Source organism: Neopelma chrysocephalum, unplaced genomic scaffold (genome assembly GCF_003984885.1).
Source record: "Neopelma chrysocephalum unplaced genomic scaffold, ASM398488v2 Primary Assembly neopelma1_64, whole genome shotgun sequence".
Lineage (NCBI taxonomy): Eukaryota > Metazoa > Chordata > Aves > Passeriformes > Pipridae > Neopelma > Neopelma chrysocephalum.
Window position 1 is genome coordinate 6,572,663 of NW_020897721.1, and position 142,447 is coordinate 6,715,109.

Here is a 142,447-nt window from a genome sequence, read left to right on the forward strand (position 1 = left end):
TTGAATAAGTGGACAGGAAGCTGAAGCGATTCACTGCCAAACTCATACCGAAGTGACCCACGTTTCTCATATTCTTTTGGTGGGACCTCTGTCCTCTGCTTCTGCACATCAGTCAGAGTAAGTTTCTGCCTGGAATGGAGAACCCCAGCAAGAAAACATCACAAGATGCAGGGTACAAACTAAAAAAAACCTCAGTAATTCTGCCTTCCTGCGTTACAGTGCAGCTACAACTGTCTCAGAAGGGTTTTGTTATCGAGGGGAAAAGATATTTACAAACAGATGCATTTGGACTTGATGCTCAGAATAGTTCTCTGAGAAGGTGTGTGCTTGCACAGCAGGGCTCAGATCAGAGCCAACCTTTGCCTGCCATTGGGAATAACCTGGCTTGAGAATTTAAGGAAGAAGAAGGAGGTGAGAAGCTGCAGCCTGATGATCACAAGAACTGTGTGTTGTGTTGTGTCTTGAGGAGTAAATTAAGGATTATAGGAAAACACAGATGGGAAACTTGTTCATTAGTTGTCATTTAATTTAAACCTTTTAAGAAGTTCATAAAAGCTGTTACATGCCTGTGTCTCCTGGAAGCTTCGAAAGGAATTGAAATTTTTTTTACTCGCCCTCCCCATTTTGTCTGGTAAACTGAATATCCTGGGAACTGCAAAAAAAGGTTCTCATGAAGTCTGAAATTGGATTTACAAAACAAAAAGGGCCAGATAAATTCAGGATTAGTCTTTGGAACAGTACTGAATCTTTTGGAAACTTTTCAAGAAGCAACCAACCTTCATCCTTTGTTATTAAGAATAATTCCAATGAGAGACTGTCTTTGTAAACATTTGCTATCTTTGCTACATTTTCAGCTAGACGTGAGCTATCCTACCAATTATGCTTAAAATGGGCCATTTAGGACACCATAATAAAGTTAGGCATTTGTAGTGAACAATTGAAAACATTTCAAAAGCAGCATTCCTGTGCTGCTCAGTACCTCAAAATCTCCGTAGAAAATTGGTGTGTTTATTTTGAAATCTCTATGATCTTCTGCAGCATTTCTATTCACTGCTTCCATATGGATTGCAGAGAACTGCTGCAGAAATAGTGTGTAACTGCTTTGCAGACAAGCTACTGGAATGTGAATAGAAACCACTACAGAATCAGGAGAGATTTGTTCTCTCTTGAAATTTTATACAATATTATTGAAAGGGGTCTTTGGGTCAGAAATCAGAAAAATCAGGTACACTTGGACAGATTTAATTCTCCCTTCCAGATCATGATGAATCTATTATACCTTCATCTTCCTTGTTTTGGGAAGAGATATATCTGCCCAGAATAGATGGGAAAATGTTATACTCTGAAGAGAAGAGCAAATGAATACTAAAATAGGATTAAAAAGGTGAAACAACAGTAAAACCTCTCTTGGCTTTGAGAGGTGCTCCAAGAATCTTATGCTGAACAGGTCAGAAAACTCAGCTCTGAGTGTTTTAAGTCCTTGATAGATTTTTTCTTTTTTTTTTTTTAAACAGGGAATATATTTTAGAAAACTTCTGAAGACTTGAGTGAGAAATCCACATCTTCCCAGCTATCTTATATTTGTCCCCTTCTGCTGGGCAATGCTAAAAATCCAGAGAAAATGGGAAAGGTAGAGGCACTACCCTTCTGAGGGCTGGGGAAGAACATCTTCTTTGCAGAAGACAATCTCTGCAGAATGAGAGTGTAAAGCACCATAAATCCATTGTCTCCAGACTGATGCTGACTCACAACAATCTACAATTTGATAAAAGCACTGCAGTTGTGTCTACCTACCCCTTGATTGCATAGGGATAGTAAAGCCACTTTCACCTTTACTGTTCTGGTTTTGTTTTTGGTTTTTTTTTGATTAGCCAAATTGAGCATGTTCATTACATAAATGAAGTTAACTGGTGAATTATTGACATGAATTTTCTGATGCTGCAGTTTTAGTATATTTTACCAATAGATTCTTGCAGAAGCTAAGGCAGGAATGCAAGATTACAGCAGCTGAGGAGTGGGATTGAGGTATAATTTCTGCACAGCTACTTTTATGCAAAAAGCCTTTCCCTTCAGTAAGGCACTCCTGTATACAGAGTCCATAATTAACTAGGTAACTAATAAGTTTTTCAATAGATGATTTTGATAGATGAAATCACTTTCAAACACTGAGAGTTTGTGTGCTAGAGCTAATGGTGAGCAGGGGTGTAATTTCTTACACAGTCACGTTTTTGTTTTGCCCCAATCTTGTTAAAAGAAATATGCAAAACTTGTTGTGGAAAAGCAAATGCATTTTACATGCCTTGTGCCCAATTGTTCTGCAATAAAACCCAATTTCCTATTTAGAAACAGTTTTGATGGGAGATTTGCAAGCAGCCCAGTGTATTTAGGAATCCAAAGTCCTATCTAGGTTTCTTGTGAACTAGTCTCTAAGGGTCTCTTACTGCATTATTATTTTCCAGGGAACTCTCTTTCTGTGAGTAACTGTCTTTCAAAGTATTTTACTTCAAATATATTAGTTCACAATTTTTCAGATGGAATTACATTTGTTTTGGCTTTTATGACATAAATCAAATATCCCCGAGAAATAAAATAGTCGAACCCTGCCAAGTTTAGCTAACAAAATTTGGATAGTGATGTGCATGCTTCAGATTTACAACTAACAGTGAAGGTTGTTTTTATGAACTGTTTGGGATTTTATGTAATTAAATACTGGCAAACAATAGGCTGTGGAAGCAAAGGATTTATTTCACTTATGGAATTTGACCGGATTACGGAGTCGCTGAGTTAGTTGCTGAATTAAAGGCATATGTACAGTACCTTGCTTGTACTATAGCATTTCCTCCTGTTATCTCGTTGAAGGGTGCAAACTGGTGGATTTCCTCCACATCAGCTTGTGTAATTACAGCTTCACTGCGTGTATATTTAATTTTGTAATTGTAAGTAGCAGTCGCCCGGGAATTCTTGTTTCTCTTTAAAATACGAAAAAAAAAGCAAAGGAACAAAGAAAATAAAAAGTCATTGAACTTCTGCATTCTGTGGCTAGGAGCTATTACATCACCCACTTCAACCCACTCGTTTTCCAGGGCTGTTTTGTTCATTGGCCACGAGAGCAGTTGATGTGAATTCTGTGCACTCACTTCCACGGGAGAGGTCAGACACACTGCCTGGCTCCATTACTTTTACTGCTAAGAAGTGTTAGCTGTTTTTTCCTTTTTCCCAAATAGAGGTAATTGGTCATTCCCTCGAGAAGGAGACACATTTTTCTGAGGAGAGCAGCTGCATAAACCACACAATTTCTTATTTCAAAGAGAGGATTGCAATAAAATGCAGCAGCACCTGTCTTGAACAGCAGAAAGTGGACATGGTGGCTGTTTTTTTACTCACCAGAGTAGGTGAATTAACTCATGCTGATAATTAATGGTTTCCAAGCCAGCTAGTTTGAGCTGGTTGAAGTGTGCCTGCGTGACAGCCTGCAGCACAGACCTCTGCTTCTCTGTGGGCTGATTTTCAGACAGAAAGAAAATACTGACAACTGGATACAGCAGACCCGACTCTTCCCTCGTTTTGAGTGTTTCAAAGCAGCAGATACCAAATGGTGCTCAGCATAAGAATATGAAACACATACACATAACACCTCTCTAATTTACCTTCTGGCAGGCCTGGCATGGCTGAGTGTTTGCTGAACCTGTGACAATCTGAACTTTCTCCTCACAGCTGTTCAGGTCCTTGGATTTGGTCACGTAGAGTAGGTTTGCCCTCTTGTTTTCCTGAATTGCATACGTTGTGTTGCAAATACCTCCAATCCCAGCCTGGCAAAAATGAGAAGAGCATCAGAGAAGTTTCACTTTTATGCAAAGCTCCAACTCACCACACGGAATTTCCTGTTTAATTCTGTGTTTTCAAAATTACCAATGGAAATGAACTCTTCTTTTTTTCATTATACTCTCCAGAAGCAAAATTGGGGTGATGATTACTTTCATCTCTTTTTTTTACATGTACAGGTTTCCAGTGAGCCAAATCAGGGTTGCACTGAGAGAACTAAAATTCCCCAAGTTTCACTTGGAGCCTCAGGAAAAGGGAGCAGCAATTTTCAGTTAGAGCTGTTGATTATGAAATAAGATTTGAGGAATATTAACAAAAAATGTCAAAATAATTTGATCAGTCAGAATGACATTTCAACAGCAAAGTCTTTCAAGGTTGGAGATGACATTCTGCCCTTAAAACTTGCTTTTATAGACAGCTTATAAATGCCTATGGAACGAGCCTTGCAATATCAGATGATCTGTCACAACATGAACAGCAATAATTAAAAAGAATTTCAGGATAACAGAGTTTTGATTGTGCCTTTTCTTGAGTTTGCAGTTTTAGCTGAGCTCTTCAATAATATTTTGAGCATATACATTTATAAGAGCTCTTAAATCTCCTCAGTCAGTGAGATTTTTGGAGAGGAAAAATATTTGATTGCATTTTAGGAGGAAGAGTTATTTTCATGATTTTGTTTTCCCCTGTTATTTATAGCATAGCCAGTGCAGAGAGCAGCTCTGGGCTATGTCAGAACAGCAAAATAGTCATGTGGTGGTTGGGAGGCAAGACATGCCCACTTCATCTTTAGCTTAACAGAATTCCTGATGACGCTGTGGCTTTGGAAAGGGCTAGAAATAAGAATTTGCCTTTCTGAAAGGCTTGTGCCCTGCAAATACAGGTGTGGGGCTGCTCTGCAGGCTGCAGGGTAAGGTAGAGACATCCAGGCTTTAAATGGGAATGTCCTGCTCGGAGAGTTCAGTGGGAGGAATTAGACCCCTGTCCATCTGGACTCTCTGGCTGTGTGCAGCTCATGGCCAGCTCAGATCCCCTCACCCTGCACCCCCAGGATGGGATGGAGACTTTCCCAGGTTAGTCCTTTAAACCTCTCTGCAGCTCAGATTTTGGAACTAACAACTCTTATCTTCCTTTACAGGGTGACTCGAGATTGTCAAGCAAAGGATGCCAAAGCTCATTAATCATTTGCTCTCTGAGAAAAGCGAAGGAAACTTGGAAATAATTCTAGGAGGTGAAGTCACATCTATTGCCTAGCAGAGAGAATTGGACACGTTGCTAACTGAATTAGAAAGAATTAAGATGTGAAACTAGATTTGAGGAAAATGGTGATGCAGAATATGCAACTCCACCACACGGATTTTTATGTAAAACAAATGGTGTGAAACTATTAAATCAGGTAGTTCCTTTCCCAGAAACAACTCTACTTACATAAAAATAAATTTTAAGAAAATTAAAGTTACTCTGGTCTACATTTTCAATAAAAATAACACGAAAGTATAATAATTTCAAGGTTTTTGCTGATCTCTGAATCGAATGCATTCTAATCAATGTAAATATGGTTTCACAAAAACTAAACACATTGCAATTTCTGTGGTGAACAGCAATATCAGATGATTTACCTGGACTAATATATTAAAACCTGAAAAACAGTGGAAATTCCAACAGAGCATCAGCTGCAACTGTCAAAGCTATTACAGTAATGTCATGACATATATACTGTTTTCCTCTTAAAAGAGGAGCTAGAAGAGATTAAAGTATATAAGATTGGTGAAAAAAGTCAAATTACTGTTATTTTCGCTTTACTATTAAGCTGTATGTTTAAGCTTGTTTTAATACAGCATTCACATTTTATGTAGGCTTCAGCTTTCACAGGAGTTTACTTTCTCTAAATAATAACCCAGATTTTCTAAGGATTTAACACTGCAAGTGCATTTTCTGAAATACTTTCATCAAGCAGGTTAAAAATCTGCTCTTCTGTTGTCCCGTTTAAATATATCTCCATCAAAAGCTGTCCCATAAGAGCAACTTAATCATGATTTCCCAAGCTTTGGTGTTTCTTATTAGTGAGGTTCACGCCAAGGATGAATTCAGAAAATAAAGTGGAAGGCTCTGAAGAGAAGGGTTATTAATTTACAAAGACACCACAACGACCAAACCAGACATCTCACCTCCTGTAAGCTGTAGGAATGCTGCATCTTCTTTATGCTCAGCTCCAGCACGTTCATAACCCCTCTGTAGATGTTCAGACCATCGTCCGAGATGGAATCGGGAGCCAGGACGTTCCCAACGTGGCCACTGCTGTACTCAAACTGGACGGGGTTGCTGAGCTGCCCAGTCAGAACCTGGGTCAGTTTGAGCGACCTGGAGAATGAGCTCGTGGGCCAGACCCCATTGTACTCTCCTGCTTCGATGGAGTGAATCTGGAACAAAGGGGGAATGGAATTACTCTTTAAGATTTTTTTTTTCCAGTCAACCCTTTTCTCAATACATGTAAGCATCTAGAGCTTTACTCACATTGAAAATACACTTTTAAGTGATGCAAAGCCTCTTCAAAGGGAAACCTTAGGAGCTGTAATTTAGCATAACTAGTTGATATATACATATTTCCATACACAAAAGAGAGCAATGCAAACGACTGTGATACTTCTGCAGCCACTGCACTCTGTTCTGTTACACAGACAATCCATATTGCCAAAGTTTGGCTTGTATGAAGAAATGAGCCAGAGAAGAGCCACATGAAGCAGGTTGCTACCCAAAAGCAGTATGGAAGGTCTGCAGGAAATTGCAGGAGGAAGTTAATGTTGCATAAAGCATCATTAACTCCTGTTGTGAACTCTGTCATTTCCCTTGCTGGGGTCACAGAGCGCAGGCAGCAGCCTGAAACTAATAACAGCATGGCTGCTGGGCCAGCCAGATAGTCAGAATTAGTCTGAGCAGTGGACAGCAGATTACAGAAATTGTCATTCCCTACATGTTTTGCTGTAGAACCGAAGGCTCAGGCACTGGCTCCAACCGCGCTCTGCACATCATGCTCCAGCCTCAACCTGGGGCACATCCAAGCAAGTAGAAAGTTGTGCTAAACTATGCTTAACTGGAATAATTCCCACCCCATGGGAACATGCATGTTTAGCTTAGTTTCTCAGAGGACCCTTCCCTTCTATATATTTTGACAATTTGAAGAGACTTTTCTCTGACACCTCAGGCGGGCGATGTGATGCAAGGCTGGGATTAATTTCTCAAAAAAGCCCCACAAAACTAAATCCTCACACAGCAAACCGCTGGAGACTGCGCTTTCATATTTATTTTTGTTATTGTTGGTGGAGATCACTGCCAAGCCCAGTAACTGAAGCTTACAGGGGAGGCTGTTACGGAGCAAATCCCTCGTGCTGCCTCTCGGACATGCTCCTGGCATTCTGCGTACGGGCAGGTTTGGGATTGCTCTGCAGGGTCAGGGTGAGGTAGTTTTCCCCCAGCCCTCAGGGCCCAGTCAGGACTTAGGCTGTCTGCTCAGGTTTGAACACAGCTGGCAATTCTTACTCGCAGGTTTGTGATGAAAAAAATTGTCAGCTGGAAACTGCCCAGGGAACGCGGCTTTTTGTTTGGGCTGAATGTGAACTAGGAGGCTGCAGATGAAAGTTTAATTCCCTGAACCATCCCTCCAAACTGTCTAATTTAAATATAACAGCAGCAAAATAAACTTTTCCCATAGCAGAAGGGAATAAATGCACCATTACCTTTAGCTTAAAACTTGCCCCCAAAATATATTTTTGTTTTTCTTTTTCTTGACTGAAATTATTTCTGTATTTATTTCTGACACAAATACACCAGGGCCAGTGAAATTGTGCTGGGAGGCTTTCGGGAACAGGAGTCAATTTTTGGTTAGGAGTCACCCTGGCACACCAAGAGCTTTTTCAGCAGGAAGGAGGGAGGATGTGGGGTGAGGACATGACTGCTTCTGCCTCCTTTCTGCCAGAGAAGTCTTCTACACACCACTGCACATGTGTGGCTCTTATCTCCTTGTTTGTTTGTTTTTTCAAAAAAAAAATCCATTTCCCATTTAGATCTATTGTAATCTGGATTTATAAAAGTACCTAACAACAGAAGGGTAATTCAAGCTGGAAGGCTACAGCATTTACAAACGTTTATCAGACAGTCACCGGTCTTTTTTAACCTGAAGTTTTCAATTTGCCAAATTAAATCTCTTAAAAAGATGATTTTTCTTCCCCATGTGCAGAAGACTAAGTGGAGTTGGTGTAAAGAAGTTGAGGTGTGCATTTCTAGACACTCATTATAAGCATGTATAGGCTTCTGTTAAAGGCAAAAGTGTTTGTCACATCATCAAAACTCTTGGTAATTACTCAGCATGCAGTAAAAATATACAGTTGAGGATGACAAAGAATGTCACTTGGGACCCTTCAGTAAAAGAAGCTACCAGATGACATCAATTATGCTAAATATTGAATCACATCCAACTACTGTCACAAGTTTTATAGCCTTTTGTCTGCTGGTTACGAAATCAGCTGATTTAATAATCCTAGGCTGGTACAGTTTGGAACAATTGGATTGATACGGTAATAAATTATTGCGCATTTCAAATTACATTCCATTGTCTCCCTGACCACAAAGTAGAAGAAATCCTTCAAGCCCAAGGTTGGCTTGAGCTGAGAATTACCTGGCAAAGTGCAAATAGAATTTAGGGCATAAAAAAATAACAGTATCAGTTACATTCTCCCTGAGTAAGCACAACACACGAGGAAACTTAATTACTTCCCAAAAGTTTAAAAAGAGAGGTCAAGTATGACGAGAATTTTACCTTTCAAATTGAACACATTTTCTTACCCTAATAAGACAAAGTTTTGGCCCAATACCACTAATTTCCACTTTACTTTTTATTCTGATTCCAGCTCTTGCAAGTCCTTTCTCTGGAAGTCCACTGAGAAGTGTGCTTTCATAATCAAATGTATAAACCTTGTTTTCGCTGAAATCGGGTTCTGTAAAGAAATGGTTCCCATGAAATATTATAGAGACTGTACAGAACATATTAAAGCACCTCTATTAGAATGTATGGAACAACAAAAAAAAACCGATGAATTTGTTCATTTTTGCAGTGCACCTGAACAAAATTAGCTGTTGTAAAACTATATTAAACATTGATATACTTTTCAGATTCCATTTTTAATTTCACTCATTATAATTATATTAGCTGATAGGAAAATTACTTACGGTAATTAAGATGCTGGCTCCCTGAAAGAGAAGAAAAAAAAGAGTAATGAAGTGACAAAGGAAAAGAAAACCTACCACAAAATGTTAATGTATTTTAGTATAAAGGGCTATATCTCATCTTGTACATATAGCATAACCCTTTCTAATTAACTTCAGTTTCAGAACCATCCAAAAGACTTTTTTTTTCCCTAAACAACAAAAAAAGTCATAAAATCTTTTTTTCTATAACAAAGTTTTTGTTTGCCAGTGAACTGTATTTAGATTCTGAAACCTTTTCCTTAATATATTATATTTAAATTCATCCAAGTAAATAATTAGTTACTTACCCACTAGGGTTAAAACCAGGGCTAAGATCAAGCCCCTCATGATGGGGACAAAGTAAAGGTGAATGTGATGGGTTTCTCTTTTATAAAGGCATGTGATATCACATGTTTCTTTTGGCATGTTAGTTTGACAAATAAGTGGATTTTAGAATGCATATTGATCAATCAAAAAATAAACATTTCTGAGGTCATGAATGCTGACAACTTCAAATCACCTCTTGATTTCAACTACCTTACTTTCTATGTGAAAAAGAGATTAAATTTTCAATGTATCTTGCTTGCTGTTTTTCCCCATTTCTCTACATTGTAGTTAGACAGTAAAATAATAAATTTTAAGTTAAGCAAACACAGTTCCTCCATCACAACTGAAATAATTTAGCTTTTCTCCAGCCGTGTCTTCAATCTCCCGATAATTTACTCTTGATAAGGGTCACAGCTTTGGAGACACATCTTGCTCTGCCACATTGAAACTCTACTTTTAGAGGAGACTTTGTGGTTGGTTGCACAAATTTAGGCTTGAGACACCTTACAGCTCATGGGCATGGAATGAGAAATTGTCTTTCCATGGTATTTGCCATGTCTGTCTTTGCAAGCACATCTTGTTACCCAGGTAAGACAAATCTTGTCATTATGACCACCACACCAGCTTCTGGCTAATAGTGAAAGTTTATACTACGAAAGCAGGAGGGAAATTAATTTTTTTTTTATAAGAAGAACCTGATAAAAAGTGTGTTACATTTCCAGATGGACCCCAGGGAGTTGGGAGCATCAGGTGCTTCTCAGTGGGTTGTCATGAGGCTTTTGCTGCCACTCTTGGGAGGATATTTCCAGAATTTCCCACTTGTAACAATAACATTTAGATCAATCCTTAGCAAAACTACGTCAGTAGGGAGTTTAGTTTGCTCCCTAACTTCAGTTATACATATTTTTTTGCAAGTGTTTAACATTTACTTTGAATTTAAGCTCGTCTTTTGGTCAAATGGTAAATTAAATATCACATAAAAAACCCACCTGGGCACAAGGGTTACTTGGGAGGGCAGGAAGGAGAGCTCAGGAATGTATACCTGGTATTTCCTTGAGGCTGTGAAAGGTAAAACACACTTGCACACAGGCAGGCAGCCAGAGTTTACCCTCCAGGAGGAGAACAAGGCTTTCTCTGCTGCTACTATTCATCAGGGAGGAGAAAGGTGAAACCTGAGAGTGGGTCCTGAGGTCTTCAGCACCAGACCTGAAGATATATTTGCTGCAGGCCCCATCCAACAGTCCCTTTACATGATTACTTCATTTTCTTGGAGCGATGCCACCTGAGTGAGGAATAATGAAGTTCATTATTGTGGTGCCAGGGCACCTGAGCTGGAGCCAGGGATGCAGCTGCATGGTCCCTCTGCTCCACCAGGACTCAAGTGAGGGTTGCCTCCTTTGGGCTCCTTCACTGCTGAAACCTTGAGGATTTTAATATCTCAGCTTGCCTTCAAAAAGGGAAGGATACAGAACTGGATGGCTGGTCAGACCTTCCCTGAAATGAAATCTGTCTAGTAAAATATTGAAATATACCATAGACATATGAACCCTTACAAGGGATTACTAATTGCATTGTTGGTTCAGATGGTGAAAAATTAGGTGCACATGGATTTTCCTCAATGTTTTCTTCCAGGGTGCTAAGTTCTGTGAGGTGTGACAAGACACAGCATGTTTGTGAGCCTTGTGAAATTCAGCTGCACACCTTGGCAGGTGTGTGCTGTCAAATGGAGTTAGAAATTCCTTAAAAACAGTCACATTTTTTTTGCAGCCAGAATGGAATTAAATGCATGGAAGCAATGTAATACTGTAAGTGGTGACATGCAAAACTCTCCTGCTTTGGTCACTGCTCATCAACGCCACGGCTTGACCTCTGCAATAATATTGTGCTATCATGCTCAACAAGCTCGATTCCACAGGACAGAATGTATAAGAAAAAAATTACGGTATATATAGAACAATATATGGGAGAATATTTATTTATGCATTGTTATTAACAGCATATTGAAATATCACGTGAGGAACACACACGCATTAAAACGGAGCTATAGCATTTTTCAAGTTTAACAAAAGGTTTCATAATTAAGGTGTAATATGAATAGATTTGTTCTAAATGGGTAGTGAAAATACTGCATTTCTTTTTCTAACGAAGCACACTGAGTCTAAGCTCACAGTCAGCATGTAGATACCTGACTGCTAAAATAACAGCTATAATAATTAAGATGGTGCAGGCTGCAATGTTCTCTTAATTTACAGCATGTTCTCTCTCTTTTTAATAGATCCTCTCTGCCCAGGTTTGTTTTCTTGGGGGAGAAGAGCAAGTGATCTCAGAATTTTTGTACCTATTATCACTCTAAAGGAACAATCTAATAGATGCAGTAAGTGGAGAGGAGACACAACCAGAGTTTGAGGGTCACAGCACTGGGCTCTAATCCTTTCTTCAAAGTAGACACCTCGTTCCAGCTAGTTCTGAGGGAATAAAGAGGAGATCTATCACTTTAAGGAAATGAATAAAAGGAAGAAAGGTGAGAGCCGTACTTTTTAAAGCCAATACAATTTTTCTTAAACATTCAACAGGTCATGTTATTGAGCAAGAAAATACATGAAAAATAAATAAAACACAGTTAAACACAAAAAAACTTCCAAGTGCCTAATTTGGTTGCAGAGGAAGGAAATTTCGTGTGGGCATAGGCTTTATACACAACCTGTATCTTTCCCTTTATTTCTTCTTTTAGCCATAAACAGTGAAGAAAAGGAATTGTTGAAAAGCAATGGGAAATATCTTGGGAATTTTTTTCTTTTAAAGGAAGAGAATATACAGTGTTGAGTGTTACAGAGAATGTGATGGCTCTATAAGGAGTGCAGTAAGATGAGGTAGAGTGCTTTGAATTTACAGGGCACTTGCACCATAAATGAAACATGAACACAGCCTAATTAACCTGATTAGAGCTATTGCTTCTACACTGCAATTGTCTTTACATAACACATTCTGCTTGAGTAACAGAGTCTTATTATCTGCTGTTGTACTGCCAGAGATAGCTCTGCACTCTCCTTGTTCTGTATTCACACTGCTGAATTATGGTGCAGTGGTGCCATTTCCATCCTGCTAATATATGGCCTAAAGACAAAGCAGGGATTAGCAGAACAGCTCCCAAGCAACCACAGCAGGTTAAAATAGATATAATCAGTTGGCTAAGCAAAGTGATTTTTAGCCTTCAGCTTTCCTCATTTCTAAAGATTTCTGAAAGAAAATTTCACACCTATTTCATATTTAACGTTCACGCTTTGATTTTTTTTCCTCTCAAAACATTCAGCATTTGTTAGTGTAGCATAACCCTCTGAGATAATGTTTGATATTCTCTCCAGAGACATTGTCTAATGAATAAGAATGTGTTCTAGGTTGGGCTAAATTGCCATATGCTGATTCTAGGACATTCACAAAGGGATTTTGTTACATCAGATTGCTTTAAAAGGTGCTTTTTGGTTTTTTTTGACTTCCATTCCCTTTACTAGAAAGAAACCAACAGGCCCCAATTCCCAGTTTGATGCTGGCACACCACCAGTGGAGTGATAACTGTGGGAATTGGATACAAGCTTTGAAAGCATGCATATACCAAAAGCTAGGCAGTACACAAATGGCATTTCTACCTCTTTTATTTTTCAAAGATGCTGTTAGTCTAGATTTATAGAATACTTGTAGAGTTTTATTTTGATAGATATCCTTTTTGCTAACACATGCTGTTAAAACAGAGCCCCATCTTTGTGCTTTTCCTGGGCTAGCCAGTGGGACTGTTCCTGATGCCTGGTGTGGATTTGCCTGTCACTTCCAGACAAAAGAATGAAGTTAAGAAGAGGAGCATGGAACCTAACTTTGACATCCTCAACCTGAAAACAGATTGTTTTGTTACAGCTGAGCTTTGCTAAGGAGCTCAAAGGGTTTTATTTTTATTCAGATGTGGCAAAGACATTCTGAATCCTGCCATCATTGGCTCATCAGCCAGCACACTGATTAATTGGCTTCAGGATTTCCCCTCCCCTCTCAGTATATACTGTTTCCCAAGTCGTTCAGTGGGGTTAAATGTTAGACAACTTGCCACCTGAGGTTTGAGTCACGTCATATCTGAGGACTGCTGTTTGCTATGTAATTCCATTGCACTGGAAGATAACTTCTCCAAGTTTATCTTAACCCTGACTTCGACTCCATGGTCACAGAGTGATTAGCTGCTGTGGCATTGGTGCTGATCAGGCAGCCCTGAAATTTAGCAGTGTCATGACTCCAGCTCAGTCACTTTGGGGATGAAACATGTACAGGACATGGAGAGCTCTGTGCAGTGCACCAACAGGCTGTAGGTCTTGTTTTAGAGGCTGAGGCACTGCTTGGAATTGTGTGTTTGGCTAGGATTGTCATGGCTGGGAACTTACCTGGGAGGGGAAAATCCTCCTGTAATGTCTGTGGTGATGAAAATTTGGGCACTGCTGCAGGGAGGTGAGGAGGTCCCAGAGCATCCCATGTGCCTCAGAAGGGATGGCAGGAAGTGAGCAGACCTGGCTTAGCAGACTCAGCATCACAACCCTTTTTCAGGAGGCACTGTGAACACATAAAACAGTCAGAAACTTCAGAAAATGACCCATGATCCCCTGTCATCCTTTATGGATGGATACCTTTCTATCCTTGGAGGAACAGTACCCGAGTCATTGGTGGAAGAATTTTAGAAAGAAGAAAATTCTCAAGTCTTTTCTCTTTACATCAGCCCAAGTGTACTAGGGCTGCAAAACTTCAGACTCTCCTAAGAAGGGAATTGGACTTATTGTGGTTTTTTTGTTTTTCAAAGTGTGGGGTTGCACAGATGTATAATGAATTCTCAAAACTGCTACTTATGTTGTGGTCCCACCCCAAATGTGCAAAGTTCTTTAAGAATGAAGGGGAAAGGACTGAGTTTTTTTTTTCTTAGAAGCCAATATTCTCAGGTATAATGATGATTATTTTTTGGTTTCATGGACCTTCATCTTAGTAACTTATTCCTTCATATCACAGTACCACTGCAAGAACAGGATGGATCTGGATCATCCCACCCTGGTGTCAGAGTATCAGGTTTATGGTATCAGGAGGAAGCTCAGTATGAACTCACTCTCAGTACAGGATATATGAGGTGTGTGATACCTTAGTTTCACAGCACTGGGTCACTGTGACATCAGGTCATGGGTCAGATAAGATAAGCAGTGTATTATTCCTAAGGAAGGAGCAGATAATACCCTGCCAGTTCAAACAACAGGCATTGACTTTACCCTCACAAAAAAAGAAAAAGAAAGCAAAATCACCTACCATCATTTAATGAATGACTATGACTTCCAAAGTATAAAAGGCCTAACCATACAAAAATAAAGCACACTTCTGTTTTTAATCTAGTGTGAAAGTCAGTTCAGTAATTAATTGGGCACCCTGTTTCATTACTTTTAAAAACATTTGCTACATGATTATTCCCACTACAACATGTATTAATCATAGTATTTTCTGTACAAGGCAGTTACAGTTTAAAATATTAAATAGAGCACTGATGTTTATATCTGCTTATCAAGTACTGCAGCACCAGGATTTGACATTGCCCAGAAACTTCAGAGGGCAAACTAACCCTTGAACATACCTTTGGCTAAGACTATAAAGATTTAATTTTATCCCCCTAGTGTGAAGAATGAAGGCTGAACAAATCTGCATATCCAGGAGAAGTGGCATCTAGATGCAGATCCAGGCCTGCAATTTTCAGCTGATTAATATCTTACAGTCTCATACAACTACATTTTCTCCCATCTTGCAGAAAACCTCTTCACCATTTGACTGGGAACCATTCTAACACTTATGATAAAGACTGTCTTTTCCTGCAAGAAGAATTTAACATGGCCAGAACACTACAAATGCTGTTCTCTGGTGTGGTATGTGCAGCCTCAACGTGTAACTGTTCAAATTCTATTTTCAAGGCTTTTTAGTATGAAAATAGGCAAAAGTTAAAGGCAGGCCCTTGCTCTCTACTCTCCCTACCCTCCACTGAAGTTAATATCTGTTCATGGAGTTTAACTGGAGCTCTATCTATTGTCTGCTGACACTAATTTGCTCTTTGAGATTTCGGTATAACTTCACTGCAAACACTCAAGGTATAAAATAGTTCTTAATATGAATAGGGCTTAAAAATCTGGTCCAACATAGATACTGCTCAGAACATTAAAAAATGTTCTATAAGACTATATTTCAGAAATCATTGAGTTTTGTAGCTTAATTATTTTTTAATAATAATATCTACATTCATTTGCTTCTGTTAATCTCTGCAGTCTACAACTTCCTTGTGAGGGGAAGAAGAGGGGCAGACACTGATCTTTTCTCTGTGGAGACCAGGGACAGGACCCCAGGGAATGGCCTGAAGTTGTGTCAGGGGAGGTTTAGGTTGGATATTAGAAAAAGGTTCTTGCCCCAGAGGGTGGTTGGGCACTGACCAGGCTCCCCAGGGCAGTGGGCACAGCCCCAAGGCTGCCAGAGCTCCAGGAGGGTTTGGATGATCCTCTGGGGCACGGGGGGTGACTCTTGGGGTACAGGGTTGAGGGTTGGACTGGATGACCCTTGCGGGTCCCTTCCAACTCAGCATATTCTATGATTCTGTGTAAACATTAGGAAGATTGTTATTTTCTTGGTTTTTGAAAGCAAACGACTGGGAAAGTGAATTCTGAATTTAATTTTCAAGGAACGCTTTTGCTGATCAACAAACAGTGTTGACATAGTTATCCATTTTTTAGTTCTTCAGAGAAGGCAATGGAATGAAGCCAGAGAGATTCCATCAACATTTTCTGCAGTCTTGTCTTGTTGGCTTTCCTTTCCCCTCTGACAATTTAGTTGTAATTAATTCACTGGCTGAATTTCTTCTGGAATAATCTCCTCTAGCTCAGTCAAATTACATGGAATTGGGTCAGTTTTCTCCAGCTGTGTATTTGGCATTTTACACTTTTTAACATAGGAAGATGTTGCTTGATGCTAACTTCTTCTTTTCCTAGAGACTTTCTAACAACAAATTGAGTTCCTTTGAACTGATTCTTAGTGCATAAACCCTCTCTGAGGACTTATACTGCAAAACTCAAAGAACCATAAGTTCTACTACACGATCCAGGCATTCCTATTCATCTTCCCAGAATTTCTGGAGACTGTGACACTTAAAATGAAGACTGGCAGTAAAAATAAATCGAAATTTGTCTTCCCCTTGATTTAAAGATTGATTTAAGGCCTTTCCTACAGCAAATAAATCTATTTGGATCCATACATGTGTGAGTTTTCTGAAGTGAATGTCAACAGAAGTCTGCACTTGTGCACTTCTAAATATATGCAGCATATATCACTATAAGGTGAAATAAATATGTGCATTTAAACACATATATTTATTTTACCTCCTAACTAGTTATACAAACAGTCTATACCACTTGTGTTCTCGGTCCAGCCACCACAGGCCTCTACTCTTCAGTGCAGGTGCTGGTGGCTGCCACCTCACCCAGAGTCACAGCCTGTTAACACAGTCAAGACCCTTCACAGGGGATTTTTGTGTTTATAAAGCTCAAATATCTTTCTCAGGGTAACTATTGTTTATAAACACTAAAGATTTTTTGAAATCTGCCCATGTTAAGGCTCTCCAGGCAGCTCCTGGGCTTTCTGTAGCAGCAGTGTGCTCGAGCAGATGATGGCAGTGCCACTGTTGAACTTGGAGTCAAGAGATGCTATCATTTTAGGGAGAAGTGTTGATGCTAAATAATTCAGTGTTTTTCTGCAAGGTAGCAGCCCTATAACCTTTCAGTTCTCCTCACCAACCAATCTACAAAGAAATGTTGCTAGGAGAAACCATGGAGGAGTGTGGGAATGGCTCGTCTTCCAGGCATAAAAGTAACTGCTGGTATCAACAAAGGAAAATTAAAATAAGAGACATACAGCTGTAAAAGGCAATATATGCTCTACATGAAAGCACATCAACGGCTCCATCTGTAAATTTTCACTCACTCAACACGTTGGGACATGTACAGAAAAAGATAAAAGGGAGTGACAACAGTGCAAGTAACAAGACTTAGGCAACATCTGACAAGGTGGTAACAAATGCTCTGCTGTAGTGAAGCATGGAAAAGAAACCAATCTCACAGTACAGCTTGAAAAGCCAGGCCAGTCACCTGGGAAACAAGAAAAAAGGCGAATCAAGAAAATAGGCTATCAGCCTAAGCCTCTAAAACTACCACAGACTTGTAAGTTAGTGGTTAATGGGCTCTAAAATGATAGAATTGTCTACACCACATGTGGGACAACAGGGGTGTGAGCCAACCCTAGCACTGAAGAAGATCACTAGAGTAGGAGGTTCAAAGTATATTGAAATGAAGACCTTTATAGGCATTTCTAGAGTCATTTCTCTGACTCCAACGAGCAGTTCAGCAATGGGTTTGAAACAGTCTGTCTTTCCACCCTGAAGTTAGGGCAAACAAGAGTTTATTGCCATTTAATGGGCATATTTCCTCTTTCTTGCAAGAACAGTCAGACCTGTGGACAGGCCTTCACGATGGACCTGGGCTGAGCCCACAAACCTCCAGCTGTGAGAAATAAGGTGCCAAGGATCACAACCAAAGGCAGAGTGAGGCAGTGTCCTTCTTCAGAAACAGTGGGAAGAATAATCCCTGAAGCAGGCTTGAACTGCCTGCCATGGAAGGCGGCGCGAGGGGTGAGGAGAAGACTTTTGACAACTGTATAAAAGTGCAGGTTGGGAGAAGCAGCCAGGATTTTCCAGAGGTTGTTCCCCAACCCTGTGAGATAAGGGGAATGTACCTTGCTAAAAAGCACGAGGCACACAAGACGCTGCCAACAGCTTCAGATTGATCGGGAGAGCGGGAAGAGCCGATGGACTTCCCAGGGAAGGAGCTCTTCGATTTCTCGTCAGAGCACTTTGCCCTCACTGTCACTCATTTTGCTCTGGAGCCTCATAAGATCTTTAACCCAAAACAGGTGGTTTTGTCCCACTAATGACACTTAATTGGAAACCTTTTGTTTTTACAGAGAGACTCTTAGTTCTCCTCAATAGGCGGATCGAAATAACATGAGGGAAAAAGGGATTTAAGCTGAAAGACACGGGTGACATTTTGTCCATGTTATTACCTTAGCATTAAGTAGTTTATTTTCGTCTCTCTGTCTTGGGGAAACATGATTTGCCCTTTTAAATAAAAAAAGATAGAGAAATTGTAAACGGTTTAAATAAATACACAGTAAAAATTACTCTGGAAACAAATGAGAATGATTTGAAGCTACACAATAAAAAAATAGAGATATAGAAAAAATTCTACGTCTTCATTTTGAAGTCCATTTAGAAGGCTGGGAAAAGGTGTCTACTTCAGTCTTTTATCTGAAGCCAGGAGCAAATGTACAATGCTGAAAAGAAAGGAACCAAAAAACCCCTTTATTTTTCTCTTTGATCCCTTCACGGATCCTTCAGGACAATATAAGAGAGCTTCAGATATTTTCTTCCTCTTAGTCTTGCACTTCTGGAAGATCTCTGAATTTCACATATTTTGTTTTTCCTGGTTGGCTTTTCTTTCTTATCTAGAAAATTTATTCTAACATCTCTCACCATTTTTATCTCGTCTCTTGTTTTGTGGCATTATAGACACAGTGACTGTCTCAAACTCAAAGTCAAAAGAGAGCAACAACATCCCTCAGATGGCTTTTTGATCTCTTAAACAGCCCAAAATGCAGTTCTCTAAACCTCTCTCACTAATTTACATTGTTTCATGGGGCCTTCAAGGAAGACTGAGTAAAACTGGAGAGAGATGAGTATTCCTGTCAGCTTTCTAGAATGGAAGGGGAGCTCCATTTAAACCACCCTTAGGTGCTGCTGCCTCCTCCTGTGATGCTCTGACTATGACACAGCTGGTCACTGACCTTGCTGCTTCCCTTCCCTCCTTTGGGAACCCACACAAGATGTGGGAGGCACTGACTTCCCAGACCGCTCACAAAACTGCTCTTGTGTTCCCCACAGGCATTGCTGATAAACAAATAAGCAAAAAACCCTAACCAACGAACCCCCCTCAAAACCAAACCCCAAAAACCCAGCCGAAGAACCTCCAAAAAGACCCCAAAAAGCAGAGCTACCTTTCTTGTGTGGGTGCTGTGTTGATTAGCACAGATGTTAATGGCTGCCACAGGGATGCTAAAAGGCAAAAAACCCCCCAACTTCACCTCAGCATTACAGCACAAGGCATAAAGGGAAAGGGAGAAACAACAAATATATAAGAAGACAGTCCAAGGACCTGATTCACTTGCAGCAACTGAGTTTGCTGGCAGCAATTCCCGTGCTGGGGTGGGACAGCAAATCCTACAAATACATGGTACTGCTTGCTTGTAAAGTACAAGAGACAACAACACTTAAGGTGTATCTGCTTGAAGGAGGTTAACAGGGATGCCACCTCTCTTCACAGTTCTGTTTCTGACTCTATTTCACCAGGTAAGAACTGTCCAGCAACAATTTATCACAACCTCATTAGCAATCTCTGACAACTGCTTTTTCTCCAGCTTTACTTTCCCTCAGTTCTCACAACCAAGAAAGAGGCAGTTCACGGTTTTCTCTTCCCTGATTTTCTTCTGTTTGTTGGTGTTTTTTTTTTTTATGAAAGCCCTCAGTATGTAATGAAGGATTGCTGCCAGGAGCACACTGCAAAGTGTCTGTGTGACGATTATGTGAGAGGTTCACACAGTCTTTCACGTTCCACAGTATAGAAGGGAGCCTTTGGGGCACCTCAAAAAAGTTTTAAAACACTTGATTTCATTCAGGGGAGAATCAAAGAGTTTCACTAGAAGAAATTGTCTTTGCACACATAAAAAAAATTGAAGGTTTCTAAAGGGATCTTTTAGTTAGATGACAGAAAACCTGCATTTTGAAATACCGCAGGGGTTCTTTTAATAAGTCACTGAAAAGTTCCATTTGACAAGTCAAACCTTGAATTTTTTTTCATACTTATTATAGCCAAGGAGGTGCTAACCTAATACAATGGGCAAAGGAGTGTCATCACAATACAATAGACCAGACAGAGTTAGTACAATGCTGGGCAATAAGGGATCTCACTATAATGAGTGAGAGGAGCAGTGTCTGCAGCATAAGAAGCATGCTTCAGAAAAGAGAAAAAGAAACGTGTTTGGTTTGTTACTGGTCATTTCATAGCTGCAATTGTAACCCAGTGCAATGACCTCCAGATGCTTAAGAGTCTTCTTTAAAAAGCAGGATGATGGTTTCAAAGATTCACAGGCCAAAAGAAATCATTATGGTACCTAAACTGGAGGCCTCAATTACACAGGCTATAGATTTTTGCACAATTTTGCCTCTGTCTAACCTGATAATTCAGAGTTACATCAATGGGGTAAGGCTGAGGCTCTATATTGCTCACATATACATAAGCTCTATATTGCTCACATTGATGCTCTGTGAGAGCTACAGAAGTATTTAGAGGATGAGATGAGTTTTCTCTTGACTTCCATTCAATTATATTTGATAAAAATTTCCATAAAGTAAGTCTGAAATCCCTGCTTTTTTGGATGTATGTTTCCATAATATTTATTATATTATTGGCCCTCAAGCTACTTTATTCCATTTATACTTATGCTCAAATGTCAGAGCTCACTTGTTCCACCTCAGGATAATCCTATAGAAAGTATGAAGGGTGTTTAGCTAGGAGGACATTCCCACCCACCACATTATTCTAAAGCACAACATGGGCAGAGGATGCTCACAGGAAATCCATACAATATGCTCTATGTAAATCTCCCCAGGTTTTCAGCAAACTACACTCTGCAAATTTATGTGACCTACTTTTGCAGATTGCTCAATACATAATAGTACCCTTGCTGTCAGTCAAATGGCAACTGCAAATATAATATATGCCCTTGATGTGGGAAAAAGAGAACGATGGATAACTTGAATAAAACCTGGGCAAGGTGTAGAAGAGAATGGCACAGGTATGAGTTCAAATTTACAGCCCTGGCTATAGGAATGCTTGGCTGGGGAAAAAGTGCTGCTCATTCACTTCAGAGCAGAATGAAATATGTGGGGTAGAATGGTGACATTAAGCATAATTGTAGCATACAGAGATGCAATTTGGATCACTTAGATATACATATGACAGGCATCTGAAAGTCCAAGTAGCACCTTTCCTGATTACCCAGGAGCTCCAGTAAAAAGCTTCATACAAAACAGGGACATGCTTGAAAATACCTGTCAGCAATCATAATGTACAATACACCAACTTTTCTGATGTAGATTTGAAGAGGAGGCAAGCAAAGTATGTTGGAGTTACTTGGTGCAGTACAGTTTAAGGAGGAGTGCACTTCTGGACCTGATTTTTTAGACATTTTTAATGGCTCAGTACTGATGAAAAATGGCTTTCTTATTTAGCACAGAAAAGCTGTAGTGGTATATAAATTTTAATTCAAACATGACAAAACACTGCAAAGTTACAAAATGAATGAATACACTAGAATGAAACCAGCTTGGCTTCAGCAAGGCCCAATTTACAGCTACTGAGAAAAAGAAACTGTGAAATATTTCTGAGTTCCGAGTGCTAAATGACCTGCAGGAGTCCTAAAACTTAGTTTTGTGGTTGAGGCAGTGGGTTAAGCCTGAGAAGAACTGGTTTCAATTTATGGATCCGTGCTGGTCTTGGAGCAAATCACACTTAATACAAATTGTGGATAGTATGTCATGCCTGTTGGACTATAAATGTTTCAAGGCAGGGAAAACCTCTCACTAGGTGAAGCCTCAGCATCTGCCTCAAAGAAATATCTGTCTTGACTGAAAGGCTGAGGTATTTCTGTATTAGAAATACTGATCAATAACAAAAACAAATATTGCTGTCTTTTCCCAGCCTCCCCTGGTTGCTGGAGCTTATCTCAGAGGTGAGATTGGGCACACAGATTTTCTCCTGCACTTAGCTTTGTTGTGATGCTGGAGGCAGACAGCTCCTGATTGCTGATCAAGATCAAGAAGGCTGGCAAAGAAGAAAATGAACCAGAGATGTGAGGGAAAACAGAAAGAAGGAGGAGCTGATGGAAGAAAATGAGCTGGGGAAGATATTCTGGTCTGCAGATGGTGAAGGGCTTATCCCAAGCAATTTCCACTTCACCATCTAGAAGAGAAAGTTCTCAGGGAATTAGAAAATGTTGTTTTCACCTCAAAAATAACCCAAATATAGGGCTAATGATTAAGGGGAAAAAACCTGATTATGAAGTCATGTATCCAGAGTTCAGAAAGCAGGTAGAAAGCATAAGAAACAGCAAGGATGAGAGCTCTAAGTCTCTTTTTTCTAGCCAGCACTCAATGCAAAAATTAACCCTTGCTCTGAATTCCCTTCACCTTGTTCCTGTGTTTGATGCTTCATGCAGTCCTCACCATCCTTCTCACATCCTTTCCTTTCAAAAATCCCTGCTCCTGCAATATTGCTGTGCCTCGCTTCTGGGCCACAACCTGGCACATGGGATGAGGGCTGATGCTTTCAGTGGACATATATGCTTTTTGTTCTGAAGAGAGATGGCCTAGGTTAGAAAATGAACTGCCCCCTCTCTGTCAGTGTTACACTCTCACTTCTCTGAGGGACATTTGGGGTATAATGTGGTGGGAAGATGTGTTACAGATGGATAAAACCTGGTGAGAAGTTGGCTTTATCTGCCTCAAATTAGACATGGAGACAGAAAGGACAGCAGTTTCTGGACGTTAGGAGTAAGGTTTACTTGGCAGGGGTTTTGAAACTCGGTCACATATTTTTGGTTTAACAGCTTGCAAGATAGTGTACTGTAAGATTGAGTGAGTGTTTATGATCCGTGTTGGAAAAGGACTACGGGATGAAAGTTGCTGCTGAATGGTTTCAACTCATGCCTGAAAGGCTGGCAAGGATGAAGGAGGCACTATTTAGTTTGGCCCTTAACCCTGGAGAACTGGACACTGACCACCCCACATCTGCTGCGTGGGGTGGAAGAGAAGTTGCTGCCATTTCACAGCAGGAATTCAACACACAGTAATTATTTCACTCTCATGTTTTTGGAGGAGGACAGCAACTTCCTTTGGTTTATACAGGCACATGCATTTATTGTGAAGGGAACGGAGCTTCCCATTAAGTGCCTCTCAACTCAAATAGCTCTGATTGTTCCCTCTTAAAGATGTGAGGTGTGCTTTCTTTTGTGAAAGCTGTAGGAAAAGACCCATACTACCAAAGACAACTTTTCTTTAAAGGTTTGCAAAATGTTCTTATTTAAAAACAGTTATCTTTATGTAATAGCTGGATCTTTTCATAAGCTAATAGTTGTAAAGCACTGTCTACTTTGCTTAATGATACTACTTTCCCAATATAAAACAGGGCTAATGGGTGTCAAATGTGAAAGTAATATTCCTGCAATTTATCACTTAAGCCTTCTTTCACTCTTTTGGGGTGAATTGTTGTATTTTTAAAGGGAAGTTGATTGCCCTGAGTGAATTCTTTTATTCTTCCACATTAACAATTCATGAATGAAGCCAATAGCTGCAACACAATCTTGGGTTGCTTGTCCCACCAATAACCTCAGCTGTATCCTGGAGGGTAAACTCACACTGCATCAATCAACTGTCTCGGTGATCTGTAGCACAACCATGTGAACTGTGGCTTACACTGTGTTCTTGTTTGCTCCCTTGACTTCTGGCAGTGGGGAACTCCACAAAAACGAATTAACTGTTGCTAAGTTTTCTGGTGTGCTGTACTTTACATGATCGGAAAGTTACATTATTAGAAAGAATAGAGACACTTACTCTGAGGTTCAGAACCAAATGCCAAAGGTCAAATGATCCTTGTGCACCTTTCTTCTCTGCTCTGCTCCTCTCTCAGTCGTTGTCAAGCATTGGGCCAGTCCAGTTAAAGAGATTCTGGGAGATGAAAGAGATCTCAGTTAGGGGACATTTTGGACTGCTTATTCTTTAAAAATAACCCAACCCAGCGCTATAAAACTGAACTGGGAAAGGCAAAGAGGCCAGCACTTTAAGGGTACACTAAGATTGCACCTGCAAATGAGTTCATTCACTTCTTTCCATGAGCAAACCCGGCGCTTCCATTCCCAGATGAGGAATAAACACACAACATTGAGCAGGCAGACATCCAAATGCCCAAAAGAGCACTTTGTATAGCAAAAAAAATTTTAGTACTGCTGGTTTACACCCCCCTGAAACAAAAAACAATGAACAGCTACTCAGTGTTTTCAGGAAAACAATAAATGAAGATGCAAATAAGTAGATCCCCCTTTGCCATTGAAACTGTATTTAAGAGAAGCTGCTGTGGCTTCAGTTCTTTTGACCTCAATGGCACAGAGGAGATACAATCTGCAAACAAATAATCTTTTGTAAGATAACAAGGAGAATATCTGAAAATACAAATCTGAGATGACTTCTTACAAATGATCTTAGAAGAAGAGGAACAGGTACCAGAAAAGAAAAAAATAAAAAAAAAAGAGGTAGTGAAAGGAATGACAGACGTGCAGGTTGTATGAATAAAATGCTAAGAAAAGTCCTGTGGAAATAATTGATTTTTCTAATTCACCACTGACATTTCTTAGAAGTTCCTGAGGAATTTCATGTCCGCCAGAACCTAATTCTGTTTTCCTGGAATTATCCACAATTGAAACAAATATTAAACAAATAAAAGTGTTTAATTTTATCTGAATTATTTTTTTAACTTTGATTTGAGGTATTTCCTCAAAGCAAAGACATCAAAAATTAAAATAAGATGTACTTGAAAATAAAAGGATTGACTAATAGGGACTTAAGTATCACAACTAAAATTGAAGAAAGAGGAGAACAAGTAATGCTGGCACCTTTCACAAAACGGAGCAGGAACAAGGTCTGGGATGTGGAAAATCCAGGCTTAGATTTCACCTCTCCCAGAGCTGCAGTGCAGCCATTAATTTATTTTTCCTTTTCTATCTTCACGTAATTTATTCAGACAAAAATTCAATAAGGGTTTATTCACATGTTCATTTTTCAACATGTTACAATGTCTGCAGACCCCAGCTGAGATCAGGGTCCCATGTACACCAGAGAGCATCAGTGAGGTGACCTCACTGCACACTATGGAGAGAGGAGATCTGCATCCTGTGGCCATACACAGAAAGACCAAAGGTTTCTTGTTTGTCCAAAGCAATCCTTGGAAAGTGGGGTCAGAAATCCCAAGCTTTGGTTCAGTGGCTTTTCTAAAAAACACTCCATAAGAAACACCACAAAGACTCCCTGTGATGTCCCTCCTCCCCTCTGCTCCTGCAGCTGGTGGTGCTGAGACCCCGGGAAGGCTCTGACCAGATAACCTTGATTGACAAAACATTTTACACGGACAAGGGCAAGGTAAACTTCCCTGGACTAGTCTGCAGTGTCATAAATGTTTGCAGAATTGACTGTTCCCTCCAGAGGCAGCCCCATGGCTCGCTGTCCTTGCTGCATACAAATGAAGTCACTGCTCAGCACAGCCCAGTGCCTGTGCTGGGGGGTGACCTCCTGCCTGGTGACATCCATCAGTGAAAGGCTCTGTGTCTGAAAATCATCTGGGACGTGAATTTTTACTCTGATTTCACTAAACCCCAATCGATAAGGGCACGTAGCTTTAGTGTTCTCATATACCTGCTCCCTGAATAAAGCAAATGAAATATTTGTGCAGACTTTTAGGGTTTTTTTTTAAAGGCCTGACCAGGGATTGGAACGTTACAGGAGCTCTAAGGAGTGGGGCTGCTGACAAGCATCATTGCCTGCACAAAGTCCTCCTGCAAAGTCCTCCCTTCTGGGCAGAGGAAAAGGAAAATCAACTGAAATATGAATAAGCACTCAGAAAAAAATCTTGAAAGATTAATTTGGCATAAGTCAGTATTGCACTCTCTGATGCTGGACCCTAATGAGTGTGTAATTCTGATTTAAATAAAGAAACATTATAGACAGCTGTTCAAATAAAAGCATATATCCCAGCTATATCTATATTTGCATAGGAATTTGTGAAAAAAATTCTCTGGGCACGATAATTGTAAGGATTTTATGGGGGAATTTTGGTTTTCCCTTTAAAAAGCAAAACCATAAACCAGTCTGATTATGTTTTAATTACAGAAAGATTAGGCACCAAGTGGAAACAATGGTTCACTTTGTAATCTAATAAGAAAACTGGGGCAAATCAAAGGAAAGTGCAAGTAGCAGTTTCAAAACAAAAGGAGATTCCCCTGTATTGAATGTGTCATTAAGCACAATGTGCCCTGGCTACTGAAAAATTTCTGTGACTAATTGGAAAACTACTGAAAAAAATTACCACTGAGGCTGATACAGAGCTGTCCCACTTGGACCTAAAAAAGACCAAGTGCCCCTGGTGGCAACACTCAGAAAATACAATAAATGCTTATTATTTTCTGAAGTTCACTCTTAGGTATTGTCTTTCAGTTACAGACAGGATGTGTGGCTTTGTAAGAACAGCAGTGCCAACGTGAGACAGGGGGGTTATTATTCCTAAATGTTACATTATTGTTCTTAAAACATTCTTCTGCCAAGAAACAACGCAGCAAGGTAAAAACAATGGTAGTATACCCAGGAGAAAAAACAATGGCTTTAGAAAAAAACAACTCTGGGAAATGGAGAGGAGGCTTTGCAAAAGAGCTCTTGTTTTGCTTTGCAAGGGATTACTTGGGACTGAAGACACAAAACATCCAAGAGCAGAGACAAGAGCATTTAAATGAGCTATTCAGATGTTTGGTGAATAGATACATGTCTTATGCCAGGGAGAAATGATAGCAACTTTCCTTGCTCCGAGTTTTTGATTCTATTAAGGGTGTGGGTAAAAAATAAACATATCTGCTCATATTTATTATTGTTCTACTGAGAGAAAGACATTTGACTAAGACAGTCAGACTTTCCAGCTGCAGAAGTCACATGCCAGTCTTTGGTGTTCAATAAGTTTGTTAACCTGTCTCAAGCATTAAAATTGGTTGGTTCCCTGTCTAAACAACCTTCATCTTCTCTCCAGGTCTCTTACCTTTTGCTCCTGCTTTACTCCCTAACTCCTTTTCCAGCTGTCCACAATTATAAAAGTAAATGATTTCAATATGATGCAAAAGAGTAAACAAACCCTTACCCTGCAATTGTTCTAGGCACTGTGAAAGAACAAATAATCATTTTGACAGGTAGACAGGAGACAGGTCAAAGTGATCTGCTGAAAATCTGCCTTCAAGGAAGGTCGGCAACGCAAAGCTTCTTTCTCTTTTCTTTTCTTCTACCTTTGCTTTCTTTCCTTCCCCCTCCCCCTCCTAAATTTCAGGGTGACCCCACAGCATTCATAGATATTGAGCTAAAAGAGTCAGTAACTTTGTTCACAGCAAACCATTTCTAAGGTTGATACTGCAGAAATATGTGATTTATTCTATATTTTTTTTAATCAGTAGTATGAGATCCCCTTGATTTTGCATAATGATATAAACAGCCATTGCCATTTTATTAAAATATTACAATAAATTATGCTCTGAACAGTAACTACTTAGAGATATGACAGTTAGAAACTTTATTCCAAGAGGAAAGGTCTGGACACTGGAATGAGAGTAGTTCAGTTCACCAACTTTTGCTTTCTACTTCTCACTATTGCAAGGAGAGATCCCACCCATTTAAAACAAGGTACACGTTTAAAATTATAATTCAGAGCCCTAAAATATTGAGCTTAAAAAACCATGCAAGTACTGTAAAGCACTTATAGAGAAATCTAAATATATTACATATATATCTATCTCTATACAAATAATATATTTTAAAATTATTTTTAAGTACCTGCTGTCTCTTTTTCTGGAAATTCATTAACGTTCTCAAGCTTTGGCCCTCCCCCATGATATCAAAATTAGCCTTTTCCCCCCCTCTAACGGCAGCTGGTACCAACCATCACTTTCCAGCTCCTGCCCTCTTTTAGCTGGTGTGTGGACAGTCGGGACAAAGGGCACTTGGGACACCTGTCCTGGCACTCACGGCCTCGTGTGATTCCCGGGGGATTGCAGAGGGAGCTGGGGCAGGGAGAAGGCAGGTCCTGGGAGCAGGGGAGTGGCTGGAAGTCCTGGTGCCCCTCTGAGGAGGGGGAGATGGAGATGTCAGGGTGCACTGATGGCCCAGTGCTGGTCACGGGCTTGGGCTGTGTCTGTGTGTGCAGGGAGATGGATTCCAGGAGGCACCACCAACCCACATTACAGACCTTTGTATTCTGGTAGCTCTCAACTACACATTTGCTTGTGTTATTACTTCTCACCCTGGCAGGCTTAAACTACCAAGGGTAATTCTGGGACAATCTACAATTACAATTTCTTTATGTTGTGGAGACATGACCTTTGACTACTTGATTGCAACTGGCTCTGGATCAGGGCCTGTAGCCAAAGCTTTGTCGCTGGCATAACACGTAACACTCTCTGCAGAGCCTCCAAGTATAAGCCATCACTTCTCTGATCTAAAATACACATAAGTGCAATGAGCTGTGAGATCCTCCAGTGTTTCACAGCATATAGAAGAGATTTATTATCAAAGATTTTCTGTTTGCAGATAGAGAATTATACAGAAGGGCAAATTTTTAGCTTCCATGAAGTGGTGAAGTGTAGTGTGGAGGAAGGGGTGAACTCTGGTGCGTGTGCCTGCACATGGGGACACACCTTTTCCATGTGTCCCCTGGGAGTTCTATGAGGATAGGTCTTTGAAGGAGCTGGAAAAACCTGACACAGTGGCTGTGGGTTTACAGTATAGTTTTGGTTAAAACATAACTGCTAAAAGAGGTGATATGGGCATTTTTGCTAGAAAAATTTGGGTCATGCCTTTTACATACAGAGTGAGGGCAAATTCTTATTAGTAATCCATACACACAACAGGATTGCAGTTCTGAGTTCATGGAAGAATTGTGGCCAAGAGTAGTTCAGCAATCAGAGTGCTTCAAGGGGTATGTCAGCATCTCAGCTCCAGGCACAGCATAGGGCTGTGTGGATCACTGAGACTCTGCCCTGAGCTCTTCTGTGCTGTGCAAGCCAGGGCCCAGCCTGCTGCAGCTCCAACAGCACAGTGGGCCTGGGAGAGCAGCACTGCAGCCACCAGCACACTGAATAACATCGAAGCTATCAGCATCAAAAAACAACCCCAAAAAACTCTCCCAAAAGCAACTGCCTTGTCAACCTGTGCACAATCCAGTTTATCTGTCACACGTTCTTTGTGAAAACATCAACCTATTAAACTCAACAGAGTCAACTTCACACTTACTAAAAAGGGAACAGAACACAATGAATATATTTTGGTCAGGCACGGTACAATATTTTTCCCCCACTACAGTTATGCTACAAATGCACTTTGTGTGAGTAGATCTCGTTAGACAAGCAGGCGTCTGCAAAACATTACAAATGCAGCAGAGTATAATGAGTACACTTCCAGAGAGGATATTCTAGTACCCTCCAGGCCTTGATTGGGCAGCTTGTTTAAACATCAGGTTAAATCCTTTTTAAGTGGAGTGCCTTATAGAAGTTTTGCAGCAGTGCACTTAATGACTGCAAAAAAACCTGTCAGGAAAGAGGGCGAAGTCAGTTCTCATTTTCTTCCCCTTTTTCAGCTAACCACTCTAACAAACCTAATTCCCTATTTTTTTTTTTTTCAGGCACAGGAATTCCATGTGGACTTAAGAGGCAAATACCTGTTTCCTTCTCCCTCTCCCACAACAAGCATCCTCGCGATGCTACCCCACCTCCACCGCCTTGGGCGGCACAGGACCCAAATCTTATACCCCCTCCGCCTCGGGATGGGTTTTGCTCCAGGCTGCTCAGTGCCCAGAGGGTTCCAGCTGCGCCCAGCGGTTTCCAGCTGCGGCATTCCCGGCAGGTGGCACTCGGGCTCCGCGCCTCGGGGCCTCTGCGATCGCGGGACGGGGCAGAGAGGCTGAAATCCTGGGCTTAAATCGTCCTCGGCAGCATCAGCATCTCTGCCCCGAGCGCTCCGCGGGGTGAGGTCCCAGCCCCAGGGCCGGCAGCATCCTTCCTGCAGCGAGGGGAGGCTCGTGGCTCAGCACACATCGCTGCAAACCCTCGTGGAAGCAGAATTTAAAGCACAGTTTATTATCCTCAGGGGGAAATCTCTGCATCGAGAGAGAATATATATATATATATATATACATAAAAATATATAAATATACATATATATGAATATATATAAAAATATAGAAACATATATTCATATATAAATATATATGAATATATTTTATATATAAATATATAAAATATATAAAATATATATTAATATGTATATATATAAAAATATATATAAATATAAATGTATATATATGCATACTGTAACTCCTACTAGTGCTAATGGGAGTTATGTGTGTAAATCCCCAAATTCCAGCATACAAAGATGAGAGTGTCCCCGTAAAAGTCTGAATTATGCATTTGAATTAAACTCGACTGCTGGGAAACTCATAATGCTGCAGCACTTGTTATAGATTTATACTTACTAGGACTAAGTTTCACCTGAAACAACAGAGCCTGAAGTGTTATTTGTTCCAGCACATTATTTTGTTAGATGTGATAATCAGTTCACAGCAGGGCTGTGAGAGGCTACTCAGCTTGTTGACGATTCTGGGTTCCATCCAGCTTCAAGCAGCTACTGAAACATCTCCAAAGGCCACAGAGGGGACTCCAAAACCCAGCTCTGCAGTAAGATGTGGCCAGGACACGTCTGACTGTCCCAGTCAACCCTTTCCCAGGGGCAGAGTTGCCTGTTCTGCCAAGTGCTCTCCCAGCCCAAAGCAAAGAATACAGGTGAGACTCAGCAGAGGTGCTGATGTTTCCAGCTCTGTGTATTTTACCAGGTGGATGAGATTTTTTTCTTATGAGCTAAATGCCTAAAAACAAGTCTGAGATGGAGAAGGAGCTGCCAATCAGTTCTCCTTGACTTACTGGGCTACTCTGTAGTTTATTTCAGGAATTATGTGACCTAAGTGTATAACTTCCATTAGCATCACCTTTGAATGAGGAAGATGTCTTTCACAGGAGCTTTTGTCCCACACTTATCATCTCAACCTCAGATCAGATTTAATCCCAGGATATCTCTTCTCTCAAGGCTGCACATTTTCCCTCGTGTCTGGAAGGAAGGAACCCCTGTCCTGACCCTCAAGTGCCAGCAGCTGGATTTGGTGAGCAGCCACAGTGCTGCAGGAGAGATGCCATGGGGCTGGAGGGGTTCCTAATGGGGAAACACATCCAAAGAAGCCACATCTACGGCTTCAACCTGCCCTAGGTTACCTTCATCACCTTATTATATGGCCCAGCATGCATTCCTGGCAGGGAGGGGTCCCCTTTCCAGCTTACATGCCCGAGGGATGCAATGCTGCTGGGTGCCGGAAGGAGCTTCAGGGCCACTGTGTACAGGGACTGCCACAACCATGGTTGGAAACAACTGCTAAACAGCCCCTTGCCCCCTCCAGTTCTGTCATATTTTCTCCTCTTCCTGTCTCTTTTTTTATCAGTGCTCAGGCTCTTCATTCCTCTGAGCTACCCCACGGGAGAACAGCCTTGTGTGCCCTTTAATCCTGCACAGTCCCAAGGTCAGGCTGAAGCAAACCAGCACATAATGCCACCCTAGATTTAAATACCAATCACAGAGACCAGGAGTTGCATTATTCTGAATAAACCCTTAATCTATGGAGTTATTTGGAACAGCGCAGTTAATTATTTTTAAACTCCACTCTCCTACCTTAAGTCTGGGTGTGACTCCAACAAATTCAGTTTCAAATCCCGTAATGGAATAGAAGTATTGCCTGTCCTCATTAAAAACACCACAAAAGCCACAGCAGCAGCTCTGTGTTCCTTTGGATGATTTGTTTTACTGATAGATCAAACGACCTGTTGACAATGGTTGAGTGCATCCAACAGCCTCTTCTAATAAGATAAAGAAGTTGTACATCTTATTGATTACAAGGCAAATTGTGTTTTTGTCCCTTTAAATTTTTTATTGGCTAAAAAAAAAAAATGGAGGACTTAGGCCTTTGAAATTCCAGCTTGCCATGACATTACGATGAATTATAACCCTAACCTATTCGTGCTTCCTCAAAGGCCTGACCCATTTGACTGCCTCACAAGCATGTTGTAAAATGCCCTGCACTTACATACATATTTTCAGGAGCTTTTTATTCAAGGACTGTAGCAGACTGAGGAAAGAGGCTGAATGGACAAGGGATCTTGAGATCCTGGAATTTTAAGGCTCTTGCAATATCTTTTCTCAAGCTGCGAGCTCAAGGCAGACATTTTTGGATAAGGTTCTTAGTTTTTCATTACACAGGAGGAGAAATTTTTAATCCTTCCTGGCTCTGAAGATCTGTATTCCTGAACATCTTGGGGATGGATCTCACATTGGTGAAATAAATCTAATGCTTTCTAGATTAATATTTAGGGTCAGATCTTACAGAAGCTCAAGGCAAATCAAGGAGGTTTTTAAAGGCCAACCACCAAAATCAGGACCCCCAAATCTGCTCTCAGCATCTTTCTTGCAAATCCAGATGTCTCCCTGCTTGAACCCAAGCTGTGCAGGCATCTCCAGCTCTGCCTGTGCCTTTGCACATGGGGATCTGTGGTGAGGCAGTGCCTGAGGAGCTCTCAAGTCCTTTGCCTGGCACTGTTTGAAGGGGGAGGCCAGTGAACACCTACGAAAGAGAAAGGGAGAGAGAAGAATTTCTTGTCCCTTCCCTGACACATCTTTGTGGGTAAGAAAGCTGGAGCACCTGACTGTGTCAGTAAAGCTGAGCAGTTGAGACAGCAGCAAGAAGGAGCCCTCACTTCTGGTCTCTGGTCTCAGGGCTATTTTTGTCCTGTCGCTCTTCCTGCTCTTTTCCTGCTCACCCGTAGCCATGACAAATGGGGGTGGGGGGAAGTTTTGGAGGGAGCTGCCAGAGCACAGGCTTCCACCTACTGCCCCAGTGCATTTCCAAAGGGAGAGACATTTGGGCCCCTCTTGGCCCCAGGACTTTTTGCTTCAGCAGCTGAGATTTGTCAGGAAAACACACCCCAACTGTGCTGAGTACCAGCTCATGGGCTGGTGTCTGGCAATCACTCCCAGCAAGAAAGAAGTGTGGCTTTGCACCCTTACAGCAGCTGGAGCACGTCCAGCTCCCTGGACCCACTGCTCCTGGCTACAAGGCACTTCAGAATAAGTGGATCAGTGTCACCATTGCTGTTGGCTAAAAATTAGAAGTGTAAAAACCAACCCTTGCTCTGTTATGAAGCAACTGGATGTAGGTTACATCTCCCAGAAATGCTGGATCCAGCACACATGACCTTCCTGGCATTCACATCTGCATGGAGAGGTCAGAGTATCCCTGTGCTCCTCCTTTTCCTATCTAGGTCGTGTAAATGAGAAAATACAAAATATCAGATACCACACCACCCTGAAAGCATCATTCTGGAGAGAGCATTTTATCCATGTCACCCTTTGCACATTCTCATCCTCAATCTCTTTGAGTAAGGAGGAAAAACACACACACAGAGAGTCCACAGCAGGTGACATGGGAAGCCCTGTGTTGGAAACTCAGTTTCCAGTTGCTTTAGGGTGGGCAATTCATGAGCTGCTGCCCAGAAAGGGATGAGGCACCACAACCCAAGGCTGTTTGCCCAGGACAACTGTGGGATTTCAATCTCTGATGAGCATCTGTCCTCACGTGAGGACCAGCCCCCAGGTCTGTGTATCTGCTCTGTCAGTGTGGAAACTGGACCTGAAACCCAGCTCTGCAAAGTGGCAATATTTCCACGAATGGTGACCAGTTGATTACACCCACAGCTTGGCACTTCTATACCTTATTTTATTTTAAAGTCAGTGTCTGAAGCAGTTCAGTAACTCCACCCTAGATTTCAGTGGGAGTGTTTGAGCTTAGGAGACTGGTTTGAAAATTTTGACCCAAGTGCATGGGTTATTCCCAGGTAACATCCACTGAGTCACAAAGAGGATCAGTTAAAAGCAGCTTGCAGTGCAACAGCTCATGCTGTCTTTGTCCTACAGGGATTGAAAGTCCTTTGGTTTCCTGTTTGTTGCTCGGGTGCTTTCTCCAGTGCTCAAGTCAGTCAAAGGAAGAAAAAAAATTAACAGAGCTTCATAGAAATATTGCATTCTTTCCTAGAGTGGAGGCAAAACAAACAGAAGTTTAAAGTAAACAATCTCTACCAGCGGATCTTTTCCCCTTTTATTGCATGAATTACAATGCCCTTCAGCCAGCAGAAGGCAGAGAAAGTTCTGCCAGGAAAAAGAGTTATTTGAAAAAGTTTACTTTAAACTTTTGTTTGCTTTGCTGCGTGCACACACACACACACACACACACAGAAAAAGAAAAATAAAAAAAGAATAGAGATCCTTTCTTCTTCCACTTCAGTGCTAGGTAGAGAAAAAATGGATTTCTCTTTATCGACTGGTATGTGGTTGGCAGAAGTAAAGGCAAGTTTCCTCATGATCATGCCTCTGCTCAACCATGATCTGGAAGAACATTGTGAGAGGTAAAGCAGGACTGTCCTGTTCACCAAGGACATGCAGAGCAGTGTAAAAGAACAAATACAAGTGCCTCTGATCATTCCACTGAGATAAACAAGCATAAAGCTACTAGAGTTAAATAGCATAATTTTATTCTAATATAACTCTTCAATGAAACTTTTCCTTCTAAATCTCTGTCCCTTTTGTAATCATGACAAAAATTACACAGTCTCTTTTCATTCTCACACTTGTAAATCTGGACTAACTGGAAAAGAGCTAAAAAAGCTTTTTGTTGGCTAGGACAAAATTCTGACTAAAAAGCAATATGTTCTCAAAACAAAACCCATCACCTTTTGTGAAAAATGTTCCCATTTCTGACTGGTTCTAATGTTTCCATTTGAAACAGGCTCCTTGATCAGAAGTTAATAAAAGTGTGTTGTGAAATATGCAGAGCATTTTATAAAATCTATAAGAAAAATAGGGTGGTTTCCTGAAGACTTGATAATAGACAGAATAAGAGAAAGAGACAAAGGAAGATAAAAAGAGATTTGTAGCAATGTATAAGCAGGGGGGATAAAGCTGAATAGCAGCTGGATTAGTGCAGCATGAGTTTGTTTTTAAAGTACATCCCTTTTCTGCACTTCCACCCTCTCCTGTTTGCCCCACAACCCTGACCTTGCTCCTCCCCGTTTCAAAAGAGCCGTCCCCTCTTATTTCCCTCCTGACCTGCATTCCTCACTGCTGGCTGGAACGTGGTGATAAAGGCACCAGCAACCCCGGCTTGCCCAAGATCAGAAGATAGGGAGGGTGATGTTAGCAAATTAACTGATTGGTATAAAACAAAAGGGGGGAAAAAAAGTTGTCAGGAAGCCGAGAACTTTTGAACCCGTTTAAACAAATAAGTGGCAGAGGAGCAGCCTTGTCTGCGACAGGAACAGCGCCTGCAAGAGCCGAGCCAGAGCTTGGAAGCTACAATCAGATGCAGCCTCTGAGAACAGCCCCTGGTAGGGGAACAGAGCTGTTTAAGAAAGAGGAGTTCCTGCCTTGCAAAAGGCAGGACACGATGGGATGTTCTCTGCTGCTGTTTCTGGCTCTCACAGACATGATCTCCACACCCTCCAGCCTGCAACACCTGTAGGGAGACACTGAAGTCTCTCTGTGCACTCCCTTTGTGGTTGTGTCCAAGGGCCCTGTGCTGGTAAAGAAAGGATGCTGTACTGCAAATAGTTGCAGTAAGGCTTTGAGACACACACAGGCTCATTTATTTAGTACCACTAACTGGCTTTCCTGCTTCTCCACCAGCACTAAGAGGGTTAATGCCTTCCTCCTGGGCTGGCCTCCAGAGATGCTGCCCTCTGTGGCTCCAGATGGCTTTCAGAAATCTCCGAAGTTTTGCTGCCCTCATCGGTGACACATGTGGGAGTCACAGTTTGAAATTTGGGGTCCCTAAAGTAAAGCATGAAGAAGTCCCAGGAATGCCCAGAAGCATTCCTGACTGTGCCAGTGGTACAGATCACAGGAAACATGCTCTCACACGGTGCTGAACATGAGGCTTTATTACCAACCACATCACTTTCCTTCTCCCCCACCACTTTATCTCAGAATTCCAGTGCAGCCTTCCCCAGAGCAGCAGCCCATCAGCCCCTCAGCCTGCACCTTGCTGCAGTGGGGACACTGCTCACAGGCCTGGCAGCACCGTGTCCTGAGCTGCATCCCACAAGGCACCACCATCCCGAGGGCACAGCCTGCCTCAGCCAGAGCCACGGGCTAATTCTGCCCTGGAATCACCCCTGCCATTCCAGCACATTTATTTCAGCTGACACCTAAAGTAACCTGAACCAGAACACACCTCAATCACTGCTTTTGTCATGGCAGTTGGACACGATTTTTCATCACCTCTGTGCTTGAGAGCTACCTCCAGAGCATGCCTTTGTTCCCAATTCTGTTCCTCTTTTCCTGATGTGGAAAGGGGAGATCTGTGAGGTGGCTGCAGTCCTGGAGAGGACATTTGCTTTGTTAAGCAGACTGGAACACTCACAAGCAGAACCTGACAGGCAAAGCCTCTGAGGTCAACTGGCACTGACACTACACAGGGCTTGGAGAACAGGTTATTGCTTCATTGTCATTACATACAGCCCTTGACCAGCAGCTCTAGTGCACAGAACTGTCATTTGTACCATCCTCCATTAGTATTGCTTCAATTTTGATCTGGGGAGGAGGCCTAAAGTAGCCATGAAACATGGAATCATTTCTGAATGGGCTTGAAGTAGATGGCACATAGTAGGGAGAATCTAACTTTTTGCTCATTCAAATAGTTAAACACTGACCCCTTGAAAGGATGGCTTACTTTAAAACATGGGTTTATGTAACTGTTGTACACTTCCTATGACCACAGAGCACATTTCTGCTCATCCTTCTCTGCACAGACACACAACAGGAACAGAGAAAATATCTCAGAAATGGATGCAGGCTGAGGTTGTCAGATCCAGAAGGATGCTGTTCATTCATAGCTCACAGCCCATGTATTCCATGCACAAAATGTCTTTCTGAAGAAAACAATAATTTTAAAGGAGAAAAACCAACCAAACAAGGACAAAACCTGACTAAACAAGACCATTCAAGCCATGCAAGGGTATAAGCAGATCTCACAGGCTCACGTGGTTTCATGAAAGCTGTGCCCAACCACAGAGTCTTTCCCTTTTTCTCTCCTTTTCCTCCTATTCCTGCAAGATTATACTGATTCACTAATCTGTTACACTTTTAGTCTAGAAATGTTGCATACAAATCATTCATTAAAAAGATGACATATAGGACATAAATGGGAGTTGCTTTAAGATTCAGTTGATTTTTTTTTCAGTTTTATTTACCTGCAGGGGAGACATCCTTGCAAATTTACCATTTGATGCTTCTCTCATTTTCCCAGTAATCCATAATCTATTTGTGTTTCCTCCAGACCCTGACCCCCATTTAAGTGCTACCTCCTCCTCTTCCCCAGCACTCTTCCCCTTTTCTTTTGACAAATTCAGTTATTCAGGTAGGGAAACGTGTGGTTCTCTACACAACATCGCTCAACTATCTTTTTTGCCCCAGAATTTATTTTTTTATCTGTTTTCCCCCTCTTTGAAAACTTTACATATTAGCATTAGGACACATTCATACCTTTGTTTGGTTACCCACCAAGCATCCCTGTTTTTACCTTTGTATCCTTGCTGCAGCACTGATGTCCCTCACTCCAAATCCAAATGTTGCATTCCAGTCTTCTCAGCTGTGCTGGGAGTTGAATGAGGACCAGAAGGCAACTGCAGACAGGCTGTGGATGCACCACAGAGGGAGGGTCTTTGGGTATTTATGTCCTCATCAGCACCTGCCAGAGGAGGGTGGACACATGTTCCTGCCCCATCCATTTCCAGAGGGAGTGCAGGCACCACTGCTTCTGAGAACAAGGAGTCAACCCCCAAAGTCTTTAGGAGTTGTGTCATAGGCACCAAAACAGAGCTGAGCATCAGAGGGAAGATTAACCTTCACTAGGACATGCACTGTAATTTCAGTGAGGATGTATTTGGCTTTTATCTGCTTCAGTGAGACCCACCTGCCAAGGAGGGGTACAAGCTGCCTCTCCCTTAGCTGGCATCTGCACTACATGGGTTACAGCTGCTCCTAATTTCATTTAGGGCCTAACCCCTTGACAACAGAGGACATGACTTGTGCTCAGGATTTGGATGAGTCCTATCTGGTATTTGCAATTGGTATTTCTGCAGCAGGAGCACATTTTCAGTTTGAGAAGTGTGACCTGATCTTTCCTCTCTAACATAAATGAGCTGCTGCCCACACGGTTAAGGTGGGCATTTGTAAGTGGGGTGGAAACCCCCATGTGTTAAGTGACAGAGACAAAATCAGCAATGGCTGAGGAGTGGCAAGAAAAGCAATTTGAAGTTCACTTTAAAAAGAAGAAAAGGCTGATAAACACGACTGAATGAAAAACAGCTGAACGAATTCCACCATTGATAATGAGCAGGAAGCCCAGTGCTTGGGATCATGAGTTTATGCAAATCTGTTATTACTGCAAATTGGCATCCTAAGACCCTGATCATACAACACTTGCACATATGCTTAACTTTATGCACATGAGCAGCCTCATTAATGCCAGAGACTTAGTCGTGCATAAAACTGACCAAATACATGAGTGTTTGTAAGACTGGGATTTAAACACAAGGGAGAGAAAACAAATTTACTGTATCATCAACAATTATTTCTGAAACCCATCAGAAGCCAAGGTGGTGCCAGAAGTCTGCATAGTGCAGAAACATTCAAAGAGAGAGAGGAGTAGGACTTTGAAAATTGCTGCCTTTAACTCAATCTATTAGACCAAATAATGATAGGCCAGGAAAACATCCCTGCTCAGATTCAAATATAACTGATTTTACAAAATAAACTGCATTGTCTCTTAAAAACATAGTTTAAAAACTCAGTTATTGTAAAGAAGAGCTGTTTATAATCAACTTGGATTTGACTAAATTATTCAGCAGTGTCTCACAAAAGTCTTACAAAATTAATCTAAATGGTGTTAGGTTTATGTGGATTCAGAGCTGACTGCAGCATTTATGTAAATAGTTACAATAAATACAAAAGCTTACATTGGAGGGAGGTGCCTATTGTACTGCAGTGAAGACTGATGGTCAGTCTTGGAGTTAATTTTAATTAGAATATTTGGCAATGCTTCAGAAAACAGAAGAGCTCCCTTATGTTGTGAAATTTGATGAAAAGATGCTTTTTCCTTGGGAATCTAACGGAGGAAACACAATAAAATTTGAGTACTTACCAGCAAGACAAGAAAAAACAAGGAGCTGTAAAACAAAATCTGTAGGAGGAAAGCTTCTGCCAAATTTAAAGGGATAGTTCTGGAAAAGGAATTCTGGGAAAAGTGCAACCCTGCACTGGGGAGATGTAAAACAAGGCCTCTACAAAATGTAATTGTTATCATAAACAGAATCAGTCAACATTCATGTTTATGTTTCGTGATAATTTCTGTGTGCTTTTTAAGCAGTTTTTTGGTTACACTTTGAAAAAAAGAAGTACATTCTCAACGCTCAGTTTTACTGCTACTTTTTGGCGTGCAGGGATTTTTTTTCCCATACTTTCTGTCCTTCTCACCCGGCAGGATCGCTGCTGTCAGTTTAGCTGTGCAGCAGCAAAGCTGATGTAATTATTGTGCTCTGTGTTAGTCACACCTTGCAGCTCGTTTTGAAGCGGCAGCTCCAGGGCCCCCCGGGTTCCGTGGGTGGCCACGGACCCGACTCCTGGCAAAGGCTGGATGTGCCAAGGGCTCTTGGTTCTGATGCCTGCTCAGCTGGTGCTAAGAAAAAAATCTAGGAGCCGTTAGTTGGGGTGAGATAAGGAAAGGATTTAATGGTGCCAAGGCAAGAGATGTTACATGACGCGCCCCGGGCTGTGCCCGAGATGTTACATTTATAACAATATCTGGCCAATCCCAAGTGTGTCCACCTCTGACTTTTGCTCTGGTCCACCCCCTGGCCCGCCTCCTGGAATTGGGTCTGGGGTGCTAATTGGGACCCCCTCTTCATCATCCTTCATCATCTTCGGGGTACAGAGAGCAGAGTCACCCAGTTCCTTGACTCTGTCCTGCGGTTTAGGCCAAGATACAAGCGTTCCCCAAACAAGGCAGGCTTGCCTTGACTAAGAGACTAAACATCTTCTACTGGGTATAGGAATAGGGTTGATATGGGGAGTATGGAATGGGGTGAGAGGATTAAGGAATGTATAAACTAAGGGGTACTAGGGGAGGAGGGAGAAAGAGTTGTTTCTAAAATCTACTTCTACTACCTATAAGGTAGTAGAAGGTAGAAAAATAAGGTAGAAAAGGTAGAAAAATATAAGGTAGAAAAATATATATAAGGTAGAAAAATAAGAAAACCATTGGGGTTTAAGGCATCAGTTCTCCACGAGGTTTGTTCAGAGGGTTGTCATGGAGATTGAGAGTCTGAGAGCTGGGTGTGTGTGTGGACAGGCTGCCCACAGCCAGGGCCGTGAGGGCTGGGCTGGCAGGGAGCCAGGCAGCTCGTGAAAATGCTTCAGCACGTCTGCGCTGGGTGTTGGGGTTGGGTTTAAATGGAGCACAGGGGCTTTGGTGATCAGCTGTTTGCCAGTCTGCATCCATCTTAAAGGCTTGATTTTATATAAAAATAGCACAGGGGTGGGGTGTGACTTTGGTGAGGGAGCATCTTCCTTCTGTAATCTCACAGCGCTGAATGTATGAGAACAAAGCAAAGAGTAACACAAGTTGGACCAGGCTCTTGTCCAGGAGCCCTCCTGCCACCACCTCTTATCCCAAAGGAAAGAAGGTTTAAACTTTCTTCATGGGTTAAGTTTTGACTTTTTAATCTCATCTATATGGATTTCAAAGAAGAAGGTAGGACTGAGACTGGATGTGGCATCAGTGCCATGGGCTGGGAACCACGGCAGGGTTGGATCAAGGGTTGGACTTGATGATCTCGGAGGACTTTTCTAACCCAGTTGATTCTCTGATTCTCTGATTCTCTGATTCTGTGATTAACTGGCACATGTCAAGAGCGTGATTATGAACTGGGCTTTAAGGAACTGTCATGATAAAGACACAAAAAATGGTATTATTGGTGAGAAAAGCAATGCTGGAGGTGTAGCAGCTGGAGGAATCAGAGCTGAAAATATTTTTTTCCTTCTGCTTAATGTCAGCATGTGCAACATTGCTTTATGTGCTCAATAAGATGCACAAGTCTGCTAATTCCTGGCTCCAGAGTACCACCATGTTCTGAGTTGAAGGTCTGTGACACCTGGAGAGTGAAGGAGAGCCTGAAATAAATTTGCACAGTATTTATCTTGTTTTAAATGCCTACCTGCTTCATTCCAACAGGTAAAAAGCACAGAAAATTTGTTTATCAGCACAGCTCTAGCAGCTTAAACCTCCCAAAGGATGTGATGATAATAATATTGCGCTTTCTTCCAAACACTGTTTTAATTCTTTGAGGGAATATTTATTTCAGAATAAACCAGTCCTTACCTTATTTGTTATATACTGAAGCACATCTTGACACGCAACACTGAACACAAATTTCTGTTTGACTGGTTTCATGGAAACAATTCTTCATCAAGCATTTACTTTCAGAGTGAAACCTTAACATTTTCCTTTTTATCTGTCTGGTCAATCACTGATTTTTTTTTTTTTTTTAAATTTTTCCTTTGGCCCTACTGGACGTGTCACATGCCTCTTAATATAATTACCTGCATGCAATCTTAAAATATGTTGAACCAAATTTTTATTTTTCAAACCAGTCAACTAGTCATTAGTTGATCTGACAAATAGATTAGATGAATTTGCTTCTTTAAAAACAGTTTGTTCAGCTGATTCTTAGCGCTTGGGTGCAAGTTTGTGAAACAAAAATCACAACTCATGCCTGATTATTATTTTTCTGATTTGATATTTCACACCATAGGCTCATAGAACAATTCAGGCTGGAAGGGATCTCAGGGGGTCACCTCACCCACCTTCCTGCTCAAAGCAGGGTCAGGTGTGAGATCAGGTTGCTGAGGGCTTTGTCCAGAATTAAAAACCTGCAAAGATTTTTAACACAACAGCACAAGGTCTCTCTGGGAGATCCTTTCCAACTTGACTGTCCTCATGGTGAAAAGGTTTTTCCTCATATCTTGCTGAAACCTCTCTTTTTTCAGTTTATGCCCATTGTCTCTCCTCTCTCTGTCGGCTTTGGGCTCGTGTAACCGAGGGGCTGTGACAAATAAACCCTTTAATTTCTTGTCAGCATGTCTGCATGCATTAGGAAGGACAATTACAATATCCTTCAGGCTCTAAGGCAGTGAATCTAAACAAAATTCTTCTGCTCTTTATGTGCTGTATTAAAAGATGAAAACTCATCCTTGTATGTTAGGAAAACAGCATTTCAGTGACGATCTGACCCAGAGACAGGAGACCAGTTTCCCTATGAAAGATGTTCTTTCATTACAAAGACTATTGTAGCCTAAACATTTTATGATGTATTTTCTTTCCAAGGAACTTTTTTCAATCTCACTGAGCATGCTGAAGTCATTATATAGTTACTAGAGATGCTTTGTCCAGACAGTCTTGCTGTAGGTTACAGTTCTGCAGGAGATTAAAAATGATGTATTAGTAGATATCCTTCTAAAAATACTCTTTTAAGTAATATGTATCTTCATCTTCCCAGACCTAGAAGAACATATACAACAGCAAAGGAAGTATAGCAAATAATTGAGGGCAAATGATATATAACAATGAGAACTTTTACTGCTGTATTTATTTAAATGAATGGAAATGTCAAAATGTGAGAGCAAAGCACTTCAGTTTATTCACACATTTTACATTCAAAGGACCAGCAGATTTTTAGTTTTTCAGAGAAATAGACGCCTGTTGTGGTTTCAAAAAATTTGACAGAGACATGGAATATACTTAATGAAGCCTGTCACTGCAATGCATACAATGAAAACCTTGTGTATGTGGAAAAAATAAAAAGAAAACCAAACAAAATTGACCGTTACTAAAAAAAGACTTCCTTTTAATATAAATAAAATTCAGAGTAGTGCTTTATTTTAACAGACAACACAACAGTGGGATTTATTAACAACTACATATTTACAGTGCCTCACTGGTAAAAACATTGGGCTTTGCCTGAGATCCTGGACACCTCCTGAGAAGGCAATGTGGGCAGGAGATTGCTCAGCACTTCACATAAACTGGGTGCTAGAAGGGTGAAATTAAAGCCTACTTTTAAAATAAATAAGATGCCATGGGTGGAGGTGTTGATGCATCATGTTCATGCTCTGCCAAAGCTTGCACTTTAAGTGCTCCCTTTGCTTTCAGGAGATCTGTGGATGCTCCTAAGGTTGAGTGCAGGATTGTTCCAAACCCAGAAGCCTCAGAGGAAGACAACTGCTTGACTCAAAGGTGCTCTGAGTAGAGAAAACTGTTGTAACTGCAATTTTACAGGAGCATGTTACCTCAAATTTGAATCTGTATTCTTTGGCACGGGTGATTTCTACCACTTTATTTTTAATTTGATCCTGAAAGGTCTGGATTCCGAGTATCTCTGTGAAGTGACAAACCTGTGAAAGGATCTTCTTCCCACAGCCTCCAAAATCATAGTGCCAGTTTAGCAGATCTCAGTCTTTTTGGCAATTAAATAAAACAAGAACCAGATCTTTTTCAAATTATTCACAAAATAATCTTTCACTCATAAAATGGCTGTCCCACCATTCTTGTATCAGATCTGACCTCAGCTCTTTAGATCTAAACAGTTCTTTAGAAGTTATAAAAATAAAGCATTGATTAATATACAAATATATATTTCAGAGTGATAAGAGAATAATATTAAACAAATTCCTTTTTTAATCTACTTTAAATTAAAAGAAATGTTTTCAAAAGTCTAGGCTGAAGCAGATCTTTATCTATGGGCTCTTTAATGGAACCCATTCCCTGCAGATGGTCACATGCAACTTAATGTAAGAAGCTCATTACTACAAAAGGACAGTGAACGTTTCCACTAGCAAAGCAATTCCTAAAATCTGCTGTGCCAGTTGGTTTTTGGTATTTTGCTTTCAAGAACTGCAGATATTTTTAATATTGTCGAATTGTTGAGCTCCTTTAGAAATTAGCTTCTTTCCCTGGTCTTTATTAATACTTGTTTTGCAATAATCCTTTTTTTTTTTTTTGTATACTGTTTGTATACAGAATAATATAAATGTTCTGCACGAATGCACACATATGTACAAAACCAGTCAGTAATTCAGTTAAGAGATATGCCTGCTCACTGGGTCATTTCCTGCTTTCACAATACCATATTTTGCTGTAATATCCATAACAACAACATGTAGGTTGCTCCCTTCTTCCACTGAGATGCTTATGGGTGTTTTCCTCCCATTTATCTCAAGCAGCCGAAACAGCAAGGAACATTTTTGAACAATCTGTAATACTCTTCCTGAATCTGAAATAAAAATATCAAATTCTAATATGAAATAGGTTTATTACTAGGTCTAGATGTCTTTAAACTCATTTTGTACTGCTCCTGCCTCTAGATGTTTTAAGGTGGGGCTGGTTTTGACCTTAGGACAGAACACTGAAGAAAGCATCGTCCCAGGGTAAGTGTGGGGACACATTGGATTATTTCATCAGGTTAATGGCACTATAACCAGTTTTACAGTTAAAAACCCCCATTTTCCCATGTTTAACACATTAGTTTTAAAACTGGGAGGGAATATGTGAGCAGGTAAAAACTAGACAGAGGTTCTGTCTCCACTGAAGACAAACACTCAACTTCTGGGCTGGCACCCGACTGTGTAGGGACGTGAGACTGCCTGAGTCACTTCCCACAGGGACTGGAACACTCACCTTCCTGGACAACACACAAAGGAAAATGAAGATGAACATCCCCTGGAATGCATTGAAGATTGTAAAAAGGTAGGCAGTAACCACGGACCCCTGGACCACGTGGAGCACCCCGAAGATCCAGGTGGCCCCGAGGAGGAAGAGGAGGGCGAGGGCACCTCGGGCACAGGATCTGGGCAGGAGAGAAACATCGTGAACAACACTGTGCAGGCACAAAGCACTTCTCTCTCCACTTTGGGCAGCTGCAAAGGCCTGAGAAATGCAAGTGCAGGGGCTGCTCTTCAGGGTGTGCTGCAGCACCGTGGCACAGATGGACTCACGGGATCACTTGGGAAGAGCAGAGGAGTAAAACTGGAGGGCCTTAAAACACTGGATTCTTTAATCTTCAGATGTGTTTTCTCTGGTGTACTGCAGCACCATATGATTTGATTTAAATCTACTGTTAGTGTAATTCCCCAAGGAAAAACATATGCCTGTTATGAAGCATTCCCCCCACTTTTCCTCCTCCCCCTTATCTTCCTCAAAAAAAAAAAAAAACCCAGAAGAAATGTACAGTATGCTCTGAGGTCAGTGCATGTGCATGACATCAAAGGATTCCCTGGCTGCCTCTCAGGTTCACTGCAGAGGTGCCAGTTGTAAAACCAGACTTTCTTTCTTTCATTCTTTCTCTTTAAAAAAAAAAAAAGAAAAAAATTATTTTTGTTTTTAGAACACAAATACTCTCAAATAGCTCCTGGGTCAGCATATTGATGCTTTAAAATTGCAGGAACTGATTGGCTATGTTTTTTTTTTGTTCCAAGATGCTGTAGAGCACTGTTCACAGACTTGAGCAAATTACAGCATGTTGTCTTGGAAATGAAGCCACTGATTACTTTCTTATTCATTCTCAGCTCAGTCATTGCAGGACTTCCTTTGAACAGCAGACATTTTTAGCACTGTTCCCCTGAAAATGAATAATTTTCAACTTCATTAGAACCAGGTCACCACATGAAGCTATGAAGGGTGAGGAATAAGAGAAAGTAATCAATCAAACAATTGCTAAATCCTAACTATAAATCTAGTGCAATGCATTGAAACTGCAGGAGTGTTCCTAAGCAACACAAACAGTGAGTTGTTTTCAATGTTCCCTGTAGTACACTTCAGCTTTTCCTGCACAAACGGTTTTCAAGGTCCCTATAAATCAGTTTTAAGGAGAGTGAGTTGATGGAAAAATCATAGCAGCATGCAAAGTAAAATCCTGGGGAGGATCTGCCCCATCCCCCCGACGCCACGGGAGCACAAAGTCCCACTGCAGACTTTTCCAAGGAACATGAATGGCTCCAGCCTCTTATCACTGAATTACTTGTTACTTCAAGGCAAATATTTTGGTCCCGTTTCAGGCGTAAGTTTTGAGATCTGTTTTGGCTTGTATAGAAGCTACGGAAAGAAAAAAAAAAGGACAATTCCTTCTTTAACCTTGCCATCAGCCTCTACCCTCTGGTTGATGTGGGCTGCTGGGATTCCTCATGCACCTCTCACACCCCCCCAGTGTTCCTGTACAAGGTACAGCTCGATGGGAATCATGATTGCAAAATGTACTTCCAATTATATATAAGGGAATAAAAGGGAAAAAAAAGATCCTTCTTTTTCTACAAATCCTTCAGGAGATTAAACTGTTATTTTTGAATACTCAGTAGCACCTCTGTCTGCATTGAAACTTACAGAAGGTAGAATTTGTATTAATGGGCAAACTTACCTTATATTTTCGTAGCAACTAACTTCTGGCTTTAACATTGCAGTGTGTCGAAACACTTTATAAATAATCACTCCAAAAGCCAACAAATTAACCTGTGGGGAATGGAGAAAGGAACTTTTAGTTCAAACCAGGACGCTTTTGAATGTCAATAACTGTTAAACATTTAAATGAAACAAGTCAGATAAAGTTTCTGTGCCTCTGAAACCTCCAGAATCCAGTGCCAGGAGGGGAAAAAAAGTGTTTTGATCCACTTCCATTAAAAAATATGGGCCCTGCAATAAACATTGATCACACAGGGATGGAATTCTACTTTATCTCAACTTTATCACTACCAACAGTCTGCAAATGTTCATTGATTTTATTGGTAAATCTCTTTGATTTCCTGCTGAGATTATTTTCCCTAAGCGTAGATGTAGGGAAAAGGGAAAGGCAGAGGGAAAGGAAGGAAAGGCAGAGGGAAAGGAAGGAAAGGGAAGCAAGGCAAAGAAAGGGAAGGCAAGAAAAAGGAAAAGAAAAGGGAAGGGAAGGGAAGGGAAGGGAAGGGAAGGGAAGGGAAGGGAAGGGAAGGGAAGGGAAGGGAAGGGAAGGGAAGGGAAGGAAAGGAAAGGAAAGGAAAGGAAAGGAAAGGAAAGGAAAGGAAAGGAAAGGAAAGGAAAGGAAAGGAAAGGAAAGGAAAGGAAAGGAAAGGAAAGGAAAGGAAAGGAAAGGAAAGGAAAGGAGAAGGGAAAGGGGAAGGGGAAGGGAAAGGAAAGGGAAAGGAAAGGGAAAGGAAAATGGAGAAAACCACCAAACCTTCTCCATCCCATGGGTTTTCTCTTTTACTCCATCACGTTGATCTTGACAAATATGTGTCTTTTGTTGCTGAATAACATTAATAACATCATACATTCTGAGGTCTTTAGGGAGTGAAAACTTTCAAGTGGCACAAAAAAACTTTGAGGTTTGCACAAAGAAGTTTTAAAAAAATCTAACTAATTGAGAGGCTTCTTGCTGTGTATTCTCTCTTATTTTTCATGTTTGTTTCATAGATGAATAATTTTGGTATTTTTTTTCCCCTGCTGCCTGTATAATGGCATCGCTTTATTTGAGTTTGAAACAGAGAAAAGCAACTAAAAGAAGCAGTTTTGCAAATGATGCTCAATTATAGTTCTGATCCTCTCTTTGCTTGGCTGGGCTTCACTGATCTTTCATTTAAATTTATGCTGCATTCCTTTAAAAATGTGGATGGTTGCTTTCTTGATTTTTAAAAAAGATTGTATTTTGCTTTTCAGCATTTAACATCAGAATCTATTTAAAATGTTAGTAAATGAACCAAATTTTCACTGGATGTCATTCAGGTACTATTTGCAAATCCTTGGTTGTAATTTCTTGGTTGGTTCCCGTGGGCTTCTAGCTGTAGGCTAAATAGAATTAATGCCCTCCCCAACTTGTTTCTCCAGAAAAACTATATGATTTCCCCCCCTTCTTCTTTTTCTTTAAATAAAAACCAAAACAACAAAAACCCCCACCTCTGAAATGAAAACAAAAAACTGCTGTTTGGACACAGCATCACTTTAAGAGGTATCACTTCCATTTGTTAACACTTGTTAGCTATGTCCTTAGAACAGTTTTGTTGTGTCAAGGGGGGAGTATCTGATACTAAAGCAGGCTCTGCTTTAATTAGCTGCATGCTCATACTTTAATACAGCATAATATATTTACAATTTGATAAGACAGGAGATAGAGCTGATTAGCAGTTTAGGGAATTAATCCTTCACTGAATACCTTGTACTAGTGCTGATCATGAGAGCTATTCTGAAGCTCCTTATATTTAAAATTGTAATCTATGATATCTCCTAAACCAGCAATTTTTCAAAGTTAATTATAAGTCAGTCAGCAGTTGTGGGTAATTATATGCAGACTTACTTTTTATCTTATATTTGTTGGTGAATAATATATCAAATAACTCAGTGCACACACTGTAATCTGCATAACCCACCTAATGTACTTATTAAGCTGAAAAAGGTAGCTGGAAATCAAAGTACCACGAGCACAGAGTGCAAAGTACCACAGTGCTGCTTCTTCAGGAGCTGAGATGGAGCTCACAGCGCAAACCAACGTGGCCCACCTTCCCCTCTGCCAGCCCCTCATGTCAAACTATTGCCAGGAACAGGTTCTGGGAGAAGCTCCTGGGCCAACCCCCCTTATTCTCCAGCCACAGGAACAGCTGCAGAACCAGGTAGGTTTTGCTGAGCAAGGCTGGGGGAGGCACTTGGGCTCCATTTCTCTCTGTCCCAGCGGGGCTCCTTTACACAAACACTGTTTGCACTGTCCGCTGCACAGGATAATAGGATTTGGCCCTCTGCATTAAAGTAATACCCATTAACCACCATCTTTTCATTCATCAATCCCTTCTAATGGGAATAATCTGTCCATCTCAGGGGGAAAAGAGAGGTTAACACGGGCTCCTGGAGCCAGCTGCCAGAGCACAACTGCTGCACCACACGTCTCAGGTAGCCTTGCAGGAGGCAGTGTTACAGGGTAATGAGGGTGAGCTTAACTTCTGAAACACCAGGTCATTGCCAAGATTTATTAAAGTCTCAGGTTGGTCTTTGTCCTGTTTTGAAGCACTCCATTAATAAAAAAAAATATCTATAGCGAAGTGAAAGTGCCTGGGCTGCCTTTACGCAATGTTTGGTGTCTCAAACCAGGAGTTTTTGAGCAACATAGCATTTTTTCCTCTTTTTTCTCTTCCCCCCACCCCTTTTCAACCTAAACTAGAAGCCTGTGCAACTGCGTTTTGTTTGTTGAGGGGGGACAAAATGTGAAACAAAAAATTAGTTGCAACTGTCCTGTCACACAGAAATGCAGCAAAACTTGAGGGAAAACAACAACATGAACTTGTGGGTAAATCATCCAGGAGAAAAAAACTAGCTAATGTAAATAATGTGTCAAGTGTGGCCTTTAGAGAAAACTGGCAATCCAAAAGGTATTCTAAACTTAATGTATTCTGCTTCAACCTGATACTCTGCATGTTCTTTGCCATGAACATACCAGTAGCCTCAACTATTTTTGGGAAATGTAAAGTAAAATGTTCATATTGCATGGCTGGACTGAGAAAGAATACTGAGAAGTTGGACTGGAAGGACTAAGGGGGAAATATAACTGATATCCCCAAAGAGTCATAAATATTCCAACAAATGTAATGGGAAGTCAAATCACCTAAAATGCCTGGCCAAAGATACAAGCACTTGAGACATTTGAATTTGTACCCAAAACTGAGTTTCAAGTGAGCAGAAATTGAAGTAGCAGGCTGTAAAAGTCATCCAAAATATAGAAAAAGACACAAGGAATCCTAGATCCCCAAACCTTCCATCTGGGTGAGAGACACTGAAACATCTAAAAAGGTTTCAGCTGCCACTTGCCGCCAAATATTGTTTTATACTTACTTTGGTTGTAATCGCGTGTTTTCATTTTTATAATTAAAGCACAATCTTCAGATCTCGTTGAATAAACCTTCAATGACATTATAATTAAGGCTGCCTTGAGGTGACAGGCAAGGTGAATGAGAATGAAATGGCAAACATAAGGCGTGCTGCCTCCGGAGAGGGAGCGAGCCGGAGCAGAGCGGGATGTGCAGGGAAGTGTGGAAGGAAGGGAGCTCAGGACAGGCAGGGCCCGGGGCTGGAGAGGGGCCAGCCTGGGGACAGCTGCGGGGACCAGGTACCTGTGTAATGAGCAGAGTCGCTCTGCAGCTCTGGGCAAACCCCGAGGTGGCCGCAGTTTGATGGAGTGAATAACGATGTCACGGTGTGACACGGGGAGCTCTCCTGCCTTTGTTTTCGGTGTTATTACACGGCTGAGCAGCCAGAGAAACTGCTGCGTGTCCTGAGAGGGGCTCCTCGGCAAGCCTAATACACTAAAGGGGGATTGCATTGATTCCAAGCCCAGGACTGAATTTTTTAAAAATTTTATTTATTTAATAAACCACTCCAAACCGCTACTGGGCAAACAGTGCCCTCAGTCCTGACTATTTCACAAAGGACACCTCTGGCTTTCTCCCTGCCAGCCCAGTTCTGTGAAGTGCTGAGCATCCTCAGCCCTGCCTCCCTGTGATTCAGTGGGAATCATGTTTCACTCTTCATGCTCAGGTGCACTACAGGACTAATTTTAATAATTAATCTATTCCTTTTTTCTTTTTTTTTTTTTAAGTGGTTAATCAAAGACAAGGGCTGATACAGAAACAGCCTCCACTCACAGCATCTTCAGGGGAATCAAGTCTCCTTAAAGATATTTGTAAAAGTATTTTTAGCTTTCTTAGATTCTAGAAATGCTGTGGTATATTTATGAACAAATGGAAAACTTAAAATGTATTTATGTGAAATAGGCACTGAATAAGGGCAATTATTAGGATCCCATGGAATCAGGGGTACAGAACAGGACAGGGAAATTCTTCCACAGCTGTTTTGGGGACCTCCATGGCACAGTTCCCACGTTCAGAACCGTGATGTTGATGAGTGAGATCCAGCAGGTACAGAAGGAAGGGCTCAGAGCTACCTGGAGTGGTACAAGCCCCAGGGTCAGATCTGACCCACAGCATCCGTCTGCATGATTTCCACTTGTAGGAGTGAAAAAGCAACTGAAAATTCAGAGAGATTTCCTAATCACCTTGTCAACAATAAGGAGGCTTTGCCAAAGGAATTAGCTCTGTTCAATCAGTCATGTGTGGAGTTAACCTACCTCCACCTACAGGTAGGATGGCTCTGGAAATCTGTTTGCAGGTTTGCATCCCTCCCTTTATCTCCCTACTACCACAGCTACCTGAACAGAGTGATCCTGCACAGGCTCCTGCAGGGAAGGAGAACTGTTGTGGTATATTTACAAACAAGTGGAAAACTTAGAATATATTTATGTGAAATAGGTATTGAATAAGGGCAGGTATTAGGATCCCATGGAATCAGGATTCTGTAGAATCCTGCATTTATGTATTGTATAACCCCAGAGAGACTCTAAGGAGACACAAATCTCTACGAGCTGGATTTCATTGTACCCCAACAGTGGGCATGGGTGGACCAGGATGCTGCTGCTCTGGCTTCTGCTCCTGGCAGGCCTGGGGCTGCCACAGCAGAGAGCACTGAGGAACAACCTCATCTGTCTTCTAAGAGAATTACAAACTTCTCCGTTGATTGCTAACTGTGTTCTGGAAACCAAGTAATAATATAAAAACGAGCATGTAGGTCCTAAATGTTCCAAGCTGTTGGAGTTCTGCTAATAGCCCATTGCTTAGCAACTGCTATATTTAAAATAGGTCCTTAATTCCAGTGTTAAATGTACGTATTTTACATACTGGAAGGGTAACATAATGTTCTGTCCTCAAGTAAATATGATGTTAGTGCTTCACACTGCATGAAGCTCTCTCTGTGTAGGTACAAAATGATAGTTATTTTTAGTTGAGCACTGAATAGTATGAACTACACAAGATTTAATAAAACATGCAAAACATCTGCCTGCAAATAAAAATATTTGCACTCATGTTGAAGAGCTGTAGTTTCTTTCGTAATTAATTACAATTAAATTGTAAGCTACTGAGTGAAGTGATAAATCATCATTTTGCCCCTTCAAGATAGCTGACAGCTGTCAAATTTGACAACAAGACATCTTTTTTCCTTCTTTTCCCCCTTCCTATTTCCAAGCAAGACAAAAGAGCACTTGAAAGCTCAGAGGGGAATGGTCCATCTTGCTTGGTGGTAGCTCAGTTAGCACGTGGGCACCTGGTGAAAGGAAACGGGTCAGGATGGGGCATTCAAAAAAGATTTGTCCAACACTTTTTTTTTTTTTTGTTGAAAAATGTCAGTTCATTAGCACTAAAAGGCATTTACTGTTTTAGACTGTGCTTTCACCAAGAAAGGCTTCCCCACTAGGATAGCTTTTCTGAATAAAACCAGAAAGGACTCTCCTGAACAATGAAAATCCCTGTGGACAGGGCATTTATAAGGGATGTTGGAGACACGGACACAATTTTCTGTTCTACTTAATATTCAGACTGGGCTATGACCCTTGGTTTCTCCAGGCTCTGTACAGGTTATTCACTGGTACTGCTGGATCTATTCCCTGCCATATAAATAATAAAATATTCACTGGAGCAGGGAGACCTGGATTTCCCTCATCCCCCAGTTCCTCATCCAGGATTATCTAAAGACAGGTTTGTTTTTTTTCACACTGGTGTAATTGTTTAATATGAGACTGAGTGTTTTGAGGATACTTCCAAGACACACTATTTATAGAATGAAAAAGGAATAGGTAATTTCATATATGGTATCCTTGTGTAAAAGATACACCCCAGCCTTTCAAAAGTTATTAAAACATTTCAAACACCAGCCTTTAAAGGCTCTCTAGTGTTACAAAGAAGAGAAGGTATAAGAAAGAGGCAGCTAATTCTAAAGACTCAGACATACTAGTTCTGATTCAGTCTGAGCACTTTACATTCAAACTTCAAAAACGAAACCCCCAAATCATTCCCTTTCCCTTTCTTGGTCTCTGTCTCAATAATTGATGAAACCATCTATATGCTGATGTCAGATCTCACAAAAAAGAATGAGAAAATTTCCCCCGCTGCTCTCTTAGGCATATACTTGAATTTTTTACATATATCATATTGAATTTGGCTCTTTCAAAAAATGTCTGAAGTTCAGAGCGGCTGTATCTGTATCAGTCTGTACAATGACCCTCATTATGAGTGTTTGAATTAATGAGCTTGTGATGGTCTGAATTCTGCCACAGAGAGCAATACATTCCTGTCTTTCTGGCTCTATGGCTAATGGGTAAAATGACAACATCCAGTGGGTCATCGTTATTTCAGTCAGGGGAGGATGGAATTAAGCTATTTAACAATACAACAGTTTAAGCTTCAAAATGGAAATGTATGCTATATTAATTGCATAAAATTGGACACAAGCTGGCAGTCAAACAGTCTGGGTTTGTCTCCTGACTGATTTATCTCATTACCATGTCCCCAGTGAATATATCTCCTCAAATGCTTTAAGTATACAACAGCAATCTTCTCTGGGAGCAGAAAATGTAACAAAAACATTGATGAACCCCCTTTAGGCTATATTTGGGGGAAATAGTTTCAATTATGCAGGGTCAGAATGTTATGGTTCTAAGATTTTAATGATTTTGCTTGTTTTAAAAGCTAAAACATAACTAAACGAGTTTATTTCAAACCCTGTCAGGAAATATAAGATTTTCACATTGGATTGCATTTGAGTACTTCAAAGTTTTCTTTTACATACCTCGAGCTATAGATTTAGACTCAATTAAGTGGTTCCTTTATATTTTTAGAACACTTAAAGAAGCTGTAAATAAATAAATAAATAAATAAATTCCTATGCTTTTCATCAGTGTAAACAGCTTCTGGGACTTGTAGATTCCACATTATTTCTTATTGGATTGCAAAGCTAAACACATACTGACCTAAATATTTTTATTTACCCTCAGTTCTGCAGCCAAGGGTAGGAGGGATGAACCAACAGAGCTGTACCTGACCTTACCTATAAACATCAGCCCAGTTAGATCCAGTGGTAGGACTGGGGTCTATCTTGCTCACAGTGTAATTAATTACTAGATTTACTCTTCTCCTTTCCCAAGAAGCTTTTGTGAAGGTGCATTTTCTTGTGAGTTGGTAGTGACATAAATCAGGCTGTTTAATGAACTGATTCAAGGTGCATCAAAGACTTCAGACTACATATTCCTCCCTCCTATGGTTTCTTTGCATACACAGAAACCTTTGTTATGCTGCATTTGGAGCCTTATGCAGGATTTTTACCTGGCAAAGAGGAGTGAAATAGTTGTATATTATATTTTAGTACAACTATCTTCAGTGAATGGATGAGCTCTGGGAGGGAGGCAGCATCAGGAGCACGACTGAGATGCCAGGTCTGAAAACAAGCTGTATTTCCCATTTTGGAGGTGTCAGTAGTTGGCAGAAAGCTGTCCATGCCTTCCACAGTTTGCCAAATCCTCCAGAGGATTTGGCCTTTTGCTTTTTCAGAAATATCCACGATTCTGCTACGAATGTGGTCCCAAAATCCCATGCTGTGCCTTATTCAAGGACACAAAACTTCTTTCAGTGACCAAGTGAGATTTCCAAGCAAGGTATTCACGTGCAATTCCTACTGTGAATTGAAATTCACTTCTCTAAATGCCTGTCAGTGACAAATCAAAGGGGCAGTAGAATAGTGGAAGAAAATCTGATTTGAGTGAGAAAATGTCATGTGGATGCAGTCATTACTTAATTACTAAGAAAGTCCTAAAGACATCATCAGTCTTTACTAACTGTCTACAGTGTCCTTTCAATGAACAATTTAGAGTAAGCAAAAACCCAAGAAGCAAAATCCAATAAAGCCAACCTATTTCAGACTCTTGATGTGGCTTTCCTGAAACAAAAATTCACTGTGGCTCACTCTATGTACATGGATCCACTAAAAGTGTGGGCACAGTTTATCTTTCTGGAATTGATGGGAAGAGAGAGACATTAAACCTGCACTGAGCTGTGGAATGTCTCAGGAAAGCTGCACAGCCAGCTGGCACCTGCAGGTGCTCTTCTCCTTCCCCTTGGCATCCACCTGTATTCCCTCACCTGCTGGGTCTGGTTTCTTCACTCCTGGTGACAGAGGACATGCTCGAGGCTCAGGTCTAATGTCCTTTTTAATGGACATGAGGGACAACTTAAGGTACTTTTCCTTATAACACTACTAAGCTGATTTTTTAAAAAAACACTTTTACTTTGAACACCCTCCGAGGATCTTTCACCCTCGTGATAAATTTGTTCCTACGTAATGACACAGGATCAAGTAATTTTTGTGTTATAGACTAATGGCCACAGCCTCTTTTTGCCAAGTATTTCCAGGAACCTTAGAACTGGAAATAAAAAACCTTAATTCAGGCTCTGGTCTTGGTGATAAACTGCATCCACTGGGTGTGGAAATATGGAAGCTGTGGCTTGGAGATTTGAGCTGATCCTGTCCACTGAGCAGGACAAGCATTTTCTGACTCAGTTATTATTTAGCACAGCAGGTATTGTTGTTGCTGAGCAGCACTGTGGTTTGAACTAATCTGTTTCCAACAAAGTTGCAGACTCAGTCTTTAATGCCACTATATAATTCATTATCTCCACTTCATCCACAATGGCATGAGAAATGCAATGGAGACACCTTTAACTGAAGCCACAGAGGGGCTAATGAAAAGGGGGCTATTACTCTTTAATAAAGAATAATAAAGCCATTGCTAGTCCCTGTAGGAAATTTATTTCCACTAAAAAGGCAGACTGAGGAACAGCAGTGGATATAAAAAAATGTTTAAAACAGCTATTTTCCGAAAAACCTACAGTAAATGGTAGAGTATATTTTTCTCGTCTATCTAAGAAATATAACTAGGCATTTATCACAAATAACCCTCTGGAAAAAAAACCCACAGAATTTTCAAAGCATAAATATTCACTAAGAAAATGTGAGATGGTGTTATATTTTGTTGTGATGGAAGTCAGAGGTCAAGTAAATTTTTGTTAGTAATTCTTAGCATATCCAGAAATAGCAAGAGTAACAAATATGAGATGCTTCACTGAAGAATGGGGATGATAAAGTGAGGAAGCCCAAAGACACAGTGGATTTGATTGCACCAGTGTGATGTGACTGACCTCAGACAGGTTGCTTTTTTAAAAATTATATTTTTTTATTTTAATTTGTTTTTTTTTTAAGTGGTAACAATGGACTGTCAGACCACGTTCAATATGGAAGCTTGGGAAAATGTAAAATCTTAAATTTTTTTTAGTATTTCTTTTTCAATAAGAGAGATGTTTAGTTTGAATAGCCTATATTAAGTCCATGAAATTTGTGAATATATGAGAAAATAGCAGAGTAATAGATTTGCCAGGAAATTTTTTCTGCATTCATTGCAGCAGTATTACTAATCCTGAATCAACCTAAATCTACAGAACTGAATAAGTATTAGAGCTGTCCAATAAGATTTGATAAATGCACGATTCCATTAATTTTACCTTTTTTTGTTGAATAAATTATTTGACAAATAATGGTAAAATTCATCAAATAAATTATCTGATGAATGTATTTTTTAAGTAATCGACTGGCTCTAATGAATATGCAGGCAGTTCCTTAATGAAAAGCATTACTCTACTGTTAGCCTGCTTTCATCACTCATATGTCACTTTTTTTTTTGTATTTTGCAACTGCAATCTGTATATTTTATTCATTTACCCATTCATTTATATGAGAAAGGTTCAAAACAGTATGGTTAATCAATCATTGCAGTTTTTAGAATATTTCTGCTTTACAGTTGATTATTCATTACATTTATTAAAAAGGGCCTGGATTTTCTGAGGACAGCGCTCCCAAGAATTATTCTTGGCTTGTGTGCTCCGAGTCAAGTGCACGAGAACGCTCTGAAAATTGCAGGGTTCATTTGTAAGCCATTTTTTAGAGTTGCAAACACTACAATTACCAATTGTTTCAAGAAACTGGGACTTGAAGCCAAGCCAGACACCTTCAAAGTCCCTGAAAACACTCATTAGGGGAGTAAAACAAGGAACAGAGCAAAGGAGCTATCTTCTCACTGCATAGCACTGGGATGTTTGGATAAAAGCCACCCAGAGGATTATTTGGATGATGTTCAATTTTGGAAACGCTCCAACCTCAGAGAGCGAGTCTGTATTTTGTCATTACAGAGGTGATCCCAGCAAATGATACTGATGGATTTACACTGTCAAATGGCAAATTGCACCTATTAATGTTACTACACGTCACGCCTCTGAGTGCTGGCTCCTCACAGAGATGTGCCAATTTATTGTGGCAGTGGTGGCAACAACAGAGCCTGCAAATCGTGCTTTCATGGGTGACCTGGAACTTGCTGCACAAATCTCAGCTGAACAGATTTGATGGGAGAAAGTTGTGGGAGGCAGGTATGTTAGAAGGGTTGGCCATGACTGCACTTGGAGTTGCAGCGGTTCCCTTCCAAATTTTCACAACTGCACCGTTAATAGTCTTTGGCCAATCCTTCCAAACACCATCATTTCTACTGCCAGTGGGATAACTAATATATAACTGTCCCTCAAATAGGTACGTAGGTACAAATTGGCCAACAGGTCCAAGGAAGTGATTCTGCCCCTGGACTCAGCACTGGTGAGGCCACCTCTGGAGTGCTGTGTCCAGTTCTGGGCCCTCAGCTCAGGAAGGACATTGAGGTCCTGGAGCAGGTCCAGAGGAGAGCAACGAGGCTGGGGAAGGGACTGGAGCACAAGTGCTGTGAGGAGAGGCTGAGGGAGCTGGGGCTGTTCAGCCTGGAGAAGAGGAGGCTCAGGGGAGACCTCCTCACTCTCTGCAACTCCCTGACAGGAGGGGGGAGCCAGGGGGGGGTTGGTCTCTTTTCCCAGGCAACTCTCAGCAAGACAAGAGGGCTCAGGGTCTTCAGCTGTGCCAGGGGAGGTTTAGGTTGGATATGAGAAAGAATTTCTTTGCAGAGAGGGTGCTCAGCCATTGGAATGGGCTGCCCAGGGAAGTGGTGGATTCTCCGTCCCTGGAGGTTTTTAAGATGAGACTGGATGTGGCATCAGTGCCATGGGCTGGGAACCACAGCGGGGTTGGATCAAGGGTTGGACTTGATGATCTCGGAGGTCCCTTCCAACCCAGCTGATTCTATGATTCTAAGTGGAAGGACTTATGCTGTGCCCACAGAGTTTAAAAGATGAAGTTTCCAAAAACACCAGTGGTGCAGAATAAAGCCCTTACATAGGTCTGCTTCCACTCAACAAACTCTGATACCAGAGGTGGGCACAGCCATGTTGAAGTACTCCACAAGGGGAAGGTGTTTATTATTGACTCATGCTCATCAAAACTGCAGCCACATTACCCTGGCAGCAAATAGTTATTTCCATTCTACACATTTCTTATTACAGGGAGATTGTTATTGTAACAGTGCATTACAATAGAAAAGAAAGTGTTCTAGGGCTTCTTTTTATTCTCCTTTTTTTTTTTTCTTTTTTTCTGTACCTTTTATCTCTGGAGTTTATATTTGTCTTTGCCTCAATCAGACATGGGTTGTGCTATGTGTGAATGTTTGTCTCTTAAAGCTTGAGATAAACTCACTTTTCTATTAAAAAGTTTAAATACTTGTTATAAATAATTTCTCCATACTTGTATGCTTTGATCTAATCTGCTGCATAGTTTTAGGTAAAATGGTTGTGGTTCTAAAGATTACAAATATTAGGAGGAAGAAATAAGTTGTAGAAATTATCTGCAGCTTGCAGCTTGCTTTATAAAGGTTTAAAATGCCCTTTCTTTGCTAACTCCATCTAAAGAGCTTTTGACCCACTCCTTTTCATGTGCAGTCACCAATCTAATAACAATAATAATAATTTTTAGATGGGATCAATAAGTCCGTTGCTTTGCACTTAAGACTTCTAATAGAACCTTAATATTAATAAGCAAACACCTTCAGAAGTAGTGTTTCTGCTTAGGCAATCAGAGGAGAACTTAATTTGTACTCCTGATAAACACTTAAGCTCCCTGTGCTTCATTATTGCTGCAGATTTACAGTGCAAGAGCGTGTTTGAAGCAATGTGCCCTGAGACAGATAACCCACTGGTACAGGACTGGTTCTGTTCTTCATCATTTACATGCTGTCTCAAAGGCATATTATGGTATAATCCAAACCACAAATCTCCTGGGCCCCTGCTCACAGAAATGGAGAATACCATTCGGGGACAAGGGCATCTGTCCTGACAACGAGTTTAATATTTTTGTGCAAGAATCAGATTTGTGGTGAGGAGCTCTCCAGAGATTTGGTATCCACGCTCTCCAGACTGCCTTGGAAAACCTGCAAATTCAGTGCTATTAGTAAATGAAGCTCAGGATTAGAGGTAAGCTTGAAGCTGCCAGATTTTTCAGCTTTCAGTATGAGGGTTGCAGTGTCCTATCTGGTTATCCCAGAACAAAAATGACATTTTCATTTCAGAGTCCTTAATTAGTATTTGTTTTTCTCCTTTTTCTTTAATTAGCTGTGGGCAGGATGAAAATATAGGAGGAAGATCAGCTCCTGGAATTAAAAGGACTTCCTGAGTGGCACTACTTTGGAAAGAGTTTAATCTTTGTCATGGTGGTGCCCGTGCAGTCTGCTCAACAGGACTGGACAATGGAAACAGAATCACCACAGCAATGTGCCTTCCACAGAGAAGAGATCTCACACCAACTTCATCTTCCAGCATCAGTGCCTATTTTCATAGGATTTTCCATATTTTACCTAGACGATTACTTGGACAGAGCGTGGGCAAACTACCTAGCTCCCTGCAGTCTTTGAAAACATCCCTCTTGCATTTCAGGCTTCAGTTTGCTATCACTCCATCAAAACAAGCTGTCCAAACCCTCAGCACCCCCCCCCCAGAGCAGCTGAAGCAGCTTGCTGTAAGCAGGTTGCCTTTTCCCCCCGGGTCTAGCGGTGCGTGATTACGAAGAGACAATAATAAAGGTATGTGAATACTGTGAAAACGAGTTTGCACAAAATATTTCTATAACACACAAAAAGTAGCTGAACAACCACAGGATTCTTTGCTGTCCAGCTACAGCTCTTTTGTGTGGCTTTACTTAGGCAAAGGAGTGAGGGAAAAAGAAGAGACTGCCTGGCTGCTCTCCTCATCCATAGGATGCATTGGCACACAGGCCTGTATCAGCTTCTATCACCTCTCCTTTTTCTTTTAATTTTCAGGGATTGCTGGAAGATCTGGAGTGCTCAAAGAACAGCTACAGGCCTCAGAGCCCAGCTTGCAGGATTTGCCTCTGCAGCCAGGCAGACTTACAGCAAAGCCACTGCAGAGCTGCTGTGTCCCCGAGATCCCCACCGGGCACAGCTCGGCTGGAGCTGTAAACAAGGTTACAGATGCACACACTTGGGGTGTTTTGTATGCTCTGATAATGCAGTTTTCTCGTGCTAACCATGCAGGGATACATCACAGTGCATAAATCTTCACTTGAAGGTAGATGAGGAACAGGAATGAGAGAAACAACAGAAAAATCCCCGCCCTGCTGCCTCCGTGGAATGAAGAGGTAAGTTTACAGGAAACTGTAAACTTAAACCTAAAAATCCTAAGAACTTCCTAATAAAGGATGATGCCTCCCCATGATTTTGTTTTACCGTGGCAACCTGCTGGCCATCAGGGCTATCTGAACCCAGAAGCACTGAGCCAAGGGAGGTCACAGTGTTTCACCCCTCTCCAAATTTGCTGCTCTCACCAGGAGGGTGAGATGGGGAGGCATCACCTCGCACTTGCCCCTGGTAGGCTGTACCCAGCTGTCCCCAGTCTGCAGCAGGAATCTGGGGGGAGTTCGACCAGAATTATACCTGATACTTTATCAAGCTTTGAAATGTCTAATGCCTTGAAAGAAAAAAGTTTTACTACAAAGCTGTATGTGTTAGGCATTGCCACTTCTCTTTTTTTACAAATCCTCACATTCTCACCAAACAGCTTAAAAAGCAACAAAGGTTTATAACTGACTTGACCACAGATGTCACGAAGCCTCACCATTGTACCTTCTCCTTCTGTTATCTCCAGCTATTGCCAGATCACTGTCAACAAAGTCATACACAATAATGCCCCATTACAGCTGGAATGGTTCCTTAAACTTCATAGCACTTAGAAGTGCTCCCAAGGCCCCAAAAACATCTCGGTTCAGAATTGAACATATAATACCTGCCAAATTCGCAGGTTTGAAACCACTTCCAATAAGAATTAAAAAGGCCCTCTTCACAGCTGAAATAGGGCTATCAATACTTGACTTGTCTGCCCCTGTGAAATAGTGGGTTCTTTTCTCTGACGTCGCAATTTAGTTCAAAATGGCTTTGATGATGACAGGGTACATGCCAATGATAAAACCACAGAGATGACAGTCTAATCTTACAAAGATGACCGATCACTGATAAGAGATTAAGTCACACAACATCTGAAAAACCAGATTATCTGTCTGCTAGGATAGTGCCTGTGCACACCTCCTGCTGAGCCATGCTGAGATGCCAGCAACATACAAAGATGCTTCTCTGTAAAAAACAGAAATGCTTCACAGAATTCTTCAAGCCATTGGGATAAAAGAAAGAAAGTGAGTAAGAAAAAAACCCCTCTGATATTACGTTGAGCTTTTTTTGTCAAACAGTCGTTTTTCAGACTAGTAAAGTATTTAGATGTACAGCATATAAATAATTTAGAGGCACTATAAAAGGGACTAAATTAGTCAATTCTGCCCTATAATTAGCACTCACATCTATGCTGGCAGTGGGTGGGTGATTATTAAACACCTTTTATTATCGGTTTTATGTACTACAATAAAAAAATTAAAATTATACTTACAAGAATTATTAGACATGCCGGTCCTATAAAACTCCATATAAAGTTATTCTTAGTGCTGAGCCAACATCTGAAAATTAAACAGCAGAAAACGCCTTGAAACGTGCTATTTTGATTATTTGGGGCCAAGTGGGATGACCTGGACACAGAAACTGAACTTACACTTCCGTGGTGCCATAGTACTTGTATCCCAGTGCAGCTGAAATTCCAACCACCACGGCTGGGCTGACGTAGCCAAAGACATAGAAATTCTTGTGCAGGAAGCCCTTGTTGTAGATGACTCCCACAACTATCAGGTAGAGGTGGATGCCTTCAATGCACATCCAAGCAAAAGCAGCTAGAAGGAAATAATGGAGCAATCCAGCAGTAATTGAACAGAAGAGCTGGAAATTCAATCAGAGAAACAAGAGTCATAATTCTATTAATGTGCCTTTGTCAAGATATTATAATAGTACACACTCAGCAACCGAGTGACTCTGAAGTGGTGACTCAGCAGCCCATTTGTAATGGTTGACAAGATCTGGGCCTACACCCATGAGTACACTTGGTCATTAGTGTTTTCTGTAGCAACTTGCAAAATAAAGATAAAATAAAATAAAATAAAATAAAAAAGATAAAAAATAATTCAATTTTTACAATTGGTATATGTCTCCCCAGAAAAACTGTATAAATGATTTGACAAGGTTTATCCTATAGCTGAGTAGTCTACATGCTGATCTACAAAAAGCCCATTTTTAAGATTTTGATCACAGTTACATTGCTATCACCTTGTAATTGCATCACAAGGAGTTATTTCTGAAATAACTTTTGTTACAAAAATGATATTTTTCAATCAATCAATACTGGAATGCTACCTCAGGGATAGCAGCTCACATTTCTTCAATTAATTTTAAATCCTATTCAGCCACTTATAGTAGGGGTATTTTGATAATTTATGCATAATTTTATTTAATCTGCGACTCAAAAATCAACAGCTCAGCTTTCTGAAAAGCTCAGAAGAAGGCCCTGCTGCCTTAAATGACCATTTTTTATTTCCTGGTACTGTGCTGGGAAGTCGGGGTCACTGCTGTAGGTAGGAAATGTGGGTGATTATTACAGACAGGATCACATATTATACTGTATATTTCCTTTGCAACACAAAATCAAGACACGAGTGAAAACTACCCACCTTATTATTGTTCATATTAATTCCAATCAGAAAAATAAGTTCCGCCAGGAAAAGGCTGCAGCAGAGGTTTTTGTGGATTGTCGTTCTAGTGCTTTGAATTTCACTGAAGAACCAGAATGTAAAAATGCACATGGAGAGGCAAATCAACGAAATAATTATTCCTAGCTGAGTGATTCTTGTAAGAATGTTATAATTTGTAACACCCTGGGGGAAAATTATAATATAGTATTTAAAAGAACAGCTTTATACCTTCTCAAGAAAAGACCTCATTCTATAATACAGCTCTTTTATTCTTTTCTACAAAATATTAATCAAAGTTGTTTGTAGAGTTTCAGTGGAAATGAACACTTTGGATAATCCAAAAAGTACTGGGGTTTGGTGAGACAGATATAATTCTAGGGGAAATTAGTAATAAACTGTATATATTCTGCTCTTGCATTTTCTGATATTTCTTAACAAAACTTTTTATTAACATCAGTATCTCCTAATAAGATTTTCAAAATCAGATCATTTTAGTGAATGACAAATACACTGGCAGTGGGACATATATTAATATGACATGAACATTTTCTAATATAAAAGGACTTATCACAGCAGTGACTTAGATAAGCAAAACTGAATAACTGTCTTACTGAATTTGCAACATGATCAAAACAAGGCTCTGAAATAACAATCACTTCAAGCAAATGCTATTCCAGATACATAACGTGAACGTTCTCCAAAGAAACACAGGATATTTTAATAGGGGATGTGAATATTTTCTGTGTAAGAATACAGTTTCTTTTGCCTCTTGCTATTGTCACAAAGAACATCAGAAATACGTGACTGCACATCAGCAAAAGGAGAGCATTCAGCTGGCCATGAAATGTCTCTAAGTATTTTTTTCTTAAATAAAAGATCAGAGATTATTCACCTCCCAGCCTTTCCTTTCAAAATAACTATATAAGTACCTGCAAAGGTTTTAAATTTGAACTGGAGACTTAGGATGCTATTTAGCAAGCAGGAAACAGCCTCTATCAGCATGAAACTCACAGTGTGAGAGAACTGCCTCAATAGAGTATATTCATGCTAATATTGTGCTTGCTGTCAGTTCTGTTAAAAAGCTGCCTCCTGAGGCAGGACCTAAGCTCCTGCAGATCCCCACTGAGATCCTGGAAATCTGTGGGGCTTCTTGATATAAGAAGGACACAAATTGAGTGGTCATTCTCCCAGTTTTGTGCCGGTTGTGAGTGTCCACGTTTAATAGTCATAAACTTCAAATTGATTATGCCGCTGCAAACTCTCAGGAGAGACTTTTAAGCAGATTTTTAGATGCCAAAGTCAGACAAATGGGTGGTAAAAGTTTTGTGAGAGAGAAATTCAAGGCCATATGGTTACTGACCACCAATGAATGGCAGATAAATCCCACAGCAGTCTTAAAGTGGGATTTAAAATGAAAAGCAATGCTCCAAAAATAAGCACAACAGACTGTGTGTTTGGAACAAGACACTTTGCTGCATCACTGCTCTGTAATACTGCAGAAAGGACATAAGGAAATTCAAACACATATGGGAGGAATTTTGTTTGCTCCGTGCACAATAAATTGCGTGTTTGCTGAATAAAACCAAGAGACAACCTAAAGGGGGAAGGTACGTGGGTTGCACCAAAATAAAAACACAAGGAATGAAAACAGGGAAAAGTATCAGGTAAAACACTAAATTAAAATGGCACTTACAACAGAGCCACCTGAGGACATCAAAACAGCAAAATGAGTCAGATGATTACATTTGCATGAGATATGAGTGGAGTTGGAATGTGTCAGCTCACAGCCTTCTGTAGCCCAGTTGCCATTCATTGTGTCCGCCGAGTAGTTCCAAAATGCACATTTAATGTCTTTATCTGCAGTCTGGAACAGAAACAAGATGTTTTACTGATGGCAAAAGGCAGGATATTTCCCATCAAGAGACCTTTCTTAGGCTAGCCAGAGCAATTCATTAAAAATTGTTTGTTGCCATTGGAAGGTTGGGAAACAAAAGGCACATTCTGCAAGGCCTGTTCCAAGCAATTAAAACATGGAAGCTTTTTATCCACGCAGCTAAACCCCCACCAAACATGCAGTCTAATCAGATTACTGAACTCTTCTGGCACCTGCAAAGATGTTGGAATTTTTACCTACAGAAAACGTTGTTAAATATACGCTTGCACCTGCTGAACATGGACTAAACTCCAAGGTTAGAGCCACATTGCTTGTCCTACTCATGGGCCATTCCAAACCAGCAGTCCAAAAACTGAGACTTATTCTGTTCATTTTACAAAGTAATCTGGGACAAAGCCAGGCTCATACCACACCTGTTGTATCACCTGCCATACAACAGTGATGAGCAAGACCATTAGTATTATTTAGTACAGTTAGTGCTCACTAAATCCAGTCAAAGATAAGGTCCCCACTGTACTATAGGCTTTATAAATATATGTAAATTTAAATACGGGTGATTTCTAACTCAGAAGGCAAGTAACAAGTTTAAAAGCTGTGTAACCAAGGTCAGAACCTTGTCTCCCCGCTCACCTCCCTAGAGTTGTTTTCTTGTTAAGTTTCTGGTAATTCCTTGTGCTATGTAAGGTGATTCTTCACATATTAGTGAAGCCAGCAAAAATCTTTATTTGCTGGAAGTAAACCTCTCAGTTCTAAATAAATGTGTTCAGAAATAACAAAGTTTCAAAACTATAGGTTCTGCTATTCCCCCCCTAACTGCAGGTTAAATTTTCGTGTTAACTTTGAAGCATTTCTTCCCTTTTTTTGGTATACATGCTTAAATGTGTGATAAACTTTCAGGAAAAACCCCACCTAAATACAGAACAGTCAAGATCCTGTGATGTTCTCTGACTCAGGCATCTACATTTTATCCATACTACAACCCAACAAAGATGATATTGTTGCCCTTATTTTAGTCCCAGAGCAATTTTCCTCTGTATCATATTTAGTATATATTGTGCTTAGGATGTCACATTTGAGATTAATATTATTAGAGTAATAAATGGCAACCTCAAACCAGCAAACAACAGAATCATGTCTCAGTTTATCACACGCTGCAGGTGTGGTTACATCACATAAAATGATTAGCTAATGCTTTGTTTTATTTGAAGCTGATAATAAAAAAAACCAAACAACAAAACAAACCCTTACCTTGGCATACTTTAGGGTAAATGTTATTTTCTCGAGCTCATAGAGCGTGGGTGGGTTTGAGCTAATTGCAACAGCTATAACTGATGAGCTCACTGTCTGTCTCTGCTCTGAAGGATCTTTTGAGGAGTGGTTTTGAGGTGATGAAAGCAAGGAGCCAATATTGCTGTACCGCAGAAAGACAACAGCGACCGTGCCTATCAATCAAACACACCATGTTCACTGCTTTGTGGGTTTTTTTATAGAGGAACAAAATTGAAGACATTAAGGAAACAATAAACAATAGACATCATTGCTGCTGTGGCATAAAACATGCAAAGCAGATGGAACCTTTGTGGAATACTTATAAAACTGTTTTAGGGACAATGAAATATAGCTTTATTTAAAACAATGTAACTGGCATTAGAAATAAAATTGCGTGTTTGCACTGGAAATATTAGAGATAAATTGGAGATATGCACATATATTTTTCCTAGAATAACATATGCTTGCTGCTGTTCTGCAACTGGTTACACATATGGTGTCAGGGCTTACCAACTAAAATGTCTCAGACCTGAGGTAAATATTGGACCTTTCTGAAGTACCTGGCTTGCTTTGACTCCCGTTACAGTGAACCCACTGTGGAAGACAACTAAGGAAAAATGTATTTTAAAAGATGATCTTAAAAAATGTAGTGACTTTCTCCCTGGTATCAAAGTAAACCACAATTTTAGATACTGATAGGCGGGGAGATACAGATTAGATGGAAGATGAAGATTTAAAAAATCTTTTCTGTGTTTATTGTGAGGTGGTTTAATTCCAGAGCTGTTTAAACACATTTATTTATCTTAAGTGCTGACAGTAGTTGTAAGACCTTTCTGTAGCACTCTGAGGTCCAAGTCAGACCTGGGTCCTGCTGGTTTTGGTGCTGAAGATTGCATGTTCTTGCCCCAGTAAGCTACTCTCTAAATGGAAAAGATGCACCAATATTTGGAGGAGAAGTAGCAGAGAGAGTTGAAGGGGCCACTCCAAAGTCATACAGCAGATCTATGGCTGAGCAAAGGATAAAGCTCAGGTACCAACATCCAGTGTGAAAACTCACTGGATACTCACTGTACCACTGGAAATGTTGGAAATATCAGTCCTGAGACAATAAAGGGGCAGGAGAAATGGTGAGAAAAATCCCTTGTCTCCTTTGTGGTTAAGCAGTGCTGAAGTTCAGTCTTGGCAAACTGCACATCTGGTTATTTGCTAGAGGGTACAAGTCTATCCAAGGTGTTTATTAACCCCCCTACTCTCTAACCTTTGTTTCTTACCATTAGGATGAGATTCCTTTCTCTTCTTTGGCGAGATCTTTATGTAATCTCCCCCGGTGTAAACGTGAGGGTGAATGTGTTTCATGTGGTGTGAATCAAAAGCAAAAACCTTGAGTGCTGTAAAAGAAGAAAAATGCAGTGCAAATCACAGCTCCACTATGGTCTACCATAATTTACAGTTGGGTTAATAAATGTGTTATTGGATTGCATAATTACTGTGAATTTGAAGAATACATCATTGTGCAAAATATCTCAAGAAAAATGCTATTAGTATAACGTGTTTGTTTAAACGTCTATGTTTTTTTATTTTCATGCATACATTTTGCTCTCATACTTTTTACTCTTTCCATGAAAAATATGGTCTCTTATTTACCTTGCCTTAAATTAGGTACTGGAAAAAACAATGTAGGTTACTTTGGGAAGAGCTATTGCTTTATTAAAAATGCATTTCTGAAAGCAGCCACAAATCACAATTATAAAAAGCAAAGCATAAAATTCTCCACTGAATACTAACATTTGATAAAAGCCAATTTTTGAAGAGTATATATTTTATAGTTATCTATCCACGCTACCAAATGCACATTGCACCATGAACTAATGATGTGTCTTGTCAGAAAGCAAACAAACAAGCATCACCCCTCAGGACAAAAACTACATTAGAGGCCATTGAGCTCTTAACTTGCTTCATTACAGTGCTGAGTTTCAATCACCCGGGATGGGAACAAAAAAAAAAAGTCAATCAGGCCTTTTCCTTTTTTAAAACAAAACAAAAAAACCAACAACAAACAAATCCAAAACTTGACTGATGGAGGAATATCACTAAGCTAGACCATCTGCATTGCTTATAGCACAGCACACAAAAATAATATGAGCTATTCAATAGACCAGCTGTCAGAAAATGTTTGTCAGGGCATAAGAAATAGTTTTATTTGGCTGGAGTTTTGAAAAGCTCATAGTTCAAGGGCTTGCACCATAAAAAGCAGTGGAGAGAGAGAGAGACGTAATGTTGTAGGTCTTGTCCCAAAATAGTTATGTGTGGCACATGAGACCTGTGGCAAATTTATTCATGCTGAAAAACAATAACAAAAAGTGTTGGTGTTTGGGTCCAATTTGGAAATGAGCTCACACACAGTTTATCATTTTAGAACAAAAATAAGCAGAAAAAATCATTAACCTTTCAATATGGAAATTCCTCCCTGTTCTCTTTATCAGCTCTTTCTATCACCTTGGTGGCTGATACCCACAATGCCACCAGAACCTGCACCTGAATCCTCTCCTCCTGACCTTCCCAGCCTCAGCTTCCAACAAGGGAGTTGGGGAAGGTGGGGTGAGGGGAGTGAGGAGCAGGGAGCCTTCACAGGCAGCACCTGGCACTGCTCTGCATCTGCTGCAGACCCAGAAGTGCCCTACACCAGCTTAAGTCTGATTCTACAGAGCCCATGCCATGGAAAAAATCCCATTCCCCCTATTTTTCATCACTCTGTGTGATTTATTTTCAGAGAGGTGAGGGAAGAACTGGTGGTTTGACCTGTCTCGAGACCACGGGAGGAATCTTTCTCATGAACTCATTTTCTAAAACAGCAAGCCAGTGAGAGGCACTGAAGGACTGTGCTAAATCTGAAGTAAGAAATCAGATCACATGCAGTTTGGGGACATTCAGAAAAATAGAGATGAAAGTGTGGCCATTGACAAAGGAGTCAGCAATGCTTTATTAGGATTTTCAACAGTGGCTGGTGTTAGCCTTACTCTGCTCCCAGTGAAGGAATGGTAAAACCATTATTGCCACAGGAAAGCCAGCAGCTATTGGTGGGAAGACACCAGCTCACAGGTAGAAGGTAGGAGAGCAAAATGCTGCAGTTGAGACCAAGCAGTTCTCCTCCTGTGGAATTCCTCTTAAAATGAGAAATTTCTGTTGACAGAAAGCCACTCAAGGTTGAACTCACTAAGTACAATCCTTATTCAAAGTTCACTTACAATACCTTCACTGAACGAAAAAGAGTAAAAAAATCTGTATAGAGCAAGTCCAATTTTCATTCCACTGGTGTTTTTTATGCATAGGTTAATTTTGTGCTTAGAAAAAGGATCCAGATTCACCATGAGTGTGGCCATAATGAGAGATTGAAAGAGAATCTGAAAACAACTTCCCACAGACTCCCATTTTTTTTCTGGGCTCTGGACTCAAACGTTCAGCCTTTGAAAATTATGATACCCACACTGAAAGTCAGGTGTTAGTTATGAAAATCATACAAATTAACACCTGTGTCTTTCACACGACACCGTCTCTAATCTTCATAATTGCGCTGAAAAACTCCTCGGTGCAACCCACATCTAAAGTGTACCTTGGATTAATTTTCTTTATCTTACCTATGTCACTTGCATTAGCATCTAGCTGTGTTGTCTTTTTGAAGCTCTGTGACACGAGAAGTGTTGCCTGCTCTGCAGTGTGCAGCAGCTTAGTCAGGCTCTGCCTTTGGTTGTCCACAGGAAGAGCTTCCCAGACTGGAAGTTTGTCCTTTTGTAAAAAATTGTTCACGGTGTTGACCAAAACCTGTAAATAAAAGTTTGAGAAGAGTCAGGCACTACCTGTGGAACGAGGACAAAGCCCACAAAGCCAAGGCCTGACCCACTCACGTTGATGGTGGTGTTAGGAAGAGCTTCGCTGTCGGAGTCGCGCGCGGCGTCCCACGGGGGGTACGACAGCGCTTCCACGTAGGAAACCACGTCCACGGGTGAAAGTGGGCCCAAAGTGTTTTTATTGATTTCCTGCAGCATCTCCAGAGGTGTTTTTAAGTGACTGATCTGAAAAATGCCAGAACTCACGTATTAATAAAGCAAGCAAACTCGTATTTCTGCGGTTGAAAATAAACCCGGTGCGAACGACCGATTTCTGTGAATTATCACTCTGGTTTTTAAGGCACTTGTGCATAAAACCCCCCACTACTTGAATCAGCAGGTTGACCTATAAAAATACTGTCTAGCATAACCCTAACCAGTCATGTGCTATCATTACACTCCCTTTTCCCTACTGCAGCTCAGTTTTATTTATCCTGATGTCCCAAAGTGAATTAGTAAATGTTCTGCAAAAACAATTCAATATCAGCGATATGATCATTCTGTTGACTTTTTAATTAAATTTTAACTGAAGAATTGGGAGCAGATGTACAGTATTTGTATATTTTTTAGTGCTTTTTTTTGTCAAGTGCAAATTATAAAGAGCTGGTTGAGTGGACTGTAATGCCTATTTCACCTTCACTGCTTCAGCTTATGAAATGCTAAATGCACTTACATCAAACAACTAGTTTAAAAGTATAGGCAAGAGAGGGTGAGATGAAGATTAAGCTTGCAAGTTTCAGTCTCGTGGCTGAATAAGAAAATTCTTAATTCAGAATACTGAAATCTAATCAAAAAACCTCCAACATCTGATTTTGTATGATCCATAATCTGTCTGCTGCTGAGCAGCTTTTACAGGCCTTGCTTTGTCTTTAACTGCAACTGAATAGACCTAGAGCACAGGTTAAAAACCAGGCTAAAAATCTGACAGTCATTTACATGAAATTAAAGTGTTTTGACTTATTAAGTTTAGTTTAATGATACACTTAAAAAAAAAATCTCACTCTAAGATCCTACTGTGGCATTACCATGCCTTTGCACCTAAGTGTGATAACCATATATTATATTTGATATAAGTGTTACATTGCAGGTAAACATAGAAAACATGTTAACACCATGTATATATAACACTAGGTTAATAACAGTCTTTAAATTAATATCTTTCTGAACCCAGTAACTTCAGCAAGTTGCTTAATATCAAATCCAAACATATACAGTTGGTTTTAAATTATTTATGCTTATGCTTCATTTATCCTTTAAAAATAGACACTAATGTAGCTGCAGACTAATGAGTAGTGCATTAACTAATATATTTTTTAATTTGCTTCAGGAATCTCTGTTTCTGTGAAAAAAAAATGAGCCTGGAGTCTTTGTTTCTACAAGTTCTGTATCACTTTACACAATATGCTTTGAGGAGTAAATAAACCAGCACACCAAGTTGTTATGGCTCCCTTTTCTATTTAGTCACTTGTTGACATTACTTTTGCAAGCTATCTTGCTGCCTTTCCTTCTGAACAAGCAAATAATTGCACATCAGTAAATGCAGCAGTGTGTAACTTCAGAAATTACAGAAACAGCTGAGTGATTACCACACTTCTGAATTTTTCATGCATCATGATTCACTTTGCTGGAAACAGAACATGCAGATTCCCAGCAAGTTATTATCATGATTTGAACACACAACCCAGTTCAAATAATTTGAAATTATTGAAAAGACTTCTGTAAACATGCTTAAGTTCAATTGTATGCTCCAAGTCCTTGTTAAAAGCTGTTTAGGAACGATTATAATTGAAATAGCAGTTTCAAAGAGAAACAATTAAAAGATTTGGAAATTAATCTATAAACCAATGCTACTTACTCTGGCTAAAGTTCTATTAACATGTTCAGTTACACAGTCTTTGAATGACTCACACTTGGCCTTTGGATTTTCTGTGGAAATAAAAGGAAACTAATTATGCATTGGATTCCACGCAATTATATTCAATATAATCTAATTGTAAAAGCTTTTGTTTAAGTCATTCCACAAACCAACAGTATTCTGAATTTATGCACATAAGGCACAGCACCCCATTCTCAAACTTCAATTACAAGGACTTTATCTTGGCCAAAGTTACAGCACTGGATTGGACTGTCCCCTTCCAGGGGACTTGGACAGATGGAGTTAAGAGACAGCTCAAATTTACAGAAAGGGACACAGATCTGACAACTGTGAGGAGATAACTATTATTTCAGATGGGTTTCATTACACTGTTTAGCAAAAATACATTTACAAAATTATTCTATTCTCAGGAATTGTAGATGCAAAAAAAAGATGCCCTGCCTCTTTTTCATGTCTTGCTGATTAATCTAACTGAAGATAAATAGGCACTGGTGGGTTTCTCAGAAGATGTATCTCTATAATAACACATAAACCTTTATAATATCATGTACCTTGGCAGGAAGTGCCATCATTTGGCTTAAACTGCAATTTTCCTGTGGATGGTTGATAACCTTCCTTACAGGAGCAGCTAAACCCTCCATCCACGTTTTCACATTTTGCATGATCTCCACAGGCAACAGTTCCTCCGTTGCTGCACTCATCTACATCTGCAAATATCGTGAGAAATGGAATTTTTTATTAAGTATTTACAGGCTAACACCTTGCTGTTTTGTTGATAATAGCACCACACACTACAAGCAGTTTCATAATAAAATTTCATGTAATAAAAGAAGCAAAAACTAAAAATGTGCTAATAATGGCGAACCCCCCTGCCAATTATAATACTTACAGATTAGAAGGATAAATCATAATTGATCATATTTTTATACCACCACTTTTATTACTATATAATACTACATTGCTCATGTTTTAAAACCATATTAATTCTATCATAAAAAAAGTAGTTGGCATGATGCAAATCACCTGAAACCCATTTTTCAGAGATTAGACTAAATAGATTTTCTCAGCTTTATGATTCAGTTAGGAAAAGAAAAAAAAACCTAAACCTGCAGACTTTTCTTTTAAGTTGCAGCTTTGAAAAGATGCTGCAAAAGATCACTCTATCTCATTAATCTAAGAATTAAACTCTGTGCCCTTTAAAGTGCTTGGCATGTCTTTTCTTTTTTTTTTTTTTTAAATCCATGTTTAAATTACATTTGCCTAAACTGTATTTTGTGCTTCTAAATAGTTTGCTATTAGGCAGACAGGTTCATTAACTGGGTGGGGCACAGTCCAACAGTAAAACCAATGAATTCCAGTAAGGGAATCCATGAATTGATCAGTTTAAGGGAGCTGGGCACTAACTCCCTGGCCAGAATACAGATTATTTTGCATTATTTGGTTGGCTGAGGATACAGATCAAATAACTCAATGGAGAAAGTAAACTGGGAACAACACCAAATAATTCTGAAGAATGAAGTAATGGACTGTGAAGTGCTGTGCTGGAAAGGAGAAAAAAGTGAACAGCTCTGGGAAACGTATATCTGATGAAAAGAGTTGAAAAATGAAGAAGTGATACACGAGCAGGTTTAAAGGTACAACCTGAGAACTGAACTGAAGGAAAGTAAAGGTAGTGTGGGGAATGGATTAACCAGAGAGGGCAACAAACCAAGTTAAGAACTGGTATGACTCTTAATTTTGGGAAGAAATTGGTGAAAAAAGGGGAAGTGATTAATGGATCAGTGGAGGAGAAGAGCTGCCTGAATTGACAGGAAGCCTCTGCACCCCCAGATGGGTGTCAGGAACAGACAGACAGAAAGCAGATCTGGGGTGGCTGGAAATGCACCACTGGGATGTAAAACTAGTTTCACACTCTGCTTTTGACACAGGAATCTTGGTGGTTTTCAAAAAGGAGTAGAACAAAAGGGAGCAATTGAAGGGTATTATTGAAAAATGGAAAAATGAACTGTATGTCTATGGGTATATCTAAGGAATGCAAAAAAACCACCTGAAGGATATGTGGGGGCAACCTGCCTGTTTGGACAGCATTGTTTGTAACTTTGGAGAACATTCTTTACTAATGGTTGTGTGGTTTGATGTTTGGTTTTTTTTTGTTTTGTTTTTGCTTTAGGGCTTTGTTTGTTTGATTGATACAGGGCAACACTTAAATGAATATAAACTATAAATAGAGTGTCCCAACATTTCTTCTGCTCACAATCCTAGGGCTTTTCTGGGGATTCAGGGTGATGGTTGAGGTCCCACCTCACTTTCATATATCTGTGTTTCCCAACGAGCCTTGGGCTCTGATTTGCACCTCATATACTGTATTTTAAGCCTGAGCTCCAGAAGCTGCCATGGAGAAGCCATTCAAACTCCTGCAGGGACAGGAAGGATTTGTGGGGCTGGAGGTGCATTTGCTCTCCCCAGCACAACCACCACTGTTCTGCAGGGACAACCAGCAAGGAAGCTGTGTGTTGGAATGGATTGGTGCCAATATGAGATTAAATTATGATTATTTGCATCAGGGCAATAGTTTGTTTCCATATTTAATGCCCCAAACTGCAAATGTTTCTCTTTAAACCACTGAGTTTTGCATTATCCACATTGGTATGGTTTTTGTGACCTCAGTATTCATAATCATGGAACTAATCACGTTATACATGAACCAATCTGGCAAAAGGGAAGGAAAAAAGTGTGATATAGTGCTACACACAGGATACCTCATAATTAAATGCTGTCATTTAAAGACATAAGGCTGAAGTTCTTACTCTTGGCATTTAAATAACCTCGCACATCAGTACATTATAAATCTTTGTTCAAAACAAGTGGGTGCCTGTCCCTTCCTTGTTGTGTGACTGTGCAAGACAGAGAAACTTTGAATGAATTGAAATGGCAAAGGTGACAATCACAACAATGCCAGTTTGTAAAAGGAGAACAAACATCAGCCTCAGACCAAAGGTTTCTCTGGCCTTGTCAGCTCCATGGAGGACACGTACATCTTAACAACACATTCAGCATGTAATGCAGTGCAAAAACACTAACAATTCATAACAACCTTTGCTAAAACTTACAATAACTTAAAAATAAATGAATAACTATTTGAATGCTTTTCAGAACACCATTGCTAAACATCAGGTTTCTGTGGGATTTTACTGATGCAAATATTTCGAAGTTATGACAATATTTTTTGCTTTTCAGTAAAAAAATTATTTGCCAGTATTGGGCAGTCACAAGAATTACAATTTTTTTTGATTATGTCAGACATTAAGTGTAATGGAGATTTAAGAGACAAGATTATCCAAAACAACAGCAGAAACTCAAGCACCACGGCACATCTCTGGCAGTGGCACAGCTATTTAATGTCTGATAGAGACACTCTGTTGAATATATGCAAATAGACTCTCTGCAGTTGAGTTGCCCATATGGAACGAGTCCATATCACGCCTATCTAATTTACTGTTTCCAGAAGAAAAAAACCCAACTTCTGGATGACAAAATTAAAAGGCAACATGCCTGATCTTGCAAGGTACTAATCAGCTTCATATCCCTTTTAAATCAATGAGATTGTCAGGGGCAGCCAACAATTCGTGGCAGTTACAAGAACGCAGCTTTTAAGATCCCAGGAGCTTTGAAATGCTGTGTGCAGGAGCTGTAAGGCTTTTGTTTCTTTGCATTTTTGTAGTTATGCCTTTTTAACCAAACAGGCAATTGGACCACACGCAGACAAACAGCTTGTCAGTGCTTTCAGCAACCCAATTTCAGTGGGGCTTTGGGGCGAGGATCTCAAACGGTCCTCCTTGATCTGCTGTGGGAGCAGGAGTGGGGCTGCCAAGGCTTGCAGGAGCAGTCTTCACAAGCAGCATTCCTGAGCAAAGGTTGAGGACCAGCAGCTTTTTAAACAGAGGAGCATTTGCCACAGCACCATAAAAAAAAGCCCTGGCCTTTCAGTAAATATTCAAAACAAATCCTGGAGCTGAACTTTGAAGCTTTCATAGCAGCTCCAATCAGAAAAATATTATCACCAGCACCACTTAGGCTAGTGTGAAAATAGATTTATAACCTTTTATTTTATTTCTGTGCTTTGTCACTCCTCATTTACTGCAGCAGGCAAGGAAATTCCAATTAAATTAAAAGTACTGAGAACAGTTATTATGTTCAGTCTTGCCAATTACAGGATTGTACCTACATGGCTTTGATTCTTCACCAGTCAGTCAAGACAGCTTGATGTCTGCATTATACCTTCTGCTTATTAGTAGCTTGCAAGTGATTGAAAAGTCCAGTTGCAAAGGACTGGATGTTCCCTCCCCGTGTCTCCACACTGTGGAAGGCAGGGGCACACACAAAGTAGGAATGAAAAAGGCTGTGAATGGCACAGCTAAAAGCAAAAGGCAGCAGTGTGGCACAGTGCCAGATCCCATCCACTGGACGGCTCCCTGGTCACAGCAAAGGATGGGATGGAGAACGGGTGCCTTCCCAGGGCTCTCACAAATACCTGAAGGAAACTAATAGCACGTTCCCAGAAAAAGCAGAGTGGCGTGGATGGCACTTTCATTTTACAGAGGGCCATTTTCGTGTTTTTACTCTGTTGGCTGGGGTGAAAAAAGCAGGTTTTTATTCCGCTTTTTTATCTGCAGCCGAACATTCCGTAAAATGTGAAGTCTGAGGGAAAGCACGGCTCTCACACAAATCAAAAAATGGATTTTAATAGCTCGCTTTTGTGACATCAGAAAAATATCATCTTCAGAAATACCACATCTCTGCATTCTTATTTTTTCCTTCTCCATTTCCTTTCTTCTCTTTTCCTCCCTTTCCCCTCCTACCCTCCAGTTCCTCCTCTAGCTGTATGTTTCTTTGTCATCTCTTCACCAATTCTACCTGATAACATGGATGAAAAACTGCTGACCCTCAACTCCAAACTCAGCATTCTGGTTGGATTAAGGGTGAAGTGACACTTCTCAAAGCAGTTGTCCCAAGCTTTCTTTGGATCTACTGCTTTGAGAGGGATAATCACTTTGTACTTAGAAGCTTATTGTAGTTTCCAGAGAGGGAGAGGGACACAGGTGTGCTCAGATGGGCTTTGAAATGAGCTTTGCACAGACACAGTGATGTACCAGACTTGCACTGCTGGGAAGTCCAGACAGCTTTGATGGCATAAACAAACAGGCTGTGTAATAGCATACTCCCCAAAATTCAACCACTGTATTTTGAAAAAGTTACTGCCAGGTACATATATATACATATACATACATTTAAAACAAGATTTAAGACTTTGAAGAATCTAGAAATATATTGGGGCCCTATAAACTTGGGTAGGATGAATACCTGGGAGCTCTGTGCTGTGATTTGTGTTGGATTCAAAAACTTTGGATATGAGAAAAAGCAAACTGGTAGGTTGAAACAAAAGCCTTGGGCTGACAGAGACTGGGAAAAAACCTCCATCTAGAGTCCAGACAAGGATCCATTGATGTCATGGGTTTGGAGTCCCCTGCCCAAGCCCTGAGAAACCATGCCCTGATCTCATCAAACCTGTGCAGAAAACCTTTTGTGTTTTATCTCTCCCTTTGTGTTACCTGTTCCCCCCTGTAAAATCCCCTGAGATAAAATGCATTTTTTTTCCCCATGAAGTAATTGTTAAGACCCCAAAAATTTGTTAATCTGGGTTTTTCCCTTGTGTTATCCTTGTGAAAGCCCTCAATTTTAATAGAATGAATATGCAACCCCCCATGTTGAATATGTAGACCCTACACCCTTTAAATATGAACTTGTAAGTCCAATAAAGCATTCCAGCTTCTTGCCTCCCTGGGATCATCTTAGTTTTATTGACCTCTGCAATTTGTACTGGATAGCTTGCACTGTATTTACAGTGACAACTTTGGTGTTTGCTCCAGCTGTGTGTAGTACACCCTAAATACTCAACTCTCAGCAGTTTGTGTGTAAGGCATATCTACTACTTGTAGCTGGTCCATTGGGTACAAAATATCCTATTATTGTTTCCACGATAAAGGATAAAGGAGGAAATTAATTGTGGATCACAAGGTTGTCTTTAGGACTCACATCTTGGTAAAGTAATTGGTACACTTGTTTAATCAGAAAAGGTGCCCACAGGTAATTTTTTTATTTCAGTGTGAGTTTGGAAGCTCTTGGTTCCTCCATATGGATTTTCAAAAGGAAGAACAAAAGTGCTAAACTAAATCCCAGCAGAGGATAAAAAAAGATCAATCTGCCCGCTAAAAAAAAGAGGGGGGGAAAAAAGAAGTTATCACACTAATGGTAAAAAGTTAAAGTGAGACAAAAACAGTCAGAGAAATAACTTGGAGGACAAACTACTGGAGCTGAGGAAAGGCTGAAAGGCAAAAATCAAAACCTGGACCAGAAATGGTGAGAATATTTACAGCTCAGTGTGCTAACAGCCTCCATCCAGGCTAATTTAAGAAGGATTCATAGCAGCTGGATAAAGCAGAGCACTTTTAGATGGATGTGAGCAATGGGCAAGAAAGGTCGATTAGATCACTTTCTGGCTTAATATGCAACCATTCTGCTGATATTAAGAGCAGTAAGAAGAGAGGTTGTCAGCACTCACAAGCTCACAGGAGACATACCTAGAAGGAGACACATTCAGCATAAAGGTGTAAAGGGCAATAGATTTATTTCTCATTCTCTCATTCCCTGAGGACTCTTGCAACATACAGAGAAAATTACCAGGAGTTCGAAAAAAGAGAAATAGCTACAGTTCTTCCATTCAAAGGAAATCCTAAAGGATTGCATGGTTGTTCAGAAATAACATTTTTCCAGAGAACTTTTCCTCCTCTTTAGTCTCGAACATGTTCCATCCAATGCTACAGAGAGAGAGGCACGGGAGGTAGGATAACTATTGATCTCGCTCTTTGCTTTTGATCAGACTTGAAAAATTACCAAAAATATCCCAATCAAAGTTTCCAAGCAAAAGATATTTGAAGTATAGTAGGTCAAATGTAGAGAGAACTTTGCTGGTCCAGAGCGACCTGAATGCAGAATATTTTGTCACTCTGCTTTGTTTTAAGAATATCATCAGTTAGCTCACAGATCAGTGAAACAGTGGCATAAATGGGTGAATTGAGGATTTTTATATTGCCTTAACTCTATATTCATTGTGTAAAACTGTGACATGTGGATTTAAATATACTGCAAGCAGAGTCAAGATGGAAGTGGTACTGAAAACAGCTGCAGTGTTGTCAGTGAGAAGTGTGGGCCCGAACCGGAATATTAAGCCTGTACCAGAGCAGATTATAGGAATTTTATACCCAGACTCCAAACTTCCCAAATATGAAAGCATTTTGCTAGATTTCTATAATTACCAGAAGCAATAAGAGAAGAGTGACAATGTAAAGGTAGCTGGCAGACAGTAACAACTCACCCACGCAGGAGGTTCCATCGTTAGGTACAAAAGTTTGTTGACCATTGCTGGATTTGAAACCAGGCATGCACATGCAGAAATAACTTCCCACCGTGTTGGTGCAGTTGGCATGCTCTCCACAAGGCTGAGTAGCATTTTCACACTCATTATCATCTGTCAAGACATAAATTACAGAGAAATATATTTGCATTTGGCGATTGAAGGGAGCGGCGTCGTATAAGCTTAATTTGGCTCTGGGCTTTTATTTAAGTTTTTTGAATGCTGAGCTGGCACTCTTGGTGTTTGTCTATATATAGTTTTCCCATTGCCAAGGATGTAATCAGGTGTTCAGCAGCACTCTTCCTGCGTGAATCAACAAATGAGGAAATCAGTGGGATACTGAAGCGAATGGTTTAATTGGATATACACTCGGAATAAAGGATTGAGACAAAAACATGTTCTGCCATGGTTGTATTTGATAACATTTTTTCCTATCCAAAAATCTACAGGTAGAGAGTCACTCTGAGGATGCATCTGGGAATTTAGAATCATAGAAAGCAGAGCTCAGAAGGATATAAAGAAGTCCCCCCTTCATTCCCCAATGCCAAAGCAGAATCAATATATCCAAATGCACATTTTTATGGCCTGTTTTTAAAGATCTTCTGTGGTATTTCTCAGCAGTACCAGACAACAAACTTACAAATTCATCCTACTGACTGACCTGAGTCCTCAAGTATATTGTTTTTTCTTAATTATCACAAAGGCCTTAACAAAGAGATGAGGAAGATTCATGGCTTGATCCTTCCCTCTCAGCAATTGCTGTGCAAGTAATCATTTTGTACCTGCAAATTTACAGCATCTATTTTATGTGGGTAATCCCGTGCCCCCAGTGGTGCACCACAAAGGAACAACAGACACAAGTTTGAAGACTATGTCATCTCTGCAGAGCCTCAGCCTGTGCTGTCACTGTGAGCACAGGGATCAAAGGTCAAACAAAATCATAAACTCCTGCTCCGAACCACACAGTTGATCTTCTGCAATGACTCAATAAAACCACTTCCTCTCCAGAAATCTTCCAAGGTCCCTGTTGTCTATTAAATAGTTTTCAGGTCAAATTCGAGAAAAGTTTCAAAAGCTTTCTTCTCCAGGCACGCTATATATCAAACTGAAACACTCACAGCACTGATAATTCCATTTTTCCAATAGCCCATTTCTTTTAAGGCACCCCAAAACTTTGAAACAAACAAATCAATGAAAACTCTCCCAAAGAAGCACTCTGGGTAGAATTCTCTATTTTCTACATCGTGAGAAAGGAAAAGAGTTAAAGGCTTCCTGAAATCTACTGGGATTTTTTTCCTGTTCTCAAAGAAAAAGGTACTCATAACATGATGAATGACAGGAAAGAATTCTAACAGGGAGAGAAACAACGATTTATTGCAAAAGAGAAATGATTAAGGAGCATGACAGGGGAGAAGAAATATGATTTCAGAAAAGGCACCCGAGGATGAGTTTCAGAAAGGTGCTCCTGCTTCCTGATGGTCAGTGTTCTCATAAGATCTTTACAGAGATAGTGTGCAGATAAGCAAAATGTCATGTAAGCCAGGGCAGTGACAAGATTAAAGTACAGCAAGAGGCACAAAGCGTTGCAGGAATACATTTCTGGAGCATAACTTAGTCACAACCCCCAGCATAATTCTGGAGTAGGATTTTTTTTTGAGATTTGAAGTCTGGCATGATTTTGAATGTGACTCAGTCGACTCAGACATGCAAATATCAATTCAGAACTGCAGTTGTCCTCGGGGGAATTCGGGTCAACAGTATCAAATGGATTATGCTCATTAAAACTCAAATTGAATGTAATTTAATGAGGAATCCAAGTATAAAAGCGCTTTGCCAACACACGTCAACAATATTTATTCTACAGCTTTGGTATTCATGAGAATACAGCAGAGGACGGGTATAATTTGGATCTTAAAGAGTGCCAAAGTAAAACCAAATTAGCTTAAGTGGAATTATGATAGGGAGGAAACAGTGTGGTGTTGAACCAAATTCAAAAGCAAAGGCATAAGAAATTGAAAAAAATCTGGCGTTGCAGAGACCAGGTCCCAGAACACTTTACAAACCTTGATAACAAGGTCCACTTCTAATATAATTTGTGTGTGTCTGTTTGACTCCCTTGCAACCCAAGTTTGCTCCCAGACTGCAGCATTTAATGACAAAGAAAAGTGGACTACCCTGTTACAGCTGCCAAGTCAACTTGGTCTTGGGAAACATTACATATTCTAGAAAACAATATGTGCTGACTGTGAAAAGCTCATGGGATGGTAGCCATGGAAGATGAGAAGTAGAAGGACACTGATTATGGCAAGGCTTGATTCAAAGTAGAGCAATAACAGAGCTAAGGAAGCTACTTGTGACATGCAAGGACTTTCCTTTTGGATTTTTTTTCTAGGAGTTCAGCTGTAGTCCTCAATAACCAGCAATATTACCTTTTTCAGGTGGTCCAAAGGATTTATAAGCAATATTAAAATGATTCATACAGTGGTTATAAATATACTACAATTATGCCTAAATAACTTCACTGGATGATTGGTGTTTTTCCTCAATATTTATGATGGCTGTAAGGGGTTTAATGGTGACTATATTCCCTCAGTAAGCTTGTTTATTGAGAGAGCCTTTCAGATAATTTGAGAAACCTTTTGAACATTGAAGGAACAGCAGTAACTTACACTGCAAACACAAGAATGAATATTTTAAAGAGTTAAGTTTATATGAAGCTTTCTTTTCACTACTCCCATGGTCTAATGTAATACTCAGCAGACCCTGCTGGGGCATAATTTACTGGACCACATCCTGCTTCCATTGAAATTAATGACATAAAAGTCACTGACGTCAATAGGCTGTGGAAAACTACTGGGTTAATGAGAAAAGCAAGTGAAGAAGAAGTTTCCAAGAAAAAAAAAAAAGGGAGTTTCATATACAGTCTATCTAAAGTGTTTTTTTCACACAAAATATTACACAAGATCAAAAATGATGGCAAAAATATCATCGAGTTCTCTGTGTAAACAACTTGAATTTTTTATTCAGACAACACTCCAGTGTGAAGCCCAGGGGCTTAAAGTAATTTTCCAAATTTTGCATGATTTATAATATTATTGGATTTGCGATTTAAAGGATGTCAGGGAAAAAATAACGGGATTTATAGATGAAAAAACATTGTGTTTTTTTTTTTTAATAACAAAATGTTCTGCCTATGCAGAAAGGATACTTTAAATGACAGCACTCATATAATCCACCTGCTTTGTTGCTACCTAATTTAACTGTGCCATGTGCATTCACTGGTGCACAGGCACTCATTGAATACTGCAGGCAGTATCTCAGGAATACACATTCCTTTAAATATGTTTTCTTTTTTCTCTCCAGTAAATGATGAAAAATTTGGAGACTTTAGAGACAAGATGGCCAAATGACAAAGTTAATTATCATGGCTAAATGGTAATGCTGCATTCAAGTTTGATACAGAAGGCATTTCCTGAATAGCTGCACTGCCTTAAAAAATGTCAGTGGGGGTGTGGGGAGCAGGTTTTTGGGATGGTGGGTTTGCATGATTTTTTTTTTCTATTTTTTTGGTTGGTGTTGGTTTTTTTGTACACACAGGAATGTGTACCTAAATATTGGTAGGATGCTTACATGGTACAATCGTAGAATAAAATCAATTTTCCATTCTAACCTTAAAAATACAGCTAGCAGTATGCATTTTACTGTGCATAAATGCAATTGTGGTCAGATGGAATCGACTGTCAGCTGCATGTCATCTACCTCTACTGGTCTCTTGAAAATGTATTAAGGATTATCAAAAGCAAGAAAAACATGAAAGGCTGATATACCCTTTTCAAACTCCATTTTGATTTGAGCTCATAATTCTGTGTTAAAACACCTGCACACCTGAGGATACCATTGGTTTAGGATTGAGTAGGATTACTAAGAAGCTTGGGCATTGATGGGAGACTTCCCTGGTCACAGAGGACTATAAATTGGATCCAGTGTTTGAACAATCACCCTTTTACATCAGGTAACACCGTTTATTAAGTAAAATGTGAATGAATTTTGTTTAGCATTGATACAGTACATTTTTGCATAGAGAGCACTGAGTTATTTTAGAAATTTTAAAATATACCAATACAAAATGGAAGAATCATTTGAGGATTTTAGGGCCACGATGCAGTTGGAAGCTACAGGAATCTGATAAGGTTTTAGGGGGGGAAAAAACCCCCCAAAACCAACCAAACAGGATATTTCTTTTGTTGTATTCCATATCCTAATAAAGTGCAAATTTTACCCTCTTGTATATTGTATTTTAACATGGGATGGTTATAAAATTATAACCTACAGTAGGAAAACACCAAGGCAGCTACAAAACTACACAACATGTTATTATTGTGACAAGCATGAGAAAATGCTTTGAGTTTTCAATTTTAGATATAAGATTTTTGTAATGCTGATTGCATATTTTGCACGAAAAATGTCACGAGGAAAAGTCCTATGGTAGTGGATTTATCAAAGAGCTATGAAAGATTCTTATTGCACTGGGCATATATTTGTGATAGACTTTTGATGATACGATGACATATAACATGAAGAGTTAGTTTTGGGGTGAAACTTGTCATATTGATTCACAACCACACAGAAGTTTTTCCTTTTTATAAATTTCAAAGTGAATTGGTTCTCCCTTAACTTAAAGTAACAAACAAACAAGGCTGAAATCCCCTAAGTTAAACAGAATGATTTGTACATTTTCAGCCCTCCCCAGTCCATGCAAAATGGGATTTTTGCAGATGTGAATAGTGAGTAGAGAATATATTTTGGGATCCCTGGCATGGAATGAAATCAATCAGACAGGCTGATGGCCTAAATTAGTTGGCAAACAACCCGATGAGAAAACCAACAACATTGAATTTGGAGGTTGGTCACCTGAGCTTCCCCAAAGCCAAGTAGGAACACACATAGGGGTGTGATTTTCATAAGTTTAATGAAGCTTGATGTTACAGCATAAGGACTAGAAGCAGCCCCTATATAATTCTATTCAGTGCATTCCCCTCATGACATAAGACAATGCAATTAAGACATCAACAATTAATTTTGCCCTAATCCTGGTGTATGGAAACCAGGTTTGGAGGCCTCTGGGGCAGACCCAAAAGAGTTAACTAAGAAATCTGGACCTGCTAACAAGCTATGAACATCCAAACCATCTGTACTCGTTCTGTTCTACCTACTGGACCAAAACTTAAGAGAATGGTAAAAGAAACATAGAATAGACCTAGAGGTAATAAATTAAGATGCAGTAAGACAAAGTAGACATTTGAATAGAAGAAACAGGCTGGGAGCCAAGGCTTTCTCCAAGCTTCAGTGAGTGGGACCAGAACAATAGAAGAGAAGGGAGGTCAAGATGAGGAAGATGAGATAAGCTCCCAGACCCCTGGAGGAAGGACAGAACTACCCCCAAGACTGAGGGCCAAGAGAAGCACCGCCCCAAGCCCCACCTGAGCTCCACCTATAATCCACCTGTTATTAATATATATAGATAGATATTGTAATCACTTGAATATGCATTTAATCATATATGAAAATTGTATAAAAACTGCTGATTTTGAGCAAGTTTTTCCAGCGATAGCTAGCTTGCTCCTAGTGCTGTCAATAAACACCTTTGCTGCTCAAAGATCAAAAGCCTCTGGGCAGTTCATTATACCAGATTTTTCGGATTCAGTCTGCCAGGATCAGTGGTGGCAGCTCAGGACACAGGAGCCTGAAAAGTGGACAGCAGTGGGTGGGAAGGAAATGCATCCAGAGTGGCTGGGGAATACAAGGATTCAACACATCCAACTGCTCTCCGCTGACAGCAGCCTCTGCTGCCAAAGCTGCTGTGGAGCCCCTGGGGGAAACGAGAACTACCCTTCCCCAGTGCAACCCTCATGGGAGAACAGTGCTTGAAGTGCCTCACTTAACCCCTCAAAAGCGAGGAAATGAAAGGCTTCCTGTAAAACAAATTCCAGTGCTGCTCACCCCGCTGTGCTGAGCTTGTCTGGAGGTCTCAGAGCAGTGGGTGAGCTCACATCCATCACTGCTGTGCTGCAGGACTGTGCATCCACAGCCATCAAAGGCCGAGTTAGGAACAGCGATACCATTAACAACCTTGCCTCTCCTTTCTTGTGATTTGTTTCCATTAATGGCAATTTAACACAATTTATTTATGATTCTCCGAAGATTCAGCGTTTGAGCTCGGTCTAAATCAGCATGAAAGAGCAGACGCTTAGAATAACCACTTGAGACCGTAGAACTGGGCTGGAAATCTCATTTAAATATGAATTTCTTTCATAATGGGCCTGATTCATCTTAGTCCTACACCAGGGCAGGGAACCATGCAGTTGCTGCATAGGAAATCTTGCCACTGTAAGCTCTTTCTTGCTAAGATTTCATAATTCCCTACCCCCTCACAAGAGCTTTTCACATTGCCTTCTCAAGGTGATTTTATAGCTTGTCAGGAGTTTTTAACTGGTTTGAACTTGGTGGCTCTGCAACCAGCTAGTCTTCCAAAAGTTATTAGTACAGCAAACAATTATTTTCTCTCACAGTCTTCATAGGCTATGGGTACATGCAGAGATGATTTTGGATCAGCAGTTCTTTCATGTCTGGATTAACTAAAGGTCCTCACAAAAGAAAAATCCCTTAGTCCCAGGTTAAGGAACTGGGCAGAACAGTGTAAAAGAAGGAGGAAAGTTTCCTACATATTAAAATCACAGGTTGAGTTTCAGAGACTGGACAAGGTTTGGACAGGTTAATATATTATCTAAACTATTTCCCTCATCTCTTGCTGGTATTTCCAGACATTATAAATTAAACATGAAAAGAATTTATTATTGGGTAAGTGCCAGTGATGAAACTCTCATTTGTTTAGCCACACAGAGCAACCTGACTTTTCAACACTTGCAAAATATCAAAAAAAGAAAATCTATAATTTGAGATCACTCATATATGAAGAATGGGGTTGTGGTGGGGGATATATCATTGAAAGTACCAATCCTGGATTGGAAACAAACCATTTACCCAGAGGAGCATCTGTAAAGTGCTCAAATTAGTGAGACAGAAGGAAAAGGGGGAATAAATAATGGAAGGGGGGAATAAATATTGAGTGGCCCTGTCCCAGTTTTTCCCCAGCACTGCCTCCCTGGTGCCTCTGGAGAGCAGGGGACTGTGTGCAGTGCAGAGAGAATCAACACCCCCCCACTTCCCCCAAGCAGGCCTTCTTGCTGCTTTCTCCCAAGAACATGGCACTAATTCATCAGCTGAGCACCTGGCCTGATGAGCTGTTAAAATGCAAGGCTAAAGTAGGAGAGAGACTGTAGCACAGTAAAGTCAGAGAGAGAAAAATCAAAAAAAACCCCAACCCAACAGGTTGAAGATGGTCTTCTGGAGTTCCAAGACTGGCTTTGGAGGTGAAAAGTCATGACTGGATGAATTCTTTGGAAAACTGGCAAGTAGATACCGAATAGGACGGGATAGAAAAATAATACCAGTGGCACACAGCTCCCAGCTGGATATACTGTGAACTCAAACAACACAACGCTCCCACCCAACAGGATGGGAATGAGTAAGATGTCACCACTCAAATCTAAACATTTTGGTCCCATGCAGGAGATTAGACAGAAGGAAAACAGCAACCAGTTTGATTAAGAGGGAAGAAAAACTTCCCGGCGACACTTTCCCAAATCACAAAACAAAAAGAAAAGAAAGATATTTATTGAGAAAACACAGACAGGAAATGCATCATCACTTTACAGCTTATATATGAAACCCACCATGGCTCCATCATGGTGTGGGTAAACAAGATGTGAAGAAGGGTGCAAGTGAGAGACAACACAGCTTGAAGGAGGCAGAGGAACATTGGGCATGATCTGATCAGCTTTATCAAACTCACTGCACACGTGCAGCAAAGGCTGTGATAAGAAACAGCGCTGTTCTATGTCAGGGTATGGACTCATCATCCTTCAGTTAAACAGAACTACACCCTGGGGTCTTGAATGTCACATGGCAACAGCAGCACTGTGTTCCCACTGTACCAGCCAGCCAGGGCTGGAAGCACCCAGATGCCCCGTGCTGCTCTGGGAGCCCCTGCAAGGCACGAAGGACACTCAAATATTTAATATCAGTGACACTGGGAGGTGTGAGCCCACTGCACAGGGAGCACACAGTGATGCTCACAAATGGGTAAGTACTTGGAGCTCTGTCATGACTCGTTAAATAACTTTTAAGGCACAGAACTAGTTGTTAAAGGCGTGGAAACAAGCAGAAGTCAAGAATGAAGATCACATTGCTCTTCCTTTCTTTACCCCACCCTGATCAAATTACAAAAACCTGACCTCAACATTCTGGCAGACGCTCTGTGTCAAGTTTACCACTCGAGGATTAGACAGAATGTAACTGAGACACATCATTAGTTTCTTGGTTTGCCTCCTTCAAAAACACAAAATTAATACGAGGTGAAGTGCAGCTGGATGGGAATTTGCTGGATTCAAGCTTCTGGCAGTGTGCAGGTGTCAGTGTTTCTCTGAATGCTACCAGCAGAAGGCTTTTAGAAACTTCCCCATTATTAAATTACATAATTCCCAATTCAGCTTTCCTTTTTGCTGCTCGCTTGTTTGTTTTCACCAAAAATCACCCTTGAACTGCAAAGTAAGACAGCACATGCACAATCAGAACATTTTTGCTTAAAGGAAAATAAGTAGCACAGCACTTCCCTGCTGAGAGAGCTTTGCCAGTAGGTAACTGTGCTCCCTGCAGAACTGAATGGGCAGCCCAAGTAGAAGTTCTGTTTTGACACTGCAAATAGAACTGAATTAAAAAAAACAACCAAACCAACCAACAAACAAAACCAGAAATCCAACCAAAACCAAACCAAATTATAGCCAGGCAATATCTGCACTGTAATTTCTTGCAGACTTCCCATTGCATTTTCTGTTTACCATACTGCTGGCACAGAATCAGCACCATCCATAAAAGCAGGTGTATCAGAACATGAGGGTTCATCTAAATAATGCATATTTATTTATGCTGTGTACACATATCCCTCCAATACTCCACTTGACATTGTATAATGGTATTCAGGAAAATAAGACTCAAAGTTTTTCAATTCCCAATGCACCTGGTTCTTGTTATTTCTAACACTAACTTCTCAAAACTCTGTTTACAGAACTTTCTAAAATACACAGACTCAGTATCACACATTTTTTTTTTGCATGTTAAACCAGAACAATATACACTGTTCTCATAGAGGACATAATTCTCCAGTAGGAGAACTTCTGCAAAGAAACTGTACCTTACCATGCACCAGATCTCGTGATCCATCTGACCTGCATCCAACAGATGTTAAATGAATCTTAAGAAAGACAATATAACCATATCAGGATTGCTCTGTCCATATCTAAATCCCAACAGCTACTAGATACATGTCTCCTACAGACATTTACATTTACCAATTTAGTAGCATTTTTGGAAGGGAAAAGAAGAACTGAACTCTACCAAAAAAGTTTTGCTAAATCATGATTTGAGAGCTTTAGCTCTCAAATAAATAGCTCAAAATAAAGACTTCATGTCTTTATTTGGTCAAGAAGGGCAGATCCATATGTAGAAAGGACAAATGGGCTTGTCAGTGTTCAACTAGAAGTCCCTCTTTATGCTTTTGAACCTGCTACCTAAAAACAGGTGGTTCATCATGAAGTGCAGCTGCCATTCTACCACATTAGTTTTCAAAGGACAAAGTTTATTGAAGATAATTTCCTGTAACATATCTGGAGCAGTATTAAAAAAAATTCTTGCTTTTGAGATCTGTATACTACCTTCCATTTTGGATTTAAAAAGCAGAATACCATAAAAGATGTGGTAAAATTGCTTAGAGAGAAGTAATAGCTCAAATAACACGGGAGGCCATAAAACAGTGGCTACAGAAGCTTTTTCCATTGTGGAAGAGTATTCATTGATTTCTGAAACCACAGGCTAATTATGCTCTGAGTGGACAAAGTACCTTAAGGAGTCCAGTCTGGGCATCAGAGATAAAGAGTTCACTTTGTACTTTGGTCAAACCCAAGTTGAAGGACTAAAGACAGGAGTAGCTTGATGAAATTTGACTGTCAGTACTATTCAGGAGGTTAGATGAGGTTATCTGATCCTGCTCTGTGAGACACATGGACTTATGTTGCTCTAAGCTGATATTAAGGTTAGTTCATTAGAAGAAGATAGCACAATAGTAAATAATGGATTTATTTATTTTATTTTTAAAGTCAATACTGTTTCATTCTTGTCAAAAATTACGTATGAACTAGCCGTCTTCTACAGTGGACCACAGAGCTTTCATGCAGCTTGATGACTGTGCTTTTTATATTAGTCCTATTTGTAAGTTATCCCATTTAAATGTTCTGGGATTCAATAGCTTCACTGCTGGAGAGCAGACTAAATCACAAAAGGAAATAATTTCAATCTATAACTGAGAAAAGCCATTAATTGCTGGAAAATATCCAGTCTCCAAACCTGAAGATATCAAATATGGTCTGGCAAGGAGGAGACAATTAGGCTGAGGAATTCTACCCAGAGGGAAAACATGCCAGCATTACTTCAGCTAGACTAATGACTACAACAATAACCACTGAAGTATTTCCAGCTACTGTCAATGCTGCAAGTATTTAACTCCATGGTGAAAACATCTTAACTACTGAGAATGATATTGTCAGAGACTTACCCCAGTGGATCATTTCAGAAAAAAAAGAAATCAGTATAAAATCATACAGGGTTTGGTGTCAAATGCCCCCCTCATCCTCCTTTTTTTTTTCCTCCTTCTGATGTGAATTAAAGCTAAATGTAATGATGCAAGTGGAACTGGAGGTTATAAAACTCAGGAGAAGTTAGGTCTGTGCTACCACTCTGCTCAGGTAAAAGGCTGCAGATTTTCGGGTGATAATAATAATTTCCTGTATAATAACCAAATATCATCTTAGTGAAATTTGTTAATTTGGAAAGCATCTAGCCCTCCTCCTTTCTGTAGAAAGGTCTTCCAAAAACCAGACTGCTCTCAAGGCTACACTTCCTCTTTTATCTCTCCCTCCTGAAACCTGCAGCTTTAAAGTGATGGAAATCGTGGTCTCCTCATGCCAAATGGTCTTGAGAGCTCTTTCTGGACCTTTATTTCTAAGACATACAATCTGGAAAACTTTAGTTTCATGTCAAACAGCAGAATGAGTTAACCTACTCAGGTCCCTTAATGAATTCTGAGAGTGAGGGGAGTACAGAGCATCCCAAACCAATCTAAAGTGACTTTTCCCTTGCTGACTACACTAACAACTCTCCTCTTCAATAGTTATTGCATCCTAGGTTGAAATATTCTGTTTATTCATAATCACTGTTGTCTACACAAATTTGTCATTTTCCAGTGAAGGTTTTTATTCCTGGGTACAGGGGCTAAGGAGTTTATTATCCCAAAGATACAAAACGCACTTAGTAGGCAAAAATATAAAAGTTCCATTAAAAACATATCTAGAGTTTGGACAGAAGTAATACTTATAGCAGGGAATAAGGTTGAAATGTGGCACAAGTCAGGCCTGAAAACACTTTCAAGTTTGTCTACCATAATACAACCTGCCACATAAAGTGTTATTATGTGCATTTTATGCCTGGGAGTACTGACAGGTGGGAGGGTGTAGATATGTTGTATAAATGCTGTGTATCTTTCAGCAACTGGAGATACTAAGATGAGAGAAGCCCCAGAAAAGGAGGATTGTCATAAGGTGCTGAATAAAGGCATATAAAACACAACAGATTTCCACAGAGTGCCACGCTGAGCACCTGTCAGAGAGGGAGGCACTGCACAAATTTCCATCGGTGTTGTTTGCTGAGCATTACTCACCTGCAAAGGTCTCAACTGGAAATGCATAAACTTGCTCCCTGAGAAAAATCACTCAAAAATACAAAGAGGAGCTTCCCTTCATCTATTGAAATAAACCTCTCAAAGTAAGCACCTAAAACTAAGTTCAAGAAAACATAATCCAGATGAATATTTTGATTATCAGACTGAACGTGTAGAAACATTGGGTAGATTTCTACAGCATGTGAAGTATCCCTGAAATTTGGGTTGTTTATTAGGAAAGTGGAGAAGTGCTGCAAGCTGCAGTAAAGATGGTTAGTTTGTTTTTAATCCAGGAAAACTATTACATCACGTATCAAATGTTTTGTTCATCAAAAGAAATCATTGCCTTTTGTTCTCTGCACCCATCTCTGAATGTGCCAGCACAGGCAGTTCTATAGGATATCCTCAGTTTTGCTCTGAGACTCCTAGCTCAGTCAGAGCACTGAAAAATTCCAGTTTCTCTTTGTTGGGAAAGGTTCTCTGTGCTTGGATTGGTTGGAAACTTTGCGTTAGAGCAAGCATTAAACATTTCATTTGGAGTAGGTTTACATCTCAAATCTAAATTCAGACCGTGGACACAGAAAAGCAGTGTTTAAAAAGACATTTATTTTCAAATGGCCAAGATGTTAAATAAGAAAATAACAAATTAGAGCTCAAATTCTTACTCCAGCTGCCTTGGCTCCAGATCAGGCACTGCAAAGTTGACCTCCAGGACCTCCTCCAGAGACCCACTGAAAGATCTGGGATAAGAAACAGCTGGAGCCAGGGAAAAGGGCATGTTGGGGATGGGACAGCATGCCATGCTTTGGAAAGGCTGATATTTTACAGAGGTCTGACTATTGTTCAGAGCAGTGTTCTACCAGTCCTCAAATCTACCTAGGAATTTGAGTAAAGAAAAGGAATGCCTTTCCTCTTTACTGGTGACACCCATGTTACATCTGTCAGAGGCAAGTGGCAGAGTCACCCTGTGAGTTAAGGCTCAGGAAAGAAGGAAAAATTGTTTTCTAAGCAGGCTCTACTTTTAGGCCATTAAACTGCAAGATAATGATGGGTTTCTTGAGGAGCAACAAATTTCTTTGGAACTTCATTTTAGCCAAAGGCTGCTCTGTTGTGATATTTTATGTTTAAACATACCCTACTCTGACAAGCCACTGAAGTCTTTAAAGTCTTCTCATCTTTACTGCAGACAGTACTTTGATCTCAATGCCAGAAAAGGTCAACACAAGAACTTCAGAATTAGACTTGTTTACATCCAACATAAAACACAAATAAATGAATGTGGCAAGGACATCCCAGGCAGATTAAATAAGGCCATGTTTTCCTAGTTCCACTCAAAATGTTTTTGTTTTTGCCAACCATTGTGCAAGCAATGTCATCATCAAATCCAATGAAATTCACTGATTGAAGCGCTTTCCCCCTCAAAATGTTTCATCAATCAACCAGAAGGGCTCTGTCGTAGGATAATTGCAACTTGGCTTGCCAACAAAGAGCATCCAAATGTCCCCAGCTTCCTTATCTGTACCATGGGCAGGGATAACAGCCATTTTATTAGCTGAGATATTGTTACCCCCATCAGATAAAACAGTGTGTTTTGTTGCTTTGATGTTTTCTGTCACCAGGGCAGAGCTGTCGTGTTCCACTGGGTGTTTAGAGAAGGGCTGTGGTGGCAGCTTGTGTTCCCCCACAACACCCCTGCCCCCAGACACCTCACAGAGCCAGGCAAGGGCTGGACCAACACACTTTATCAGAAAGAAATGGGAAGAGCCAACAAAGTTTCCTCTGCAGTTGTTTCTGGTTGAGGCAAAATTGTGGAGTCATCTCTTGTTTAAATTCTTTTCCTTGAGGAAGAAAAGATCACCAGAGTGAATTCCCTCTGAAAGCAGCCAGCTGAGAAGGCATCCAAAAATGATTTCAGCTATTCCTGTTCTACTGTCTCCACAACAGTATTATTAATCCACAGAATATTTAGTGAGCTAAAGTAACATTTGGGGTAACTGCTTGTATTTAATGATTCTCCACAATAACAACTATTATAGAGGTCAGAAATATTGTATCTGGCTTCCGCATGCTTGGTTAGATCATGCGGACTTTGAAGGCTAACAAAAAAAAAATCTCTCATGCAGAGCAATATGCAAACCCATTTAATTTTCTATTTAAATTCCTCCTGACAGAGTGGACTTTTCTTGAATTTCAAAAGAGCAAGGCTGTTAACCAAACTGCGAAGGTGGAAAAGTCTGCTCGCCGACACCAGGCTTATCTCGCTGTACCATCACTCGGGCAATAATTATATGAAGTGCTGTAGACATAATTTAATAATTCAACATTTGCCAACTGCTACTGAAGACTTCCCATCTATACTAAACACGGGGAAGTGCTCTGGGCTCTCCAGTGGACTGCATGACAAACACTGCCCATATCTTTCGCGGCTCTGGCGCAGCCCTTTCTGCTGAGGGATGTTGTTGGGGTGATAACGGGAACAGCGCAATTAGAAGTCATCAGCCCAACAGGAAATCTCATCTTTGGTGGCTGCTCAGCAAGGGGATGCCCCTGATAAGAAAGAGCAGAGTAAGCAAGTGTAAACTCTTCTGGCAAATGCTGGCATCTCTGTTGACCTTCACAGTTCTGCAGATGCAACATGTCTCTAGAGAGTCAAGACATTTTCATTGATGTTGAATCAGCCTGGACATGACACCTCTCCCTGCTGTGCCTCCCTGTCCCCAGGCCCCAGGTAACTCCCAGGTACAAAAGGTCAGTCCCTTCCTTTACTCAGCAGTCTCCTTTCCTGATTTTCCACCTCCATCCGTGCTCCTGAAGCCACCTCCACAACTGGAGGTTGTGAGCTGGATGCACCCTTGAATATGTGACCTTGAGAGACTTACAGATTTCATTTTCATTTATTGACATTCCCATAGACTGTGGGTGGAAGCCTGTAGAAACACTTAGCCTGCCTTTGTCTCAGTTCTCCATCTACAAAACCCTTTCGTTTACCTTGTCTGTTTTGATTTAAACAAAACAGGCTCAAACCCCAAAAGGTCACATTTGCTTTGATAGCAATATGAACTCATTTGGCACCTTGATCTTGTTTGGGGTGAGCTTAAACCACATAATGAATCTTAAGAAATGAAACAAACTGAAACTTCCTTTCAAACGCTGCTCTCCGGAACGTTTTAACTTTGAGCGAAGGATGGTGCAAGATTAAGTTGCAGGGTTAGAAAGGTACCTCATTTCCCCATTAAAAAGCAGAGTTAAAAAGGAAATTCTGTCGTGGATTCAAGTGGTTGGGAGATTTAACCTTGAATACCCTTTTGATATTGCAGAGAAGTTACACGTTGCTCGTACTTGTCTCTAAGCCCTGTTGTTTCCCCTGTTGAGCACTGGAGAGGATCTGGAGACACAGAGGGGAGGTCCTCCAGCCCAGCCCTCCTTGTAGGAACCTTCTCAGGCAGATTGAACCCTTCCTTAAAGCAAAGTTTCCTCTCCTATGGAAAAAATTTTGTAGTGTAGAATTTAAAGCAAAGTTTCCTCTCCTATGGAAAAATTTTTGTAGTGTAGAATTTAAGGTAAAAATTGCAGACAAAAAGAGGGTTGTAATAGTGCTTTTTGAGCAGAATTGTTTGTTATTTTTATGCACCTCAAGGCTACGGTGCTTAGTCTTTAGAAATGCCTCCAGTATATGAAATGAATGCTTTTACAATATCCAGTATTCTTTTTTACTTAAAGCTTTAACTCCTGAAATCACATTAACAACTATAATACTTCAAGCTTACACAAACCAAACCAAACCCCAAGCATCAGACTCCTAGCAACAGAAAGCATCTATTTTAAATGAAAGAAAATCACATATTTTCATGTTTCCACTTTCTCTGTTTGCAGGGTACATGCATACATGAGATCTGATTCACAGATAAATAATTTGGCAAAAAAAAAAAGCTTCTGCAAATCCAGTGGTCCTACCACTTCTCTCATGAAATTCTTTGGTTTTCCAATTTTGCAGACACACCCTGGCCATACCACACCTATCAGATCTCTTGAAAATTAATAAAATATTAAGAGGTAAATAATTCTGCCTCCAATGCACTTCTGAAAACCCCCTCACAAGGATTTGACATATGATAAACTAACAACAAAGAATACAGAGACCAGCAAACAGTCAAGGGAAAGTCAAGGGCAGAGAAATACTCATTCCATTATCTGTCCATATTTCTTCAAACAACAGCTGCTGCCACACTTCAGACTTGCAGCTCTGACTAACACCTCCTGACAGACTCAGCTCATACCTGCCTACCTGCTTCAGGGAGAAAATAACTGTGTGAGGGTCCCACCTCACTGTCTGCATTTAAAACCATGGAAGCACTTACCCTTCCTGCTTTTTTTCCTCCTGCTGCTGCAGCTCATTGCCACGATATCTGCCCACACCCCTAAACAGACTGTCAGTGGAAACCTCAGTGCTGTTTCCACTTCCTTCCCTTTTAATAGCTAGTTCAAGGAAGGGGTAGTAGATTGGCATCAGGAGCATTGGGGCCCAGGAAACTACTCAGCTGCAATTGAAATCCTGTGTGTGTGTGTCAGGTGTGACGAGTTCTGAGAAAAAATAAATAAATCAGAAACTTCCCCGAACGAGCTGCAACTGCCAGAATCACAGCACAGCAATGAAAAGGGCCCTTCAACAAAGAGAGTGATCCTTGGCCATTTATAAAGGATTATTCAATTATCTAATAATGAAACCTTTAGATAATGAAATGTTTTTTTGAAAGGTGGAGGGGGAAAAAACCAGCAACAAGGACTTCGCTTGAGCAGATGTAAAACTGACACATCTGCCTCCCTCGACACTCCCAAATTGCCTCTTTCAATATGTTTCATTTGTTCTCCTGCCAATTGCTGATCTCTTGTCAATTCACTCTCAAACTTGGAAGAAAATTAAATGGTTTGATGACATATTGGTTTCTGTATTTTATCTTTGAAATGCAAAATATACATTTCAGTGATCTTAGGAATGTCTCACATCTTTGAAATCTTTGCGATTGTAAGATGTTGGACTTGATCTCCATCTGGAACAGAAGAGCATAACTCCACCCAACTAAATTAAGCTAGACAGTTTATCACAGCTGGTGATCTTGTCCATAGTTTTTCCACAGATTAACACAGAACATATCATCTACTTACTTAGAAATATGCAGTGTGAAAGGTGTGACTCCCTATAATGCTTTAGGCATGCTTGAAAATACCTATACTAGATGATTGCCTAAAAATGCTTCCTAATATCCTTAAATACTGAAAATGAAACGACAGACCTGTCATCACAGCAAATCACATAGGGAAAGAAAAATGATACCAGCATTAACTGCATCAGCCACCTGCTCTGTAAAGGTTATTAAAATGATGGAAACAGTATGTTGACTATTCCATACATGCAGGCTGAAACCCCCAGCAGGTCTTATATTCCATACTACTAGTTGCAATTTACATGCCTATAATTTATACCATACTATAATTCATGGAACATTTCTCAAAATGCTGGCTAGAAAAGACTGGCTACTGACTTGCTCTGTGGCCACTCCTTTAATCACAACATGACAAAAAGATTTTGGCACCAAAAGCTCTTTGACAAATTCCCGTGCTGTGCTCCTTGATACACCCTGGGCTGTCTTGACCCTGCCAGCAATCAGCAGACCAGTCTCTATTTTTCAGTGGTGCCTCAATTCCACTGGAAACTCTTTGCCAAGGGGTTGGGGTCCTACAAACACCAATGGGAACTACGATCAGTGCAGCTGCAGTCACCTATTTCAAACGCAGGAAGAAGAAGAGGAGAAAGACAAGGAGGTAGTGGCAATGCCCTCTTCATTAGCAGTGTTTTAGTAGGCAGGAGTTTAGAGGCAGTCCTAAACAAACCTGGTCCTGGAAAGCACCCTAATCACCCAGGTGCAGGCAGTGCCTGAGCAGAACTGCACCCCATCCTTCCTACTTCAGTTGGCAAGAGCAATTCAATCACCCCGAGCCCACGAGCACATCTCTCCAGCCAGGCAGGTAATGTCTCATGCCATAATCTTGATTTCAGGTTCCTGCCCTAGGGATGCCTAATGTGTTTTATCCAAGAATTGTTTAAAGTAAAATAATCTGTCATATAAATGAATGGAAAAAAGCTCATTTTAGGAGCCACCGTCACTATGGCTGACCAGTATAGATGGAAGTGCTTACATTTAGGCACTCTTGACTGAAAACTGTGGCTTCCCTCTCTTTATGCTAAGTTTACCCATCTGTAAAGCAGACACATTACAGTTTACCTAACTCAGAGAAATGAGATAATACAACTTTGGCAAAAAAAAAAAAAAGGCTCCGTCGCATTGCTTTACTAGACATAAAAAGGTAATATGAATATATGATTTTAAGTCAACATTAAGATAGTGTAGACTCCAGGACATTTCTCATATTGCTTTGGCTGGATGATGTAATTAATTTTCTAACAGATTCCTTGAAGTGCTTGATATTCCAGAGAGCCAGCCTATGTTACAAGGTGTACATAGATAATCTGCTGAGAAAAGAAATCATAAATAACCCTTTATCCTGCATTATTTTATTCATGAGAGCATTGTTCCAATTGGTGCAATCTTGAGGTATGGATTGGATCTTGGGGTCATATAGCTATGCCAACACCCCCCAAGTTAGTCTGCTTTAAATATTCTTTAATTCCAGAGGACAAAGCTGGTGCAAAATCTTTAAGGCCATCATATTTGGTTTAAAACATCCTTATATTTTCATTTCTTTCTTCTTTTATTTTTACATGAGAAAAATGAATCTCATTACACTATTACCCATAGTTTCCTAAGTGAGTGGGCTGAACAGGGAATTAACTGCATTAGCAGTTAATTTCCAGGGTGGAAGTAACAGCATCTGCCTCTGATTGTCCCAGCACAGGAAGTATGACTTTAGGGAGCTCTCAAAGCCAGCACCCAGCACTGCCAAAACCAGGAATCTCTTGGGCAAGTTCACATTACTTATTTTTTCCAGGAGCTGGACTGACATTTTTGTAAAATGTACAGAGTGTCCCCACATTCCTTACAAATCAGCCATCACGTACTTTCGGTAGCATTGTTTTCGCAGGATAATCCTTGGTGATGTACAAAATGAAATCTGTTATCTCTTTGATGAATGCCTTTTAAAGTCCAAGGATAAGCATGGGTGAGCAACACAAAGACAGAGAAGATTTGCAAGCAGTGACAAGAGTTGACAGGAAGGAAAACTAGTTTCTTTAGAAATGGCTTCTCAGAGGTTGTCTCCCAATATAATTTAAATATCTGAATCCACACTTGTGCAGTGTATGTAAATTAGTACCAAAGCTTCATTAGATACCATCCCTAGAAATTATTTGAGACATAGATCCCAAGGTCATGCAGATATTGGCCAGAAGATCTTGCTAGACTGGATGCTGAGCTGTCTCCCATGACAGTCCTGGATACTAAGCCACTGCTAAATGTCTGTCTTGACACAGATTTATTTTGTGTGTGCTTGAAACTGAACCATGTCACATATTTGGCAGGAAGTGTAATCCCTTCACAAAGAGGATTTGATCCTCGGTGTGATCTTGCCATTCTCAGGCAGGAATAGCTCTTGGTAAAGCCAGTGCAAGGTCTGTCCATGTATTTCTGTTTGAGTAAGGGACAAGCCCCAGACGTGGGGTTATGAGAGCAAAAGCTCTTCTCCCCACTAGTCTACATGGCCCAAATGGCATGAGAAGAGATGGGCTACAGATTTAAACTGCACAGTGCACACCCATGATGCCTACATCTGAATTTATTCAGAGAAACTGGATTATTTTCTAATCATTTTCCAAAGCCCCAAGTGGTGTGTGATGCAAACAGCACCACAGGAATTACTGTGAAAGACAGCAAGGCATGGCTCCTGGTTTGAACAGCACCAGACAAAGCCACTGAATGAGTGACAGCTTAGAGATCCTCCCCTAGAGGGGGGACTCCCCTGTCAAACTGACTCCCAGTTTTGAGACTCTCTTTGACTTCCCCTGCTCCTTTCTTCTGTTCAGACCACGATGGCAGCCCTCCTCCCCCTGCTATCCACCATCCCAGGCCTTTCTGTCCCTTCCTTCTGACTGTATCTCCCAAACTGTAGCTGGTCCCATGTCTCCACCACTCCTTGTCTTCTGGTGGCACTCCTCACGTGAGATGTCCCACTGCTGAAGTGTGTAAGTTGGGATTTCCTACCCCCCTTTGCCTTAAAACCTCAAGTGTGAATACCAGCAATTGCTGAAAGTACAATATATTTGGGCTGTAGTACAGCATTTGATACAATGGCTCATAAAATCTTATTAGAAAAATAATTTATAATGTCTTGGGTAAGAGTGGATTGAAAACTGGCTGAAGGAATGCAAACAAAGGATAATGGGTCGTGACAAGCAGCACTGCACTGAGCTGTGAAGAGTTGGGTTTCCCAGGAGCTGATATTAAGCCCAGTTTTATTTTTTGCATTTATTAATGCTCTGGAAAAAAGAGATGAGCATTCTGAGAATGAAGTTAATGGATGGTGCTAAATTACTATGATGTTGGTGACACCAGTGAAGACAGAGATATTGGACAGAGGGAAAGCAGAGAGGATGGGAATGGTAAGAGTCAGTGACCAGATTTACCTCTACAAATATGTGAGGAAGGGTTTTATGTCTCAGCTGATAATAATGGGAGGCCACTGACACACCAGAAAAAAGCCATTTACATCTGCTCTGTCAAAGGTTGGAGCAGAGAAATGATAACAAAACCAGCTAGGAGATAATTATTAATGATAACATTTCCCCCAAAGATCCCACGTCTTAATTCTCATTTTCTAGTCTCAATAAATTTCTATGTTTGGGATTTTTCACAAAATACATGAGGTTTCATGCTACAGACTCGCATACAGCAATGTAATACAAAGCCATCTGTCTTCACAGTAATATATTATGTCTCTGTTTTGAGGAGAAATCAGTGGTAAAATCTCACCATTTTCATTGTATGCCTTGTACATGTATACCATTAACATGAAGAGAACAGAATTAGTAAAAACTGATACGAAGTCACTTCTTTCAGGAATTTCACTCTCCATGAGCAACCCAATCCACCCAAATGGAGTCTGCTTAGAGGTGTAAAAGGCAAAATAATTTATGCAGCTGCCTGATAGATCCTGTGTTACAGAATAATAGAATCATCAGAGAATGGTTTGGGTTTGAAGGGACCTTAAAGATCTAATTCTAACCCCTCAGCTCTGGGTAGGGACACCTTCATTAAATCAGGCTGCTCATGAAAAATAAGATTTTTTTCCAAGCACTCTGCTCTGTGTGCTATGGAAACACCAGTGAAGGTATGCCATTGTCCTGATCCATTTTAGTGATACCATGTGCAGAGTGCTCAGATACAGCATACTTTTATTTATTTCTTATCCATTATAGATGATGAATTGGCTATGGATATAAATTTTGTGAATCAAGGTTCTGGAACTTTTATAGATTAAATAAATTCAGATAGTTTCAATGTACATAGACAGTATGGTCTATATATGTTTATTTATAAAGAGTGTTTTTCTACTACTTTATAGCCCAAGGAGCAGAAAAATCTAAATAGACTGTAAGTCTACTCAGACTCTTCAGTTCGAATAAAACTTTGACTCTATATTTCTCAAAATTGAGCCAAGCAAAATAGAAAGGAACAACTCACATAAAAAAAGCTTCTGAATACCAGCAGCAAACAGAACATTCCGCAAGACCTGTAATGTCTGAAACTTGGCTTCTTACCATTTTATGTCTTGGGTTTGTTCGATTTCAGTGGCTGGGGAAATGCAAGGCCAAGGTTAAATTATTTTCATGGCTCAATCAAAAGTAGAATTACCCTTCCATATGGATTCTTCAGTATATTTGAGTTGGTTTTGGTTTTTTTATTTATTTATTTATTTAATTTTAGTGGAAGACAGCAGAGTTCAAAAGGTACTGAGGATAACCACACTTTTACCCTTCTGATTCTCTTCCCTATCCCATGGAGGAAGATGAACAGGCAGCTGTGTGGGGGTGAGTTGCTGGCTGGAGTTAAACCATGACACAGAGAAAACCACATCAGGTAGAATATTTCATTATTCTCTACTTTCTTTCCTGACTGGTAGAGGCTGACATGGAAAACTGGAGAAAAATCAACCTAAGATTGATTATTGTACATAACACAGGATGGAGGCGTCTTCAGGTTACTTCAAGTCATGACAGAGGATGACTTCAGCACAGGAGTGAAAACCATGTCTGCTCCAAATACCAATCCTGAATGTTTGAGGATCTGATTTCAAACACACCATGGCACAGAGCAGATTGTCAACAATTGCCATAAAAGAGGAAATAAATCAACCTTTTGAAATACCTACCACTGCTGGTGACTACAACTTTGTCGTATAAGAATCCCCAAAGAGATTACTTAGGGAGCAAGGTTAAAATTTTCCAGGAGGAATTTGGTTGTAGTGGTACCCAAGTAAATATAAATTTTGGTTTTGTACAATGCTATTACTTGCATGATATAAAACAGTAGTGTGTGAATGCTTTATTTTTTTAAGGGAATGTTGCATCTCAAAATTCTTAGGGCTGGCAAGGGAAAAAACCCTGGGCCTGAATCTCTTTTGATGAAAGCTGGTATAGTTACTTTGAATTTAGAGAACGTCTTTCAAATATGATAAAAGGTGTTTTGAAGGTGTTCTATTATATTACAATTTTCTCTCTCGTCTCAAGAATTGAATACATCTTTTCTGTGAAATATTTGCAGAGACTTTTCCTTCCACCAAAATTTCTGCAGAAGTTAAACCCAAATTTGCCTGGAAAAGTTATGTCGAGCTAGTTTCTGGTAGCAATGTGGCAGCACCTTTGTATCTGCACAGTATTGTGATTATCTCACAAATTCACAATAACTTTAATTCTGAACTATACTATTTTCCATAGAGGCAATATCTTCAGTGCTAGTCTGAATGCTTGGAATGTTAAGTGTCTGGCTCTGGCTGGATTCCCTACATTTTCTGTCCGTGAACACGTAGCACATGGCTCTTGATTACTACTTTTAAATTGATCTGTGTCTGCTATGAAAATATATTGCTTCATAAAAGTCTTTCGGAGTATCAGCTTCCAAATTAATGATTTTTCTCTCAAGCTCTGACTTTGAGAGCTCACAGTACAGAATCACGGCAGTCCAGCTACTTGAATCAAATTGAAATCCATCCATCTGCAATTCAGATCCAAATTCTTTCAGTGCTCTTGGCTCATCTCTAGGTAAAGAGCAGCTGTTGTCCTGTTAAAGTGACTGTAAATAATTCTAACTTCAAGCTTCAACAGCGAATTCACCCTGCTTCACTGGGGACCACTTAATCCCCGGGATGTTTCTGGGTTTGGCCTCGGGCTGGTGGAAGCGGAATTCTGGTGCTGCAGCCGATGGAGCTGTGCTGCTTTACACCCTCTGCCCTGGCAGAGTCAGTGCCCAGCAGTGCCCTGGTGTGTGCCAGCTCTCCTGGGCACAGAGGGATGTTGGGAGAATGTGCTGAGCCAGAAATCCCGACTTGCTCTAATTGCACAGGGCGGTCGCACCCCGACACCGCACGTGAGGAGGTGACAAAGGCCAGGGTTTCTTTCTCTGGCTGTTTTCTCATTTTTCACCCCTGATAAGCCTGTCCCTGTGCTTTTTTTAGGGGTTACATGTGTCCTGTAACATCAACAGCACCACACCAGAGAAGGACTTGTTTATAGCAGAGATTCAATAAAGTGTTCAAAGGAAGAATTTTCCGGTAAAAAGAGATGGGCCCTAAACAAGAAGGAAGGTACTTGTTAAAGCAACTATAACAGAATAGCACATGGATCGTGATGTGATATAGCACTATTTGGAAGGATGTTTTGAATGGAGCTGTCAGCAAGTATTTTAATAGCAAGTCTTCAATTTCTGCTTTATGGGGTTTTTAACCACCAAGAAGAAAACATAAGTAACAAGGAGGGATTTAGGAATTGTTTAGTGCTTGGCTGTTTGAAGAAAGAAAAGAGCCCTCCACATGCATTGCAACTAATGAAAATTGCCATTATGGGTTTTTTTACTCCATTTGTGGATGTTAAACACTGTAATAATGCAAAGTCCTTATGATTTTCTAAATCTTCTCAATAAGGAGGATATTATCTACTTATTTAATTACTGAATCTCTGATGGCAAGGAGCTGCTACCACCAGCAGCTCCAGCTCATTCACATAGTTCCTCTCCCTAATTAAAGGGTCTTTGGAGTTAAAAATAAAGAAATAAATCAATCAAAAGCCCGAACTGACAACAGATGATAGGAAAATAAAAAGCACTTCAGATTTTCAATTGCTCGGCGTCCGCAACTGGGAGCATTCTTTTGAAACAACTCAGTCCTCCTTTAGGCACCTAGGATAGAGCCAGACAGTTCAACAGTGCTGAACACATATTTCTTTGGAAAATCCACCCCTAACTGTGGCTTTGTGTCCTACAGCCATTGTGGCTTGCCAGACTCACTCGTAAGTCACCCACCTCCCTGTCGGAGGAATGTCATCAGCATCACCCCTTCTGCAGGAAACCACAATAAAATATCTCACTGTACTCCTCCGTGCTCTTGTCATTGCTTACTGCTACAAGAACAGAGGCAGCAGGTCTATTTTTACCACAGTGACAGGGAAAGCAGCACTAGCCCTGCTCCTGGATTTCTCTTGCAGCACTCAAAGCCAGGTGTCCACATTGCAGCACAGACCCCTGACTAGATTGAGTATCAAGCTCAAAATGGAATGTTGCTGCCTGCGTGGCATTCCTTGAGGGTAATGTGGCATTGTCAGGTTAAAAGTTTCCTGAATGTTCATCAGTCTAGGGCCAAAATGTGAGTAATAATTCAAGTGCACTTTACAGCCAATAAAAGCTGCAATGGCTTTCTCTGAGAACAGAGAATAAAGCCCAGAGTTTTTTTAGCACATCTCTCCGCTCCAGCAAGAAGCTTTTGGTGGTGTTAGCATAGCACCCGTTTCTTCAAGAGGAAATGCAAAAAGTTCAGTTAACAGTTCCTTTCTCTGCAGCCTACAGCTGTGTAAATATTATCCCAGCCTCTCCTTTGACATCCCCCTAAACCTCAGACCTCACGTGCAAAATGATACAAACAGAGCTCAACACTTCTGTGACCCTCTGCTGTGTCCTGACATGTGAAGGACCAAATATTTGACTTATTTGAGACCAGTGATGCTGTGTGATGCATCCCTGAAGTGACCTCATTTTCTAAAGACAGTTTTTCTCTATGAGTTTCCCAGGTTTTAACCACGGAGCTGAGAATGATTGAAAGCTTTGTGGAATCACCGCACCAAGATTTGCATGACAACATTAAAAAAAAAGAAGCCAAACCATAGCTCTGCATCATTTAGAACTGCAATCCTGCATAGTTTCTATTTTGATCTGCCCAGATGAAAAACTGTGTTAAGTTTTAGAAACTTCTCCTCATCTCTGCTTTCAAGTCACTTTTGAAGGCTATTTGCCTTCCCCATTTTCTCTGTGGTAGCTAAGGAGATGGAACTCTTTCTGTATGCACCAGATATCTCTTACACAATGGGAGAGAAATATTGACATTTTTATATTGCACAGTGGGTCAGATTTATGAATTGATGCATGCTTCATCATAGCTCTAAATAATGGAATATTTTGGATAGGAACAAAGGGTCTGAAACTGTTCATCTGAGTGCCTCCAGCTTCCTCTCCCTTCTGAACTTCTTGCAGGCTGATTTTGGAAAAGGTGGAGCTTCCTCAGGATCAATGCTACCCACCAAAATGATTTATTAAAGAGAAAAAGTAAGGCACAGCCTTTACTGTAATACAGTTTTCCACCTACTCCTTTCCCATCACCACAAAGAACAAAGCAGGGCTCAGAGCTCCTATTTAGGCCCACAGAGCTTAGCTGGACTTCTCTTTCAGTCCACGCCAACAACCTGAAGTTTCTCTGGGGTTTCTTTGGGGTCTCTGATGTTCCAGAGATCAGTGATGAAGACCATCATATGATGCACAGATCACTGCTGCAATAACTCCCTGCCCTCCATGACACTCCTGATGCAAGCTATGAGCCAAGGCTCTGTTGCCCTCAGCCCTTTTGAGCTTTGGGGTTACTCATAACCCATTACAACATTAGGAGGGCAGTGAAAATCACTGTACTCTGTCCCAGCTGGGGACTGAACGTGAGAAGACAGGACAATTGTTGTGGGAGTGTCTCCTCTGCACAGATGGGGCAGGAGAGAAACTGTGGTCTCCTGGTGGAGGCTGAATTCACATTTTCTCTTAGTCTTCCAGTGGTAAATTTCTGCCAATGAAAACCTCAGCCTAATTTCACGTTTTTAAAAACTGAGATTCAGATCCTTTGCCACAAATAAAAAGTAAATATATAAACATGCAAGTCACCATCTATGCTTATGTTCTCCCTCACTGTAACTTATGTAGATTGCTGCCTATGTGCATAGCTTTCATTACAAATAAAACATAAAAGCCAGTGCATATCCTGAAGAGCTATTTTTCTCTATTGCCACACCATTACATGAAGCCTAGTAACATAAACAAAGATTAGACTTGGCTGTTTTGAACAAATAACCATTTTTTGTCAAGGCTTTTCAGGGGCTTTCATTTTCCTTTTTTGAAAAGCAAGATCCTGTGCCAACCTAACAAATGTGTAAGATTAAGTAATAAGCTAAAGAATGGGACACCCTGCCACACTGGTTTATAGACAACTTCAGACTGTCACAGTTGTGCAAGTCCAAGCTAAGACAGAAACCTAGCTAAATAAAGCAGACACAGCAAATCAAAACCCCACCAGGGGAGTCCTGAGGAGGTCAATGGAGCTAAAATGATCCCAGGGGAGGCAGAAAACTGGGATCGTTTATTGGATTCACGACTTCATATTTAAAGTGTTTGTGGTTTGCATATTCAACAGGGGGCTTGCATATTAATTCTATTACAACTGGGAACTTTCCAGAGATGAGGTAAGTGGAAAACCTTTAAAACACATCTTGGGGTCTTAGGAATTACCTCATGGGGAAAAACCCATTTTATCTCAGGGGATTTTACAGGGGGGAACAGGTAACACAAAGGGAGAGATAAAACACAAAAGGTTTTCTGCACAGGTTTGATGAGATCAGGGCATGGTTTCTCCAGGCTTGGGCAGGACATTCCAAACCTGTGACATCAATGGATCCTTGCCTGGACTTTAGATGGAGGTTTTTTTCCTGGTTTCTGTCAGCCCAAGGCTTTTGTTTAAACTTAGTGGTTTTCTTTTTCTCATATCCAAATTTTTGAATCCAGCATAGTCCCCTGGGGCATAGCTGCTGTTCCTCAAGGCTGCAACCAGCCCTTCAAGTGGGAGGATACACAGGGGGAAGAGTCCAGGGGCAGAGCAGTGAGGAGGTCTGTGCTTAAATGAGCACTCCCACAACTCCTTAGGGTGGAATTGGTGAGGTGATTTTACTGGAGGGAGAGTAGCAGACGGGGCACAATTGCACTGATCAGGAGAAAGAACAGAAAAGCCCTTAACACAAAATGGCTCCAGCCTTCTATACCCCAGGGTAGGGAAGGTGCTGGAATAAGGGGAGGAGTTAAGGCAGAGCATGCAAATCATGACCAAACAGAACACAGGATTTACATGCATAGAGAATAAAGTATAATACATATAAAACCATATAACATACAACAGACCAAATACAGAATTTATGATTTTCACTCCCCAACAGAGCAGTCCATGTGCTGCTCTGTCCTCCCCACCACTGGAACAGCACACGGTAGAGCACAGCCAGAGAGCCTTTCATAGAATCACAGAATCAGCTGGGTTGGAAGGGACCTCAGAGGTCATCCAGTCCAACCCTTGATCCAACCCCGCTGTGGTTCCCAGCCCATGGCACTGATGCCACATCCAGTCTCACCTTAAAAACCTCCAGGGATGGAGAATCCACCACTTCCCTGGGCAGCCCATTCCAATGGCTGATCACCCTCTCTGCAAAGAAATTCTTCCTAATATCCAACCTAAACCTCCCCTGGCACAGCTGAAGACCCTGAGTCCTCTTGTCTTGCTGAGAGTTGCCTGGGAAAAGAGACCAACCCCCCCCTGGGTCCCCCCTCCTGTCAGGGAGTTGCAGAGAGTGAGGAGGTCTCCCCTGAGCCTCCTCTTCTCCAGGCTGAACAGCCCCAGCTCCCTCAGCCTCTCCTCACAGCACTTGTGCTCCAGTCCCTTCCCCAGCCTCGTTGCTCTTCTCTGGACCTGCTCCAGGACCTCAATGTCCTTCCTGAGCTGAGGGCCCAGAACTGGACACAGCACTCCAGGGGTGGCCTCACCAGTGCTGAGTCCAGGGGCAGAATCACTTCCCTGGACCTGTTGGCCACACTGTTCCTGATCCAGGCCAGGATCCATTGGCCTTCTTGGCCACCTGGGCACACTCTGGCTCCTGTTCAGCTTCCTGTCAATCCAAACTCCCAGGTCCCTCTCTGCCTGGCTACTCTCCAGCCACTCTGTCCCAGCCTGGAGCTGCAGGGGGTTGTTGTGGCCAAAGTGCAGGACCCGGCACTTGGCCTGGTTGAACCTCATCCCGTTGGAATCAGTCCAACTCTCCAACCTGTCCAGGTCCCTCTCACCCCATGGCACAAGGCACAGGGCACAGGGCAGAGCTGTCTTGGCCCAAAGCAGCAGCCAGAGTTGTGGTGAGCAGATGAAAGAACCCCCTGCGTTCGCACCACAGCAGTCGAGGCTCTGGCCTCTGGTGCTCGCCGAAACCTTAACTCCAACATCAAATCTCCATTTTAAACTAATCGTGAATCTCCTAAACTGGGCCTGGAGTAATCACACAACAACCCATCCCTTAGACAATGAGCAGAGATTGTTCAGCTTCCTTGTACCCCAGCGGAACGGCAGCTTCCTTCCTTCCTGCCCGTGATTGTGGCCGTGATTACCGGCGCGGTTCAAGGTGAAGGAAGAACGCGGTTCCAGGCGCGCGTGGCTTCCTTTAACCTCAGCGAAACCCTGCGCCAGATATTTCAATTAGCGCGCACCAAGGTCACAAAATCAATCTCTTATCGCCGAAAAACACACCTACTGTAAATTTCATTTTCGAGCCACAATCTCTAAATTAAATCTGTGTACCTGAAAAAAATATACAGTGCAAAAATTGCAGTCCTTCAGCCCCCTCCTCCTCCGGCAGCCCAGCAGCGTTTTCACAAACATCACCTGGCTTTGTGCTCTATATTTAGAGCACAATGTTTGGTTAGATTCTAATCTTCTTGGAGAACGTCATTATCTCTTTCTTTGGCAAATAGAGGCCCAAAGTGTCAATTACCTTCTTAAACTCTTTCTTACACACAGGGCTGAGCTGGGTTTGATATTCTGTCTGCCAACAGCTCAGTTGGCAATTTTTCAGTCATACACAGAAAAATTGTGCACCAGCACATCATCCTAGATAAATTACACATTTCAGATGTGGTTACATACAACCTCACCACTCCGGGCTGGTTTATTCTGGCCGAGGAAAACAAAAAACCCAGCAATTAAAATAAGGAAAAAAAATAAAAAATGCCCCAAAGAGAACACTTTTCTGCTCTTGGACTCTCTGAATTCAATATAGAGTTACAGAGACAAAAGTAAAATGAGTATAGCAGATTACTGGGATATTATATGTGCAGAAATGACATCATCTCTTATGTGTGCAATTCCTGATGATACTTCCCTTTTTACGTGGGTAGCACTGACTTCATAGCCCTAAAGGCAGCTGCAGAGTCTGATGGTTGCAGTGGCCTCTGCCATGTGCAAGTCTCAAGGAACTGGAATGTGTGGAAACAATTTCTTTCCAATAAATCCTGGTCTTTCCTTAACAAAGCTAATTTCAACTATGTAACCACAGAAATAGTAAAACTGACAATTTTGAGATTGGATTACACTTTTTTTGACAGAAAATTCTGCTTTTTGTTCACATGCCTTCTTATACATAGGTCCATGTGTACCCAGTTGTGTGCATTTAATATACCTGTATGAGTATACAAGTTCTGGAAATACTTTCCACCTTTTTACTTCAGACCAGCAAGTAAAAAGAGTGTATTGTTACTGCTGGACCTTCTGGGGCCACTTCAGATGTTAGAGACACAGGAAGGGAATCATATCTCTGGTAAACACAAAGTAAGCAGACTCTGAAATTATAAGTTTAAAGTTCCTTAAATGAATTTTCCCACATCCTCTAAACATGTAACATATTGATTCTTAGTAGCATAAAACAGGATGAAAGGAGTATTTTCTCAAGAAAGGAAATTAGCATTATTTGGCAAGGGTTAAAACACATTTTGAATTAAACAAGTAAGAAGTCATCCATGTGCAGCTGATCAGCCTGAACGTTTGGGTACAATTTTGAGAGAGACAAATAACTCTTTTCTACCACATCATCTACACATTTTTTAAAAACTCTTTTTAGATGCAAACAGGACTGATTTAAAAGAGAGACTGGATATGATTAAAGATACAACAAGGGGAAGTTTTGTTTGTTTCTGGTCCTTTCAAAAATGCATTACTGTTTTTTAGTCATGCTCCAAGTATCGTTTCAAGAAAATGTAAACAAAACCCATAAAAAAGATAGAGAATAAAGATGACTTTTTTTTTTTTCCTCAAATCTGTGAATGTAATGGGTCTATCTAAAAGTCCCTAAAATGGACTTTGTCCAAGGCTTCTTAAAGTCAGGGTCAATCTTACAAATGGTTATTGTGGGCTGTATCTTTGGCTCAGGAGAACTGTGTTATCTGGCAGTGAGGAGAAGAGCAAACCCTCTGAAGATTCCTCTCTATCTCCTTCCAGTGAGAAGGTGGGAGGGATTTTTTTCACAAGTGAGGAAGCTGGATTTGGCACTTTGAATGCACAAAACGCTCAGAGTCCAAATTTTATGGGCCCAGCCATTTACAGAGGTAAGAGAATTGGAATGAGACAGCCTCCATTGTGTCTTATTCAGCAGGATTGTATTGCTGCTGCAAACATCCTGCACTGTTTTCTGCCTGACTCATGTTCTCATGCATCACCAGGCACTGCTGTAGCACACTCTCCCCTTTCAAATTCCTGATCTACTCTTAAAAGCTTCAACTGAAATATAAAATTTCAAAAGTAGCTAGTTACAATGGGCAATTTCAGCTTTAAAAATTAAATTCCAGCCTACAGAAGCTGTTTTGACTAACACTGTTAGCCAAGGGCATAGCTGTTTTCGGGAGCATAAACGTGGCTCTGTCCTTTGCCACTGGAAGGCAACCATACAGCAGCTGGTTAGTCCCCAGCAGTCTGCACACATCACAGCCATCAAGCCCTTCCCAAATTCACAGAAGAGTGTGACATCTTGCACATGAAAAGGCAAAAGCCATGCACAAAGCTGTGGGTCCCCAAACAGCCAGGGACCCGCTCTGTTAATGTTAACACCCACGCTTTCCCGGGCTAATGGACTGTCATGCACCAGAATATCAAATCCTCCCAGCTATTTTGTCCAGAATTTTCAATTCCATGATCTGCCTACAGCTTTTATCCGGAATGTGGGATCAAGATGCCTCAGCTGGGTAACATCTCACAGCTCAGCAGTCGATCTCTGCACTTCAAGAAAAGTGGAAAAATGTTCTGCTGTGTTGTGAACAAAGAAGTCATGTGAGGGAAGAAAACTTTCTGTCCCCTGGAGAGGAAGCTTGAAGGCATAGATTTAATTAAATATAATACCTGTCATCATGGCTAGGCTTCGCGAACGAAGATTTGGGAAGGGCTCTACCCATTTTTCATGCAAGCGCGTTGGTGGCTGAAAAGGCCAATACGAGAAAGGCAGGTCCGGTTGCAAAAGACACAGCAGAAAGACTCCTTAGGTGGTAAATTCTGCAAGGTTCGATTCTTTCTGCGTTGTCTTTTCTCCTCAAGAGTGATCCTGCGTGCTTTCTCAAAAGCATCAGCAGCGTTATAAATGGTCTGTCTCCAGGCCTCCCGATTAGAGGCCAGAGTGGACCAGTTATGGTGATCAATATGCCCAAGGCTGAGTTGTTGCTTCAGGGAGTCCTTGTATCTTTTCTTTGGAGCTCCTCTCTTGCGGCAGCCAGTGGCAAGTTCACCATAGAGCAGGATCTTAGGGAGGCGGTGGTCCTTCATCCTGGAGACGTGCCCTGCCCATCGCAGTTGCGTTCTCAGCAACATGGCCTCAATACTCGTAATTGCTGCCTGTTCAAGAACAGATGTATTGGTCACATAGTCTGACCAATGGATGTTAAGGATTGTACGGAGGCAGCGTTGATGGAAGCGTTCTAGGAGACGCAGGTGGTGGCGGTAGATGACCCATGATTCGGAACCATATAAAAGAGTAGACAACACTATGGCTCTGTAAACACTGATCTTGGTGCTTTTCTTCAAGTGTTTATTACGCCATACTCGTTTATGGAGTTTTCCAAAAGCACTATATGCCTTCGCTAACCTATTGTCTATCTCCCCATCAATCTTACCATCTGAATATAATACCTATACATGCAACAAACAGGATGGTGCCTTCCTAGCAATTCTTGGGCTCACCAAAAAGCAGACACCTAAACCTGCAGTAGGAGTTCTGAACTGGAAGATGATTCCTGCCCTCTCATGCTCTGTTTTTACCGTGCTCCACCCTGAAATCATGCAAATGCTCCAGCAGAACTTAGAGGCAAACCAGCAGAGACTGGGAGATACAGGAGGAGAAGGGAAAAGTAAAAAGGGTAAGGAAGAGTGAGATGAACCCAGAGGCTACGAGGAACATGTCAAAAGGGCTGGGAACTGGTGGTCTGCTTTGGCCTCCTGCATAGCACATCCCAAGGTTTTGAAGCTGTCAAACACTGAGTGGAGCCCTGTTATTAGTGTTTGGCTAAGGCATATCTTTCTCCTGCTGTGCTATGCTAGAGCAGCTGCAATCTGCCTTTTTATAGCTTGTGGTAACTGATAGCAGTGAAATGAATTTAGGAAGTGTGTGGATTGGATCTTCCGTATCAGTGATTTCAGACTATTTGGTAAACACAGAAGTGACACCCAGTGATGTATGCCTTCTGGTACCAAAAAAAATAATAATAAAAAAAGATTCTCCTCTGGTGATCCAGCGTTTGGATTAGATCATTTTCTACTGATGAACACTTCTGGATAGAATAAAATGATTATAACCAGTAGCATGTTAATTTGAAAGTAAAAATTCCCTCAAAATTATACAGCAGTTGGGTGCTGCAGAATGGCAACTGTGACACCGGTGAATCAAAGCAAATTCAGTGGCTGCAATAAAAGCCAATGGTGAGACACAGTGACATCACGTTAGAGCAAGGAACTGAGTTCTCAAAGACAAGCTCCTTTTTATAGTGGCAAAAGCCAGAGAGTTGGTCGTTTGACCCTCGGTAAAATAAGAAAATATGTTTGTGTTCAGATATTGAGTAGGCTTTCAATCTGTTTCAGCAGAGTTTGCACCACTTGCCCTGTGTTCCAAGAGGGATTCTGTATTTTGATATAAAATACCACTTTACACTGATGTATTTTTTACCTCTGGAAAACGATAAATCTTCCTACATTTCACTTCAGGAACAGAGCTAGTGCCTTGCTTCAGCACAAAGTTTCCCTGACAGCCTAAGTCCCCTGCTCAATATTTCTGGAAGAGCTGTAACTATTTTACAAGTCAGACTGATTAGTCTTGCAGTATAATTTGCGAGTGACATTTACAAGGGAATATTGTGTAGGGATATCTGGGAGGGATATTGTGTTCAGGCTTTTTCCTGCTTGCCTGCCTACCCTCCTGGAACAAACAGCACCGCTTCATTTTCCTTCCGTATTTTAGAAAGTTAAAGTAAACACTGTGATCACGCTGTTTACTTTAATTTCCTGCAGTGTGCCAGCAAAGCAGCAAATTGGCAGTCAGCAATCAAGAAGCAGCCAGCATTGAAACAGCAGAGCTGCTTAGGAAAGCATCGCTGATGCCAACTCATTTTCCCCCTTTGTTTTTTAAAAATAAAATATTGGCTTCGGTGAAGTTTTGCTTCCACCCCAATCTTCTCTAAAAGATCTGAAATTTTGTTTGTTTCCTTTAATTTTCTTTTGGAAGAGAGCTGGGATTGTGAGCAACACCCAATTTATATGTCCGACACTTTTTATATCAATGCGTTTACAAAAGTGGCAAATGCAATGCTATTTAACTGTAAAAAATCCACTGTATTTTTGCATAAAAGGAAGTTAACTTGTCCATAAATCAGTCTTATCTGGATATATTTTTATGTTTTATTTTTATGGCAAGAGCTTTTGCCCATGTTGCTTCAATTAGGTGTATGATAATGTGAAGCTAAAACCTCACTCATTATATTCACAGAATTCACATCTGCCCAAGAACAAAATCCTAAAAAGAATATAGTTCTGTTATCAGAGGTCTTTCTTTCTCATCTAATAATACACAAAACAAGAAATATGAATACAAAAGAATAAGTAAGAAGACTGGTATATATTTTGTACCTCAGAGGTGTAAAACTTGACAAGGTGACTCATTTATGGCTTTCTGGGAGATACTGTGTAGAAGGAATTTATTGCTATGTAAGTTATAATTCCAATGTATAAAAGAGGCCAGATACCACAATCAGTTATTCTCCTGACTATGTGCATTCCTGCACATATTCTTACTGAAGGCAATGAGATTATGAAGAGGATTAGCTTTTTGTTAGACTGGCCAAAGTATGCCTTCAGAAAGTCCAAAACATGACCTAATTTAAAGTGGTTGAAATCTTGTGGGAAAGATTGTAAGAGGATAATTATTTTAAAAGCCATGACTTTGACACCAGGAAATTAAATTCATATCTATGTGTCTTTATCTATACACAGCAAATCCAATAATCTTGAGCTCTCTGCAGTCACTTAGCCAGCTGGCAAAGGGAGCAAAGTCAAAACTAACAAACCCCATTCCTAAGGTATGCTGACATCAGTGATTCATGATTCATCAATAATGGTGCTAGGAAATAAATGTAACAGGACATTATTGCCTCTTGCAGCACAGTAAACTCAGGGGAAAATGCCTAAGTGTGTCACATTGAAAAGACAGGGCTAGCAAAGAAATAACATTTACAAGTATTTAAGAGGTGTTACAAGCAAGTGAAAGTAGAGGAGCGAATGTAAACCTTTCAAAAACAGTGAGAATGTAGCTATAAATAAAAAGGAAGAGTTTCTCATCTATAAAAGCTTAAGAGGACTAACCTCAAACCTAGCATTTTTTGTTCAACATTTTTACAAGGAGAAAGAATTTGAATTGCTTGTTCCAGAGTAAAGCCTCAAAACAACGACTGCTCTGGTTTAATTGTCTACCAGGAGAAGCACAATGAAGAAGTTGGTTCCACATTTTGCAAAATTACTAACGTTGTTGACAGTAACCACGACTTTCACAAACTGTCTAAATAACCAAAAGGGCAAACACATAAACACAATGTACTATATACACTCTTTAGAAAATGCCTGTATTAGCACATAATTGATGATCACTTTTGAAGGTGACTGCACTATCATTGTAAAAGCCCAAGATTATTAACAGAATAAAAATGGGTAGCTATCTCCAGAACAGCAGATACACCTGCTGCTCTCTCCACACAGAACAGCACGATCTCATACATCATTAAACACCCCAGGCTTTGCCTTACGTTTTCATAGCTTTAAACTATTTATGATGGGGTGTAGCCTATATTTCTAATCCTTTATGGAGCCCACCCAATTAAAATTCAGGTTACTTTTTTTATGCTATTAGAGGGCTGCTGCACAATATTAATAATGCACCGTGTAACAAGCTGCCCTAGAGAAACATCCTCCCTCTTCCAGGGCCAGCAGCCACACAGTTCTGACACGAGCTTTGCTGCTTAGCTGCAGGGTAAGTGACTTTGGTGGTTGTTGAGGTATTTTACCAGAGAAAAAGTTGGTCTCCTGACACGAGGCTTGCTTCAGACCATTGCCACTCGACTGCAAAGCACCACAAGTACATCTGGTGTCTTGTTTGCCTGGACTGATGGTGGAAATTTTATCATAAAGACCGAGTTTCCGAACACTGAGTATAAATATAAATAAACAAGTAACTTAATCACAAGATTTCTGAATGCATATTTCACTGCACTGAATTTTCTTTGAGTACTCAATAAATGTTTTTTTTTGATTTTGAATGTAGGTTTCCCTAAGAAAATACGGGTAAAAGAGAAAGTGAGGAAAAGGTGCTGTATGAGACAAAAAACCATGGAAGGTAAGATAAATCTGGCCTCACACAAGTGGATTTCATAATATTATAATGGGTACCTATATAATGGATTGATTTAAGAATATCAGATGTGTCAGTGAGAACAAAAGGTATCTTTACTGAAAATTTAAATGATGATTCATAATCACAGCTTTCTAGAAAAGTACAGATCATGTAGTGGGTACCTCATGATGCTAGATAAGTTAGTGCTGGTTTGATTTGTTCCAGGAAGTATTGCTAAAATTGGGTTGGTTTTCCTCTTTCTCTGCATTATTCACAAGTGTGAATTATGCTCTTGACTCTGCAACCATAATGTGCACTTGTCTTTCAAATCAACCAACTTTTTTATGGTAGTAAAATTGAACCAGTGCAAATGCCATATGAGTATTGTGAAGACCATTTCTTCTTATTCTCTTTTGACCAGAGACAGGCTATTTTCCACAGATAAATAATGATTAACCTCTATTTAGAGCAAGGTGAGCCTTAAATTCAATATATTTAGAAACTACATGACACTTGATGCAAAGATGAGATTGAGAGAACAGTGTTTGTTCAGACTTAAGATGGGAAGGCAAAGGGGAAATACTATAGCTGCCTACAGCTACCTAATGGTAGGTCAGCAGGGATTATAGAGGAGATGAAGCTAAACTATTATTAGAAATGTACAGTAGTAAGTGCACATGGGAGGCAAAAGTTACAGGCTGCAACAAGAGAAACATCAAACAGATATCAGAAAAAAAAATTTTGAAATAATGATGGTCAGACACTGGAACAAGGGCCCAGAGAGGCACAGGTTTCATCCTTGGAGATGCTCAAAGCTCAGCTGGACGAGGCCCCAAGCCACCTTCTCTAAGCTGAACCTGCTCTGAGTGGGGAGCTGGACCAGATGACCTTCAGAAATCTCTTCCAAAATAAGTTATTCTGTGATTTTGTGATTCCTTATTGTTTATTGGGTTAGCTAGTTATATTCCTCTCTAAGCACTCCCAGCTTACAAAAGTGCAGACAACTTTCTTAGGAAAAAAGGCATTCTGTATTTTGCTAAACAAGCACACTTCCAAGTACAAATGAGCTATAAAAATCCAAACTTCACGTGGGCTGCTTACCTGTGCTCACAGCAAACCTGCTAAGCACTGACTGCTAAATTTCCAAAGATGCTTGAAACGCAGAAACTGAGCAAATAGATGGTTACTATTCATAACTACTTCTCAGGATACTGAAAACTGACAGGATCCATATGAATTTCAGCCTGTCTGCATCTGGACATAGCTATACCTGACAGTGGAAATGAGCATTAGAGCTATTCATAGCAGAGAACAACTCAAAAATGAAGGCAGGAAAAATATAATTTTCTTTGGATGGAAGATAGAGGCAGCCAAAAGCAGACCTCTTCACAGGATTTCTGGCATGTTTCTCTTGCAAACAGCTGTAGTGGAAAAATCATCCCTGGCACGTCTGTGTGGCACACAGAGCTCCTCAGCCTCCTGGAGCAGCCCAGGAGCTGTGTTATTGGATTGTGATCAGCTGCTGGGAAGAGTGGCTGAGTGCTACACGTGTGGGAAAGGGAGGTGAGGGTTGGGAAGCAGCCACTGGGCCACCTCCAAGCTTCAGAAGTCCTGAGTCACAAGTGAAATTGCTGCAGATAAATCAGCAAAGATGGCACTAGCAACTGTCACGGGAAAGGAGAGCTGGAAAACAGGTCATGCTCAGCTGAGATGTGTAGTGTGCTGAGAGGAAATTGTAGAATTTCTCAGAAAACCTTGAAGTTTTTGGCTTTGAAAACATGTTAGTGCATGCTGTCGTGACATAAAGTTTAATCCTTGAGCTAAGGGGCTCTTATATGGAGTTTTCAAGTGAGTGCATAACAAAAATAAATATAGGTAAGGTCTGTTTACCATAGCAGAATGTTATGCCATTGCCTGTGTATCCCTGGGAGCAGTAGCAGCCCGTTGTCCCACCCTGGACTTCACACCTGGCGTCCTTGTGGCACGTCATGTTACAGCTGGCAGAGGTGCAGCCATAGTCCAGCAGGCTGGAAACCAGAACTGGAACAAAAGGAAAATCAGACTTGTTTCATTATCTAAAAACATAGAATCATAGAATCATAGAACCATAGAATCAGCTGGGTTGGAAGGGACCTCAGAGGTCATCCAGTCCAACCCTTGATCCAACCCCGCTGTGGTTCCCAGCCCGTGGCACTGATGCCACATCCAGTCTCACCTTAAACACCTCCAGGGATGGAGAATCCACCACTTCCCTGGGCAGCCCATTCCAATGGCTGAGCACCCTCTCTGGAAAGAAATTCTTCCTAATATCCAACCTAAACCTCCCCTGGCACAGCTGAAGACCCTGAGCCCTCTTGTCTTACTGGGAAAAGAGACCAACCCCCCCCTGGCTCCCCCCTCCTGTCAGGGAGTTGCAGAGAGTGAGGAGGTCTCCCCTGAGCCTCCTCTTCTCCAGGCTGAACAGCCCCAGCTCCCTCAGCCTCTCCTCATAATTCTAATGAGCTCTAAAACAAAATCTGGGCCACAGATTTCCATGAAATGGGTGTATTCCTGTGAATTTATCATCTCTGTTGCAGGATGGGGCAAAGGCCACCACTACAGGAGCTTCTTTGGTAAAGCAGCAGACACCATAAATTGTGAATTTGTGTGTGTTCTCAACCAGTATAAAACTGGTAAACAACACAGAAGTTGCTCAGTGATCTGGGGAAAACACTTGGATGGCTTTCAAAGCTCTCTGGTGCTTTCCGGTAAAGCACAGGGTTTATTTGCACTCTGAATTATGTATCGAGTATAATCCAAACTGCCCTACACATCCAAGGGAAAAAACACCAAAGAGGGTTCCCCTGATCAGACTTTTTATTTTTATAAGCAGTTTCATAGCTAACACATAGGCATGGTCTGAGGGATTAGGATGATATGTCACATATTTACAGCATTATGGTTTAAAAACTTATCCAAATTATTTAAATTTAATCTCTTAAAACGCCATTTCCTTGTTATGAAAGCATTGTCTTCTTTTTTTTCCCACCCACTGGATGATTCCTAAATGGCATAAGTACTTTCCCATTGTATGAATGCATATGATTTTCAACACATGGAAAAAAAGGAATCTTTCTTTTGAGAAAACTAATGGCTTACTGTATTATTATACAGAATTATTATACACACCCTGTAACACGTTACAAACAAGGCATTTAGCTCAGAATTTAAAGAAAGTTTTTTACTTTGTACTTTATAAATTGTTAGCAGGACATAATGAAAGTTGGAGAACACAAAGATCCTTTTGGATGCTGAGTTCCCCTGCAGTTCTGCTTTTCCCCACCTGAATATTATTCTGGACATTTGCTAGCCTAGTATTACAATTACATGATTAATTGCTTCATGAAATCTCTCTTAGGCATTGTTTTCTTGGACAAATTAAAATTTCATGGAAAATTCAAAAGACTATAAAATACACACACAATTTAACTATCACTCAATTTCATCTTTTCCCCGTGTTTTCGAGAGAACATTTTCCAGAGATTAAAACAGAAACCTGTGGGATTCTGTTGTCATTTTACTGTCTATAGCATGTGAAGTCTAAAAATCTCCCAAGCAGATGGAGAGAGAGAAGAAAAAAAAACAAACTAAACCAAACCCACGGAAGCCCACGATATTTCTGTTTTTTTTTTTTTTTTACGGTACAAAACCCACGGTGAGATAAAGACAGGCATTTGTGGGATTTGGTTTTTGGGATGATGCTAACCATGCAAGTGCTGAATGCAGTAGCAACACTGATCAAAGTCCCATGTACCCCCCAGTTTTGCACCATCCCCAACACACTGATTTCCCCTTGCCAGATCCCACTCCCTTCTCATCTGCCACTCGCTCCCCGGGGACAGGGATTTCACCTACCTAGGAATGGAAGCAGTTTCATTGGTGATGCTGTTGCTGTGCAGTGCCTGGTGCAGAGCCTCTGTGTCACAGAAAAACACTCCCTGCCTTAAAATATCTGACCATGTGCAAAATACACACATATGCCCGTGAGGAGAGCGATGTCCCGGTGCAGGCACAGCCCTGACACTGCCCTTTGTCCCAAGCTTCACGCTTCCAGAAGCTCCCGAGGCTCAACAGGCAGGACAGGAAGGGTCAGGAGGGGCTGAGGATCTGGTCTTCTGGCAAGTAGGAAAGCAATGAGAAAGCCAAAGGGAAACAGGAGCCTGCAGAGGATATCAGAGAAGATTGCGGGGTGAGGAGGTTAGAGGAGCAGGGGGTAAAGGAGCTGTTTGGGAGAGTGGGTCTGGGGCAGGGGGAGGATGGAGCTGGAAGGGGTGGCAGCAGCCTGCTGGCAGGAGAAGTGCAGGAGCAGCAGCAGAATGGAGCAGCAGATGAGGGAGGGTGAGGAAGAGGTGGAGGAGATTAGTAACTTGCTCAGAGTTTGTGACCTCAGAGGTAACGGTCTACAAGCTTCCTTCCACCTTTTCCTGGTGAGGTGAGTATGTGTGAGCCCCAAGACTCCTTTTTTTTGGATCAATCTTGACTGACTGCAGTTTTTCTTCCCACGGCTTTCTTCAGTTTTGAGATGGATCCCTAGTGCAGCTAAGCAATGTTGCTTTAAGGGTCATGGGCTGTAAGGGAGGCACAGGAAATCACTGAACTCCACTTCATGAGGAAAACAAAGACATATAGGCAGGGAGGAAAGAGGCAGGAAGACAATTGTATGGCCAGGAATCTCAGGAGCCCAAGGAGAACCAAGTTTCTATGGGTTTGTGGGACTGAAATAGAGTGTTGCATAACAGGACATATTCAATATAGCTAATTTATTATTATTTATATATTTATTTATATATTTTAAAAATATATATTTATATATTTTAAATATATATATTTATATAGTTATATATTTATTATTATATATTTATTATTTATTATTATAATATATTTATTATATATTCAATATAACCAATTTGGTAGAGCAGGCACACTGCTGGAAGAGTGGAGAATCTCTCTAAACTAAATAAAACAGACATGAGGCTGTGGGATGTCACTGTGGCAAAATATACCATGCGTGACTGGAAAGTTTTGAGGCTGGCACTTTGGCAGGTACCTGGTGGCAAAGCATTACTAGCCCAATCTTAGGAATCATCTCTGGAGGTGGATGTGGTAACATTTTTTCTAAGCTTTTAAGGAACAATTTGCTTTCCGTCATTTTCCAGCTTCACGATCAGCGCTGGTTGGAGTTCAGTGGGTTAAACCCTGCTCAGGTCAGGGAGGTGTGAGGTGTAGGAACAGCACGTAGGTGTCTGGTTGGCACAAGGCACTCCTGGAGCACCTTGGCAAAGAGAGAGGAAGCTCCAGGAACCGGATGTTAATTTTTGACGAACTGCAGAAAAACGAACAAAGGGTCCAGGTGTGGGAAGACTTTGTGTGAGGGGGACAGGACTTGAAGGGTAAGAGAGGAAGGGACTAGGAATTAGTTTGTTTTGTTAAGTTTTCCCGTAATCTGATGCAAGGAGACGGAGGAACAGAAAATCAGATGACCCGAGCAGAGCTTTGATCTGCACGTCCTGTCCCTCGTGCTGGCAGGAGATGTTTTGTAAACTTGGCTGGTCTGAACTAACTCACAGATCCTGCTGCTAAACTTCAGTGTACTAATAAGGGCTGGGAAACCCATAATGCAGAAATGATATCTTATTGCCATGTGTCTTTTTATTCCCCAAGCTAAAAGATTTTAATAGTAGGCAAGAGGAGAGAGCAAGAAGTTACAATATAAAATTGAGGTCTTAAGAGCTGGAAAAGTATTTTTGAAAAGTAAGAGATGAACATTTCAACGTGATCTAAACATCAGTTTTCTTCAAGGGGTGTTTGGATAGGCTGTTTGGAGAGCAAATTCATAATCACAGTGACAGTAAATTTATAGTAAAAACTTTAATTCCTTTTCTGATTCAAGGCCTAAAGAGAAATTGTGGATTACTCAGAAAAAAACAATATTCTTACTTTCAGAAGACAAATGTCTCCTTTCCTTTTCGTTAGGAAAACGAGTGATAACTTGCTTTTTTAGTAGTCAAACTTGCAAAGGGGACTTATAAAGGGGGACTATGCCAATGACATGGGAATACTTTCCATCTGGAATAGTGACTCCACTCCCAGGTATCATGGATGGCATCGAGGGCAGTGCACAGGTCTAATTGGCAAATGGTTTACACTGTGCCTGGCAATGGAGCAGGGAGCACATAAAGAAGAAAGATGTGGAAGAACAGAGCAAGGACAGCAGAAGGTAGGTGAGGTCAGGAGGAACTCTGGGTGATAAAAGGAGCTTCGATCAGATTTAGAAGGCAATAGGGAGACAGAGAAGAAGAGGGATTTACAAATATCTTAATGAGATCTCAATACTGGGAGCAGTGGATTACTTTTGCATTACACTACTTTAAAAACTGGCTAATGTGAGTGTCATTTAGAGGCTGAGGACAGCAAGGTCGCAGTAGACATGGATGTGGAGAAGGATGGACTTGACAAAGATTTTATGGGGAGAATGAAGAGGAAAGGAGAGATTTCTGAGGCATTTTGGAGATTAAACCAGGAGGATTTACTGATAATATCTATTGGCACAGAGGGATAGGATTTAAACAAGTGGAGATGAGCAGGTGAGCACATGAGAAAGCAGACACTTTCAAATTTGTGCTGTCACAATTTTCAAAATGTGCTGAGAAAAAAATATTGAGGTGTCACAAAATGGAAGTATTGATGGGTGCCTGTCTTTATAGGCAGAGGAGGGACATGGACAAACATGCATATTGCTGGAAGACTGGAGAAAAAGTCTAAATAAAATGGCTACAAGAATGTGGAAAGTCAGTACTGCAGAATCCACCTCTGCTTGCCTTGAAATAAAGAAACATTAAAAGTAAATGGTTTGTGGAAACACTTCAAAAGACAGTCTTTCCATTCTTATATATGGGAAGCAAAGCCCCAGTTCTATACTTAAATGTGTTGTTCATTTTATAAATGGGCTCATTTATCTTTGCATGACTGAGTCAGGAGGGCATAAGTAAATGAATATACACAGACTAACATGCTTGACTTCAAACCACACATTTTTGATTACTGATCACTGTGATTACAGTATCTTACGTGTGACTGTAGAATTCCCAAGTTGGTTTTTTTGCTGGTGAACTGTTAGGAAGACACCATCCTGCTTTTATAAATTATTGGATATTTTCCAAGCTTTGCATCATGAAAAAAATGTGTTTCTTCGTAATGATTTTAAAGGCAAGTGGGATGCTGATTGTGCAGACAATGCTATGAAGCTAACACCCACAGCTGATGACTTCCTATAGCTCAGTCTTAGGTAGCTATCAAAAAATAAATATAGATAAATATGGAGCAACAAGTTTCATTCCAGGAACTGCCTATAATGCCAACAAAGGAGTAAAACCCGAATAGAGCTGCTATGAGGTGTGTTTTAAATGAACATAAGCATGGTCTACTGTATTAAAGATATTAATTCCTTTGGTGTGATCGAATTTGAACTGCTTGCAGAATATATAACAAAGAATCTCACCAAATTTGGTGCTCCAATATAATCCACTCTGCATGTGCAGAACAGCCACATGCATGTGCATGCACACACACATTTATCTCTATCACACAAGCATGTAAAAGTATCAGTTGCTGAATTGGGATGATAAATACTTAATGCCAATAATAAAAATATATCAAGATCTGTCAGCCTTTGCTTTTTTTTGACTAATGACTGTTCTCTTGAATCGTCAAGTTTGCTGCCAAAAGGAACGTGTGATATAAAACAGAGGATGCACAAATGCATTGGATAAAGATTTTTCTATGATGCTTGCTGGTTTTTTTAATGTATCAAATTTATTTATTGGTTTCAAACCAAATCCTATCTCTTCAAGAATTCATATGGTCTTTATAATAATTCAGAAACGTTTCATTTATCCTTGTTACTAGAGCCAATATAGTTTAGGTTTTTCTTCTAGTCCTTAAAATCTGGATGCAATTGAAAATGTACTTAAATATCAGATAAAATAATGAATTTCCACGATTGGTTAAAATTTGAAAATATCTTTCAAACACAGACTTGTCCATCTCAGGGCAGAGGACTTCAGCCTCAGGACTCCTACCTCAGAGGACTCCAGCCCAAAAGTAGTGTCAGTGTGTGTTTTATAACTGTGTCACCCCACCTTCCTGTCTGAGCACTCCACAAATCCTTATCATTTTATGTGCAAACATGATATTCCATCTGAGCATGCAAGGCTGAATATATCTCTTGGGATGATGTAACTTCAGGCAATTCTGAAGCAATAAACACACCAGCTCACATAAACATATGCATGCACACATCCTCCTAAATCTGCGTAGCTGTGTCCATCTCGAGGAAATGGCACATTTCAGTGCTCAGAGCCACTTTCTTTCTGCTCTTTGTTTTGCCCTGGATGAAGTCATGAAATGAGGGAATTTAAAAGTGAATGCAATGTTTCTGAAAGCCAGATTAACCACCCTGAAATTGAGCTCTGTTTCCGCATGTGCTGTAATACAGCAGAGATGCACAGACTGAGAATAAAGATTCCCCACAGCTAAAAGGGATAAAGTAATTCAGTTTCCATGTCTGTTTGTGTTCTCCTGGGACTGGTCATGCTATGGTGGAATTGTAACTGTAGTCACATCTCTGCAGAGGGAATAGAGTGAACTCCATGAATAATTACACCAATGAAATGCCAGACTACCAGTTGCTTTTAGTACACTAATTTTATACCAGAGCATCAGAAGCAAAGTGCTCTTACAGTGCAGTGCTAATATGTGAACCACGAGACAACCAGACTGGCTCCTACAAGACCACAACTACATCTTTTTTTTTTTTTTTTACATGGGAGAAGAATTCTGACACTTCTTGTTTGCCTACCACACAGTGCTGGCCTGACCTGTCCAGGTGTCTGCCCTCACAACATCACAGTCAATCTTCCATCAGGAAAATGTTCCACAAAAACCACCCTGAATTTTTTCTCCTCTGGTAACACTCTAAAAAAATGGTTAAATTATGATACGGGTTTGGGTCCTTATCGAATTAACTTCCATATCTATTGAGGGGTGACTAGATCCTGAGCAAAGATTTTAGGATTTGGTCCTGCACTTCTCAGGAACCTTGGTGTTGTATCTTGCAGAGATGCAGGTCAAAGGGAGCAGAGTAAGAGGAGTGACCAGCTAGATGTGGCCACAGGGACGGAGAGGACTGTGGTCAGATGAGGTGCACACAGTGCTGGAAGAGAAAATGCTCTTTTCCATCCTCTCAGTCCCTCCCAGTTAGCAATGCCCTGGATCACAGCTCAGAAAACCGGTGGTGCTCTGCCGCTTTTGTGCTCTGCCCCTCTTCTCAGAGGCCCCTCTTCTCTGGCCCCCTCTGGCCAGAGCTCTCTTCCCCCTGCCCTCTTTCTTTCCCTACCATCTTCCCCCAGCTGCATCTCTTTATCCTTTCTCCCAGTGACTCCCAAGGAATGTGTGCGTTTCCTATCTGAGAGCTCCTGCAGAAGGAAAAATGCTTGAGGACCAGGGCGGGGAACAAAATAATACCCAGAAGAAGAAAATAATGAATGATCATTTAGGACTTAGAGTGGAAAGTTCATCATATGAACTGCCAAGAGTGCTGTAAGTCAAACCCAAACACCTGCATTACAAACAACAACCATACAAAACCTGACTTTTTGCATTATCCCTTCCTAGGCAGAAAGTTCTCTGAGATGCAGGGACCAAGAACTAAATTATTCTGCGACATTCTTCCTCTGTGATATCATCTCCTCCATTTAAGGTTTCAGGAACGTGGTAGTTGTAAAGTTTGGAGGAAAGCTGGCAGTAGCCCACGGAGCACAAGTGAAGTCTCTCCACTCAATGACAGCACAGATAATGCCTTGACAGAGAGGAGGAACAGGAGGGACAGGCAAACCTGCTATTATCTAATTGCTTTTCTATCATCCCAGTCACTTGGTAAAGTGCACTGCTCATGGGGACTGACTTCACAAGGAGCTTCCTCTGGACTCTGATACTACATGGTGGAGAGTTTGTAGCAGCTACGGAAGAGTTCAGGCTTTGTTGCTGCGTGGAACATTGACTTAGAGCCATGTTCTCACCCACTGCATGTTTCTGTGGTGTTGGAGCACTGATGGCCAAGTTCTGGCAAGTCTTGTTGACATGGTTTAAAATTAAAGCCAGTAGTTTGCTGGTTTGACCCTCTGCTAGAGACCACCATGACAATTTACCTCAATTGCTTCAATGAAATAGTTAACATCTTAATATAAGCCTAATAATTCATTGCTAAACCTTTCTGGCTGTTCTCTAATGCTTGATGCTGGACTCCAGCATGTCTTGAAGCTTAAAATATGCCCATCACAGAGCTGCATGTTTTGTATGATGCTGATGCTCTCTTGACTTAGAAAGCAAACTTACAAGTTTATCTTGCATCCCCCAGACCCCTTTTCACAGGTGCCTGCCCTTTCCTCCTGAGTTGTTTAACTGTGTCCTTTCAGAGTTGCCTTTTAGTTTAAATTGATATAATTCCACCTCGAATAAGACAAATTGACTATAAATAAATAAATCCAGTGATTTTTTTCCCCCCAGCTTGCACTCCTGCACAGAGGTCACTATTTCTATCTTACATTAGCCCTGCTTACAGCTGCAGTAGGACTGAAGATGTCTTTCTGATCTGGGCTTATCCTGTCCCTGGCTTGCAGCACTTTTCCTTCCTCACTGCTGCAGGATAGTACATCCATCCTAACCCAGAGGTTAGAGCTAATTCACACCCCTCCAAAACACACAAGTAGTTTAAATTATTTCTTACAGTGTTCATTATCTTGTACTTATCTGCATTGAACTTCAGCTGGTATCTTGTTAGTCAGTCACTCAGGTTTTATTAGCTCCTCCTGAAATTCCTTACTTTGCTCCTTGGTTTATATTAACTTAAATAATTGTGTATTGTCAGCAGATTTCAGCACCTTGTTATTCATCCCATTTCCCATATCATTAAATATGAGTGGTAGGCAAATAGCGGAGGAAATTATTCATGAATATTCATTTGAAGTTAAAAGCAAATTCCATTTTCATGGCATTCGTGACCAGCCCTCGTTCACTTTCTGCAAACAACTGAGTGCTAAAGATTTACTGGTGGAAATGCATGCAGGATATTCACATCTTATTCTCATATACAAATAATCCCTCCAAGAATTTCCACCTGCGTGTGACTGCACTCCACGGGTCCCTGACCACCTCAGCCAATTCAAGAATCAAGAGTCTCCCTCATCCTTAGAGCAGAGACTGCACTGCTCACATGAGGCACAACTTCATTTTAAACACTGCCCTGTGTGTTTCTGAAACAACATAATGAGATGTGTCATAAATCACCATCACAAAAGAACGAGCTATTTTTATAAGAGCAGCTAAGAACCCATCCAGTCCCTTGGAAATTCTAATGTTCTGCATTGCACAGCAGTGCTAACCCAGATCAAGGTTGTCTTGGGAATCCATGTAGATGTTGGGAAGGGAAAACAGAAACAAAGCCTGTGAATGAGGAGGGAATCTGCAAAACTTCAAAAATACATAAGAAACGTTGTAGCAGAGTGATTAAATTGATTTGTCTTCCTAATGCCAAGAGATTGAACAGAGGTAGCTGGTGAGCAGTTTGGTTTGATTGCCCTCATCCTTTATTCCATATTAATTTTAAATGGCATCAATACTACTTTAAGTGTGCATATAAGAAAAAGGGCCCTGTCGGTTGCTTCAGTAAATTCAAATCTATGCTCCACATCAAGCTCCACGTGAACACAACGTCAAAGTTCTCACACACACTCACAGAGGACCATTTGGCCTTTTGGGAGATTAGCCTGAATTGTTTTAAGGTCTGCTTGTAGGTATAACAACGAAAACAGAACAGAATACAGTTTGCAATGCTCAAAAAGCAGCGAGAAATCCATGTTTCCCTCAGTCAGACACAGTTCTGTATGTGAACACCCAGGTGTGGCAACTCCTGCCTGCAAGCTAAAGTTGGTGGAAACTTTGCTTGTGCACAGCTATAGGACTTGCTCTTTAAAAGAACTAAAATACAATGAGTCTATTTAGGTACTGGTTGGACTGTTACACTGAAGTCTTCGCTTACTAATTCAGATGTTTTCAGATTAAATATTTAAAATATTCTCAAACCATGCTCCTGCTATATGTATGTGGCACAGTCAGTGCTGATTATACCCCATGATAGAGCTTTTTTCATAAGATTGCAGGAAAGGAGACGTGCAGATACTCATATGCAACTTCCTTCGCAGAAATGCCTGTATTTAAAGTGGAAAAAGAAAGGAAATTAAAATGAGATTCTATTGTTTAGATGAGAAAGTGCAAAGGTTCATGACTAAATTAATGCAATTCTGACTTTGACCCTTAGACAAAGCGTTTAAGAGCTTTCCAATAATGACATCACATTTACTTGGTGCCCACGCCTTAGTTTGCGTTATTTAAAGAATAAACCAGCTATAGATTTATAGTATATGCTTGATATATATATGTGTTATAACCCTTACACTCATCACAGCTGCTTTAACTAATTCAAACGGTGATATGCTGGACTTCAGCTCACAAATCCCTTCCCAGCAGCCTCACAGCCATGATCCTAAAAATCTCTGGGCACACAAATGGATGCAGTGTGTTTCAGGGAACTAGAGGGATATATATATTTGCTATTCTATATTTCATACTGTTTGCCAACCTTCATTCTTTAAAATTCTCCCCCAGGTATCTGGAGTTATCTTTTGTTTCAGTATTTTCAAAGCCTCCCTATCAAGGAGAAGGTTTCCTTGGAGATTTTAAGATTTTGAGTTGACTGAAGTCGAGGGAACTCTGCTGCTTTCTGCAAGCTGAGGATCTAGTCTGATAGTCTCATCTTAGTGAATACAGAGCAGGATGAATTTATCCAAACTTCTGAAAGCTGCATGAATAAGTTTGCTTCAACAATTCTGTTGCATCCCCTCTGTATTTACAGTGTAATTTAGCAGACTGAAATTAATTTTTCTTTCCCTGATTATGTTTTCTGCAGACACTGGAAAGGTTGATGAGCACAATATAATTTTAAATGATGTGCCTTGTTCATGCTTTTTTCTTTATGTTCCATTACTGTAGGATTTGAGTGGAACCATATGATTATAGTCTTAGGCTGTCATGCAAATGGACTAATTTTGTTCCATTTCCCATTCCCCTCACTGTCCTTGTCAGTGCAATGGATAAATCTTGCTCTGTGTTCTGTTCCTTATAGACTTGCAAGGCTGTCATCAGAGTGGATTAATCTACTGCCTGTGTTATCACAAAATTCTCTGTCCTAACAATGACTTATCCCTGAATTTAAAGCTTGATATGCTTTATACTCAATCTGTAGACTTAGTCTTGCAACAAAAATTGTAATGAGAGCTAAAAACGCCAGAAAAATAATCCATTCTTATCACAGCCTTTGAATTGTAATTTCATGGATTTCCTTGAATACAGTATTTTACTGAACAATACTAAGAGAGAACATGATAGAATAACGTACTTGAAATTTCAATTTGAAATGTCACCTAAAGTAAACTTCCAAATTGTTTAATTAAGTGACCATAAGTGTATTAGAGATTATTGCCAGCACAATTGCTGTGCAAGCAGTTCCTTTGATAAAAGCCAGGATGTGGACAAACTATTACTCAACAGCATATAAAATCACCATTAAAAATAATGATAATGGTGGGACTAAAACCTAGAATAACACAATTTTTAGAGTTACTTCTTCCACATGTAATCCCTTAACTCCCCCCTTCATGCTTGGTTATTTCATGGTTTTTAAACTGACGTGGTTGTTATGCATGCTTGTAATTTATTCTTTTCTCTGGGTTCTCACACTGATCTACATTACAAGAAAAAGATGTTTTAAGCATTTCTTTAAAATATATAATTACGTGTGTGTTCAAGACGCTGGATGAAATAATGAATGTCTGATATTTCTTGCCCTATGATGTAAGGTATACAAGGCCAAAAGAAGCTGATTTAAGCTACTCTGGATACAAATAATGCCTTATAAAATTTAAGTTTTCTTGGTATTTTATTAGCATACTAGGCTTGCTTACATGGGAATTTTAAAATGAGGCAAAGATGTGAGTACTGGACTACGTTAAACGGAAGCAGGGGCTTCCACTCCACTTCCTAAAGCTGATTTACAGAAATTCCCATGTTAACCATTTCGTTTGCAGGTTCTATTTGTTTGATTTCGTAGCTGGCAGTTCTGGCAAGGAACCCCCCGTGCAAACTTTTGCACGTCAGCCCCGTGATTTTTCTCACCGTTCTTCACGAGACGCCTCCTACGACTGGCAGGAGGCCTGAGACTGGCTGTGTTAAGCTGCCACCATGCTTCTCCCAGAACTCAGCTGTGTTTTGCCAGCTCTTATTTCTAAAACTGCCATGAGAGCAGCCTGGAAGACACACTGCTCACTTGCAGCAGCCTTTAATATAAACAGGATAATGTCGTGTATTGGCACTCGCGCAGTCGGGTGGATTTGGCTTTGTAGCTTTGGAGGAGCAACATTATGGTTTCAGGAGCAGGAAATCTGGAGGATGAAGTAAAAAAGCAGTGTGTGGTTTGTTGTGTTTTGGTGTTTGGTTTTTTTTTTCCCTTTTTTTTTTTCTTTTCTTGGAGGCTTCTCTCTGCAAATGTGTTCAGAAAGTGCTTTCCTTGGCGAGCTGTCAATGCCTGGTAGGATGAAATCCTGGGAGGAAAAGCACTGCTGAAGAATTTTATGCTGGAGAAGGTGATGATCCTACTAAGATGTTTGGTACTCTTTTAAAGCTACAGAATATCCACATGAAAACCTTTTCCTCCCTGTAATTTCAAGCAGTGGGACACCCTTGTTGCCAAAAATACCCAAGAGGGAAAAAGTTGAAAGGCAGCAGCCACAAGCAGGGAATGTACTTGGTAGCAGGGATGTTCTGTACAGGCATTAAGGAAATTAAGCTTGGTCTGTAATATACTGTCTGTCCCTGGGTGAGAAATGACTGGCCCAGAAATGGAAGAAGTCCCAGACAACTCACAAGATAAAACCTGTCTGGAAATTGGGCACGCTAAAACAAGCTGCCTGCTTTACCAGGAGCTGTCCTTTATGACACCCACACATCTCACTTTGCAGCATAAACAATGTTTTAAAAATTACTGACACTTCTTAAGGAGTGTTCCTGGTTCATGTATTAGCCCATCAATGCCCACAGCTACACATTCTGATCTGAGGATGCCACACAGCATTTCAGCCCCCATGCTCTGTCTCTGCACTGTGGCACTGACCCACAGCTCAGTTTTGGGAGCCAGATTCCAGTCCTGACTTTTCCAACACAGACACAGAAATGACTTCACGAGTGTGAAGAGCTCTCACTCGTCTGCCAGGTCATATAATTTCTGCCTGGTCATATAATTTATAATCACTGTGAAGAGTCTCCACCTGGTCAGATCTCAACATTTATGTAGAAAGGGTGTTTTCCTCTCGTTATGGTATCTTGGGAATCTGCCAGCTTTTCTTGTGTTCCTGCTTGGATGTACAATGATTTTTGAGAAACTTTCCGGTGTGTTGGAAGCACACTGTGTGTGTGCACTGCAGAATGTCTTGCCAAAGTGCTCTCCATTTTCCAAGAAAACAGGCAGGTGTTGGGAGCACCGACTGAGGCTCGGTCCTGTCTTGTCTTCAGTCACTATCACAGAACATTTTTCCTTGGACTTGGCAGGGGGAGCGGGAGCAGGAATTACCATCTCGGCTTTATTTACTACAACAACATCTTGTAGACATTTGCTTTTGTGACACCCCTCCAGATGGGACTGAGCATGCAGCTCTTTGAGTCCCAGAGCTCTACAGATGTCCAGATGGAAGACTAGAGAGCACAGCAATCAGTGTGTAATTGGGTAAGTGATAGACCTGCTGCAAAGCTGCATTACCTCAGCCTTAAGGAGGATTAATTACAAAGGACCTATGATGCCAATTAATTCTCTTTAAAAAGTTGTGTGTGGATTCAAGGCACTTTAAGTCAAAGAAGCTGAAGTTAATTCAACACAATATGCCTATATAAATAAGCAAGTGTTGCAAGAAAATAAGCACTTTATACAGCACAAAATGAAAATATCGGAGTTTTTGTTTGTAAATATATTCTGAAAGCAGTAAGAAACTGATCCCCCTGCCACCAGAGGTTCTAGGCTCTGGGTTCTTTCACTCTCTGAAACTCAAACCTAACCCTAACACAACGCCAGACTAGACAGTGTGGAGACAGCAATGTTGGGGCCCCACCCTGATCCTCTTGGCGTGCATTTTCCAGCCCCAGTATCCTGGGACTCTGGGCTCTTTCACTCTCTCAAACCTAAGCCTAACCCTAAGCCTAACCCTAACCCTCAAGATTTCCAAGGAAGCCTCAGAGAGCCTTGTTCAATCAGAAGGTAACAGAGATGCTCTTGCTGACACAAGTCTGCAGTCTCAATGGAATAAGACAGACACCAAGGAGGGGGAAACATCACTGAGCAGGTTAAGAGGAAAACTTTTTTGCAAGCACTAATTGGAGTGTAAACCTTTGTGCCATAAGAAACCTGACCTATGAATAGAGCACGGGAGTTTAATTGATGAAGTCTGTCAGCTTCTAAAAAAGCCAGAGATACGTCCAACAGTTTTATTAATGGCCATGTGATGCTTCAGCTTCCTTAGAGGTGCAGGTATAATACACTGTGTATTTTTACACTCAGGTGGATTTCCTGGGAGAAGAACACAGCTGTGGAAGGGGTGCTGGCACCACCCTCACCCCCTGAGCTGCTGAGGCTGCAGAGGTGCCCACCAGCAGGAGCTGGGGCTGGCAGTGACTGAATATCCCTGACACAGGGAGGTTTCCCACTGCTCCATGAAGGAAACTGCAATAAATTGTATTATACACAGGCTTGTAAAATACCAGGAAGTCAAAGGAAAGTATAAACCCAACCAAACCAGCACCCCATCAGGTGAATTGCTGTTTTAATTTCATTGCCATTTTTCTGAATTTCTGCTCTAAGAAGATAAATTTGTGAATCATAAACTCGTGCTGAGTGACACATTCACCTTTAGATGGGTGTGACAGAGTCTATGGGTGCATGAGGAGGAGGTTGGCCCCTCTGCACAATACTTATCAATGTGCTTAAGCTGCTTTCTCATTATGACTCGGGTAGGTTAGTTTTAAAATTACATATCCAGTAAGTCACTCTACAGATGTTCTCTGCCACCCTATGAATCCTCTTGCTTATTTCCTCAAAGTGAATTGTTTTTTTCTCAAATCCTGGACCAACATTTATCAGAGTGTAAATCTGAACTTTTCAAAGTTACTGTAATTAATTGAAAGCCTGTCAATTCCTGATCTATCCAAGGGCAAGTATAAAATCCTGCAGTGAAGTGTCATTAAAGATTATGGTATAAATTAAAGCTGAACTAGAATGCATTTGTTAATCTTCCCTCCTACAACCAACTGAAAGAAAAAAAAAGACTTCATGATCCTATAATCCAAAATAACAATATTCAGGTATATATCATGATTCATGGTATCATGCTGTTTCATTAATATTACTGCTATATGGCTTGTGTTTTATTACTGGAATAATATTTAATAGATTGGTCTTTCATTTTGCATTGCATACCTGGTCTCACATTATAGCTCAGAGATTTATTCTTTAAAGGAGATAATATGAAAAGAGGAAATAAAAAAGTTGAATCAATAGGCTTATGTTTCTACTTTATGTAGAACCTCATGAACCTTTTTTGATTTTCCAGCAATTCCAAAACCCCTGAAACGGTTCCAAAACACCTGAGTCAAAATGAGAAAGCATGAACTACCTGAAAACATAAGATAGCAGTTGAAAAATTAAAATTGCAAAGAAAAAAAAATCTTCAAGTAGAAAAATCCTTTCAAATTGAAATACTGAAATATCAAGATATTGAATCACAACAAAGCACTTTAACTTCTATTTCGGTTTTTATTTAAATTTCCATCAATCTCTTCTTGACAAAAACAATTCAGAGAGATTGAAATGGAGCCAAGGAAAAATTCATTGCCACCCAATCAGTGTTTCCCAACAAAATTTGACCTAGCTTTCTCCTGAGACTTGGCAAGGAGATTAATTTATTTATGAATTTTTCAAGTTTATTTTTTTATTTTTTTTCTATTAAAAAAAAAACCCAACCACAACTGGGGAAGAAGAGGTTCCAGCATAAATATATTTGACAGCTCATGGAGAGATAACTTGCTGCTATTAATCCTGCTGGCTAATAACAGCATAAATTTACCCTGCACAGGGTTCCTTCTTCTGAGGTATGAACAGTGAGGTCTGGATATATTAAATAAACAGTGAGTGAGTTGTTAAAAAGCAGATGCATTGAGGCTTTTTGGGTGTGGGGTCAGCGTGGGCACCACCTTTGTTCAAAATGTCACAGCAGCCAGTTTTAGGGTTCAGGGCATTGCAGTGGAGGAGCAGAGATTATAAATATTGCCATTTTATTAACATTGTACAATATGTTTCCTCCACAAGCTGACATAACTGTCTATATTTCAAGGGGTAGGTTTATATAGCAATGGTTGGAAATGAGCAGATTTACTGCAAACACTACCATAAATAAACTTTCCCCAGCCAGCGTCGGTAACACAAACAAATGATTATGTCTGTTGTCTGAAACGCAGCGAAAAAAAAGCAAAATTGTGGCAGGTGTGACACCTGATAGCTAAATTGAAATTTATAGAATGCATATGGCAGAACTTCATTTTTCTTTTCCATTTAGTGATCAAAAACTAGATGACAGACAGTGCAAAATGAAAACAGATGAAACGAATTTCCGCCTGGATCCTGCCAGGTTTCATTTGCTCCACGAGTTTCTTGGAAAGCCCAGAACCCAATTCCCACGTGCATGGCCAGAATTTGCAGATTCTGTGCTTTACCTCTTCATCCTGCCATCTGACAGTTTGCCAAGGCCTGTGTGCTGAAGAATGATTGCGAAGAGAAGTGTGTTTATTATGGTACCAGGATCGTTCTGTCAGCCTCGATAGCCTAATTTTTATGTGGAGTATAAATAAAATAAAATAATATATAAATATATATGCGCCCATGCACACATTAATTATGAAACTTTTCAAAGTCACAGTCATTATAATGCTTTCTCTGATGAAAGTAGAAAGGCTGGATAATAAACAGAGTGGAATGGAAATCTGATAGGAGTTTTTAAACGTGGGCTGAGGTAAAAGGTGAACATAAGCAACAGATCCTTTTACTCGTCTGATATGAAACAAGATTCTCTGTGGAATAAGTTTCAGACAGGCATGGAGAATTTATTTTTAATCAGCTTTAAAATACAGCCTATAATAAGCGTGCCCTCAGGCACAGTTATACTGTGCATGCCATCATAAAAAGAAAAAAAAAACAACCCAGAAAAAAAAACTTACAATGAGGTTTAAGAAAAAACGGTCAACTGGATGTTGGGTTTTTTAATCCGTGGTTGTCTTTGCCCCTGCTGAGGATTCCTAAATCATCTTTTCATCGGGAGGGTTGGGCAAAACCACTCAGTGGGTGCCGCACGTTGGGAGCCACGAAAAATCAATACAGGGAATACGAAGGCAATTTTTAAAAGCTAAGGTGTGAAACATTAAAAATCCATGCAGTATAAACCATGTATAATCTTCCCCAACTCCCCGGCCCGAACGGATCAAATGGCAGAAATTGTGGTTTGCTGCAAACTAAAGTGAAATAACCTTTAAGGCTGAAGATTGATTCTCTTGGGGAAAGTTTTTACAATATGGGATATTAAGCACTTCAGATGGAAATAGCATGTCTTCTCCTAACAGGAAAATACACCTCTGAAAGAAAACAGCCAGGCAGTGATCTTATGGGCTGAAGGAAGGGAATTAACCTTACAGGGGGAAAAGCTTAAAAGTTACACCTTTTCATAAGAAAATTGTCAGATAGTTTTCATTTCAGAGCATAACATCATTCAATTACAGCTTTTAATTAGGACATGCTAGTTAGAAAATTGTCTAGCGTTTTCTTGGACACGACATGTGTCACACAGCATTCAAATTATTTTGGCTAAAGCTTTATAAACCTCTTAAACATCTGATGAAAAGATTGCCTTTTGCAGAGTTTTCGTGCACTGAAGTTATCCCACTAAAATCAAGGTGATTTTTCTGGGGAGAAATCAAGCAAAACACCAAGGCATGCTACAATCTACCCCAAAAAGATGAGAGGTGGGGAATATTTCTGTCTTGGCTGGGTAGCTGGAAACATGAAGAACAGAGAGATGAGGGGACATGCCAAGGTTATGTGCAGAGTCTTTGTCAAGGCAGGATCTAAATATACATCTTGAGAGTCCTAGAGGGCACAATATCATCTCATTTTGAACCGAAGTGCTCTCTCTAATTCAGTGCAATCTTCCAAAACAATTATAGCCTACAGCAAACGCACAATATCCTTGAAAAAAAAATTAACATGTGTGTTGCATAAAACTCTTGGCACAATTATCCTCCTAGTACACTGGTGTGAAATCAAGAATAAATAAAGAGGCAGGCAAAAGGAATCAGCAATGCACAGAAAACATTAAAAATTGAGAATCTTCACCAAACCCCAAAGAGAGAATTAAGGCAGCCATTCCTGCACTCAACCCTACCAACCTGCCCCTGTACTGGCTGACTGGATTAACAGGGCAAAAGAATCAAAACATGAGCCTAATTGGAAATTGTCTCAGTTTCTGTACAAATACATACACAATGTCTCCAAAGAGATGTACTTTGTAACTTTGCCATAGGAATAATATATTTCACTGTTCCTTTCCTAATTATTTCATTGAGACCTACGGAAGTCCCTTGTTAAAACTTTTGCTCTGATGGAAAGTCACACTTTTTATTATTTAACATTTCAGTATTGTGGATTTTGTATTTGAAGAATTTCAACTAAAACATTAAAACCCTTCTCCTTCAGAGCAGAAGTGTATTAAGTACAGAACAGATTTGCATAACACTTCTTAAGAGAGAGAGAGAGAGAGAGCACGATTAAAAATGCCCCTAACACACTTGAAATGCATTCTAGCAGTCAAGAACTGAAGGAGGAAAATGAGATGCTTCAAAATATAATGAACTCCTGTATGCTGAAATATTAAAGGAAAAAAAGAACAGAATTTTCAAAAATGTCCAGGGGAAAGGAAAACAAAAGACTAAGGAAGGTTTCTGAATGACAGAGAAGGGGAAACATCCACCAAGGTCTAAATCATGGCAACATTACTGTGTAAACACTTCTTTCCACACTTTTAATAGGAATGAATCAGAAGCAGAGATGCATTGGATGCAAAATCCAAGAAAACAAAGGGAAAATATAAAACTGATCTGCAGTGAATGGAATGTAAACATACACTTAAGTTACCCAAAGAAGACTTCAGGTTCTGAAGGTCTTTGCTGCCTGGGGATAAGGGACTGGCAGAGATGATAACTGGGGGCATCTGACAGATTTTGCAGACCAGGCTCCACTCCCCAAATGTTAAACAAAACGTGGTGCTCGAGTTGAAGCAGAGAGGAAAGGATGAGTGACCGGGACATGTAAACTTTTAACCTGGCTTTTGTTCCAGGTGAAGAACTTGAGAGGATCACAGAGGAATTAATTTATGAGAACTGATGGAGTGGAAAACATCTCGGCAGAGTCGGCTGGCGTTTGCTGAACTCGGGCTGACATCACCCATCGACTTTTTCCACGTACTGAGCTGAGCAAAAAAAAAGATGAGGCAAAATTAATCTGGACTTCAGCAAGATGTTTTGATCTAGTTGCAATCAGAAGAGCCACTGAGATAATGGAGATGAATTGCTGGCTCAAGATGATGATATGGTGGATGGTGATTAGTTTTCAGATAGAGTATTACCAGGCTGAGTCATGGTTCAGCTCAGCCAGCACCGTACTACATAATCTCTAATGATTTTAAGGCAGTGATTAATTTGGTCTTGATCAAATCTGTTATTGGAATTTCGAGCAGCAATATATAATTATTGCCTTAGAAATAGAATATAAAATGTTACACACACTAAATGCATCTGAGGAGGACTCTGGGTATTGATGGAGCAGCAGTTTTGAGCTCTCACGTCAAGGAAGGGAAGAGATGATGAGTCACAATTTATGAAACAATTTTTTAAGTGTTATTTAGAAAGTGATTACAAACACAGTGATGGGTATAAAGTGCACGAAGTAGGGGAAGAGAACACATAAAATGGCCATTGAAAAGCCAGTTTTCTCCCGGGATGAATACAGGGGGACATAAGCTATGCTTACTGCATAGTGATGTGTACTTGGCTCGAGCTGAGTAGAAAACATTACCAAGCAGAAGCACTTGCAGTGTCTCACTAATTCCAGGAGTGTGACAGACTGCTTGCAATACTGAGTGGGAGAATCCAGGTCAGCAACATTCCCAATTCAGAGAGAAGCTTCAAAGCAATTCTAAATTGCCTGATCACATTTAGAATCCCACAAACTATATGCATTTGATGTCCAGTGGATTTCTTTTGTGAATGGTATCACAAAGGGAGAAGCGGTTCATGAAATGGAAATTCAACATGAAATGCAGATTGCCCTCGTTGAGATGCCATTGAGCCTTCCTGCCCTACTTTCCTTCAGCTGGGTTGGTTTGATGGGGGAAGAAATGTCTCAAACCAGAAATGCTGACAGTAGCAAGGTTATGCTGATTTGCCTCAGTGGGTTCATTCAGAAATCAGTCATCCCACTTCCAGTCCAGATCTGCTGGGACTGGAATACTAGTTTTTATTGTCCAATGTTTTCTAGATTTTTCCTTTGTATATACAAAATTTTGCATTCCCATCCCTCTAACAGGATGTGTTTTTACTTTATCCTGTCTCCTCTTCCTGGTAGGAAACTGTATCAGCCTCTCTGTATTTAGTGTAAAAAGAGATTAAAGAGTCAAGGCTGTGACTTTGGCCAATATTTTGCCATGACTTATATTCACAGTTTGCTTCTCAACAGTAGGTACCATTTCCAGAGTATTTCTCCTTGCTTTTTTTAGTGTCTTTTCTCCAGAAAAATTAAGAAGAATAATAGCATTTTTTTTTGAGTATCAGCCATCCTGACAACAAAAGAGAAAGAAACCAAGCTGGCTTTATTTCAGCAAATTAACCATATGCCTGACATCAGTGGGAGATGTGCCCCATTGAGAGAAAATAACAGTCCCTGGTTTTATGGAGATCTGTGCCAGGCTATGGGCTTGGCTTCTGATCTGCACACAGAACTTTTATCAATGCTTACATTTGTTGGAACTATTCCTCTGTGCTTATGCTGATAATTAGCAAAGTAGATGAGAAAAAGAAGAAATATCGGTATATCCCTACCTCCATAGATGTTACCTATAGCATAGCATAGCATAATATAAATGGAATAACATAATGTAAACATAATATTACCAAGTTATGGTCCAAACATAGTAGTTGTTCCACAGTTCTTGACACAGTTGAAAGACAGAAGCCTCTGCTTTTGCTACACATTGGAGCAGACAATCCAAAAATTCTGCCTCCAGAAACATTTGTGCACATGTTTAACTTCTACTTCTAATAGTAACCAAACCTTTCCTGTGGTCTCATCACACATTTAAAGCTGAGAACAAGACCAAAGAACTCACAAGGCCAGAAATACAAGTCAGGGAGAACTGAGAGAACTGAGGTCCAGAGGGATTGAGTTGCCAGGAGGTGACTGGATATCAGGAGCAAAGCTGAGTTCAGACCTGTGAGATCCAGTCATCCAACTAAAACACAGGAAATCACATTTCCTCTGTTTAATCATTAGATAAAAGGTGTGATTGAAGAAAAACTTTGTTTGGGAACATTTTTTCCTCCATTTTGGGGCAGGTTTCAAAAGCAGTATCTTTATTTTATAACCAGATCCATCAAATTCTGAAGGGGAAATGCCCATGGAAAGCCCCAGTGGAAGACTCTGATTTTCCTTTTGCTTGTTGGGGGTGTTTTTTCTCCCCTAACAAAAATTCCTAAAATAATCTAAAATATCTGGTTTTTATATCTGAAGCAGACAACAGTTTGAAATGTGTATACCTGTTTCTAGTGAGTTGGGAGCACAATGTAACCATGATTTTATTACCATATCTTTTATTCTCTGTGTTTCTATTTCAAGGGTTTGATCAAAATTAATGTGGTCTCTCTACCCAATGGCATTTATTTTGGTTATAAGATTAGAAATGTAAATTTGCAATAAAACAAGAAAATAGGAAGCTGTTTTTAATGAATATTTTACACATGACTAATTAACAGAATCCCCTACAGGAATTTGGAAGTAATAAGGAATTGACTGAAAATAAATTAAAAATTAATAAAGGGGTCTCCAAACAACTTTGTTTATGAGCATTACCAGTTGCATTCTTAGTTATGAATATTTCAAGCTGCTTTGCTATTCAGGATGTTTTATTCTTGGAGTGTTCATAATTTTAGAGGTGATTAGACAGAAAAAAGAAGAACAACACAAAACAAAATGTCTTGAAATGATAAAACCTACCTGGGGAAAACTTGCTAATGCACAAATAATGGCTTAATATCCATTGTTTTTGTCTAATAACACCTGCAGTATGATGTTCCTCTTAATCCTCACCTTCTAAATGGAGGGGACAGAAATGCTCACTAATTCTTTGGGAAAAATGAAACACATGAATGCCAAGTGTTCTTGTATGCCTAATGTAATATTTTAGCTAGCTTAGAAGTCTTTGAAACAAAAGTGATTTGAATTGTCTCTATTGCCTTCGATACAAAAGCTGATCTAAAAACTTCCTCAGAGAACTTAAGCCAAACCATCCAGCACCTTTAGCTGAGGATGGTTAGAACATAAACCTGGAGAATGGAAAAGAAAAGGAAATAAATGATTAATTCAAATTAAATAATAGGTCCATTTCACTGTTAGATGATCTGAGGTGATCAGATCAATCTAGGTGTCCTAATACCAAAGACAAATCACAGCAAAGCTAGAATAAAATAAAAAACACCGAGGATTTCTGCTTGTTTTTGATTTTGGTTTTTAAATTCAAACTAAAATGACACCATGGCAGATTTTGCTCGGCTGGTCATTTTTTTAAGGGCTGAAACCTCTTCTTGGATCATATGCTATCAGCAGGAATGGAGTTCCAAAAATGTGTCACAGTGGATTTTTTTCCACCTTTCCATGCACTAATTGCTTTTACCCTGTTGCTGCCACCTGAGAAGTTTAAGGTGGCTCAAATAATGAATTAACACTTAGAGTGTGAGCTCCTCCCTTGGATAAAATCTCCAGATCTCTTGAGAATAGAGGAAATGATGACTCCAGCATTGTCAAATGCACCCCCTTAAAGTCAGTAAGAACCCATCACACTTCAGGCGTGGCAGTTCTCAGCATAAAATTACAACTTTCTGTTCCAATGCGTGGAGGGACTGGAAGTTCTCCATCACATAGAGGCAGACCACGTATTTCTCTGACCAAAACAACACAGATCAACTAATTTTACCTAAGCTTTCTAAAACAGAAGTACTTCCCTGTGTCTTACAGGATGAAACATGAGAAAGTCATGGGCATTTTGCAATAAGATTTGACTTTGGGCAGACTCGGATGAAGCCTGGGAAAAGTCTCAGAATTATCTGAACATGACAATCTTCAGATATCCCGTGCTAGTAGTTTAAACTAACAATATGTACTCTTGAAAAGCCAAGGAATTCTCTCCAAGTGTGAAGTCACTGGTTAGTCTCTGATCTCTTTTTCCATTGCCCTTGTCTAACAAAGAACCCACCAAACAAAGCTTCAAACAGTTTTCACCAATCTGTAAATGTGACGTGTTCCTCAAAAATAAGTAACTGATTGTGAAGATTTGGTTATCAGTAAAAGCTTTTAAATAAAACCTAAAATATATCCACATTGCAAAAAGAAATTATAGTTTCTGAGGTTTATTGATAAAGCCATTTATTAAGGACTTCTGAGCTGATTTGCTCATTTGAAGATAAGCTTCGAACAACTTTTGTTGGATATTCATTCAATTCTCCACAACCTCTAGTTCATTTTCCCCCTTCCTAATGGAAATATTTTTTTTTTCCTTTTTCTTAGCTTTTTAAGGTAAGAAAAACACCTCTTGGGTTTCTGAGTGGTTTGCAAAGAAACGGTTGAAATTCAAATATCGATGGCTGCCCCTAAACACTGACTCCAGCCACTGGTGAGAAGTTTTTATTGGAAGCAGCAGCCTGTTTGTTCCCTGTTGTTGGGAATCCTTGTGGCTGCAGGTAGGGA

At 40.5% G+C, this 142,447-nt stretch overlaps 2 protein-coding genes across 2 annotated transcripts in view; both read right to left on the bottom strand.

The window, feature by feature from the left end:
• Window positions 1-9,408, bottom strand: part of LOC113967506 (vitellogenin-1-like) — a 43,342-nt gene extending 33,934 nt beyond the window's left edge. Inside the window, exons 1-7 of the mRNA XM_027683146.1 lie at window positions 9,369-9,408; window positions 9,043-9,063; window positions 8,659-8,810; window positions 5,988-6,239; window positions 3,648-3,809; window positions 2,818-2,969; window positions 1-129 (exon numbers count right to left, since the gene is read on the bottom strand). The exon at window positions 1-129 is cut by the window's left edge and continues 22 nt beyond it. Coding sequence (XP_027538947.1) covers window positions 1-129; window positions 2,818-2,969; window positions 3,648-3,809; window positions 5,988-6,239; window positions 8,659-8,810; window positions 9,043-9,063; window positions 9,369-9,408 — 908 coding nt within the window. The remainder of the gene's footprint in view (window positions 130-2,817; window positions 2,970-3,647; window positions 3,810-5,987; window positions 6,240-8,658; window positions 8,811-9,042; window positions 9,064-9,368) is intronic.
• A 33,807-nt stretch (window positions 9,409-43,215) lies between these two features.
• Window positions 43,216-120,686, bottom strand: ADGRL4 (adhesion G protein-coupled receptor L4). Its single transcript, XM_027683184.1, has 16 exons — window positions 120,037-120,686; window positions 118,033-118,182; window positions 79,976-80,128; window positions 73,095-73,250; window positions 72,523-72,593; window positions 70,686-70,853; window positions 70,419-70,602; window positions 68,055-68,171; window positions 66,763-66,956; window positions 65,314-65,484; window positions 63,600-63,803; window positions 62,594-62,814; window positions 62,435-62,501; window positions 47,053-47,144; window positions 45,321-45,489; window positions 43,216-44,916 (listed from the first exon to the last, which is right to left on the bottom strand). The coding sequence occupies exons 1-16, from the start codon at window positions 120,056-120,058 to the stop codon at window positions 44,854-44,856; spliced, it is 2,202 nt and encodes a 733-aa protein (XP_027538985.1). The 5' UTR covers window positions 120,059-120,686; the 3' UTR covers window positions 43,216-44,853.
• Window positions 120,687-142,447: the final 21,761 nt, after the last annotated feature.

Excerpts from the sequence above, each read along its gene's own strand:
- ADGRL4 (XM_027683184.1), bottom strand. The coding sequence starts at position 120,058 with ATGAAACTGCTTCCATTCCTAG. Across the intron at positions 73,251-79,975 it reads CGATGGAACCTCCTGCGTGG|ATGTAGATGAGTGCAGCAAC; the intron begins GTGAGTTGTTAC and ends CGATATTTGCAG. Across the intron at positions 45,490-47,052 it reads AGTTGCTACGAAAATATAAG|ATCCTGTGCCCGAGGTGCCC; the intron begins GTAAGTTTGCCC and ends TCTCCTGCCCAG.